The sequence below is a fragment of the Dasypus novemcinctus genome, chromosome 5 (assembly GCF_030445035.2).
Source record: "Dasypus novemcinctus isolate mDasNov1 chromosome 5, mDasNov1.1.hap2, whole genome shotgun sequence".
NCBI lineage: Eukaryota > Metazoa > Chordata > Mammalia > Cingulata > Dasypodidae > Dasypus > Dasypus novemcinctus.
In genome coordinates this window covers 20717325-20861503 of record NC_080677.1, presented here as the reverse complement: position 1 = coordinate 20861503, position 144179 = coordinate 20717325, and the positions used below count along the sequence as shown (strand labels likewise).

General features: G+C 38.4%; 1 protein-coding gene, 1 pseudogene and 2 gene segments (V, D, J or C); 1 reads left to right on the top strand and 3 right to left on the bottom strand.

The window, feature by feature from the left end:
• The window catches only part of LOC101421985 (T-cell receptor gamma chain C region C10.5-like), a 26008-nt gene extending 6698 nt beyond the window's left edge, over positions 1-19310 (bottom strand). The window contains 3 exon segments of the C gene segment in view: positions 8469-8516; positions 12158-12475; positions 19167-19310. Of these exon segments, the coding sequence occupies positions 8469-8516; positions 12158-12449 (340 nt within the window).
• A 9208-nt stretch (positions 19311-28518) lies between these two features.
• LOC101440881 (T-cell receptor gamma chain C region C10.5) lies at positions 28519-53081 on the bottom strand. Its single transcript, XM_023589977.3, has 5 exons — positions 52803-53081; positions 45845-46162; positions 44950-44997; positions 33612-33662; positions 28519-31388 (listed from the first exon to the last, which is right to left on the bottom strand). The coding sequence occupies exons 2-5, from the start codon at positions 46134-46136 to the stop codon at positions 31249-31251; spliced, it is 531 nt and encodes a 176-aa protein (XP_023445745.3). The 5' UTR covers positions 46137-46162; positions 52803-53081; the 3' UTR covers positions 28519-31248.
• Positions 53082-64073: 10992 nt separating this feature from the next.
• Positions 64074-66396, top strand: LOC101421539 (WW domain-binding protein 11 pseudogene; annotated as a pseudogene).
• A 4784-nt stretch (positions 66397-71180) lies between these two features.
• Positions 71181-93139, bottom strand: LOC101441315 (T-cell receptor gamma chain C region C7.5-like). The segment is given in 6 exon segments: positions 71181-71809; positions 73993-74040; positions 77588-77917; positions 81313-81363; positions 92450-92833; positions 93094-93139. Coding segments are annotated over 6 exon segments (999 nt in total).
• Positions 93140-144179: the final 51040 nt, after the last annotated feature.

The window sequence follows — 144179 nt, the reverse complement described above, 5'->3', positions numbered from 1 at the left end:
AAAGAAGAGAGAGGACACAAATGGCTAAATTCAGAAATGGAAAGGGAGGCATTACTACCAACACCAATGAAATAAAAGGAGTACAAGAGGATACTCTGAACAAGTGCATGCCAACAAATTAGATAACCTAGATGAAATGAGCACATTCCTAGAAACATACACAAAGTATCAACACTGGCTCAAGAAGAATCAAACAATCTCAAAAAACCAATAACTAATAAAGAGATTAATATAGTGATCAAAAACTTCAAAACAAAGGAAAGCCCAGGAACAGATGGCTTCACAGGGAATTTTAACAAATATTCTAAGACATATTAACACCAATCCTGTTCACACTCTTCCAAAAATGGAAGAAGATGGAACCCTCTCTTACTCACCCTACAAGGTCAATATCACCCTCATACCAAAGTCAGGTCAAGATATCACAAGAAAATTACAGACAAATCTCTCTGATGAATACTGATGTAAAAATCTTCAGTAAAATACGAGCACGCTGAATCCAACATGATTAAGTGGGATTTACTCAGGTATGCAGTGGAGTTTCAGCATAAGAAATGAATTAACATAATACACCACATTAACAGAATGAAGGAAGAAAACCACATATCATCTCAGTTGACACAGAAAATGCATTTGACACAATCAGCATCACTTCTTGATTAAAAAAAAAAAAAAAAAACAACACTTCCAAACTAGGAATACAAGGAAAGTTCTTCAACTTGATTAAGAGTGTATATGGGAAGAAAGAAATCTAACATCATACTTAAAGTGAAAGACTGAAAGCTTTCTCTCCAAGATCAGGTAGAGGATAAGGATGCCCATTGCTATTCAAAATTATACCGGAATTTCTAGCTGGAGCAATTAGGCAAGAAAAAGTAATAAAGGGCATCCACATTGCAAAAGAAGTAAAACCTTCCCTGTTCACAATTCTGAAAAAATTCTTAACTCCTGAAAATTCCATAGCAAAACTCCTGAAGCTGATAAATGAATTCAGCAAAGTGGTAGGGTAAAGATCACAGCTCAAAATCAGTAGTGTTTCTATATACTAGTAATGAACAATTAGTAGAAGAAATCAAGAAAAATTCCCTATACAATAACAACAAAAAGAATAAAATATCTAGCAATAAATCTAACCAAGGATTGAAAAGACTAGTACACAGAAAACTATGAAACATTGGTAAAAGAAATCAAAAACCTAAATAAGTAGAAGGACATTCTGTGTTCATGGATTACAAGACTAAATACTGTTAAGATACCAGTCCTACCCAAAGCAATTTACACATTCAATGCCATCCCAACCAGAATTCCAACAGACTTTTTTGAAGAAATGGAAAAGCCAATCACTAAATGTATATGGAAGGATAAGGGGCCCCAAATAGCCAGAGCTATATTCATAAAGAATGAAGTTGAAGGACTCACAGTCCCCAATCTTAAAACTTATTACAAAGCCACAGTAATCACAATGGCATGATACTTGCACAAGACAGTCATGTAGAACAAAGGAATTAATTAAGAGCTCAGAAATCAACCCTCACATTTTTGGCCAACTGATTTTGACAAGTGGGCAAAGACCACTAGATTGGGAAGAATACCATCTTTGATAAATGGTGCCAGGAAAACTATCTCCATGAAGGTGAATGTCTACCTCATACTACATAAAAAAACCAACCCCAAATGGATCAAAGATCTAAATATAAGAACCAGAAGTATTTAACTCCTAGAAGAAAATATAGGGAAGTATCTTCAGAAGCATGCTTTAGGCAGTGAATTCTTAAACTTGATACCCAGAGTACAAGCAATGAAAGAAAAAAATAGATGAATGGGACCTCATCAAAATTAGAAATTTTTGCACCTTGATGAACTTTAACTTGAAAGTAAAATGACAGCTACATAATGGCAGAAAATATTTGGAAACCCTATATTCAATAAGGGTTTAGTATTCAGAAGATACAAAGATGTCCTTCAACACTACAATGAAAATACAAACAACCCAACTGAATATGGAAAAAAGACCTGAATGGACACTTCTCCAAATATATACACAAATGGACAAAAAAACAATGAAAACGTGTTCAACATCATTAATCATCAGGGAAATGCAAATCAAAACCACAATGAGATGCAATATCATACTCAGTAGAATGGTTACGTTTTTAAAAATGGAAAGTAAATTTTAGAGAGGACATAGAGAATTTGGAATGCAGACATTTTTGCTGGTGGGATGTAAAATGGTGCAGCCACTGTGGATTAAGTTTTAGAGAGGACGTAGAGAATTTGGAAATCTCATTCATTGCTGGTAGGATGTAAAATGGTGCAGCCACTGTGGAAGATTGCCTGTTTCTCAGAAAGTTAAGGATAGAATTACTGTATGACCCAGCAATTCTCCTTCCAGGTCTATACCCAGAAGATTTGAAAGCAGGGGCTTGAACAGTTCTTGGTACATCGATGTTCATAGTGGCATTATTCGCAATTGCCAAAAGACGGAAGCAACCCAACTGTCCATCAAATGAGGAAAGAATAAGCTAAATGTGGTGTATTCATGCAATGGAATTATATTCAGTCATAAAATGAAATTCTCATACATGAAACAACATAGATGAACCCTGAAGACATCATGTTGAATGAAATAAGCCAGACACAAATGGATACATATTGATATGAAATAATTAAAATAAGCAAATTGAGAGAGTCAGAATTTAGAATATTGGTACCAGTGGTCACGGTAGGGGTAGGGAATAGGGCGTTAAGACTAAACAGTTTCTGTTTGGGACAATGGAAAAGTTTTGTTAATGGATGGTGATGATAGCCATACAACATTGAGGAAGTAATTAACAGCACTGAATTATATATTTGAATGTAGTTTAAAGGGGAAAATATTATGATGTATCTATGTTGTTAGAATAATTTAAAATAATCCATGGAACTGCACAGTGAACCTTAGTGAATTATTATAGTTTATAGTATAATTGTGAAAAATTATTGCTTGGAAATGACTCAAGATGGCATCAGAATAGCTAGGGCAGGGCATGAACAAAAGATAGCCCAGACTAAGAAGCAGGAAGATATGGCCCACTAAAGGAACAAGCCAAGAATCTAGATGAGACTCAGGATTTAAGACAACTAATAAATGATGTTCAAACAAACCTCCTTAATCAATTTAAGGAGATGAAGGAAAATATGACTAAAGCAATAAGAATATTAAGTTAACTCTGTGTGATTAAAAAAGCAATTTGAAAGTCTGGAAAAAATGTTCCAGAGCTTATGGGAATGAAAGACATAATGGATGAGATTAGAATACATTAGAGGCATATAACAGCAGATTTAAAAAGTTAGAAGAAGAAATAAATGAATTTGAATACAGGGCATTTGAAATTGAAAGGCTAGGAGAAGAGACAGAGAACAGAATACAAAAAATTGTATAGGGTCTCAGGGATGGAAAGGGATTGAAAGAATATTTTAGGAAATACTAACTGAAAACCTTCCAACACGTATGAAAGATATGAATATCCATATTCAAAAAGGTCAGTGCACCCCAAACAGAATAAATCCTAGTAGACCTATTGTGAGACATCTGAGCAATCAGTAGATACAATCTGAGATATTCAAATTGTCAAAGGCCAAGGATAAAGAGGAATTTGAGAGCAGCAAGAGAAAAACAATGTATTACTTACAAGAGAACCTTAATAAGGCTAAGTACTGATCGCTCTTCAGAAACCATGGAGGTGAGAAGGCAGTGGTATGATATAGTTAAAGTACTAAAAGAGAAGAACTGGGAACCAAGTTTTTTTATCTGGTGATACTCTCCTTCAGAAATGAAAGTGAATTACATTTTACAGCCAAACAGTAACCGAGGGATTATGTTATCAAGGGACTGAATATACAAGCGATATTAAAGGATGTATTACAGCCTGATAGGAAAACACAAGAAAGCAAGCCCTGGAGAAAAGTGTAGAAATGAAGAACGTAAGTAAAGAGAAATTGAGAAGGGTAACATTACCACTGACCAGCAAGAAGAAAAAAAAAGAATTCGTAAGAGGATACTAGGAAGAACTGTATACCAATAACCTAGACAACAATGATGGAATGGACAAATTCCTGGAAACCCATGCACAAACCACACTGACCCTAGAAGAATTAGAAGACCTCAACAAACCAATGACAAGTAAAGACATTGAAATAGTCATCAAACAAGTCCCCAAAATGAAAAGTTCAGGATCAGATGGCTCCACAGGTGAATTCTACCAATCATTTAAAGAAGTTCTAAAATCCTGCTTAAACTCTTTAAAAAATTAATAAGAAGGAATGCTACCAAACTTATTCCATGAAGCTAATACCAAAGCCCAATTAAGATATTATGAAAAAAGAAAATGTCAGACTAATTTCTTTAATCCTCAACAAAATACTTGCTAACCAATTAAAAAAACACATAAAAAATTATACATCATAATCAAATGGACTTCTGTAAGGGTAATATACCACATTAATAAATTGAAGAAGAAATATCACATGATCAGTTGATGCAGAAAAGACCTTTGACAAAATATAACATTCTTTCTTGATGAAAACTCTCAAACTTAGAAATAAAAGGAAACTATCAATAGGATAAAGTACATAAATGAAAAACACACAGCTAAAATTATACTACATGGTGAAAGATTGGAAGCTTTCCCACTGAGATCAGGAAGAAGACAAGGATGCCCACTCTCCCCACTGTTCGTAATATTCTGCTAGAAGTTCTAGTGAGAGCAGTTAGGCAAGAAAAGGAAATAAAAGGCACCTAAACAGGAAAAGAAGAAATAAAACTTTTGTTATTCACTGATTACATAGACATAGAGAATCACAAAAAATCCATGACAAAACTATTAGAGTTCATAGACAATTTCAGCAGTGTGGCAGGATTACAGGATTAATACACAATATCAATGGTGTTTCTAATACGAATTCTAATGCGCAATCTAAGGAGGAAGTCAGAAAAAACATTCCTTTTACAATAATGACTAATATAATTAAAAATTTAGGAGTAAATTTAAGGACATAAAGGAACTGTAATCAGAAAACTATAAGACATTGCTAAAAGAAACTAATGATCTAAATAAATGGAAGGATATTCCAGGTTCATGGGTTGGAACATGGAATGTCATTAAGATGTCAGTTCTGCCCAAACTGAGCTACAGATTAAATGGAATCCCAATAAACACTCCAATATCCTTCTTTACAGAATTGGAAAACCAGTTATCAAATTTATCTGGAAGGGTTATTCACCCTGAATAGCCAAACATATCTTAAAACAGGAAAATGAAGTTGGAGGACTCTCACTTCCAGCCTTTAAAGCATATTACTTAGCTACATTGGTAGAAACAGCATTATACTGGCATAAAGATAGACACACTGACCAGTGGAATCAAATCAAGAATTTAGAAATAGACCTTCAAATCTTGACACCAGAAAGCCAAGGGATAAAATGGATAAAGTAAGTAATACCTTTACAGTAGCAACACTGAATGTTAATGGATTGAACTCCCAAATTAAAAGACATAGACTGTTAAAATGACCCACTCAGCTGGGTCATAATAGCCTATTCCACAATGGCAGTGGGAAAACTGGACAGCCATACTTAAAAGAAAGAAAGAGGACCCTTATCTCATACCTTATACAAATTTAATTCAAAATGGATCAAGGACCTAAGTATAAAAATTAGAACCATGAAACTCTTCGAAGAAAATGTAAGGAAATATTCAACATCTTGTGATTGGTAGTGGTTTCTTGGACATTACACCCAAAGCAAGCTAACACGAGAAAAATATAGATAAATGGGACTGCCTCATATTTAAATTATTTTGTTCTGCAAAAGACTTTGTCAAGAAAGTAAAAAGGTAACCTACAAATGATCAAAAACAGTGGATAAGCACATGATAACATGGAGGGACCTTGATGATATTATGTTGAGTGAAACAAGCCAGACACAAAAGGACAAATATTGTATGCTCTCATTGATATGAACTAAATATAACAATTAGACGTATGGAGTTGGACTGTGACGTGTAGGTTGGTGGGAGACGGAATATGGAATGAGAAGGCAGAGATGCTGGCTGTATGGAGAACGTTTAATAAATTCAAATGTAAATATATGGTAATGGTTGGACTTGATGGTAACACATTGTAATGAATGTAACAACCACTGTTGATTTATGGACGTGATTGTGACAGGGTGCTAAGAATGTGGTGATGCGTGGGAAAAATATAACTAATGTAATTTATGGACAATAGTTACCATTGTAAAGTTTTGTAGCAAAAGCAAAGTTGATACTATATTAATTCTAAAGGTAAAAAGAATTTGGGTTTCAGTTTTGTGAGATGAATATGATTAAGCATTTTTTCTCTTCATTTTTTTCATTAATATGGACATCTTGACTATGTCATTTAACTAGTGTGTGTTCATCTGTGTATCTTTCTGAACACTAGAGGAAAAACTGAATTAACAGAATTAGATGAGAGAAAGTGCCTGCGAAAGAACTTTTTGGAAGTAATGTTTCCATAACTTGCTGAGCTACCTTTTTCTGTTATTTTTCTTTTGTGAATTTTAAATAAAGTTGTTAATTTAAAAAAAGAAAGAAAGAAAAAAGAGAAAATCTCTACCACTTACTCAGGGACTGTGACCATTCCTGAGCTATGGACCCAGGGTGGATGGAGAAAGCAAAACACACGAGTATCCAGGAACCTGGTATATGTTTGTTCTGACTCAGGAAACTTGAGTTGGGCTACCCCCAAGGAATGAGATACCTGGATTGATAATTTAAAACCAACTTCTGAACTGTGAGCAGATAGGGCAAATCTGAGACAACCATGGCCCTGTGGTGAGCGACAGGAAAATAAAGGAGGAGCTCACAATCAAGGTGGACACTCAAACAAAAATTAAAAATCAAGTTAGTAAAGTCAACATCCTGATAGGTGTCCAGTAAATCAAACAATGGAAGAATTCATATCTGAGGAAACAGAAACAAACCCAGGAAAGCAGAACCAGAAGGAAATATAAAAAAATATAAAGATTATTGATGTGGAGACTGTGGCCACGGGAGTTGCTGAAGGCAGGGAAAGGGAAAAGGAGGTGTGATATGGGGGCATTTTTGGGACTTGGAGTTGTCCTGAATGATATTGCAGGGACAGATGCAGGACATTATATATCCTGCCATAACCCACTGAATGGACTGGGAGAGAGTGTAAACTACAATGTGAACTATAATCCATGCTGTGTAGCAGTGCTCCAAAATGTATTCATCAATTATAGTGAATGTACCACACTAATGAGAGAAGTTGTTGCTGTGGGAAAAGTAGGGGTGTGGGGAGTGGGACAAATGGGAACATCCTACATTTTTTAATGTAACATTTTGTGTGATCTAAGTATCTTTTAAAAAATAAATAAAAAATATATTTGAAAAACAACAAAAACTAACAACAAAAAACTTACTAGGAGGGATGTTATCTTGTGTTGGCCGAGGAACTTTTTAACATTGATATTTAATGGTTGCCAGGGGTTCAGAAGGGGCAGGGAATGAATGTGTAGAGCAGGACATATTTGGGGCAGTGAGAGTTCTCTGTATAATATTGCAATGATGGCTGCATGACATGATGCATTTGTCAAGGCCTATGGAACCATGCAGCACAAATGTAAACCATTCATAGCAATGCTTCAATATTAGTTCATCAACGGTAACAAATGCACTACACTAATTTAAGAGGGCAATAACAGAGGTGAATTTTTTTAAATTTCTGGTGTAATCTTTCTCTGAGTGTAAACCTAAAACATTTCTAAAAATAAAGTTTAAAAAAAAGACCAATTGCACAGAATTGGCTTACACATTTACGAGGGTGGGAGGGGAACAGACATTGAGGGGAACAGACAAATCTGAAATCCTTGCAGAAGGGCAGGCTGGAACTCTCTAGCACAGGCTGTAGCTACTACCCACGGGCAAGTTTCCACCTCTTCAGAGAAGACTAGTTCTGCTCTTATGGACTTGGTGAAATGGTGAAAAAGATTGTGCTGGTACATAGGAGTGCTGTGAGAATGACACAAGAAAATGCAGGCAGAACACAGCACAAGGTCTTCTGTACAAGAAACACTCAGTAAGATCTGGTTTTTGTTATTACATACCAGCAAGTAGCATAGATTAAAAACATCTAGATGCAACTTGGTATCATGTTTTTCCCAGTCATTAAGAAACAAAAGCACCACAAATGAAATAATTCAGAGCATATCACCGTATGCTCTGTAATTTAATTAATCTCATACCAAAACCAGCAGTTTACTATGTTAGGATGACTCCTAGCAAATGAGGGATTCATTTTAAAAATCCCCTTTTCTCTTCTGCAATACCCAGTTATTCTGGTTTTTCTCCCAGAGGCCAAACAAGTTAAAAAGTTGACCAGGAGAGAAAATATGTTGTAGCATATTAACATTTACAAAATCTTACCAGTGGTAAGTAGGTAAGTAGCTTCTGTAGGAACAGTAGGAAAGACACCTAGAAGAAATGAAAGCCAGGATTGGTCAATTGTTCATACTCATAATATATAAATAATCTGCCAACAGTTATTAAAACATACGAGCCCCACAATGCCAGGAGTATTTGGTCTGATTCTATGTAATTCAAGAGACCAAATTGATTTACTGTGTTTCTGCACATGTTGAAATTCTGAAGGACGTTGAAGCTCATGAAGGTTAAACCTTTTCTTTTTATCACAACTGGTTTGCCATTTCCAATACATCCTTGTTTTCCTTCTGTAGTCACAGCTCCTAGCACAGTGCCTGCTGCAAAGTAGGTATTCAGTAAAGACTTTTTAAATAGAAAAATAAACAAAAAGTGGCTCCTTCTTGACATGAAGTGTTGGTACCAAAATGTCCAACCCTACAATGCACAAAAGAACGACTTCCTTTAGAGCAGGCGTTCTTAACCTTTTTGTTCCACAGATCCCTCTGCCAATCAGGTGAAAACCACAGATCCCTTACAAAGTCCACACTCTACTGTGTGTTATTTAATAAATATATCACACCCGCACTAACATGTTGGATTTAGGCAAATTTCTCATCAGAGCAGATGAATGCAGCGATTAACTTTCCTAAGCAAGAAGAGCCCTGGGCACCGCCTATAAACATCGATATCCCTAATTCATGACGATCATTTTCTGGGGTTGTGTTTATCGAAATGACATCAAAAATATAAACGAAACCTAATACCTTTTGAGTGATTATTATTGTTCCAAGTTATATTGTAAATAATAATGTTTTACCTCATTTAATCCCCAAAGCACTGAAGAAAATTGCATTATGGATGGTCCCGTTTTACAATGGGGAAATAAGCTTGAGAGCCTGTGAGGAGCTTGGCAAGTCATACGAGCAAGTGGCAGAGTGAGTTTTCAAAGAATCATTGAGATGAATAAACTTAGACACATTTGAAAAACCACTTTGCAGGAACAATCCATAGAAATAGACAAAATCAGTAGGGAGACAGCATAATTCTACCACTGAGGACACCACAAAAATCTTCTCTTCTAGACATCTTAATTATTCTTAACAAATGGCCTTTTTAATTATAGGGGCTCACCAGTGACAGATAAGAGGTTAAGTCACTTATTTGTTGTTCTGTGAACTTATAAAATCAGAGTTCAGAGTTGTGTTAATATTTATTTACAGCGTGAAAAAATAAGTAAAGAGAGACAAAAATTTGAATGTTGGATGGATGGAGGGAAGCAAAGCTGGTTGTTTAGATTTATTCTTTTTCTTCTAGATATATTTTTGTCCATATGGATGTGATTCTAGAATGAAATATTATATACTCAGCAAGAACTTCTGAAGTTTTCCAAAAAGTAGTTTTGAGGTTTAGATTTTGGTTTATTCATGAATGAAAATGGTAACAGAAGCATGTTTAGATGTTAAAGTATTCTCATGAACTAACTTTAATGTACCCTGAAAATTACTTGCTCTTCCATGAAGTGGTTTTTTTATTTAAAAGGAAATAAAAATTTCTGTCACTATGCGTCAATTTAAGGTAAAAAACAGTAAAGTAAATATTACTCATAGTAACATCTATATGGGTAGAATAATTTCTCTCAAAAGTTGTCGTAATTATATTTAAGATTTTATCAAAAATCCTTTCAAAAAGAAGCATAAGAAATTTGATGTAAAATGACCATAGAAATACCCTCCTTAATTTTTTCACCATAAGAAACCCATGTGATGCCCCTCTTTTTTTTTTTTGTAAGAATTTAATGTAAAGTAAAATGCATAAATCAGGATCATCACTCCTTTATAATAATGATCGTGAAACTTAATTTCCCTGATCACGAGAACAATCAGACCTAATTAGACACTTGAACACAGCAGTTATATTACATTTGTAGTCTGTGTATTTGCTTCCCTCTGTGTCCTAGCAGTGGAAATAGAAGGTGGGAAAGTTTTGCAGTCTTACTTTAGTTGCCAACTTTTTTAAGGAAACAAGTACAATAAATATATTAATAAGTGCATCCATGTTATGTTTCTGAAAGCAAGCATTTTTCACCAATATTATTTCATTCACCCTTCATCACAGCCCCACAAGACAATCAAAGGAGTAGTCTAACTTCATTTGACAATTGGAGAGACAAAGGATCTGAGAGGCTAAATACATCTTGAAGAAATTAGGACTGGTACATTACAAACATCTTCCCACTTTTACTTGTTGCTTGTACCACCCTGCTTAAAAACAGCTTGTCTATGATGGGGAGAAGTTCAAAACCCTTCCTTCTTCCCAGCTCTCCAAAGCCTTTGTTCTGTTGATACTCAGAATGTGAACTCATAGGGAGTTACTGGAGCACTGCTGGGGTCCACATTCAGCCCTAATGCCCAGGCCATCTAGAGCATCTGCCTCAAAGTGACTGTTTAGGACCTCATGCCTGAATCATCAGGACCCTGAGTCATTAGGACAAGTGTGTATTTTTACTAGATTGCATCTTCCTTTGCACAAAAATTCATACCAGTCTAACTGATCCTTATGTCTCCTCCAGAGCTGCCATAAAATGCTAATGAAATATTTGTTTAAAAATGGCAAGGAAGGAAACGGACTTGGCCCAGTGGTTAGGGCGTCCATCTACCACATGGGAGGTCCGCGGTTCAAACCCCGGGCCTCCTTGACGCATGTGCAGCTGGCCCATGCGTAGTGCTGATGCGCGCAAGGAGTGCCGCCCCACGCAGGGGTGTCCCCGCATAGGGGAGCCCCACGCGCAAGGAGTGCACCCGTAAGGAAAGCCGCCCAGTGCGAAAGAAAGTGCAGCCTGCCCAGGAATGGCCCCACACTTCCGGTGCTGCTGAAGACAACAGAAGCAAACAAAGAAACAAGACGCAGCAAATAGACACAGAACAAACAACTGGGAGCGGGGGGGGATTAAATAAATAAATAAATCGGGGGGGGGGGGATTAAATAAATAAATAAATCTTTTAAAAAAAAAATGGCAAGGAAGACATTCATTACATAGAATGTGTGTTTGTATACATTAGCCTCACCCAATCTTTCAGAACAAAATTGTACCTTACAGTCATATATAAAATGCAAATGTGAAAAGCCCAAGGCCATACTAAAGCTACAATTGTCCAGTCAGTAGATTTTTTTATTGAAGCTTGCTATTGCTCCCTCAGTTGAACAATTCCTGTTTTCTAAAAAGTCATCATTTTTGGGAAAAACACTGTACAACAAGATTGCAGTGAGTGTGATTTTGCTTGCATGGTAGAGCATTCCTGAAAGGCATATAATTATTATTTCCCAATCAAATAAAGTCATCAAAAGGGTAATTTCCTTTTGAGCCTTTTTCATGTGTTGAGTTGGTAGGAGATCCCAAATGTGGTTCCATTTAATCCATACAACTTTTAAAAATGTCATTAATTGTGACAAGTATTTTGGGTGATGACACTGAAGCTGAGAAAGATTAAGTAAATCTTTCTTCTGTCCTTCTCCCTCTACAAATCTCTAGCACTTTCTTTCTATGGTGAAATAACAGGGTGTTTATGCTACAATTAAATGTAAGAACATTTAAGAAAGACTTATATTTGCTTGGTTTTTATTAGTACATACCAAAAAGTGGGAAGTTACCTGTGGAATAAGTTTCTTGGGAGGTTATATTTATATACACATACCTTTATTTATTGATGGGAAGAGAATCTCTTGATCCACTCCTCCTTTAGTATTCTCGTGTCTGACCACACATTTGTGTTCTTCATCCATTGACTTCCCTTTCACGGTCAGCCAGCTGACTTTCATGTAGGCGTCTTTAGTCTTCACTGTATTTCCCTGATGGGATTCCAGAATCGTATTGCCATCCTTTGCTTTCCAATATACTTTAATAACGTCAGGGACGAAATCCTCAAGGAGACAAAGATATGTTCCAGCCTTATGAAAATGTGTTTCAGCAATTGAAGGAAGAAACATAGTGGGTTTTGGGGATCGGTGTCCACCTAGGTTTTTCCATGTTGGGGAAAAGAGAATACCAATTGAAAAGAATCATTAGAGACACCCAAACATCGCGTGGCCTGGACGGTCTGAGGCACTGATATAGGAAGACAAGCTGCCATTGATTTAGCACCTACCATAGCCTTTCCTCCTCACAATAGGTGGCAGGGTCCATATATTTGTCCTCATTTTACAGATGGGAAAGGAGGTGCCAGAGGTTAATAACTTGCCTATGATCAAGTTTTGAAATTAAAGATAGAATGTGTTCTCTATTGGTTTAACTTATGTAAACTGTACAAAGAAAACAGTAGTTTTTGTAACGTTGCTAATCAAGGGTTCAAAATGCTAGGTACAGAAGTAATGTGACATCCTGAAAGTCAAAATGGAAGTTGTTTATATAACTAATAATGATTTTTACTTGCTGAGGACAGATTGGTTTACAGTGTAAGTTTTGCTAATCTTGGTATGTTCGTTAACTGTTTACTTGACTTCTTTGAAGTTTTCTTTTTCAGCTGCAAGAATTCTGTTACCAAAGACCTTTAACTGGTATAAATGACAAGATGAAAGAAATATACACTGAAGGACGTAGGAGTGTGAAATGATGAGGCTCTTCCTAACCCTTCAAAACTATCATAAAAGTAGCTCTCTTGCAGAAATCATAGTTTGTGCCTTTGAGCTAAACTCTTTAGCATAACCCGGGCAAAATCATGATTAGAATTGGATTACTTCAAAATATTAAAATGACTTAGAATAATTTTAGAAATACCAACTAAAAATTCTCTTGTTTTTAATAAGTCAGATAATTTTTTTTCATACCTAAATGTCCTGAAATATCTTTGTCTTATTTGAATGTTTCCCAGTTAGAAACTTAGGCAAGTGGGATATTTCCTTCAATTATCAATGCTATTCCATATAGGCTTTTAAAATGTCAGTCTCAGTAGGAGATGGCACTGAGACTTTAGCAAATACTGTAGTACAGATTCATAACAAGCTATTAAGCTTACCATATATGCATTATTGGCCTTTTTTCTTTCTCCACAATTGACAATGGGGACTGAAATTTAATCACCTCGTGTAAAAGCTTCCAGCATTCATAAACATTTTTTAAAAGTCTCTTGTTTAAGCATAGTGGAGTATGTTTTCAAGGTGGGGAGTGGACCAGATCACAGTGCCAATTTCTCTCCCAGGTCAGAATCTCTCTCCCTTCTGAAGTGCTTCCCTTTCCCTACCTGTGAATTTGATGACATTTGCTTTGTTCTGGCCACATAACTCATTTTATCATATTTTTCAACTCTGTGGAATCCAATACTTTCATTTCACTGATACTAGACTGCACCATATATATTTGATTTCTTATATGAATTAATGTAAAGAGGAAGTTTCTTACTATTGGTTTTAATAATACATATTCACTAGTTTACAAAACGGAATCTATGTCCTTGTATACTTAGAATCTATCAAGTTGAGCCTGTGGCTTTCAGTGTGTGTCTCATACCCTGCTCTGAAGTTCATGGAACTCTGTTTGATTTCCAGCTTTATAGGGCATTCACATTTCCCATTTGAAACTCTCTAGGTTTTCTGGTACAGCGGTATTTAAAGGTTCATCCTCACATTATGTCTCCCATTTAGAAGCAAAATGGCAATATTTCCAATATTTCTGTTAAACATCTCTGTAGTTTTTTCTTAGAAATGGTCTTATGTTAAACTTCTCAATCAAAGCACAAATCAAAAGTGAGTTTCTCCTTAGAAACTGTTAACTAAAAGTATATTTTAGGAATAACTATAGGTCCAAATAGAAGGGGCAGAAGAGCGATGTGTAGGTGAAAACACACCCAGGACAACTAACAAGGAGATGATGATGGACAATGACCATCCCAAGGAACAGATAGAGTCTGCAACTGCAGGCAAGGTAGTTCTATCCACCTGCTCCACGGGATCTTAGCCCCCTCTCAATTAGAAGCAGAGTGGGCATCACCATCCCAGAATCCTCAGAATTGGGTATTGAACATGGACTAGAGTACACTTACTATTACTCTACAATAGACTTATTGTGATTTTAGCAATGGAAGAACTTTCATCATTGATGTGGAGATAGTGGCCACTGGAGTTTCGAAGGGGAAGGAGAGGGAAAAATAGGTGTAATATGGTGGCATTTTTGGGACTTGGGAATTGTCCTGAATGACATTGCAATGTCAGATGCAGGCCATTATATGTCTTGACATAACTTACAAAACTTTGTGGGAGAGAACATAAACTACAATGATTAAACTATAATCCACGCTTATTGGCAATGCTCCAAAATGTGTTCATCAATTGTAACAAATGCACCACATTAACAAAGGATGTTGTTAATGTGGAAAAATGTGCCAGGGATAGAAAGCAGGGCATATGGGAATCCCCTACACTTTTTAATGTAACATTTATGTTATCTAAGTATCTTTTAAAAAAATAAAAAGGTATATTATTAAAAACATATTGTAATGGAATTCAATTTGAAGTTTAATCATGGTTAAGAATAAACCAATGGTGTCCTTTTCATAAATGCTTTGAGATGAATTTATCCTATTAGTGGCAGGGTCCATGTATTTCAGCATATCCTCATTTTGACTACCAGTGTCTCTACCAATATTTGTATCTACCCTGTTAGCTAGAAACTTTCTTGAGATCCTCCACTCTTTTCTTTGTTGTAACCTAAGTACAATGAATGACACATTGGTGTAACGTCACAAGTTATCGTTTCAGAGTTTTTTTTGCAGACGTAATGTCAAAATATGTAACAAAACATGTTTACAAGGCATGTCACTTGAAATAATCTGGGAATGTTAACTGATTATATATATTTATATATTTGTTTCTAATTTAATATCCACTTGAAAGTCAAATGTTTAAATGATATCCTCTTTGGGCTACCTGGATTTTAATAATTCAACAAGTTCTGAAGAAGAAAAAAGAATTGGATTCCTCATTTAAGAGGAAAAGGAAAAAATTGAGAATGTTGACTTGAATATCAAAGCTCCTGATTTTTATATTAAAAGAGTAAGCATGTAATGCTGATTTTAAAAATCTGGCTTTAACTGTCTTTAAGTCATAATGGGCTTCTGCTCATTTTATTTCATTTTGAGTGCAAATAATATATTTATAGATTATAATAGCAAGACCCTATGTATATCTACAACCATATACTTTGTTTTTAATTGTAAAACCAGTATGTTAGCTATGTGATTATAGCAAATACCATTGATTGTACACTTTGGATGAATTGTATGCTTATTAATAAGAATCAATAAAATGATTTGTGTAAAAAAACAGTATGTTATATAAAACAAGAATTTTTTTCAAGTTTTCATTATGTACATAATTTTGTATACATTATAGACATGATTTTTCACTAATCAATATATTTAAAAATCTCATTTTCATTTCAGGAATTTTTCATTGCAGCGCATCTTATACATTATACTAAAGAAACGGAAAAGGAATGATGAGTTTGGGATATTTCTGTATGATAATGCACCATCCACTTATGCTTCTCCCTAGTCACATATTTAAATTTCATTCTTTTTAGGATAAAGTGACTCTTGACCTCCCATAATTTTCTCAATGTAAATTACTATTTAACTGATCACTAGTGTACTTGATTATAAAAGGTTAGGACCTACACTTTGGAATATTATATTACATGTTACTTTTTGAAAGCATTAATTTAAAATATACATATTGTGGACATTGTTAATGGCCAAGTATTTTTCATATTTTTCATATCTATAAAATAGCAACCAGATTAAAAAATAAACCTGTCCAATTCATTTTAATACATTCATTTGCATAATCAGAGAACACATTTGGGTTAAAATATCTGAGTTCTATATATTTTATTAATATGCACCAGGATGAATTCAATACACATTTACCAAATATCAACTACATTTCAGTTTATTGCATGATTTCTAAATCATATGATATCTGTGTATCCTTGTTTTACATTTTCCTTTCATCAAATAATTATTTCTCAACTAAATATTAATTTTAGGCTTATGGCATGTTTCTAATTGCATTTATTTATTTATTTATTTTTAGTAAAAGGCGAAAGATTTATTCGATCTGAAGAGAAACCAGAGTATTCTAATTGCATTTAATTGACTGTATATTTTAGCCCTGGTTAGGCCGTCAACTTGGAAAAAAAAAGAGGATCAGAAAATTGCTTTTGACTTTAGGAATTCATTTGTTCATCTGATATCAGTCACTAAAGAGACTAAACTCTAAAAATTTCTTTTATTTTTCAATATTCATCAAATTGTTGAAATTTTTTGGCTACTTTCATTTCAGTAGATCTAGCAGATGGTGGATTATCCTTGTGAGATATTCTCTCTCATCCAGGTGAAATTCACCTTTAAGGCCAACCAGGAATTAAAGGAAAAAAAACTTAATGGACTGACTTTTAGGAAGGAAAAGGTCAAATAAGCAAACACAACTTATGACACTTCTCAGTAAGATCACATGGTCAAATATTTTGATATTTGATTTAATCATCCTGTGACCTAGTCACAAAATATTTAATCCCTCTGTGATCAAATGACAATTTTAACAGAGTTTTTCATTTTCACCCATGGGTTATATTTGGAACCAAATAAATAAAATACATAAATTTGATTACAAACCTTTCAACATAGACCAAAGGGACCTAACGTCTCTATTTCACAGAGGTCCATAGTTACTGTAAACTTTTGATGTTCTCTGTTCTAGGTTGGTGTGAAACTACCTCCCTAGGACACGGTTTCAGTCAACAACTTCTTCAGCCATCTCATCATGATGCATAACCAGATTGGAACAAATCTCAAAATTTCAGAAGCCAGCACCAACACTCCGTCCTGCAGCACCTGCCTTACCTGCCTGCCATGTATAACTTTTGAGTGCAGAATTTAAAGAAAATTTACCCGTAACAATGAGTTTTGTGCCAGGACCAAAATTTGTGATTCTTCTGCCATCCATTTGCCTAGTATCTGGAAACCCTATGTAGAAATCCCTCTTTGGGCCTGTCTTAAAATAGTACCCATATGTACTCTCTATATAAATTAGCCTACTAACATGAAAAAAGATGAAGCCCAAGCTAAGTTCCCGGTAGATCTCAGTGTAATCTAGAATTTAAATTCTGAGCACACTCTGCCTGCCCAGTTTGCTCTAAGTCTGATCTTATGTTACATCTTATTCATTGGAGAGTCAAATTTGATCTTTTCTCAGCATTTTCCCTGAGACTTCTAAATCTCCTACCTTTCATGGATAAAGTCAGTTCTATGTCTAGAGGTCAGTAATATTTACTTTCCCAGAAGAAATAACAACAGGGGTCATACTTTGTGTATTTAATAAATGCATGCTCAATATGATTTACCACAATTTTGTGATTTAGATAAGGCATTGTTTATACACATGACTAGTATTACAAATTGACAGCTGTTATTGTCAACTAGAGAGTCCATTTAAAAGTCAGCCCACAAAGAATCAATATTAGGAATCTAAAACGATGATTTAATACTTAGAATGTCACGTAATGTCTCAAGACTATTATCTCTGGACTAGGCAGATCTAGCTTGGAATCCAAACTAGCCATGTGACCTTGGGGAAATAACTGAACATCTCTAAGCCTCAGTTTCTCCATCTGTTATATGAAGAAAATAGAATCTCATGTATAGAGCTGTTGAGTAGTGAGATAAGGCAATGAAAGGAGAGAGTCTGGTACTCAACTAATATTAGCTAATATTATTCTGTTTCATGGGGTGGTATTGGACCATTTCCAAATTATCCAACAAATACAGCATATCAATTTTATAAGCATTAACAATTATACAGATTAAGAAAGTAAAGAGCTAGTAAACCAAGGCCTCCTGCCTCTCTACCAGCCCTAGCCAATGAGCATGAGGTCCAATCAAGCCAGAATCTAGAATAATTATCCAGTTAACTGGAAGCTTTTCAAGGGTTGGGACTGGGCCTTATTCACCATTTTATCTCCAGCCTATAGCTCAGAATCTGTCTTAGAGAAACATTTGCTGAGAGACTGAATAAGTGAGAAAGTAAAACCAGGAACTCTTTTCATGGGCTTGTTACTGAAATGGTTCATTGAGTTTACAATTACCAGTAATCTCGACCATCTCTTGGCAAAGTGACGAGCCACAATAGCACCAGTTTTGACTCATCTCTGCCTCCTGTCCAAGAAGCTAGAGCAGTAAGAAGTGGGATTTACTGGTGTTCTAATGTTACTGAGCAGTAAGAATTGGGTTTTCTGCCCTGCTTTTAGGGATAAGATGAAAACCAGTAACATAAGTTTGTAGGTTATTCTGAGAAAGGAGCATTGTTTTCGTCCAATTAATAAAATGCCTTTTTGATGTATCTCAAAAGATCTTCTATGAGCAAAGTATCTTGAACCAGTAACTTACACTGGTGGCTCAGAGACATGGACCTAAGAAAATTTCAAATTCTAGCCTTTTCATACTCTACAAGTAGAATTTCCGTTTGCTTACAGAAAGGAAAGTAAATAAATCATTTACAATTCACACGTTTCCATATCCAGTCACGAGTATATACTATTCATATACTGAGACCAAGAAAGTGACAGCTCAGATTGACCCTAAATTGAACCCCCCTCCCTCAAAAGCACCTATCAGTTTTTTCATTACAAGGGTAAAAATAGAAAATTTTACTTACCAGAAGGAATTACTGTGAGCTTAGTCCCTTGTCCAAAAATCTTGATCACTCCTGAGCTAGCACACTAGTTACAGCTTTTACAAAAATAAACCTCCTGGGTTTCATGAAATGATGAGGAGTTAAACTTTGTATTGGGATTTTGATCTTCTGGGTTCCATTGAAAGCCCTGGAAGATAGGTTTTTATTTTGTCAGTATTCCTTGGATAAATTGGCCTGTGCTTATTTTTCAGAGAGACAGGAATCACTGAAAACACCAAATAGAAAGTGGAAAGGATCGGAGTTTAAGAAGAGAGCAGGCCCAACTGATCAACCAACTGCTTCTCTAAATCACCAGGAAAGGTAGTCACAGAATTAGGGTTGCTTTTATTTCCAGGTGCACAATTATGTTGGAAACTACTTAGAGATAACATCAAAGCAGGGCCCTTTTGTTTTCACAAAATATCAGACTTGCTAACAATTTCGAATGGATCTCTGAGTGGAAACAGCTCTTTACTAAATGAAAAACGTAATAACTCAAATTGAGGTGAGAAAGTGGAGTCCGGCATCCCATTTTCACTTAAGCCATCAGTACTTGGCAGCCTAGTTCTTTACCTGAGCAATGCCAAATGAGAAAATAATTTCTGTGATGACTATTTTTCCTGCAAAAACAGAAAGCTTTAGAATTCTGTCTCCTATGACGTAATATATTCCTTAATAAAAGTATAACCTGAAAAAAAATTTAGTTTCTCCTATACTTAAAAGAAGCCTCCTGGATGCTATTTTCTAATCCTATTCTCCTCACTCTGGAGCCTGAGGAATTAAATTGCCAGGGTCAGCTGAGCATTCTGCTGTTCGGGATGGGGTGAGCTGTAAGGAGTCAAGAGATCACAGGCCCTGCTCATCTCCATATCCACCCCGGACCCACCTAAACCCAGCCTGAGTCCATGAGCAGACACGGCCTCTGCCACCAAGCAGGAGCTATGACTGTGACCCACTAGGCAGCCATCCATTCACAGCAGCTCACAGCCCAGCAGACTGGAAAAACAAATATGCGGGCAAAGATTCATTTTTTTAAATGGAGACTTCCATGATGTTATTACTGAGTTGTCAAAACTCTTGTATCTATTGTCGAGGTGAACCCTGCCAGTCAAGCCCTGTCTGACAATTTGTCCTGTGTTTTCCTTTATTCCAAGACTATGAAGGGATTTATCAGGAGACTTCAGTGTTGTCTTTCAAGATCCATGAAAGATTTTATTAACATGAAAAATTATGAAATCTTTAAATTTATGAGAATATAAGATGTATATGAAGAAAATAGTAAGATGTTAAGGGTATAAAATAAAACCTAGATCAATGCAGAGATACTGTATTCACAGAAGGAAGAAGTCAGCGTCATAAAGATTCCAATCTCTTTTCAACTCATGGAAAGTGACTATAATCCGATGAGAATTACCTCATTTTAGTCTTTTGGTTGTATGGTTTGAGGGTTGGAGGTGAGACAGACTATGATTTAGAATTCTTTAATTTTGAATTCTTTAAGGAACAACAAATACAAGATGAAAGTTTTTTTAAAGTTATAGAGAGGCGACATGGGGGAGCATGAAGGAGAATAACGGTATACATTGTGTATACGGGCTTGGAATGGAAATGGAGTAGGAGACACCTTCACTTAACATTAATTTTTAAGTGTGTTCAGAAAATTTTAGTGTTTTCAAACAAGCATTCTTAAAAGAGTAAAGAATAAATATCTTACTGAAGGTCCTAGGAAGGAAAATGACACAATCAGGTCTGTGCTTGAGGAAGATAAACATCTGAGTAGGAAGGAAAGTGGACAGATCAGGGGAGCAATTCCAGCAAAGCTCATGTGTTGGAAGGTGATAGTAAATGGCAATAGAGTGGATTCCAGGTTTGTCAGTGAGCACGGGGATAGACTGAAAGGCTGGTACAATAAACTTGAACAGGTTTATTAGAGTTTTTAAAGTAGTCTTGGGAAGCAGACATGGCTCAGGCAGTTGGGTGCCTGCCTACCACATGGGAGGGCCCAGTTCGGTTTCCAAAAGACAAGCAGACACAGAGTACAAATGAAAAGGCGCAGGAGCACAAAAGGGGGGAAGAAGGGCACAGAGAAATAAATAAAATAAATCTTTAAAAGAAAAGAAGTATTCTCACTAGACAAATCAAATGACCCCCTCAGGAGGTTGGCAGTAAAGCATACTATTTAATTAGAAAGATCAAGTTCAAACTACAGCTTTTCTCCTCCTTCTGATAAGTCTTTGGGTACACACTTCTCAGAACTTCACTTCTCTCTACTTTAAAATGATGATGATAATACTTATTTCTAAGGAAGTTTTTAAGGTTTGAAATAGGAAATGTGCCTAAAACAGAGCGTGGGACACTGTAGGTGCTCAAAATTTTAATTCTCATATCAATGCAAAACTTCAAGCACAGAGAATTACAATTTAACTAAGAATGGAAACAGCTTTAGCTTGTGTATAAAATTAGTACTTTTGCTTCTACCCCTACTACATATGGCATACAAGTGTATAAGCCCCTCAACATGTTCTGAGGTGACCAGCTGGGACAACTGATTCCAGCTTCAAACAGGATTACAAATGAATACATAAGTGTGTTAACAACAAACAGTTCAACTGAAGCGAAGCACTAGTTTCAGCTGAATGACTTGGAGTTTTGCATTACTTTCCAAATTTGACCTTGAAAATTTTCCTAGCTTGCCCACCTCAACCATTTTTAGTTACCATCTTGAAACAAATAGTTGATACATTTTTTTTCTTTTTTCTCTTTATTTTTGTAGTGTTACATTCGAAAAATATGAGGTCCCCATATACCCCTCACCCCCCTTACACCTCTCCTCCACCCATAACAACAACCTCCTCCATCATCATGAGATATTCATTGCATTTGGTGAATACATCTCTGAGCACCGCTGCACCTCATGGTCAATGGTCCATACCATAGCCCACACTCTCCCACGGTCCACCCAGTGGGCCATGGGAGGACATACAATGTCTGGTAACTGTCCCTGCAGCACATCCAGGACAACTCCAATCCCCAAAAATGCCCCCACATCACATCTCTTCCTCCCACTCCCTACCCCCAGCAGATACCATGGCCACTTTCTCCACACCAATGCCATATTTTCTTCGATTACTAATCACAATAGTTCATGAATAGAATATCAGTAAGTACAGTCTAATCCATTCTCTATTCCTCCATCCTGTGCACCCTAGAATGGCCGTGTCCACTCCACATCTATATCAAGAGGGAGCTTAGATTCCACATGGATGCTGGATGCAATTCTCCTGCTTTCAGTTGTAGGCACTCTTGGCTCCCTGGTGTGGTGGTTGACCTTCTTCAACTCCATGTTAACTGAGTGGGGTAAGTTCAATAATCCAGAGTGTAGGAGCTGCAAGTGTGTTGCGGCCCAGGGCCTGGCTATCACATGGTCAGTCCAAAGATTCAGGTCCTCTGCATATATACTAAACCCCAGCACCAACTAAAATCCGGTAAAAGTAACAGGAGAGGCTTGTGGACCAAGATCACATCTCAAACCAGCTCCATCACACAGAAACACAAACTCCAAAGTAGGGCCAACTGACATGGCACTGAACTCCATCTGCCATGACGATAGAAGCTGTGGGTCTCTGCAGTCCTCAGAAGAACCTATACCTGGGGTTGCATCTACTTTTATCTGTCTCTGGGACTCTGCTCAGGTGTGCATAAGGGCAACACCTCTTTTTGGAGACTAATAGCCATATAAATTCATTTGTCCTTTCCATTTCCCACTTTTATTCAGGTCAAAAAGCATTTTTACTCCTGGTATTATATGTAGATTGAGATATCTGCTGGTCCAAGTTGACCCTTTTATTCTAGTTACATCATCAGCTGGTACTCGGTAGTAATCCCTCGGCACCAGGGAGGCTCATCCCTGGGAGTTACGTCCCACCCTGGGGGGAAGGCAACACATTTGGCTTCGAGACTGGTCACATTTGAACAACATGGAGGCTCTCAGGAGGTAACTCTTAGGCACCCTGCAGCTCTACGCCTTGTTCTTATTTCAGGTACACAGGCTCACAAGCATAGTCATTAGTATCAAGGGCTCATTGTTGGATCTTCCTTTTTTTTCGGTCTTTGCCATTGCATTTGGGGGATTGTCGCTGTTCCTTTAGGGACTGTGATAGAGCTCCCCTGGCTAGGAACTCAGCACTCCCTCAGTTGTTTTTAATTGTAACCACTATGAAAATATCCAAACATTTTTATGTACCCTGGATATATGCCCTGGAGAACTCCCTGCCAACCATGTGTCTCCTGTCATTAACATCCCACCCCAGTATTCCTCCCCTGCTTTGTTGAACCTCTCTGTGATCCAAACTTCTTCAAAAATGAAGCCCAATATATTGCCAGGTTCCATTAATAGTAAAATGGAATATAGTGATGAGTTTAAAGGTTAGATATAGAATACATATTAATTTAGAAAAATTAAGGTAAAAATAAATTGAGGTATCAAAAATTTGAAAATGCAAAAGTTTGTTTTTGATGTTTTGCCTTCCATCACTGCAATAAGTATTGCCCTGTATGCAAACTGGCAAGGCAACTTCTTCCATCTTTTCCTCAATGTCTACGTCCTTTTTTTTCTTTTCCTAATTATTAAGCTTATCTTCACAGAAGTTTTAGATCACAGTAATTTATACATACAATATACAGTACTCCCACATATCCAACATAAAACCCTTTTCCCTTCCACAGCAATAATGTTTTCACAGGTTCATGCTATATTTACTGAAACTGATGTACAGATATTGAGACAAGAGCTTTCAAACAAGGTAACATTTGGGTTTACATTGTGGTTTATATTTTAGACTATACCATTTTCTAAAGTTTTTAGTTATCTTATGTTTTACATTACGATTTACATTTTAGCCTATCAGCCCCTATACAGTTTTGGTGTAATTTAACATGTCTTATATCCATCCTTGCGTAATCTTGTGAACACTCTAATGCCCACACAGATACATTTTTCTTAACATCATTTTATTTTCTAGAAAGTTTGATGGCTTTTAATTCAATCTGTCCATGAATATATTAGAGACTTATAATAATAAAATGAGCAGACCAATTGTCTTTAAGCAAAATGAGCATATTATCAGGCATGTATGAAAATAAAACCATAATCTAACTCCAAGAATCTGTAACTTTCTATTTTGATTTCATATATGCCATTTCTTAGATGACATCAGACGTGTTTCCACATAGTACAATGCATCATGTGAAAATACTGCTTTTTACTTGCTTATAGAAATTTAGGGACAATGTTTGGGAGATGCTGGAGTCATTTCACTTTCAAGCAGGTTATTCCCTTTAGCAGTTTTACCAACTGTCTTATTCTGAACTTGATGATCTTCCAGTCTCTTGAGGCTTCTTTTGAATTTGAGTTCTTGATCCACACATACATTTCAGATACTTCTTATTTATATGGCACCCACAGGCAAACGTGCATGGAGAAGCACTTGCCTTTTTTTTTTGCAAAGAAGAAATGTTTGTCTATTTGAACAGGTATGCATGACTGTCACTTTGCTGTGAGGAAAAATCTCTTGGAGAATAAACAACCTGTTCTCTGCTCCAAATCTCCTTTCATTCTCTTCTTCCTGCCCTAGGATCCCATACTGTAGAAGCTCTGCGCTCTCTAGTAGTGAAAGGGCAGAAAACTGTAAATATAGCGCTCACCAGGAACCAGGCACCATCCATCCATTGCCCTCTTCCTAGTACTAGTTTTCCAGGCTGCCGTGACGAATATCACAAAATGGGTTGGCCTAAACAACGGCAACCTAGTGGCTCACAGTTTTGAGGCTAGAAGAAGCCCAAAATCAAGGCGTCAGCAAGCCTCGCTATGCCCCCCAAGCCTGCACTGCTCTTGTCGTGGCAGTTCTCGGGTTGCTTGGCCTGTAGCTCAGCCTGCTGTCACAAGGCAAAGTCCTCTCTTTTCTTCTGTTCTCCCGATTTCCACTGGCTTGTAGCTTCTGGCTCTCTCTTGGGTTTCCCTGCTTCCAGTTTCTTCTCTTTATAAGGCCTCCGACAATACCCGTTAAAACTGCCTGATTCAATTAGCCTTACTAAAATTAATGTCTTCCAATGCTCCCGTTTACAAATAGTTTCACATCCAAAGATTAGGAACATGTGTGTTAGGGTACATAATTGAACCTACTAAAACCTGTCAGAAGGTTATTAGTATTAAAAATCTGAGGAGTGAATATAGCTCAAGTGGTTGAGCGCCTGCTTCCCATGACCAAGGCACTAGGTTCGATCGCTGGTACAAACTAAGAACAAAGCAAACAAACGAGGAGGCAAAAAGTCATTGGGGAGCAAATGTAGCTCAGTGGTTGAGAGCCTGCTTCCCATGTAGGAGGTCCTGCGTTCAATCCCCAGAACCTCAAAAAAAAAAAAAAAGGCATCATATGAGGAAACTGAGGTTCAGTGAATTCAAACCAAATTGGGATTTTGGTCCAAGTTTATAGGAATCCTGTTCTTTCAACTATTTCACACTGCTTGGGTGTAGTTGAAGAAATGGTTATAGACAAGACACTGTCTTCCCAGGTTATTCCAGGTCCATGTAAATTAAAGATTTGTATCTCAAATGGTTGAGAATAACATTTTATGTTGGTCTTCAAGAATCATGGAAAATACCAATTTTATGTTGGTCTTCTGAGAATCATGGGAAATGCAAACCTAAATAAAAAATGAAATGGTTGATCTGCATGTTCTGAAAAGGTGATGGCAGACAGTGCAAGCACCTACCGAAAGGATCTAATTTAATCTGAATATCCAGCTAAACCCCACATTCGCCTTCTTTTCACTTGTCCTTGAGTTAGTTGCACTAGGAGATCAGGGGACTCTTTGGCCCTGCACTTCCAAAGTGTAATGAGCTGGTTGTTGCTGTCATCCCCTGTGAGTACCCTGGACATGTCTCTGGCAAAGGAAGTCTGTAAACCTGGCTTATGTTAGAGGGCGAGGAGTGGGTGTTGCCTGCATTGGATCCAGAGCCTTTGACAATAAGCCCAGTTGCAGGTGCATTGCACTTGGCCTGATGTGTGGTTTGCTTTCTGGCAGGGGAAACCACAGTCCCAGGCTCTCTCTCTCCTCTCACTCTCTCTTTTTCTCTCTGTCTCTCAGATCGTATATCATAAGAAACTCCTGAAGAACAGTTGGGTCCCTCACCTCTTTTTTCTCATTACCAGAGGAAACAAAATAGGTGAAAGTTCAAGAAATCACCATCTGTTTGGCAAAACTCCTTTTCCTTGTGTTAAAATACAGAATCCAGGAGGTGGATGTACCTCAGTGGTTGAGTGCCTGCTTCCCACATACGAGGTCCTGGATTCAATCCCCAGTACTTCCTTAAAAAAAGACAACACAATCTACCTTTATCTACATGGACCTATGTCTATATATTCGGGTGTGAAAGTGGGTAAAGATAAAATGTCTGAAAGTTGGGAAGGACTTTCTCAAGGCCCCTGTGTCGATGGACTGAAGCCATATTTTATTCAGTAGTTAATATGAAATCACTTTTTACTATTGTTATTCCTCATTTGACTTGATCCTCCGTTAACTCTGCCAATTTAAAGCCAGGCTCAGAAAAATCACTCAGGCCCGAGAGGCGGCGCTCAGACCTGTCCTCCACCTACGTCTCAGCGTCCTGGCCCAGTGCTTCGGGCTCACTCCCCAGGACCACTGGGTGCCTGGAAAAATAACTCTGAAGCCACAACTCATTGGGCCCCTGAGACCTAACAGATGGGGGTCTTAAGACAAACAATCAGAACTTCAAACAGCCAGGGCCCCTCCCCAACATTAGGCAAGAGGAGGGGGAGGGTCTTAAAAGGCCTACCCTGGGCCCCATGGACACATCCACCCTGGAGCATACCCACCTTATGTCAGGGCTGTGTACTATTTTCCTTTTCTTGTTTCTTAGAAACTCTTTATTCCTTTGCCTACCCTATGGTGTGTCTTAAATTCCTTTATGTGAAAAGGCCGAGAACTTAGAAGCCCAGAACCCAGAGTGTTCTGCTGACAATTAGGACTAAGAGCAATGCAAGTCTAAAGGGAAGAAAAATGAAAAAAAGAATGAAACCAATGAGTGTGCAAAATGAAAATGTGTCATAAGAATAAACAAGATAAAATGTATTGGGCAGAATGGCATCGTCTTACATTGTTGCAAAGCTTTAATATCAGACACCATAGCAGACAGGGAGCAGATGGAGACAGAGCCTCAGCAGCCCGTGAGCTGCCAGCTCCATCCTCAGGATGTTTCCAGGGCTTTGCTCTCAGGCACATCAGCAAGGAAAGTAGCCCCTGTCAAGAGGCCTGCAGGGAGAGGACTGAGTGCCTCAAGCAAATGGCTGAAACTTCCTGACCCTGTGTTTTCTCTAATGTAAAATGAGGAAAATAATAGCAATGTCCTCATGTGGTATATAAGCCCCATAAAGTGCTGGGCTAGGTGGCTGACAAATGGGTGCTCAATAATCATTCCCTGATTCTAGTATTTATTTTTTTATTATGTTATCCCTGAACCATAGCAGATTTGGGGTGGCCTTTGGAACTCTAAGTGCTCCTTTCCAAGAGCTGAGCTCCAGTGTATGGGAGGATGAGAGAAGGTACCAGAAGCCCCACCCCCTCTCAAACCCCAACAAGCCATGCTTTATCTGTCCAAGACGTTGCCTTGAGAAATGCCTGTGAATCTCAGGAGGGGGTCTCCAAAATGTTCAAGGCTATACACCCTTTTTGGTATCAGGACACACTTGCACTCTTAAAACTTGATAGGACCTCAAAGAACTTTTTTTATTGGTTTATATCTATTAATATTTGTCAAAGAAGAAATTGAGACTGAAAAACATTTGCTAGTTCATATGAAATAACTAATAACCTCATTGTATGTTATTATTAATTACATATTTTAATGAAAAAATGCCCATATTTCCAAATCTAAATAAAACGTTAAGGAAGAATAACATTGTTTTACATTTTTGCAAATCTCCTTATCTGACTCAGTAGAAGGTAGGTGGCTTATCATATCTGCTTCAGATACATAGGCTCTGGAAAAGTAGAGTGCATCCTTGTGAGAGAGTGAGAGGAAAAAAGACAGTGAGAGAAAACGGCCTTATATCGGAAGGAGATGCCATCTGGAACCTTTGCAGCTATCGAGGAGAACTCAATGCCTGGCTTCAAAGCTTCAAAGGACAGGCTGGCTGTTTAGGTTGGGGCTAGAGCAGGTGGTGACCTTCCGTTGATGCCAACGGTCATTTACCATTCTGAAAATCCTAGGGACCTTAACAATGATGCTAATTTAGCCTGTATTCTATAAATGGAACAAAAAGCCCGATAACACATCTGGTTATAAACATGGTTTATTTACTAAATGTGTTAGAATCCTTTCAAAATATTACTGCTCATTGACAACATACCTGTTCACCCAAATCTCTGACAGAGACACACAATATTAATGTTGCTTTCTGTCTACTAACACATTCTTTCTTTAGCCAATGCATCAAGGAATAATTTTGAATTTCAGGTTTTATTATTTAAAGCATACATTTCATAAAGCTGAATTTGCCATAGATAGTTTTCTTCTCAGGGATCTGAGCAAAGTAAATTGAAAATCTTCTGGAAAAGATTCACCATTTCACATGCCACTCAGAACATTTATAATTCATGGAAGGAGGTCAAAATATCAGCATTAACGAATTTGGAAGAAGTTGATTCCAACCCTCATGGATAACTTTTCCGGGTTCAAGACTTCAGTGGAGGAAGTCACTGCAGATGTGGTGGAAACAGCAAGTGAATGAGGGTTAGAAGTGGAACTTAAAAATGTGACTGAATTGCTGCAATCTCATGATAAAATTTTAAGGGATGAAAAATTGCTTCCTATGGATGAGCAAAGAAAGTAGTTTGAGATGGAAACTACTCCTGGTGAAGACATGAACACAGCTGAAATTACAGCGAAGGAATTAGAATACTACATAAACTTAGTTGATAAAGCAGCAGCAGGGTGTGAGAGGATTGACTCCAATTTTGAAAAAATTCTACAGCAGGTAAAATGGTATCAAACAGCATTACACGTTATAGGGAAATCTGTCATGAAAGGAAGAGTCATTCGATGCGGCAAACTTCATCGTCGTCTCCTTTTAAGAAATTGCCACAGTCACCCAAACCTTCGGCACCCCCCACCCTGATCGTCAGCAGCCATCAGCATGGAGGCGTGACCCTCCACGGCAGAAAGGTTAGGGCTTGGTGAAGGCTCAGAGGATGCTTAGCTGTTTTTTAAAAGAAATATAGTATTTTTAAATTAAGGTATATACATTGCTTTTCAGGCATAATCCTATTGCACACATAATAGACTACTGTAAAGTGTAAACATAACTTTTATCGGCACTGGGAAACAAAAAATTTTTTTACTTGCTTTAATGCAATATTCAATTTATTGCCCTCATCTGGAATTGAACCCACAAAATCTCTGAGATATACCTGTACACTGAGGTCAGACTAAGAAAGCCTGTGGCATGTATCTCAGCAGTAGTTATACTTACTCCAGGGACTGGACAGATTGAGCCCTTGGGTCAGGGCACCCACTCTGCAACCACATTTGGCAGAGCACGTAAACAAGAAGCCTGAGACAATACAACTTCAGCCACACCAAAGCGTCCTACCACCCACTCAGTGTCTGCACCACCCTGCTCTCCTTACACAGTCCCCAGTAAAGGGCAGCCCAGGATGGAGAGGGGAAGGAAGTTGCTGGGAAATTTAAAGGGACAGGAGGTACTACCTAGAACCCCAGCCAGTGAAAACAGCCGTACAAAGCTTTCAGTGATTCTAAAGTTGTCCTTCTCCGTTTCCACACTTCCCAAGTGTAGAAACCATCCCAAATCTCTCAATAGAGGGCCATGCATTTAGCCTAACCACAGCTAACAAAGTCCCTGAGAACTAAGCAGTAGATCTGAGTTCAATGTAAAATTTTCCATCTTTTTGGTCTTGTTTTGTTTTCAAGAACTGCTTCATAGAAATCCTGAAGCTTATTGTTGAAAACAAAGAAAAATCATGTCCACTTTACAATAGGGCATTGTTTTCATTCTAATGTAAGTTTTTACTTTAAAAGATTTCATTTTTCATCCACTTACCAATCCTTTGAACCTCATTTTATATTAATGCATGTAGAAATATACATATATGAACACACACAAGCACACACATAAACTAAAACAAATGGCATTCTTGTTAATATGATTACTCCAAGCAAAATGGTCTAAGGATGTGAAAAAATATTTTACAGGAAATGAAAATTTAAAGGACCTTAAACATGCAAAACTTTATCCTTTTTAGTAGTAAGATAAAGCAATAAAAAATACCATCATATACTGTTTTACACCTGTCAGGTTGGCAAATTCCTGACACTTGACAACTGTCACCGAGGGAAATGTTAATCATAAAGGCTCAGAAAAAGAAGTAGAAATGTGGTATTGGACCATGAGTACAGCCAATGCTGGATTTCATAGCTCCATTGTTATGTTGTTTCTTAACTTGGAATTTCAATTCAATTTCATCAAATTAGAGTATATGTGAACAAAAGCAGACATCGGATTTTTTCTAAAAAAAATTTATTTGCCTACATATAAAAAAAACAAAATACAGAATACAAGTGCCAAAGATGATGGCTTCAGGCTGTGTAAAATAAAGAACCTTAAGGCAATCACTTTTCAGGGCACTAAGGGATGTGACTACAAGGGCCACTTTTTCATTACTCAGACATTTTTTTGTATGTGGGTGGGCTTTGAGCAGTTTATGGGGATCGTGGAGAGAGTGCTGCTAAAGGCTCCATGGGCAACCTTGGGTTACCCCTGAGTAGTAGTAGGTTTGTTATTACAGGGTGAGGTTCTTGATTTGTCCGGTGGTCTAATATACCAGTATACAGTAAAGACATAATAGAGAAGCACACTTGCAAACTGAAATTACCCAAACCCAGCAAGAAAACCTAGCGAGATCCTCAGCAGGAACTTTTAGGGATAGTAGAAGATGACAAGAAGATGACTCCTTAGGCTACCATCTGTCACGAACTCTTTCCATGGCCACAGACCCCTCTTCTTCCCAGGCAGATCATGATGACGACCAAGTAGACTGAGCTCTTGAGGAGGAGGAGGAGGTAGGTGTAATACGCAGAGGTGTTCATGTACTGCAGCTGCAGTTCATCTAAGAGAAGTTGGGTTAGTTTTGCCTGTTCTTTTGAAAGGATAGGACCTCTTAATGGAGCAGGGGCCACAGATTTTCATTACTGCTTATCTGTATGAAGTGACACCAACCTCCACCAAAAATCCAAAAGTAAATATCTACCTCTTCCGCCTCTACCACCAGCACCACCAATAAAACAACTCAAAATTCAGCTGGCCGGTCACATGGTCAAGTTAATATCAAAGTCTGCTAAATGCTCTCAGGACATTTAAAGTATTAAAAACTAGGGTTGACTTTTTCATGAGTGAGTCCAAGGGGAATTAGTATTTTTATTAACTAGCTATAAGCATTTTTTCACCCCAACATGTAAATAAGTATAAGTAATAATAATATGTAATATACACTGAGTGCTAACCAATGCTAGACAGCAATCTGAGAGCCTTGAATGTAAAACTTTAAAATTATTTAAAATTTACAGAAATATGAGAGAATATAATTTTTATTTCTGTTGTGCAAATCAAAAAACTGGAAACAAAGAAGTAATTTGCCAGATAACAATCATTTAGCAATTGCAAGAGTTCAGATTTCATCTCTACTAACATGACTATAGAAAGCATGCTCTCGACTCCTCTCTAATTCTGCATCTAAGTGTAATAAGTACTCTAGAGATCAAAGGTCCAAGCATAAGGTTGTTTTTTGATTTAGAAACATCTGACCCAATATGCATCATGGTTCACTAACGAGGATAATCTAGATAAATTAGATAATGTTAACAGGTACTGGGTGGTAGATTTTAATAAACAGGCTGTTACAGAAACTGGAACAAAGAGGCTCAACCAAATCTCCAAATATTTAGGTGTATATGCCTTACCTCTCTTTTCTATTCTTGCACATTGTGCCTCTGATGCCTTTAGAGAAATACACGTAATGCTCTTCGAAGTTTTGTAAAAGGCATTCAATGTCAAGAAATAATAATTATAAGCCAGGCTGACTATTCTATGAACCATAAGGCTGATATGCTTCCTCTGGAAATTTCCATTTTACAGATTGGGTCTTCATAGGGTCAAAGTTCCAGACTTATTAGCCCTTGGTGTAGAAAGGGATCTCAAGAGGTGTTGAGGTCATTATTCCCTCCCCACAGGCAGTTAAAGGGTTAGAATCCCTTCTTGCCTGGGGTAGCACTGAGGTTACAGGGCTCCCTTGACATCAGAAATGGAGGGCAGGTCATAGGGGCTAGCACCAATGCTTCTAGTTATTTTCCTTGTATATATATATATATATATATATATATATATACACACACACATATAGGGAGAGAGGGCTGGGCACTAGTATTTATTCTAAACTTCTTAAGTGAGATAACCTGTGGTACTACCTCTCCCTATAGTACCATATCTCTTCAACAATAATGAATTGGGTATAATTATTCCAAGTTTGCAAATGAGGTAAATATTGTTCCAAAACCTTAAATAATTTACCTAGAGTTATGCAACTAATAAAAGAACTAGGATTAAATCTAGTCTGTTTAAATTGGATTGTTGGAAAATGACAGAGTGGAAAGCTCCTGGAAACAATGCCTCCAGTCAAACAACTATCAAACATGCCAGAACAACATACAGGAAAGACTGGGATGAAAAGGCAGGTGAACTACAGTAAATAGTAAATTGCTCTCTCCTTTCCACAGTAACTGGCACCCATTTCTTACTCTTTCGGCAGGCCCCAGTGTGCCCCAGCCCCAGGCATAGCTTGCTGGTGCCAGAAAGGAATGTAAAAATCCCCTTCCCCAAGGCCTGTGGTGTGGGCCACAGACCAATTGCTGATCACAGCTTTTGAATAGTGACTTTGGATGGATGGGGACCTAGCTCTGAGGTTGGTCATTGACCTACCTGCCCTGAGCAAAGGTAGCATAGGAAACTTAGAGAGTATGCTTCCTCAGAGATCCATAGGACAGTTGAAGGCCTACATTTGCTGGACAGGTCAAGAAAGTACAGCGCTGTGTCATCATGGAAGCTCCTATTGTCCTTCCTTACCTTCCGCCCCACCGCATCCATTCTCTAGGGCAGTTTGGATTGGCAGGCACTCCCTTGTCCCTGGTCTTGTTTTACTTGGGAAAGACTGACATAGGAAATTCCTGTCCAGTGTGCACTGCCTCTCAAAGAATTTGCCCTCCGGGCAAAAGCAACTTAAGAAAATGAAAGTGGTAGAAGGAGCAATTGAGGCAGAAGGCCTGGGGTAAAAGCTTACCTGCATTAAGTTCAGCAGAGGAACACTCAGGAGGGGGAGATGGTGTGTTTCCTGGAAAACAGAGGCATCAAACTCCTGTTAGCAGGGGAACTTACAGTCCATTAGCAAGCACAAGCCCAAAACAAGATATAGGCACAGAGAAGACAGGGAGAGTCCTGCACTTTCCATTCTCCTTGGTGAACCTTCCTGTTAGGAGGGCTGACACTCATGGAAATCTCTGTCATAACACCAGCTGGTTAGAAACTCAAGAACAGACAGCTCAAATCCCAGAGTTAACATTTTAAAATATTAAAATTTACATATAGTATGTAGCTAAATATTACAAGATAAACTAATAAACCAGAAATGGTGACCCATCTAAAGTAAGAATACAAATCCAGAAAACACCAAAGAAGAAGACCAGATGGTGGTTACAGTAGACAAAGAGTTTTTTTTTTTTTTAAAAAAAGATCTTCAAGATGCTCAGGGAGATGAAGGAAAATACAGTATGAACAAAAATATATCTGTAAAACAATGAGTGATGAAAAGAGACTCTCAGTAAAGAGACTGAAAGTTTTAAAAGTAACAAAACAGAACTATGCAGTTGAAGACCACAATAACCAAAAAATTCCTAGGAAGGGTCAATGGTAGATGGACCCTGGTAGAAGAAAGAATCAGCAAACATGTAGACAAGGTAATTGAAATGAGTCCTGCTGAGAAATCAGGCAGAATAAAGAAGTATAGAAAGCAAACAATGGTTATACCACTCTGTGACACCATCAAGTATACAAATATTTGCATTATGGGGTTTCAGAAGGAGAAGACAGAAAGGAGCTGAAGGAATATTAAAAGAAATAATGACAGAAAATCTCTCAAACTTAGCAAAAGATGTGAATATGCACATTCAAGAAGCCTAGAGAACACCAAACAGGAAAAACTTGAAGAAAGAAAACACTCCATCACATAGCAATCAAACTGTGAAATGGAATAGAGGAGGAGAAATTTTTGAAAGCTGAAAAGGAAAAATAATGTGTTGGGTAAAAGGGAGTCACAATTAAATTAAGTACTGATTTACCATCAAAACTATGTAGGCAAGAGGCAGAGGTTGGAAATACTTAAAGTACTGAAAGAAAACAACTGCCAATGAAGAATTTTATAACCAGCAAGGATATTTAAAAAAAAAAAAAAAAGAGTGAAAAATGAAGACATTCTCAAATAAACTAAAATTGCAGGAGCTCATTACCATTAGACCTGATCTACCAGGATGCTAAAGGGAGTATTCCAGACTGAAAGGCAGGACACTAGACAGCAGTTCAAAGACACATAAAGAAATAAAGATCTCTGGTAAAGCTAACCAATTGGGTGGTCATAAATGCCAGTGCTATTTTATTGTTTTTTGTTGTTGTTTTTGTTGTGTAATTCCATCTCCTAGAAGTGCTAAAATGAAAATACATGAAAAGTAATGTAAATTCTATGCCTTTTAACGTACAATATATGAAACTATAGTTTGTACAAAGATGTAATTAGAAACAGGTATAAAAATGTGGGAGGACAGAGAGGTTTAAGAACAGCATATGCTACTGAAGTCAAATTGGTATTCAATCAAATACAATTGTTAGATTTTTAGGATGTTAAATTTTAACTTCATCATAACAGCAAGGAAAATATATGAAAAATATATCCATGGAGAAATGAGAAGGGGCTCAATATGGTACAATTAAAAAATTCAAATAATATGGTAGCAGACATTAATGGAAGAATTGAGGGATAAAATTTGTGTAAAACTTAAAAAGACTAAATGTCAAAATGGCAGAAAAAAGTCGTGCATTATCAGTATTGACATAATATGCAACTATATTAAATCCTCCAGTCAAAAGGCAAACAGTGGCCGAATGGATAAAAAGCATGACCCACCTCTATGCTGTGTAAAGAGAGTCACCTTAAATTCAAAGACTTAAGTAGCATGAAAGTGAATGCATGGGGGAAATGTTCCACGTGGTTATTAAATGAAAGAGACCTGGGATAGCTATACCAATAGCAGATTGAATAGACTTCAGTCAAAAACTCTTATGAGAGGAAAAGACAGAGTTTATGTACTAAAGAAGGGGCCATCTCAATAAGACATAACAAATATATATACACACACACCCCTAATGGACACCCTCTAAATATGCAAAGCAAATACTGACAGATTAAAGGGAGATATAGACAGTTCTACATCAATAGCAGGAGACTTCAGTATACCACTTTCAATAATGGCTAGAACATCTATAGAGAAGATCGAAGGACTGGCAACATGTGAATGATACTTTAAGCCAACTAGAACTAAGAGACATATATACAACACTTTCCTAACAACAAAATATACATTCTCCCCAAGAGAACGTGGCTCATTCTCCAGAATAGATCATATTTTAGGTCACACAATTCTAAATAAATTCAAACATATTGAAATATAATGTATCTTCTCTGACCACAATGAAATAAAGCTAGAAATCAACAGAGGAGGGAGTGGAAAATTCACAAATATGTAGAAATTAAACAACATACTCTTAAACACCAATGAGTTAAAGAGACAATCACAAGGGTAATTTGGAAATATTTTCAAGTGAATGAAAATGAAAATACCATTTACCAAACATGATGGATGCAGCAAAGGCAGTTCTAGAGGGAATTTGATAGGTCTAAGTGCTTACATTAAAAAGTAAGATCTCAGAGACCTAACCTCAAAACTGGAAGAACTAGAAAAAGAAGGGGAAGCTAAGTCCAACGCCAGCAGAAGGAGGGAAATGAAGATTAGAGTGGAGTTAAGTGAAATATAAATAAAGAAAAACAATAGAGATAAGCAATAAAACCAAAAGCTGGTTCTTTAAAAAGAGAAATAAAATTGACAAACCCTAGGCTAATCTGACAAAAGAAGAGAGAGAACACAAATGACTAAATTCAGAAATGGAAAGGGAGGCATTACTACCAACCCCAATGAAATAAAAGGAATACAAGAGGATACTCGGAACAAGGACATGCCAACAAATTAGATAACCTAGATGAAATGTGCACATTCCTAGAAACATAAACAAAGTATAAACACTGACTCAAGAAGAATCGAACGATCTCAAAAAACCAATAACTAGTAAAGAGATTAATATAGTGAACAAAAACTTCAAAACGAAGGAAAGCCCAGAAACAAATGGCTTCACGGCGAATTTTACCAAACATTCTAAGACATATTAACACCAATCCTGTTCACACTCTTCCAAAAAATGGAAGAAGATGGAACCCTCCCTTATTCACCCTACAAGGTCAATATCACCCTCATACCAAAGTCAGGTCAAGGTATAACAAGAAAATTATAGACAAATCTCTCTGATGAATACTGATGTAAAAATCTTCAGTAAAATACGAGCACGCTGAATCCAACATGATTAAGTGGGATTTACTCAGGTATGCAGTGGAGTTCCAGCATAAGAAATGAATTAACATAATACACCACATTAACAGAATGAAGGAAGAAAACCACATTATCATCTCAGTTGACACAGAAAATGCATTTGACAAAATCAGCATCACTTCTTGATTAAAAAAAACAAACACCAAAATAGGAATACAAGGAAACTTCTTCAACATGATTAAGAGCATATATGGGAAAAAAGAAATCTAACATCATACTTAAGGTAAAAGACTGAAAGCTTTCTCTATAAGATCAGGAAGAGGATAAGGATGCCCACTGTTATTCAACATTATACTGGAATTTCTAGCTGGAGCAATTAGGCAAGAAAAAGTAATAAAAGGCAAAATTGCAAAGAAGTAAATTGCAAAAGAAGTAAATCTTTCCCTGTTCACAATCCTGAAAACATTCTTAACTCCTGAAAATTCCACAGCAAAACTCCTGACGCTGATAAATGAATTCAGCAAATTGGTGGGGTACAGATCAAAACTCAAAATCAGTAGTGTTTCTATATACAAGTAATGAATAATTATTAGAAGAAATCAAGAAAAATTCCCTATACAATAACAACAAAAAGAATCAAATATCTAGCAATAAATCTAACCAAGGATTGAAAAGACCAGTACATAGAAAATTATGAAACATTGGTAAAAGAAATCAAAGACCTAAATAAGTAGAAAGACATTCTGTGTTTATGGATTACAAGACTAAATACTGTTAAGATGCTAGTCCTACCCATGGCAATTTACAGGTTCAATGCCATTCCAACCAGAATTCCAACAGACTTCTTTGAAGAAATGGAAAAGCCAATCATTAAATTTATATGGAAGGGTAAGGGGCTCCAAATAGCCGGAGCTATATTCATAAAGAATGAAGTTGAAGGACTCACAGTTGCCAATCTTAAAACTTATTACAAAGCCACAGTAATCACAATGGCATGATACTTGCACAAGGACAGTCATGTAGAACAAAGGAATTAATTAAAGCTCAGAAATCAACCTTCATATTTTTGGCCAACTGATTCTGACAAGTGGGCAAAGACCACTCGATTGGGAAGAATACCATCTTTGATAAATTGTGCCAAGAAAACTCTATGTCCATGAAGGTGAATGTCTACCTCATACTATATAAAAAAATCAACCCCAAATGGATCAAAGATCTAAATATAAGAACCAGAAGTATTTAACTCCTAGAAAAAAATATAAGGAAGTATCTTCAGAAGCATGCTTTCGGCAGTGAATTCTTAAACTTGATACTTAGAGTACAAGCAATGAAAGAAAGATGAATGGGATCTCATCAAAATTAAAAATTTTTGCACCTTGACGGACTTTAACTTGAAAGTAAAATACAACTACATAATGGGAGAAAATATTTGGAAATGCTATATTCAATAAGGGTTTAATATTCAGAAGATACAAAGATATCTTTCAACACAACAATGAAAATACAAACAACCCAAATGGAAATGGAAAAAAGACCTGAATGGACACTTCTCCAAATATATACACAAATGGCCAAAAAGCAATGAAAACATGTTCAACATCATTAATCATCAGGGAAATGCAAATCAAAACCACAATGAGATACAATTTCATACCCAGTAGAATGGCTACTATTTTAAAAATGGAAAGTAAATTTGAGAGAGGACATAGAGAATTTGGAATGCAGATTTTTTGCTGGTGGGATGTAAAACGGTGCAGCCACTGTTGATTAAGTTTTAGAGAGGACATAGAAATTTGGAAAGCTCATTCATTGCTGGTAGGATGTAAAATAGTGCAGCCACTGTGGAAGATTGTTTCCCAGTTTCTCAGGAAGTTAAGGATAGAATTACTACATGACCCAGCAATTCCCCTTCCAGGTATATACCCAGAAGAATTGAAAACAGGGGCTTGAACAGTTATTGGTACACTGATGTTCATAGTGGCATTATTCACAATTCCCAAAAGATGGAAGCAACCCAAGTGTCCATCAAATGAGGAAAGAATAAGCTAAATGTGGTGTATTCATGCAATGGAATTATATTCAGTCATAAAATGAAATTCTCATACGTGAAACAACATAGATGAACCCTGAAGACGTCATGTTGAATGAAATAAGCCATACACAAATGGATACATATTGATATGAAATAATTAAAATAAGCAAATTGAGAGAGTCAGAATTTAAAATACTGGTACCAGTGGTCACGGTAAGGGGTAGGGAATAGGGCGTTAAAACTGAAAGAGTTTCTGTTTGGGACAATGGAGAACTTTTGTTAGTGGAGGGTGATGATAGCCATACAGCACTGAGGAAGTAATTAACAGCACTGAATTATATATTGGAATGTGGTTTAAAAGGGAAATTTTATGATGTATCTATGTTGTTAGAATAATTTAAAATAATCCATGGAACTGCACAGTGAACCTTAGTGAATTATTATAGTTTGTAGTATAATTGTGAAAAATTATTGCTTGGAGATGACTCAAGATGGCATCAGAATAGCTGAGGCAGGGCATGAACAAAGACAGCCCAGACTGAAAAGCAGTAAGATATGGTCCACTAAAGGAACAAGCCAAGAACCTACATGAGACTCAGGATTTAAGACAACTAATAAATGATGTTCAAACAAACCTCGTTAATCAATTTAAGGAGATGAAGGAAAATATGACTAAAACAATAAGAATATTAAGTTAACTCTGTGTGATTAAAAAAACAATTTGAAATTCTGGAAAATTGTTCCAGAGCTTATGGGAATGAAAGACACAATGGATGAGATTAGAATATATTAGAGGCATATAACAGCAGATTTAAAAAGTTAGAAGAACAAATAAATGAATTTGAATACAGGGCATTTGAAATTCAAAAGATAGGAGAAGAGGCAGAGAAGAGAATACAAAAAAATTGAACAGGGTCTCAGGGATGGAAAAGGGATTGAAAGAATATTTTAGGAAATACTAACTGAAAACCTTCCAACACGTATGAAAGATAGGAATATCCATATTCAAAAAGGTCAGTGCACCCCAAACAGAATAAATCCTAGTAGACCTACTGTGAGACATCTGAGCAATCAGTAGATACAATTTGAGATATTCAAATTGTCAAAGGCCAAGGATAAAGAGGAATTTGAGAGCAGCAAGAGAAAAACAATGTATTACTTACAAGAGAACCTTAATAAGGCTAAGTACTGATCGCTCTTCAGAAACATGAAGGTGAGAAGGCAGTGGTATGATATAGTTAAAGTACTGAAAGAGAAGAACTGGGAGCCAAGAATTTTTTATCTGGCGAAACTCTCCTTCAGAAGTGAAAGTGAATTACATTTTACAGCCAAACGAAAACTGAAAGATAATTTTATCAAGAGACTGAATATACAAGCGATATTCAAGGATGTATTACAGCCTGATAGGAAAACACAAGAAAGTAAGCCCTGGAGAAAAGTGTAGAAATGAAGAACATAAGTAAAGAGAAATTGAGAAGGGTAACATTACCACTGACCAGCAAAAAGAAAAAAAAGAGTTCGTAAGAGGATACTATGAAGAACTATATACCAATAAACTAGACAACATTGATGGAATGGACAAATTCCTGGAAACTCATGCACAAACCACACTGACCTTAAAAGAATTAGAAGACCTAAACAAACCAATGACAAGTAAGGACATTGAAAATGAAAAGTCCAGGATCAGATGGCTCCACAGGTGAATTCTGCCAATCATTTAAAGAAGATCTAAAACAAATCCTGCTTAAACTCTTTAAAAAATTAATAAGAAGGAATGCTACCAAACTCATTCCATGAAGCTAATACCAAAGCCAAATAAAGATATTACGAAAAAAGAAAATGTCAGACCAATTTCTTTAATCCTCAGCAAAATACTTGCTAACCAATTAAAAAAACACACAAAAAATTATACATCATAATCAAATGGACTTGTGTATGGGTAATATACCACATTAATAAATTGAAGAAGAAATATCACATGATCATTTCAATTGATGCAGAAAAGACCTTTGACAAAATATAACATTCTTCCATGATGAAAACTCTCTGAAACTTAGAAATAAAAAGAAACTCTATCAATAGGATAAAGTACATAAATGAAAAACACACAGCTAAAATTATACTACATGGTGAAAGATTGGAAGCTTTCCCACTGAGATCAGGAAGAAGACAAGGATGCCCACTCTCCCCCCTGTTTCTAATATTCTGCTAGAAGTTCTAGTGAGAGCAGTTAGGCAAGAAAAGGAAATAAAGGCACCCAAACAGGAAAAGAAGAAATAAAACTTTTGTTATTCACTGATTACATAGACATATAAAATCACAAAAAATCCATGACAAAACTATTAGAATTTATAGACAATTTCAGCAATGTGGCAGGATACAGGATTAATACACAAAATCAATAGTGTTCTAGCATGAATTCTAATGAGCAATCTAAGGAGGAAGTCAGAAAAATCATTCCTTTTACAAAAATGACTAAAAGAATTAAAAATTTAGGAATAAATTTAAGGACATGAAGGAACTGTATTCAGAAAACTATAAAACATTGCTAAAAGAAACGATGATGATCTAAATAAATGGAAGGATATTCCAGGTTCATGGGTTCGAACATGGAATTTCATTAAGATGTCAATTCTACGCAAACTGAGCTACAGATTTAATGGAATCCCAATAAACACTCCAATATCCTTCTTTACAGAATTGGAAAAACCAATTATCAAATTTATCTGGAAGGGTAAGCGTCCTGAATAGCCAAACATATCTTAAAAAAGGAAAATGAAGTTGGAGGACTCTCACTTCCAGCCTTTAAAGCATATTGCTTAGCTACAGTGGTAGAAACAGCATTACACTGGCATAAAGATAGACAGACTGACCAGTGGAAGCAAATCAAGAATTTAGAAATAGACCCTTAAATCTTGACACCAGAAAGCCAAGGGATAAAATGAATAAAGTAAGTAATGTCTTTACAGTAGCAACACTGAATGTTAATGGATTGAACTCCCTAATTAAAAGACCCACTCAGCTGGGTCAGAATAGCCTATTCAACAATGACAGTGGGAAAACTGGATAGCCATATCTAAGAGAAGAAAAAGGAACCGTATCTCATACTTTATTCAAAAATTAATTCTGAATGGATCAAGGACCTAAGTATAAAAATTAGAACCATGAAACTCTTTGAAGAAAATGTAAGGAAACATCTTCAAGATCTTGTGATTGGTAGTGGTTTCTTGGACATTACACCCAAAGCAAGCTAACAAAAGAAAAATATAGATAAGTGGGACTGCCTCATATTTAAATTATTTTGTTCTGCAAAAGACTTTGTCAAGAAAGTAAAAAGATAGCCTACAAATGGTCAAAATTTGGATAAGCACATGATAACATGGAGGGACCTTGATGATATTATGTTGAGTGAAATAAGCCAGACACAGAAGGACAAATATTGTGTGGTCTCACTGATACAAATTAAATACAACAACTAGACGTATGGAGTTTGACTATGAAGTATAGGTTGGTGGGAGACGGAATATGGAATGAGAAGGCAGAGATGCTGACTGTATGGAGAACGTTTAATAAATTAAAATGTAAATACATGGTAATGGTTGGACTTGATGGTAACACACTATAATGAATGTAACAACCGTTGTTGATTTATGGATGTGATTTTGCAGGGTGCTAAGAATGTGGTGATGCATGGAAAAAATATAACTAATGTAATATATGGACAATAGTTACCATTGTAAAGTTTTGTAGCAAAAGCAAAGTTGGTACTATATTAATTCTAAAGGTAAAAATAATTTGGGTTTCAGTTTTGTGAGATGAATATGATTAAGCATTTTTTCTCTTCATTTTTTTCTTTAATATGGACATCTTGACTATGTCATTTAACTAATGTGTGTTCATCTGTGTATCTTTCTGAACACTAGAGGAAAAACTGAATTAACAGAATTAGATGGGAGAAAATGCCTGCAAAAGAACTTTTTGGGAGTAATGTTTCCATAACTTGCCGAGATGCCTTTTTCTGTTATTTTTCTTTTGTGAATTTGAAATAAAGTTGTTAATTAAAAAAAGAAAGAAAGGAAAAAGAGAAAATTTCTACCACTTACTCAGGGACTGTGACCGTACCTGAGCTATGGACCCAGGGTGGAAGCAGAAAGCAAAACACATGAGTATCCAGGAACCTGGTATATGTTTGCTCTGACTCAGGAAACTTGAGTTGGGCTACCCCCAAGGAATGAGATACCTGGATTGATAATTTAAAACCGACTTCTGAACTGTGAGCAGATTGGGCAAATCTGAGACAACCATGGCCCTGTGGTGAGCGACAGGAGAACAAAGGAGGAGCTCACAATCAAGGTGGATACGCAAACAAAGATTTAAAATCAAGTTAGTAAAGTCAACATCCTGATAGGTGTCCAGTAAATCAAACAATGGAAGAATACATATCTGAGGAAACAGGAAAAAAACCAGGAAAGCAGAACCAATAGGAAATATAAATACATTACAAGATTATTGATGTGGAGACAGTGGCCACGGGAGTTGCTGAAGGCAGGGAAAGGGAAAAGGAGGTGTGATATGGGGGCATTTTTGGGACTTGGAGTTGTCCTGAATGATATTGCAGGGACAGATGCAGGACATTATATATCCTGCCATAACCCACTGAATGGACTGGGAGAGAGTGTAAACTATAATGTGAACTATAATCCATGCTGTGTAGCAGTGTACCAAAATGTATTCATCAATTATACTGAATGTACCACACTAATGAAAGAAGTTGTTGCTGTGGGAAAAGTAGGGGTGTGGGGAGTGGGACATATGGGAACATCCTACATTTTTTAATGTAACATTTTGTGTGATCTAAGTATCTTTTAAAAAATAAATAAAAAATATATTTGAAAAACAACAAAAACTAACAACAAAAAACTTACTAGGAGGGATGTTAACTTGTGTTGGCCGAGGAACTTTGTAACATTGATATTTAATGGTTGCCAGGGGTTCAGAAGGGGCAGGGAATGAATGTGTAGAGCAGGACATATTTGGGGCAGTGAGAGTTCTCTGTATAATATTGCAATGATGGCTGCATGACATGATGCATTTGTCAAGGCCTATGGAATCATGCAGCACATGTAAACCATTCATAGCAATGCTTCAATATTAGTTCATCAACGGTAACAAATGCACTATACTAATTTAAGAGGGCAATAACAGAGGTGCAATTTTTTTAAAATTTATGGTGTAATTTTTCTCTGAGTGTAAACCTAAAACATTTCTAAAAAAGAAGTTTTATAAAAAAAGACCTATTGCAAGGAATTGGCTTACACATTTATGAGGGTGGGAGGGGAACAGACATTGAGGGGAATAGACAAATCTGAAATCCTTGCAGAAGGGCAGGCTGGAACTCTCTGGCACAGGCTGTAGCTTCTACCCACGGGCAAATTTCCACCTCTTCAGAGAAGACTAGCTTGCTCTTAAGGCCTTCCAACTGATGGGTGAAATGGTGAAAAAGTTTGTGCTGGCACATAAGAGTGCTGTGAGAATTACACAAGAAAATGCAGGCAGAACACAGCACAAGGCCTTCTGTATGAGAAACACTCAGGAAGAGCTGGTTTTTGTTATTACATACCAGCAAGTAGCATAGATTAAAAACATCTAGATGCAACATGGTATCATGTTTTTCCCAGTCATTAAGAAACAAAAGCAGCACAAATGAAATAATTCAGAGCATATCACCGTATGCTCTGTAATTTAATTAATCTCATACCAAAACCAGCAGTTTACTATGTTAGGATGACTCCTAGCAAATGAGGGATTCATTTTAAAAATCCCCTTTTCTCTTCTGCAATACCCAGTTATTCTGGTTTTTCTACCAGAGCCCAAACAAGTTAAAAAGTTGATCAGGAGAGAAAATATGCAGTAGCATATTAACATTTACAAAATCTTACCAGTGGTAAGTAGGTAGGTAGCTTCTGTAGGAACAGTAGGAATGACACCTAGAAGAAATGAAAGCCAGGATTGGTCAATTGTTCATACTCATAATATATAAATAATTTGCCAACAGTTATTAAAACATACGAGCCCCACAATGCCTGGAGTATTTGGTCTGATTCTATGTAATTCAAGAGACCAAATTGATTTACTGTGTTTTTGCACATGTTGAAATTCTGAAGGACGTTGAAGCTCATGAAGGTTAAACCTTTTCTTTTTATCACAACTGGTTTGCCATATCCAATACATCCTTGTTTTCCTTCTGTAGGCACAGATCCTAGCACAGTGCCTGGTGCAAAGCTACAATTGTCCAGTCAGTAGATTTTTTTGTTGAAGCTTGCTATTACTCCTCAGATGGACAATTCCTGTTTCCTAAAAACTCATCATTTTTGGGAAAAACACTGTGTACAACAAGATTGCAGTGAATGTGATTTTGCTTGCTTGGTAGGATATTCCTGAAAGGCATATAATTATTATTTCCAGATCAAATAAAGTCATCAAAAGGGCAATTTCCTTTTGAGCCTTTTTCATGTGTTGAATTGGTAGGAGATCCCAAATGTGGTTCCATGTAATCCATACAACTTTTAAAAATGTCATTAATTGTGACAAGTATTTTGGGTGATGGCACTGAAGCTGAGAAAGATTAAGTAAATCTTTCTTCTGTCCTTCTCCCTCTACAAATCTCTAGCACTTTCTTTCTATGGTGAAATAACAGGGTGTTTATGCTACAATTAAATGTAAGAACATTTAAGAATGACTTATATTTGCTTGGTTTTTATTAGTACATACCAAAGAAGTGGGAATTTACCTGTGGAATAAGTTTCTTGGGAGGTTACATTTATATACACATACCTTTATTAATTGAAGGGAAAAGAATCTCTTGATCCACTCCTCCTTTATTATTCTCGTGTCTGACCACACATTTGTGTTCTTCATCCATCGACTTCCCTTTCACGGTCAGCCAGCTGACTTTCATGTAGGCGTCTTTAGTCTTCACTGTGTTTCCCTGATGGGATTCCAGAATCGTATTGCCATCCTTTGCTTTCCAATATACTTTAATAACGTCAGGGACGAAATCCTCAAGGAGACAAAGATATGTTCCAGCCTTATGAAAATGTGTTTCAGCAATTGAAGGAAGAAACATAGTGGGTTTTGGGGATCGGTGTCCACCTAGGGTTTTCCATGTTGGGGAAAAGAGAATATCAATCGAAAAGAATCATTAGAGACATCAAAACATCACGTGGCCTGGACAGTCTCAGGCACTGATATAGGAAGACAAGCTGCCATTGATTTAGCGCCTACCATAGCCTTTCCTCCTCACAGTGGGTGGCAGGGTCCATATATTTGTCTTCATTTTACAGATGGGAAAGGAGGTGCCAGAGGTTAACAACTTGCCAATGATCAAGTTTTGAAATTAAAGATAGAATGTATTCTCCAATGATTTAACTTTTGTAAACTGCACAAAGAAAACAGTAGTTTTTGTAACGTTGTTAATCAAGGGTTCAAAATGCTAGGTACAGAAGTAGTGTGACATCCTGAAAGTCAAAATGGAGTTTGTTTATATAACTAATAATGATTTTTACTTGCTGAGGACAGATTGGTTTACAGTATAAGATTTGCTAATCTTGGTATGTTCATTAACTGTTTACTTGATTCTTACAGCTCTGAAGTTTTATTTTACAGCTGCAAGAATTCTGTTACCAAAGAACTTTAACTGGTATAAATGATAAGATGAAAGAAATATACACTGAAGGACGTAGGAGTGTGAAATGATGAGGCTCTTCCTAACCCTTCAAAACTATCATAAAAGTAGCTTTCTTGCAGAAATCATACTTTGTGCCTTTGAGCTAAACTCTTTAGCATAACCCTGGCAAAATCATGATTAGAATTTGATTACTTAAAAATGATAAAATGCATTAGAATAATTTTAGAAATACCAACTAAAAATTCTCTTGTTTTTAATAAGTCAAATAATTTTTCTTTATACCTAAAAGTCCTGAAATGTTTTTGTCTTATTTGAATGTTTCCCAGTTAGAAACTTAGGCAACTGGAATATTTCCTTCAATTAGCAATGCTATTGCATATAGGCTTTTAAAATGTTGTTCTCATTAAGAGATGGCACTAGACTTGAGCAAATAGTGTAGTACAGGTGCATAACAAACTATTAAGCTTATCCTAAATGCATTATTGGCCTTTCTTTTTTCTCCACATGTGACAATGGGGACTGAAATTTAATCACCTCGTGTAAAAGTTTCCAGCATTCATAAATATTTTTTAAAAGTCTCTTGTTTAAGCATAGTGGAGCATGTTTTCAAGGTGGGGAGTGGACCAGATCACAGTGCCAATTTCTCTCCCAGGTCAGAATCTCTCCTCCCTTCTAAAGTGCTTCCCTTTCCCTACATGTGAATTTGATGACTTTTGCTTTGTTCTTTCCAAATTACTCACCTTATCATGTTCTGCAACTCTATGGAATCCAATAATTTCATTTCACTGATACTAGAGTGCACCATAAATATTTGATTTTTTATATGAATTAATGTAAAGAGGAAGTTTCTTACTATTGGTTTTAATAATACATGTTCACTAGTTTACAAAACGGAATCTATGTCCTTGTATACTTAGAATCTATCAAGTTGAGCCTGTGGCTTTCAGTGTGTGTCTCATACCCTGCTCTGAAGTTCATGGAACTCTGTTTGATTTCTAGCTTTATAGGGCATTCACATTTCCCATTTGAAACTCTCTAGGTTTTCCGGTACTGTGGTATTTAAAGGTTCATCCTTAAATTATGTCTTCCATTTAAAAACAAATTGGCAGTATTTCCCAATATTTCTGTTAAACATTTCTGTAGTTTTTTCTTAGAAATGGTCTTATGTTAAAATTCTCAATGCAGTAATCAAAAGTGATTTTCTCCTTAGAAACTGTTAACTAAAAGTATATTTTAGTAATAACTATTGGTCCAAATAGAAGGGGCAGAAGAGCCATGTGCAGGTGAAAACACACCCAGAACAACTAACAAGGAGATGATGATGGACAATGACCATCCCAAGGAACAGATAAGAGTCTGCAACTGCAGGCAAGGTAGTTCTATCCACCTGCTCCATGGGATCTTAGCCCCTCTCAATTAGAAGCAGAGTGGGCATCACCATCCCAGAATCCTCAGCATTGGGTATTGAACCATGGACTAGAGTACACTTACTATTACTCTAAAATAGACTTACTGTGATTTTAGCAATGGAAGAACTTTCATCATTGATGTGGAGATAGTGGCCACTGGAGTTTCGAAGGGGAAGGAGAGGGAAAAATAGGTGTAATATGGGGGCAATTTTGGGACTTGGGAATTGTCCTGAATGACACTGCAATGACAGATACAGGCCATTATATGTCTTGACACAACTTACAAAACTTTGTGGGAGAGAACATAAACTACAATGATTAAAGTATAATCCACGCTTAGTGGCAATGCTTCAAAACGTGTTCATTAATTTTAACAAATGCACCACATTAATGAAGGATGTTGTTAATGTTGGAAAATGTGCCAGGGATAGAGAGCAGGGCATATGGAATCCCCTATACTTTTTTATGTAACATTTATTTTATCTAAGTATCTTTTAAAAAAATAAAAATGTTTATTATTAAAAACATTTTGTAATGGAATTGAATTTGAAGTTTAATCATGGTTAAGAATACGCCAACAGTGTACTTTTCATAAATGCTTTGAGATGAATTTATCCCATTAGTGGCAGGGTCCATGTATTTCAGCATGTCCTCATTTTGACTACCAGTGTCTCTCCCAATATTTGTATCTACCCTGTTAGCTACTGCACCTTTCTTGAGACCCTCCACTCTTTTCTTTGTTGTAACCTAAGTACAATGCATGGTACATTAGTGTAACGTCATAGGTTATCGTTTCAGAGTTTTTTTGCAGACTTAATGTCAAAATATGTAACAAAACATGTTTACAAGGCATGTCACGATATAATCTGGGAATGTTAACTGATTATGTATATTTATATATTTGTTTCTAATTTAATATCCACTTGAAAGTCAAATGTTTAAATGATATCCTCTTTGGGCTACCTGGAATTTAATAATTCAACAAGTTCTTACGAAGGAAAAAGAATTGGATTCCTCATTTAAGAGGAAAAGGAAAAAAATTGAGAATGTTGACTTGAATATCAAAGCTCCTGATTTTTCTATTAAAAGAGTAAGCATATAATGCTGATTTTAAAAATCTGGCTCTAACTGTCTTTAAGTCATAATGTGCTTCTGCTCATTTAATTTCATTTTGAGTGGCAATAATATATTTATAGATTATAATAGCAAGACCCTATATATTTATGCAGCCATATACTTTGTTTTTAATTATAAAACCAGTATGTTAGCTACGTGATTATAGCAAATACCATTGATTGTACACTTTGGATGAATTATATGTTTATTAATATGTATCATTAAAATGATTTGTTTAAAAAAACAGTATGTTATATAAAACAAGAATTTTTTTTCAAATTTTCATTATGTACATAATTTTGTATACATTATAGACATGAATTTTTACTAATCAATATATTAAAAATCTCATTTTCATTTCAGGAATTTTTCATTGCACCGCATCTTATACATTATACTAAAGAAACGGAAAGAGGAATGATGAGTTTGGGATGTTTCTGTATGATAATGAACCATCCACTCATCCTTCTCCCTAGTCGCATATTTAAATTTCATTCTTTTTAGGATAAAGTGACTCTTGACCTCCTATAATTTTCTCAATGTAAATTACTATTTAACTGATCACTAGTGTACTTGATTTTAAAAGTTAGGACCTACACTTTGGAATATTATATTACATGTTACTTTTTGAAAGCATTAATGTAAAATGTACATATTGTCGACATTGTTAATTGTCAAGTATTTTTCATATTTTTCATATCCATAAAATAGCAACCAGATTAGAAAATAAACTTGTCCAATTCATTTTAATACATTCATTTGCATAATCAAAGAACACATTTGGGTTAAAATATCTGAGTTCTATATATTTTATTAATATGCACCAGGATGAATTCTATACACATTTACCAAATATCAACTACATTTCAGGTTATTGCATGATTTCTAAATCATATGATATTTGTGTATCCTTTTTTTACATTTTCCTTTCATCAAATAATTATAGCTATTACTCATCTAAATATTAATTTCGGGTTTATGGCAAGTTTCTAATTGCATTTAATTGACTGTATATTTTAGTCCTGGTTAGGCTGTCAACTTTGAAAATGAAAGAGGATCAGAAAGTTGCTTTTCACTTTAGGAATTCATTTGTTCATCTGATATCAATCACTAAAGAGACTAAACTCTAAAAATCTTTTATTTTTCAATATTTATCAAATTCTTGAAATTTTTTGGCTACTTTCATTTCAGTGGATCTAGCAGACTGTGAATTATCCTCATGAGATATTCTCTCTCATCCAGGTAAAATTCACCTTTAAGGCCAATCAGGAATTGAAGAAAAAAAAACTTAATGGACTGAATTTTAGGAAGGAAAAAGTCAAATAAGCAAACACAACTGCTGACACTTCTCAGTAAGATCACATGATCAAATATTTTGATATATGATTTAATCATCCTGTGACCTAGTCACAAATATTTAATCCTTCTGTGATCAAATGACAATTTTTAACAGATCTTTTCATTTTTACCCATGGGTTCTATTTGGAACCAAATAAATCAAATACCTAAATTTGTTTACAAACCTTTCAACATAGACCAAAGGGACCTAATATCTCCATTCCGCAGAGGTCCATAGTTACTCTAAACTTTTGATGTTCTTTGTTCTAGGTTGGTATGAAACTACTCTCTAGGACACGGTTTCAGTCACCAACTTCTCCAGCCATCTCATCATGATGCATAACCAGATTGGAACAAATCTCAAAATTTCAGAAGCCAGCACCAACACTCCCTCTTGCAGCACCTGCCTTACCTGCCTGCCATGTATATTTTTGAGTGCAGAATTTAAAGAAAATTTACCCGTAACAATGAGTTTTGTGCCAGGACCAAAATTTGTGATTCTCCTGCTGTCCATTTGCCTAGTATCTGGAAACCCTATGTAGAAATCCCTCTTTGGGCCTGTCTTAAAATAGTACCCATATTTACTCTCTATCTAAATTAGCCCACTAACATGAAAAAAGATGAAGCCCAAACTAAATTCCCAGTAGATCTCAGTATAATCTAGAACTTAAATTCTGAGCACACTCTGCCTACCCAGCTTGCTGTAAGCCTGTTCTTATGCTACATCTTATCCATTGGAGAGTCAGATTTGACCTTCTCAGCATTTTCCCTGAGACTTCTAAATCTCCTACCTTTCATGGATAAAGTCAGTTCTATGTCTAGAGGTCAGTAATATTTACTTTCCCAGAAGAAATAACAATAGGAGTCATACTTTTTGAGTATTTAATAAATGCATGCTCAATATGATTTACCACAATTTTGTGATTTAGATGAGGCATTGTTTATACACATGACTAGTATTACAAATTCACAGCTGTTATTGTCAACTAGAGAGTCCATTTAAAAGTCAGCCCACAAAGAATAAATAATAGGAATCTAAAACTATGATTTAATATTTAGAATGTCACGTAATGTCTCAAGACTATTCTCTTTGGACTAGATAGATCTAGCTTGAAATCCAAACTAGCCATGTGACCTCAGGGAAGTAACTGAACATCTCTAAACCTCAGTTTCTCCATCTGTTATATGGGGAAAATAGAATCTCATGTATAGAGCTGTTGAGTAGTGAGATAAGACAATGAAAGGAGAGAGTCTAGTACTCAACAAATATTAGGTAATATTATTCTGTTTCATGGGGTGGTATTGGGTCATTTCCAAATTATCCAACAAATACAGCATATCAATTTTATAAGCATTAACAATTATACAGATTAAGAAAGTAAAGAGCTAGTAAACCAAGGCCTCCTGCCTCTCTACAAGCCCTAGCCAATGAGCATGAAGACAAATCAAGCCAGAATCTAGAATAAAAATATTCCAGCTAACTGGAAGCTTTTCAAGGGTTGGGACTGGGCCTTATTCACCATTTTATCTCCAACCTATAGCTCAGAGTCTGTCTTAGAGAAAATTTGCTGAGAGACTGAATAAGTGAGAAAGTGAAACCTGGAACTATTTTCCCGGTCTTGTTACTGAAATGGTTCATTGAGCTTATAATTACCAGTAATCTGGCCCATCTCTTGGCAAAAATGAGGAGCCACAATAGCACCAGTTTTGACTCATCTCTGCCTCCTGTCCAAGAAGCTAGAGCAATAAGAAGTGGGATTTACTGGTGTTCTCATGTTATTGAGCACTAAGAATTGGGTTTTCTGCCCTGCTTTTAGGGATAAGATGAAAACCAGTAACATAGGTTTGTAGGTTATTCTGAGAAAGGAGCATTGTTTTTGTCCAAAAATATAGAGAAGAGGCAATTAATAAATGCCTTTTTGATGTATCTCAAAAGATCTTCTATGAGCAAAGTATCTTGAACCAGTAACTTACACTGGTGGCTCAGAGACATGGACCTAAGGAAATTTCAAATTCTAGCCTTTTCATACTCTACAAGTAAAATTTCAGTTTGCTTACAGAAAGGAAAGGAAATAAATCATTTACAATTCACACGTTTCCATATCCAGTCATGAGTATATACTATTCATATACTGAGACCAAGAATGTGACAGCTCAGATTGACCCTAAAGTGGAGCCCCCTCCCTCAAAAGCACCTATCAGTTTTTTCCTTACAAGGGTAAAAATAGAAAATTTTACTTACCAGAAGGTATTACTGTGAGCTTAGTCCCTTGTCCAAAAATCTTGATCCATCCTGAGCTAGCACACTAGTTACAGCTTTTACAAAAATAAACCTCCTGGGTTTCATGAAATGATGAGGAGTTAAACTTTGCATTGGGAATTTGATCTTCTGGGTTCCATTGAAAGCCCTGGAAGATAGGTTTTTATTTTGTCAGTATTCCTTGGATAAATTGGCCTGTGCTTGTTTTTCAGAGAGACAGGAATCACTGAAAAACACCAAATAGAAAGTGGAAAGCATCGGAGTTTAAGAAGAGAGCAGGCCCAACTGATCAACCAACTGCTTCTCTAAATCACCAGGAAAGGTAGTCACAGAATTAGGGTTGCTTTTATTTCCAGGTGCACAATTATGTTGGAAACTACGTAGAGATAACATCAAAGCAGGGCCCTTTTGTCTTCACAAAATATCAGAGCTGCTAACAATTTAGGATGGATCTCTGAGAGGAAGCAGCTCTTTAGTAACTGAAAAATATAATAACACAAATTGAGGTGAGAAAGGGCAGTCTGGCATCCCATTTTCAATTAAGCCATTGTCACTTGGCAGCCTTATTCTTTACCTGAGAATGCCAAATGAGAAAATAATTTCTGTGATGACGATTTTTTCTGGAATAACAGAAAGCTTTAGAATTCTGTCTCCTATGATGTAATATATTCCTTATTAAAAGTATAACCTGAAAAAAATTAATTTCTCCTATACTTAAAAGAAGCCTCCTGGATGCTATTTTCTAATCCTATTCTCCTCACTCTGGAGCCTGAGGAATTAAATTGCCAGGGTCAGCTGAGCATTCTGCTGTTCGGGATGGGGTGAGCTGTAAGAAGTCAAGAGATCACAGGCCCTGCTGATCTCGATATCCACCCCGGACCCACCTAATCCCAGCCTGAGTCCATGAGCAGACACGGCCTCTGCCACCAAGCAGGAGCTATGACTGTGACCCACTAGGCAGCCATCCATTCAGAGCAGCTCACAGCCCACCGGACTGGAAAAACAAAGAGGCGGGCAAAGACTCATTTTTTTAAAAGGAGAATTCCATGTTGTTATTACTGAGTTGTCAAAACTCTTGTATCTATTGTCGAGGTGAACCCCTCCAGTCAAGCCCTGTCTGACAATTTATCCTGTGTTTCACCTTATTCCAAGACCATGAAGGGATTTATCAGGAGACTTCAGTGTTGTCTTTCAAGATCTAGGAAAGATTTTATTAACATGAAAAATTATGAAATCTTTAAATTTATAAGAATATAAGTCATATATGAAGAAAATAGTAAGATGTTAAGGGCATAAAATAAAACCTAGATCAATGGAGAGATACTGTATTCACAGAAGAAAGAAGTCAGCATCATAAAGATTCCAGTCTCTTTTCAACTCATGGAAAGTGACTACAATCCAATCAGAATTACCTCATTTTAGTCTTTTGGTTGTATGGTTTGAGGGTTGGAGGTGAGACAGATATGATTTAGAATTCTTTAATTTTGAATTCTTTAAGGAACAACAAATATAAGATGAAAGTTTTTTTAAAGTTATAGAGAGGCGACATGGGGGAGCATGTAGGAGAATAACTGTATACTTTGTGTATACAGGCTTGGAATGGAAATGGAGTAGGAGACACCTTCACTTAACATTAATTTTTAAGTGTGTTCAGAAATTTTCACAGTATTTGAAACAAGCATTCTTAAAAGAGTAAAGAATAAATATCTTACTGAAGGTCCTAGGAAGGAAAATGACACAATCAGGTCTGTGCTTGAGGAAGATAAACATCTGAGTAGGAAGGAAAGTGGACAGATCAGGGGAGCAATTCCAGCAAAGCTCATGTGTAGGAATGTGATAGTAAATGGCAGTAGAGTGGATTCCAGGTTTGTCAGTGAGCATGGGGATGGACTGAAAGGCTGGTACAATAAACGTGAACAGGTTTATTAGAGAAAATAGTCTTGGGAAGCAGACATGGCTCAGGCAGTTGGGTGCCTGCCTACTACATGGGAGGTCCAGTTTGGTTTCCAAAAGACAAGCAGACACAGAGTACAAACGAAAGGACACAGCAAGCACAAAAGGGGGGAAGGAGGGCACAGAGAAATAAATCTTTAAAAGAAAAGAAGTATTCTCACGATACAAATCAATTGACCCCTTCAGGAGCATAACATTTAATTAGAAAGATAAAGTTCAAACTACAGCTTTTCTCCTCCTTCTGATAAGTCTTTGGGTACATGCTTCTCAGAACTTCACTTCCCTCATTTTTAAAATGATGATGATAATACTTATTTCTAAGGAAGTTTTTAAGTTTTGAAAGAGGAAATGTGCCTAAAACAGAGCCTGGGTCACTCTAGGTGCTCGAAATTTTAATTCTCATATCAATGCAAAATTTCAAGCACAGAGAATTACGTTTTAAGAAAGAATGGAAACATTTTAGCTTGTGTATAAAAATTAGTACTTTTGCTTCTAATCCTACTACGTATGGCATACAAGTGTATAACCTAGTCAACATGTTCTGAGATGACCAGCTGAGACAACTGATTCCAACTTCGAATAGGATTACAAATCATTAAATAAGTGTGTAAATAACAAGCAGTTCAACTGAAGTAAAGCACAAGTTTCAGCTGAATGACTTGGAGTTTTGCATTACTTTCCAAGTTTAACCATGATAATTTTCCTAGCTGGCCCACCTCAACCAGATTTAGTTACCATCTTGAAACAGATAGTTGATACATTTTTTTTTCTTTTTTGTCTTTATTTATTTTTGTAATGTTACATTAAAAAAATATGAGGTCCCCCTATACCCCCCACCCCCCTCACCCCACTCCTCCACCCGTAACAGCAATCTCCTCCATCATCATGAGACATTCATTGCATTTAGTGAATACATCTCTGAGCACTGCCGCACCTCAAGGTCAGTGGTCCAAACCATAGCCCACACTCTCCCACAGTCCAACCAGTGGGCCATGGGAGGACATACAATGTCTGGTAACTGTTCCTGCAGCACCACCCAGGACAACTCCAATCCCCAAAAATGCCCCCACATCACATCTCTTCCTCCCACTCCCTACCCCCAGCAGACACCAGGGCCACTTTCTCCACACCAATGCCACATTTTCTTCGATTACTAATCACAATAGTTCATGAATAGAAATATCAGTAAGTCCACTTTAATCCATTCTCTATTCCTCCATCCTGTGGACCCTAGAATGACCATGTCCACTCCACATCTATATCAAGAGGTGGCTTAGATTCCACATGGATGCTGGATGCAATTCTCCTGCTTTCAGTTGTAGGCACTCTTGGCTCCCTGGTGTGGTGGTTGACCTTCTTCACCTCCATGTTAGCTGAGTGGGGTAAGTCCAATAAACCAGAGGGTAGGAGCTGCAAGTCTGTTGAGGCCCAGGGCCTGGCTATCACATGGTCAGTCCAGAGATTCAGGTCTCCTGCGTACACATTAAACCCCAGTACCAACCTCAGTTCCGGTAAAAGTAATGGGAGAGGCTTGTGGACAAAGATCACATCTGAGTCCAGCTCCATCACATAGAAACACAAACTCCAAAGTAGGGCCAACTGACATGACATTGAACTCCATCTGCCATGACGATAGAAGCTGTGGGTCTCTGCAGCCCTCAGAAAAACCAATACCTAGGGTTGCATCTACTTTTATCTGTCTCTGGGACTCTGCTCAGGTGTGCATAAGGGCAACCCCTTTGATAACCTCCCATCTCTTTTTGGAGACTCATAGCCATATAAACTTATTTGTCCTTTCCATTTCCCCCTTTTATTCAGGTCAAAAAGCATTTTTAACTCCTGGTATTACATGTTGATTGAGATATTCTGCTGGTCCAAGTTGACCCTTTTATTCAAGGTTATTTTCTAGTTACATCATCAGCTGGTACTTGGTAGTAATCCCTTGGTGCCAGGGAGGCTCATACCCGGGAGTCATGTCCCACCCTGGGGAGAAGGCAACACATTTACATGCTGAGTTTGGCTTCGAGACTGGCCACATTTGAGCAACATGGAGGCTCCCAGGAGGTAACTCTTAGGCACCCTGCAGCTCTAGGCCTTGTTCTTATTTCAGGTGCACAGGTCAAAAGTATAGTCATTAGTATCAAGGGCTCATTGTTGGACCTTCCTTCTTTTTCAGTCTTTGCCGTTGCACTTGGGGGATTGTTGCTGTTCCTTTGGGAACTGTGATAGAGCTCCCCTGGCTAGGAACTCAGCACTCCTCAGTTGTTGTTTTTAATTGTAACCACTATGAATATATCCAAACATTTTTATGTACCATGGATATATGCCCTGGAGAACTCCCTGCCAACCAAGTGTCCCCTGTCAATAACATCCCACCCCAGTATTCCTCCCCTGCTATTGTTGAACCTCTCTGTGATCCAAAACTTCTTCAAAAATGAAGCCCAATATATTGCCAGGTTCCATTAATAGTAAAATGGAATATAGTGATGAGTTTAAAGGTTAGATATAGAATACATATTAATTTAGAAAAAATAAGGTAAAAATAAATTGGGGTATCAAAAAATTAAAAAATGCAAAAGCTTTGTTTTTGATATTTTGCCTTCCATCACTGCAATAAGTGTTGCCCTGTATGCAATTTGGCAAGGCAACTTCTTCTGTCTTTTCCTCAATGTCTACATCTTTTCTTTTTCTTTTTTCTTTTCCTAATTATTAAGCTTATCTTCACAGAAGTTTTAGATCACAGTAATTTACATATATAATATACAGTACTCCCACATATCCAACATCAAACCCTTTACCCTTCCACAGCAATAATCTTTTTACATGTTCATACTATATTTACTGAAACGGATGTACAGATATTGAGACAATGGCTTTCAAACAAGGTAACATTTGGGTTTACATTGTGGTTTATATTTTAGACTATACAATTTTCTAAAGTTTTTAGTTATTTTATGTTTTACATTATGATTTACATTTTAGCTTATCAGCCCCTATACATTTTTGGTGTAATTTAACATGTCTTATATCCATCCTTGTGTAATCTTGTGAACATTTCTAATGTCCACACAGATACATTTTTTTTTAAACATCATTTTATTTTCTAGAAAGTTTGATGGCTTTTAATTCAATCTGTCCATGAGTATATTAGAGACTTATAATAATAAAATGACCAGACCCACTGTCTTAAAGTGAAATGAGCATATTATCAGGTATGTATAAGAATAAAACCATACAGTAACTCAAAGAATCTGTAACTTTCTGTCTATTTTGATTTCATATATGCCATTTCTTAGATGACATCAGAAATGTTTCCACATAGTACAATGCATCATGTGAAAATACTGATTTTTACTTGCTTATAGAAACTCAGGGACAATGTTTGGGAGATGCTGGAGTCATTTCACTTTCAAGCAGGTTATTCCCTTTAGCAATTTTACCAACTGTCTTTATGCTGAACTTGATGTTCTTCTAGTCTCTTGAGGCTTCTTTTGAATTTGAGTTCTTGATCCACACATACATTTTAGATACTTCTTCATTTCTATGCCACCCACAGGCAAACTTGCATGGAGAAGTACTTGCTTTTTTTTGCAAAGAAGAAACGTTTGTCTGTTTGAACATGTATGCTTGACAGTCACTTTGCAGTGAGGAAAAATCTCTTGGAAAATAAACAACCTGTTCTCTGCTCCGAATCTCCTTTCATTTCTCTTTTTCCTGCCACACGATCCCATACTGTAGAAGCACTGTGCTCTCTAGTAGTGAGAGGGAAGAAAACTGTAAATATAGAGCTTACTAGGAATCAGGCACTATCCATCCATTGTCCTCTTGCTAGTACTGGTTTTCCAGGCTGCCATGACAAATACCATGCAATGGGTTGGCCTAAATAACAGCAACCTAGTGGCTCACAGTTTTGAGGCTAGAAGAAGCTCAAAATCAAGGCGTCAGCAAACCTCGCTATCTCTACCCCACGTCTGCATGGGTCTTGTTGTGGCAGTTCTCGGGTTGCTTGGCCTGTAGCTCAGCCTGCTGTCACACAGCAAAGTCCTCTCTTTTATTCTGTTCTCCCGATTTCGGCTGGCTTCTAGCTTCTGGCTGTCTCTTGGGTTTCCCTGCTTCCAGTTTCTTTTCTTTATAAGGCCTCCAACAATACAGGTTAAAACTGCCTGATTCAATTAGCCTTACTAAAATTAACATCTTCCAATGCTCAGGTTTACAAATAGTTTCACATCCACAGGAATGCAAAGATTACGAACCTGTGTGTTAGGGTACATAATTCAACGTACTAAAGCCTGTCAGAAGGTTATTAATATTGAAAATCTGAGGAGTGGATGTAGCTCAAGTGGTTGAGTGCCTGCTTCCCATGTACATGGTACTACGTTCAATCCCCGATACCACCTAAGAACAAAGCAAACAAACGAGGAGGCAAAAACTTATTGGGGAGCAAATGTAGCTCAGTGGTTGAGAGTCTGCTTTCCACGTATCGTATAAGGTCCTGGGTTCGATGCTCAGACCTCAAAAAAAAAAAAAAAGCATCATATGAGGAAACTGAGGTTCAGTGAATTCAAGCCAATTTGGGATTTTGGTCCAAGTTCACAGGAGCCCTGTTCTTTCAGCTATTCCACACTGCTTGGGTGTAGTTGGAAAAAATGGTTGTAGAGAAGACACAGTCTTCCCAGGTTATTCCATGTCCATGTAAATTAAAAGATTTGTATCTCAAATGGTTGAGAATAACATTTTATGTTGGTCTTCTGAGAATCATGGGAAATACAAATCTAAATAAAAAGTGAAATGGTTGATCTGCATGTTCTGAAAAAAGGATGGCAGACAGTGCAAGCACCTACCCAAAGGATCTAATTTAATCTGAATATCCAGCTAAACCCCACATTCGCCTTCTTTTCACTTGTCCTTGAGTTAGTTGCACTAGGAGATCAGGGGACTCTTTGGCCCTGCACTTCCAAAGTGTAATGAGCTGGTTGTTGCTGTCATCCCTTGTGAGTACCCTGGACATGTCTCTGGCAAAGGAAGTCTGTAAACCTGGCTTATGTTAGAGGGCGAGGAGTGGGTGTTGCCTGCATTGGATCCAGAGCCTTTTGACAATAAGCCCAGTTGCAGGTGCATTGGATTTGGCCTGATGTGTGTTTTGCTTTCTGGCAGGTGAAACCACAGTTCCCAGGGTCTCTCTCCCCCTCTCACTCTCTCTTTTTCTCTCTCTCTGTCTCTTTTCTCTCTCTGTCTCTCAGATCTTATATCATGAGAAACTCCTTAAGATCACTTGGGTCCCTCATCTCTTTTTTCTCATTACCAGAGGAAACGAAATAGGTAAAAGTTCAAGAAAACACCATCTGCTTGGCAAAATCTCCTTTTTCTTGTGTTAAAATACAGAACGCAGGGAGTGGATGTACCTCAGTGGTTGAGCGCCTGCTTCCCACATACGAGGTCCTGGGTTCAATCCCCAGTACTTCCTTAAAAAACGACACGACTATCCATCTTATTCTACACTGACCTGTGTCTATGTATTTGGGTGTGAAAGTGGGTAAAGATAAAATGCCTGAAAGTTGGGAAGGACTTTCTCAAGGCCCCTATGTTCATGGACTGAAGCCATATTTTGTTCAGTAGTTACTATGAAGATCACTTTTTACTATTGTTATTCTCACTTGACTTGGTCCTCCGTTGACTCTGCCAATTTAAGGCCAGGCTCAGAAAAAATCACTCAGGCCTGAGGGGCAGCGCTCAGACCTGTCCCTATGTTGCAGGATCCTTTCCAAATGCTTCATGTTCACTCCCCAGGATCACTATGTGTCTGGAAAAATAACCCCGAAGCCACAACTCTCCCCTCCTGCTCATGTCCCTCTGTCCTCCTGCCCTCACCCCCACCTCCCTCCACATAACACATAGAAAGTGCTTTAGCGAGGCAGGTTGATACAGGGAAAGAGGGAGGCCGAGTCACAGCTGGGACCTGGCAGAAAACAAGGCCATGAGACCCCGCCCGGGAACCCCCTGAGGGGAGGCTGCTCCCAAGAACAAAGCTGGAAAGACCCCCTGAGACCCTGGCCACTCTTTCTGGGGTCAAGGGGAAGCCTGGGATAAATCCAAACAAAAGGCCTTTCCTTTGGGCCCCTGAGAGCTAACAGGTGGGGGTCTTAAGACAACCAATCAGAAGAACAAACATCCGGGCCCCTCCCCAACATTAGGCAAGAGGAGGGGGAAGGTCTTAAAAGGCCACCCTGGAGCCCCACATACACGTCTCACCCTGCAGCATACCCACCTAATGTCGGGGGCTGTGTACTATTTTCCTTCTCTTGTTTCTTAGAAACTCTTCAATCCTTTGCCTACCCTATGGTGTGTCTTAAATTCCTTTATGTGATAAGGCCAAGAATTCTGAAGCCCAGAACCCAGAGTGTTCTGCTAACATTAGGACTAAGAGCAATGCAAGTGTAAAGGGAAGAAGAAAGAAAAAAAGAATGAAACCAATGAGTGTGCAAAATGAAAATAAGTCATAAAAATAAGCAAGATAAAATGTATTGGGCAGAATGACATTGTTTTACATTGATGCCAATGGTCATTTACCATTCTGAAAATCCTAGGATCCTTAAGAATGATGCTAATTTAGCCTGTATTCTATAAATGGAACGAAAAACTCTATAACAATACATCTGTTTATAAACATGGTTTATTTAATAAATGTGTTAGAATCCTTTCAAAATATGACTGCTCTTTGACAACATACCTGTTCATCCAAATCTCTGGCAGAGACACACAATATTAATGTTGCTTTCTGTCTACTAACACATTCCTTCTTTAGCCAATGCATCAAGGAATAATTTCGAATTTCAGGTTTTATTATTTAAAGAATACATTTCATAAAGCTGAAGTTGTCATAGACAGTTATTCTTCTCAGGGATCTGAGCAAAGTAAATTGAAAATCTTCTGGAAAAGATTCACCATTTCACATGCCACTCAGAACATTTATAATTCATGGAAGGAGGTCAAAATATCAGCATTAATGAGTTTGGAAGAAGTTGATTCCAAATCTCATGGATAACTTTTCCGGGTTCAAGACTTCAGTGGAGGAAGTCACTACAGATGTGGTGGAAACAGTAAGTGAATGAGGATTAGAAGTGGAGCCTGAAAATATGACTGAATTGCTGCAGTCTCATGTTAAAACTTTAAGGGATGAAGAGTTGCCTCTTCTGAATGAGGAAAGAAAGTAGTTTGTTGAGATGGAAACTACTCCTGGTGAAGACATGAACACAGCTGAAATTACAGCGAAGGATTTAGAATACTACGTAAACTTAGTTGATAAAACAGCAGCAGGGTGTGAGAGGATTGACTCCAATTTTGAAAAAGTTCTACACTAGGTAAAATGCTATCAAACAGCCTTGCACATTGTGGGGGAATCTGTCATGAAAGGAAGAGTCATTCGATGTGGCAAACTTCATCGTCGTCTCCTTTTAAGAAATTGCCACAGTCACCCGAACCTTTGGCACCCCCCACACTGATCGTCAGCAGCCATCAGCATCGAGGCATGACCCTCCACGGCAGAAAGGTTAGGGCTTGGTGAAGGCTCAGAGGATGCTCAGCATTTTTTTAAAAGAAATATAGTATTTTTAAATTAAGGGATATACATTGCTTTTCAGACATAATCCTATTGCACACATAATAGACTATTGCTAAGTGTAAACATAACTTTTATCTGCACTGGGAAACAAAACATTTTTTTACTTACTTTAATGCAATATTCAATTTATTGCAGTGGTCTGGAACTGAAACCATAATATCTCTGAGATACACCTGTATAATGAGTTCAGACTAAGAAAGCCTGTGGCATGTATCTCAGCAGCAGTTATACTTACTCCAGGGACTGGACAAATTGAGCCCTTGGGTCCGGGCACCCACTCTGCATCCTGCTTCAGTGAGGTGTGGGTGCGGACATTTGCCTCTTTATGTGCAGAGCTCATTGACCCCATTCGTATCTAATGTTGATGTTTTCTGTTAAGTCTTTTTCAGATTGGCTTTGAAACTCTTTGTCCCTGTAGAAGAACTATTGTTCTGCTGATTCTGCACATGAACTTCAAAAACTGAGGACTCAGGGCCTCAGTACAACTGTGTTCTGGGGGCAGGGCCGGGGGTGGGGGTGGTGTGGGAGGGGCGGAGAAGCACGTGGCTGTTGCCCACATCTACGATTTGCCTATGATAATAGATTCAAAGGCATGCATCTTCTGTCACACTGTCTACCCTGAGAAAATGAAACCAAAACTGATCGACATCTGTAAATCAAACACCACAGAAAAGCGAAGATACTGGTAGAATGTTGGATTGTCTTCATGCTAGAAGAAGTCTTCTGCTCTCTCCTTCACAACAGCGTCATGAGTGGACTAACGGGGCAGCATCCATCAATCCTGGGCATGAGATTCTCAGCTCGCATAGCAGCTAACTGGGATAAACTTTGCATATAAAAAACAGAACCCATCTTAGCCACAGCGCTAATAATACGCTTGACGTCACTCTTGTGTAGCTTAACATTTTCTTGATGTTAGCTCTGGCCTTTTGAAAATGAGCAGAGTTGCTTGTGGTTTAACTGTCCTCAATTTTATCTACTAATACACTAACCCACCCAAGCACAGCCCCGACCAGTCAGGACCAGTTTGATCTGAGCATGTTTTCCGAATCAGCGACCTTGGCAGAGCACGTAAACAAGTAGCCTGAGAAAATACAATACCGTCAGTCACACCAACATGTCCCACCACCCTCTCAATTTCCTTCACCACCAAGCTCTGTCCTTACACCTCAGGTATGGGCAGGGAAGTTGCTAGGAAAGTTGAAGAGGCAGGAGACACTACCTAGCAAACAGCCAGGGATTTTAAAGTCTCCCCTCTTTGTTTCTACACTTTCCACATTGCAGAAATAGCCCCAAGTCTTTCAAAAAGGGGCCATGCATTTAGTCTAACCAAGTCTCACAAAATTCATGAAAAGTCAATGGTTGATTTAAACTAAATGTAATTGTCCATGTGTATGGTTGGTCTTATTTTGTTTCCAAATGGGAACCTGCACTTAGTTTCCAGAAGAAACTGTTTCATAGAAACAACTAGGCTGCGGCCCGGGACCGAGAAACGCCAAGCGACCGACGGCCCGAAGGCACCGGAAGTGACGTAAGGATGGCGGAGGGGCACGAGGTTTCAAGATGGCGGTGGCTGAGGGCTGACCGAGGGGTCGAGGTGAACACCCTGACGAAGTGAAAGAGGCCAGAAACCGCCCATAACCCACCTCTAGAAGTCCCGGGAATTCAGCAGAAGTGTTTTTGTTTTTTTTATACAAGTAAACGATGCAGATTTTAAACATGGGACGGAGATCTACATCATCCATCAAGAGTGGAAAATTTATGAACTCCACAGACCAGGCCCGAAAGGAAGCGCGGAAAAGAAAATTAAAGAAGAACAAAAAACAATGCATGATGGTACGAGCTGCAGTTTTGAAGATGAAGGATCCCAAGCAGTTTATACGGGCCATGGAGAAATCAGATGAAATGGAATTTAACCCTGTGCTACAGCCACAGTTAAATGAGAAGGTGCTGAAAGACAAACGTAAAAAGCTGCGTGAAACCTTTGAACGTATTCTATGACTCTATGAAAAAGAGAATCCAGATATTTACAAAGAATTGAGAAACTTAGAAGTAGAATATAAACAGAAGTGGGCTCAACTTAGTCAATATTTTGATGCCATCAAGAATGCTCAGCATTTGGAAGTTGAAAGTGTTCCTTTGCCAGATATGCCTCATGCTCGGTCCAACATCTTGATCCAGGACATTCCATTTCCTGGTCAGGGTGTTCCATCTTCCATCCTTAAGAAGACTGCAGCCTATGGACCTCCGACTTGGACAGTTTCTGTACTTCCTCTTCTTCCACTTTTGCCCCCTGGCAGAAAACCTCCTGGTCCTCCCCTGGCCCACCTCCTCCTCCAGTCTTCCAGATGTATGGTTGTAAAGTGGACTTTGCCCTTTATCTTCCTCCACGTAGGAGAGATGAAGGTATGTTATATAGTCCTGAACTTGCTCAGTGAGGTCATGATGATATTTCCAGCACCAGTGAGGATGATGGCTATCCTGAGGACATGGATCAGGATAAGCATGATGACAGCACTGACATCTGTCAGTGACACTGACAGATCAGATGGGGAAAGTGAGGGGGATCAATTTGTGCACCGTGGTGATAATGAAAGAGACAACAATGAAGAAAAAAAAGTCAGGTCTGAGTGTACGATTTGCAGATATGCCTGGAAAGTCAAGGAAAAAGAAGAACATGAAGGAACTGACTCCTCTTCAAGCCATGATGCTTCAAATGGCATGTCAGGAAATCCCAGAGGAGGGACGAGAAGTAGACGAGTTTTCAGAGGATGATGATGATGATGATTCTGAAGCAGAAAAGCAGTCACAAAAACAGCGTAAAGAAGAATCTCTTTCTGACGGCATATCTACAGCTTCTTCACAGCAGCAGGCTCCTCCACAGCCTGTTACTGCTCAGATGCAAGCACTTCCCATGCCTGGATCACCTCCTTTTGGACCACCACCTGCACCACCTTTACGGCCACCTGGACGACCTACAGGTCTTCCTCCTGGGCCACCTCCAGGAGCTCCTCCATTCCTGAGACCACCTGGAATGCCAGGACTCCGAGGGCCTTTGCCTCGACTTTTACCTCCAGGACCACCTCCAGGCCGACTCCCTGGCCCTCCCTCACGTGCACCTCCAGGTCTGCCTTCTGGCCCTCGTCCTCAGGGACCTCCACCAAGGCTACCTCCCCCTGCATCCCCAGGTATCCCTCCACCTCATCCTGACATGATGCACCCACCTTTGGCGCCTCCACTTGGACCTGCCCCACCTGGGCTTTTCCCACCAGTGCCCTTGCCTAACCCAGGGGTTTTAAGTGCCCCACCCAATTTGATTCAGTGACCCAAAGTGGATGATACCAGTGCAGCCACCATTGAGAAGAAAGCCACAGCAACCATCAGTGCCAAACCACTCTTTGTATACATAAAAATTGTAAGGATACAAAGAAACAAGCAAAAGTGGAGACCTGTACATGGTGAGGAGGGAGGGGAGACAGTGGTTAAAGCAGTACTTCTCAGAACATGTTTTCCAGTTTTTGATTTCTGAACCATATGCATATATTATGTAATAACTTTTTAATAAGGTCATGCTACACATTTTTTAATCACTGTTCCGAGGATGGTGAGGAGCTGTGTAAAGCAACAGCTTCCTGCCAAACTGAGATGGATACATCAGACCAAAGAAAGACTCTGGTAAGTCCAGCTTGGAGAGTAATGAGCCTTTTTTAAGGGGGTTTTGTGGACTCCTTGGTGGCAGGAGGACAAATGGCATTTTTCCAAGCTTGATCACCATGCTTACTGCCAGAAGAGAGGGGTCTTTTCTAATGCATGTCCACGTGCAGATGGAAAGGCACAAGAGGGGCAGCAGGACTTTCAAGCAGTGCAGTGTTACAAGATTTACGTGCCCACTGCTGTAAGGCACTGAATGTGGTCGGAGCCATGAAGGCCTCACAATCTTTATAATACTAATATTTAATGGAGGTGCCTAGCCTTAGCCAGGCGCCACCTCGTGGCAGCTCCTCTACAGCCACTCTTTTTTTTATAGCCATAGGGCTGCTTCGTCAGCACCTTGAGGACTAGCTAACTTGAGCTCTGAGTTCCAGGTGTCAAACAGGCACTTAAAAATTCTAGGGAACTATCAGGTTATACACAAGGAGCAAAGCATTTTAGGATTTAGAAATAACAATTAGAGGCATGCTTCAAGAAACTTAGTGATTACCACAGGTTCCAAGGGGTAGGGGAGGGAAGAATAGAATAAATGGAACATAGGATATTTTTAGGTCATTAGAATTGTTCTACATGATCTTGAAATAACAAATACAGGCCATTTTAAATTTCATCAAAACTTATAAAAATGTATGGAGCAAAATGTAAACCACAATGTAAACCTTTGACCATGGTTAATTAAAAAAAACAAAGAAATAACAGACATCAGTTCCCAGGAATAAATGTGATTGATGCAGAGCTTACAGTCTTACTATCTAGACCTTAATTTCCTCATAAGTATTTTACATAAAGTTGTTTCTAGAGATCATTAGTTGTAGCCAATAGAAGTCTTCTTTCATTTTGTTTTTACACTTTTACTAAGATTATGTTAATCAACAGGTAAAGCATAACTTAAAGACTTGCCTCGCTTCTCCTTTAAAGTCCCTTTTTGTTTAAGCTGAGATGACTGCATGCTCTTTTAGAGAAGCATCAGCGCAGAACAATGTATGGGGTAAGGGATTTTGTTTGCTTTCATAACATATCACATTCATATGTAACTCATATTAAACAAAGCTAACTATATATATTTTTAAGATTCTTAAGTGTTTTATTTCAGATTAAAATAAACAGTTTCCACACTGTTCGCTAAAAGAGACATGATATTTATGAATAAATTTCAGCAGTACAGAGAAAAAAACCTATTTTCCCAATTATTTTATGAAAATTTAAGATTTTCTTCCCCCTGCCACCACCTTAATATGCAGATTGAAGTGGCACCTGACTGGTTTCTGTGTTATGAAGTCGTTTTTGGTTATCAATATCAACTCATAGGTTTCTACTTTAATGATGGCTTCCCGGAATCAGCCATTTCCTTTGAAATCCTTCAGTTTAGAAAATGCTTTTGCAAACTTCCTATAACGTATAACTTTCTATAACTCCTTAAAACCACATATGTGAGATAATTCACCTTATGATAAATTTCACCTTTAAGTTTATTAAATTACAGACAGCAACAAATGAAATTTACTTTCACAAGCTCCCTACAATATCCTTCAGATTTTGTCCTACATATACTTGCTCTGATGAAATGAGCCATTTTATCTTAGGACAAAAGCACACTCCCTTAAACAACTTAACACATTTTAGTCAACAATGACATGAATTCACTTCTACAAAACTTTTACTTCTTTCCATATCCATTTTACTGTTGTCTTACATCCCTCATTCTGTTTTATGAAAAATTAGCCATTTCACTCTTAGGCCAGAACTGCATTCTCTTCTTTAACTTAATTTCATTAAAGACAAACTTAAAATTTTCTTCATCTTAAAAACCTAATAAATATAATGCTAACTTATTTTGTTAGCATCTGTATAAACCTAAGGAGTAATAACCCAAGTTGAATAAAATTGAAACAATCATAGTTTATGAAAGAAATGGTTTTATTTTTCTCTTCCTCTAGGGGAGGCTAAAACCCTTTTTCCATAATATTCTAAAATTGTGAACAACCTCAGAAGCATACTGATACCAGTTTCTGGGATATATTAAAATCATTTAATTTGTTTCAATCATAATTTAGAAAAACCTTTCCATAGCTTTCAAGGACTTTTTCTTTGCACACTAAAATTTGGCGATTGGATTATTAATTATTCTCATCCCAAGGTTATAAAAAAGTTTAATTTGGGGATTTACAGGACAAACTGTGCAAAACAAGGTTTATTCTGTAATATTCCTTCTGTCTTTATTGTTCTTAATTTCCAGGTCTATTAGACTGAGTTCTAAGCTAAACTCACATCTCCCTATCTTACTGTATCTAGCATTTTTCCTTAGCTCTCGCAACCAGTTTTATGAAAGTTTTGAAATCGGGTGGTTAGGAGAAGGCTCTGGCGGCGCAGGGTAGATCAAGGAGCTTTAGGAAAAAAACTGTTTTCTTCTTCCAATAGTTTCTCTATTCAGATTTCTATATGATATCATCATCTTGCTTGGTTTTTCTAATTTGGGGCTCTAGGAGCACTCATTTACATATATGAATATATACATAAGCCTTATTTAATTTTTAGCTATTTGAATAGAGCTCTCTTAAGAATTTTCATTTATTTTTATTTTGATATTACCTTCTGGAGGTATGAAAATATTCATTGAACAAACAGACACAAATGGAGAGTTAAACACACAAATACAAAAGTAAAGCTCACTAATTTGACTCATAAATCTAACTTTTTGAATGGTTTGTCTTCGGGCTTTCCATCATTCCATGCCTCTGCTTTTTACAGTTTTTAAGATCTCCTCTAGGATCAGTGTTGCCTGCAATATGCAAGCTTGTTCTTGGAAACACTTTTATATAAAAAATTGGAGAAAAAGTTATCTGGGCATTATTTGGTTAACAGGTTGTTAGCAAGGGAGGTATCTATTCAGGCGGCTATGCTTTAAATACTTTGGTTTTAATTCACTAGTAAGGCTCCCCTCCCCCCGGCCCATTCTTTCCAGGTTTCTGTGGTTTACTCCCAGTTGTCCTTGAGACTTTCCAATTTCTAAGAATGTCGCCTCTCCTTGAGTGATGGGCAAAGGGCTCTTTCCTTTTTGTTCTAACCCAGCTGGAAAGGACCCTAACAGTGACATTCGCCGTTTGAAGCAGCGGCTTTCCTCAACTTGGCCTGTAAGGAAGGCTGCAAATTTCAATGACCAATTGGAACAATTAAGCCTTTTCTCTTCTTTGGGTTTCCTCTACAGAGTGGATGATATTTTCTCAGGTATATAAACCCAGAATGGGAAATGGGGTAAGGATGCCTACACATTCTTTGTCTATTCCTGGAGGCATCTCCCGAAATAGAATTTTTGCTGGCTCAGCTGCTGTGTTAGAGAGCCATCCTGGCAGAATTGAGAGACAGGATTCTTCTCTACAAAACAGTATTCCAGTCATTTTCCTCCTTTTGATCGAGCTGTTCTGAGATGTGTCAGTAAAGCAGAGGAGGAAGGCCGCATATCCCTTTCCAGTTGTCACTCTTCTCTTGATCGGCGGATTTCTCTGGCTTTCTCCAGCCAGCCTGCTGCGGCCTGCCATCGCCCCTGTAACAACTGCTAGGGGACTGCTGCAGCGGCATCTGCCATCCTTGCTAAATTTCAAAATTTTTCTTCGTGAACCATGCGTTCTATTCCCCCTGGCGTTTTCGGAGCATCCCACTACTCCTGCCCCTGTCAAGCCAGCCGGCAACACCACCCCACATGGAGGTGGGAGGCCACCCCGGGATATTTCCTCCCTTGAATTCCCTGCCCCAGCTCATATTTTGGTCCAACGTGTCTTGCCAGTTTCGCCAATTGTTGTGAGTATGGCGAGGAGCTGTGTAAAGTGACAGCTTCCCACCGAACTGAGGTGGGTACATCAGGCCAAAGAAAGACTTGGGCAAGTCCAGCTTGGAAAGTAATGAGCATTTATTTAGGGGGCTTATTTGGGGTTCTCATCCTGGGCAGCAGGAGAAAAGAGCATTACCTGCACTCCATCAACTAGGCTCACTGCAAAACCAGAGGGGTCTTTTATAATGCACTTCCACATGCAGAAGGGGAAAGCACGTGAAGGGTGGTAGGACTTGGACAGAATGTAGTGTTACAAGATTTACTGGTCAGTCACCTGTTCACAATCAGCTCCCCAGGCTTGCCTTTTAACTATTTAGGAATGAAATGCTTTTGAGACTGGAAGGGAAAGAACTGGAAAGGTTGGGGGAGAAAATGCAAAGTCATACATGCCACACTCAATAATACTTCCTGATGAATTTTCATTTGTTTAACCAATCTGTATTTTTGAGGACACATACTAGTATATTATTTTATTAATCAATTCATATTAATATTTAATGATATTTTATGTTATGTGGATTAGCATAGCACAGTACCTACCTCAAAGGCTCTTGGAGGATTAATGGGCTTATTGTGAAAATTTCTAGTGTATAGTAGGAACTCACTGAGTCCTATTTCCCCCACATCCAACCTCCCTGCAGAGAAATAAGGTTAGAGATTATTGTTAGTCCTCACATTTACGGTATTTATTCCTAAACTGGGTCTACCATTAGTAGATGTAATGTTATTGAGGATTCATCTGTACCAAGCATGCACTGATTTCATGAAACAACTCTAGGAGAGATGATATGCCTTCATTTTGTGAGGGAATTGTAACAGAGATAACAAGTAACTTGCCTGAGGCCACATGGATAGATACTAAATACCAGGCCAAGAATCCATGTACTTAGCTCCACCATCACATGCCTCTGCCATGGGTTCTTGTGAGGATGGGGAAAGATGGCGCTTCTCAACCACTAGGATAGAGACATTGGGTTGTTGCTGTCATGTGCCCCAAACAAAAGGACTCTGAGTCTGATGACCTTCGAAAGAGAAGTGGCATTTGTACCTTCATATGGATGTGGCCCCTGCTGGAACTGGTGCCCCAAGGACAACATTAATCAAAGAGGATAAGAGAATGAAGTAGAAATGTGGTATTAGACCATTGAACACAGCAATGCTGGACTTCACAGCTCAATTCTCATGCTGTTTCTTACTTTGGGATTTCAATTCAATTTTATCAAATTACAGTACATATGGACAAAAGCAGACATTTGATATATATATATATTTTAATATATTGTGCCTATCTCTGAACAACAAAGGACAGAATACAAGTGCCAAAGATGGTGGCTTCAGACTGTATAAAATGCAGGGCCTTAAGGCAGTCATTGGTTAGGGACACTGAGAGAGGTGCCTAGAAGCTCCATGCTGTCAACCCTCAGAAGGCTGTGTATTTGGGTGGACTCAGAGGGGCTGATGGGGATTAGAGAGAGTGGCACTAACAGCTCCTTGGGCAACCCCTTGCTCTGCCCCTGAGGGGTGGCAGGTTTTTTGTTGTTATTACAGAGTAAGGTTTTAGTTTGTCCAATGGTCATACACATCTCTGTAAGTGATGCCATAATAGAAAAGCACACTTGTGAACTGAATTACTCAAAATTTTGAAATTACTCAGCAAGTAAGAAATCCAGCTAGATCATCAGCAGAAAGCTTTAGGGACTATAAAAGATGATGAGAAGATGACTCCTTATGCCACCGTCTGTCACAAAGTCTTTCCGTGACTGCAGACCCCTGTTTTTCTCAGGCAGAACACGATGATGACAAAGTAGACTGAGCTCTTGAGGAGGAGGAGGAGGTAGGTGTAATATGCTGAGGTGTTCCAGAGCTGCTGCTGCAGGACATCTAAGGAGAAGTTGTTACATTAGATTTGCCTGTTCTTTTGAAAACATAGGACATATTAATTGGGGCAGGAGTCACAGATATTCATTGCTGCTGATCTGTATCGAAGTGACATCATACCCCCACCAAAATCCAAAAGTAAATATTTACCTCTTCCACTTCTACCACCATCACCATCAATAAAACAACTCAAAATTCAGCTGGCAGGTCAAGTTATTATCAAACTCTGCTAAATTCATTCAGGACATTTTGAAGTATTAAAAACTAGAACTGAATTTTTCATCAATGAGTCCAATGGGAATTAGTGTTTGTGATAACTAGCTGCTTCTTTTTTCTCACCCCATCAAACCTGTGTTTATAAGTAATAAGATATATTTGAGTGCTAACAAATGCCAGACAGTATTCTAAAAGCTTTGCATGTAAAACTTTAACCTTATTTAATCTTTACAAAAATAAGACAGAATATCATTTTCATTTCTATCTTACAAATCAAGACACTGAGGACAGAAAGAAAAGTAATTTGCCAGATGTCATGCAAGTGCTAGAGCCCATTTTTCATCCCCACTAACATGATTTTAGAGCTCATGCTCTTGACTGCTTTCTAATTCTGCAGATCTAAGTGTAGTAAGTACCGCAGAAATCAAAAGTTTAAGCATAAAGTTGAATTTTTGGTTTAGATGCATCTGACTTATGTATTGTGCTTCACTAACAAGGGTATTCCAAGTAAATTAGGTAATTTAACAGGTATTGGGTGATAGATTTTAGTAAACAGGGTATTACAGAAAATGAAACAAATGGGCTCGATCAAATCTCCAAAAATTTAGGAGTACATATTTTACTCATCTGCTTATCCTATCATCTCTATAGTGGCTATGATGTTATAAAAGAATTATACTTAATGTCTTTGAAGTTTTGCCAAAACCAGACAATGTCAAGAAATAATGATAATGATGGTGGGCCAGGCTGGCTATTCCATGAACTATATGGCTGTCTTGCTTCCTATGGAAATTTCCATCTTATATGTTGGATCTATATAGAATCAGAGCCCAGATTCATTAGCCCTAGATGTGGAAATGGACCTTAAGAGGTGATGAGGTCATCACTCCCTACCCAAAAACAGGTAAAGGGTTAGAATCCCTCCTTGCCTGGTGTGGCAGCTGAGATCCAGGGCTCTCTTGGCACCAGGAATGGAGGAAAGCCTCACAGGACTAGGGCCAATGCTTCTAGTCATTTTCCTTATACATACAGGGAGGAAGGGCTGGCACTAGTATTTATTCTGTACATGCTGAATAAGCACCCTATCTAAGAGTTTCCACATATGGTACCATATTTTTTAACAACTGTGAATTAGGCATAATTATTCCAAGCTTGCAAATGAGGGAAAACATGCTCTGAAAACATGAGTTATTCACCCATATTCATAAATTTAATAAATAAAAGAAATGGGATTAAATTCCAATGTGTGAAATTTTTTTTCCCCAGTGTGTGGTTTTCTGATGACCATATACCCTCTGTCCCCAAAGCTCCACTGTGTCTCAGCATGCTGGCTTTGGAACTTCTACCATGTTTTTGTTTTACAAGAAGAATTAAGAACTGAATCAGTTTATGGACTCTTGACTCAGATGACATATATGATACCCCAGATTAACTATTAACTGGCTATGTGACACAGTGCAAGGAAGGTTATTAATTTTGGCTCATTGCCATAACTTGTAAAATGATGGAAAAGATTATACTGCCTCATGGGAGCATTATGAGAATTACACAAGAAAATGCAGGCAGAACACAGCACAAGGCCTTCTGTATGAGAGGCACTCAGAGCTGGTTTGTGTTAGTACATACTAGCAAGGATCATAGATTAAAAAACGTCTAGAAGCATGTTGTTATCATATTTTCCCTAGTCATTAGAAACAAAGGCACCATGAATGAATGAAAATCATTCGTTGAAATAATTCAGAGATATCACTGTATGCTCTAATTTACAGTTAATCTCTTCAAAGATCTGCAGTTTCCTGTGATAAGTTGCCTCCTAGAAAATGAGGGCTTAATTTAAAATATCCCCTAGTCTATTCTGCAGCATTCAGCCATTCTGATCTTTCTACCTTGGGCCAAACAAGTTAAACATTTGATCAGGGAGAAAAATATGCTATAGCATGACCTAAAGGTATATGTTACCAAAACCTTACCCTGTTTATCTTTCAAACAAGCTGCTGTAGAACTGGTAGGCATGACCCCTAGAAGAAATGAAAGCAAGCTTTAGTCAATTGTTCATGCTCGTAATACATAATCTGCTGACAGAGAGACAGTCATTTAAGAATATGAGTCCCACAATTTCAGAAGCAATTGGTCTGATTCTTTGTTATTCAGCACACCCAGTCAATATACTGTGTTTTTGCACATGTTAAGTTTTGAAGGATGTTGAAGTTGATGAAGGCTGTAACTTTTCTTTTTATCAGAACCGAAGTGCCATGTCCAAGACCTTGCTTCTGTAGTTACAGCTCCTAGCACAGTGCCTGCCAAAATTAACTGTTCAATAAATGAAACTCTGTTGAATAGAAAAATAAACAGAAAAAGTGGCTCCTTCCTGACAGTGTTGAATGAATGAAAACATTCAATCCTATAATGCACAACCAAATCTTACACTTTGGAGGAATTCTGCTTTAAGGGAATTTCTCATCTAAACGATGAAGGCAGACATAACTTTCCAAAGCAGGAAAAGCTCTGGGCTCTTCTTAGAAACATCAATTTCCCCAATTCATGCAAATCATTTTCTGGAGTCATATTTGTAGAAATAACAGCAATGATATAATTAAAAGCTAACACCTATTGAGTGATAGCTACTGTGCCAAGCCGTATGTTAAATGATTCCCATTGTTTATCTCATTTAATCCCCAATAACACTTTGAAGAAAATTACATCATGGATGGCCCATTTTTAAAATGAGGAAATAAGGCCTAGAGCCTATAAGTCACTAGTCAAGAGTCACACAAGCAAGTGGCAGAGTGAATATTCAAAGGATCATTGTGGGGGATAAAATGAGACTGAGCATATGGAAAGCACTTTGCAAAAATAATCCACAGAAATTGACAAAATAATTAAAAGACAGACAGTATAATTCTGTCCTTGAGGACACCAAGAAAATCTTCTCTTCTAGATATCTTAATTATTCTTACTGAATGGCCTTTTTAATTACAGGAGCTCAACATTTCCAGTACAATTTTTTCCAGTGACAGAAAAATAAGTTAAGTCACATTTATAGTTCTCTGAACATATTAAACTTGAGGTGAGCATTGTTTTTATCTACAATGTGAAAAAAACAAGATTAAAAAAAACAAATTTCTTTTAACAAGATAGTTTTATGTTTGACGGTGGGAAACAGCCGTGCTGGTTGTTTTAATTTAACTTTTTGCTACTAGATGTATTTTTGTCCGTACAGATCTGATTCTGGAAAACAATCTTATGGACTCTACAAGATCTTTTTTGGTGTTTTCTAGAAAGTGAATTTGAGGTATAGGCTTTGGGTAAATCTAGGAATGGAAATGTTAATATAAACATGTTTAGATGTAAAAATATTCTTATGAACTGAGCCCTTGGAAGTCTCTTTTCTTTCCTTAAAGCAGCTCTATTATTTAAAAAGTAAATAAAAATTTCTGTTGCCATACATTAATTTGAGGAAAAACAGTGAAGTAACAATTACTCAAAACTGTATCTGTATGTGTATAGCAATTTCCCTCTCTCAAAGATGGCCATCCTGTATTTTAGATAAAAAAAAAATACTTTTAAAAAACAACACGAGAATTTTTCTATAGAATGAGATAGAAATAACCTCATTAACTGTGTCACCTTGAGAAGCCCACGTAAGGCTTTTCTTTTTAGACCTCGTTCCATGTAAAATATAAACTGGAGTATCACTCCTTTATAAGAACGATCACTATGGAACTTATTATAGTTCTTATTTTCTCTGATCACTAGAACAATCAGAACCTACTTGGACACTTCAATACAGTAGTTATATTAAGTTTGTACTTGGCATATTTGTTTCCCCTCTGCTTCCTAGCAATGGAAATATAAAACTAGGGCAGTTTTTACAGTCTTGCTTTAGTTGTCAATTTTAATAAGGGTGGCCATGTTATTTTCTGAAAGCAAGCACTTTTCACTGACATTATTTCATTTACCTTTCATCACAGCCCCACGAGATGGCCAAGAGAAGTGGTCTAACTTCATTTGACAACTGGAGAGACAAATCTGAGAGGCTAAACACGTCTTGAAGAAATTAGGACTGGTGCATTACAAAAGTCTTCCCACTTTTTACTTGTTGCTTGTATCACACTGCTTAAAAACAGCTTGTCGGGAAGCGGACTTGGCCCAGTGGTTAGGGCGTCTGCCTACCACGGGGGAGGCCTCCTTGACCCCTGTGCAGCTGGCCCACTCATGGTGCTGATGCGCACAAGGAGTGCTGTACCACGCAGGGGTGTCCCCCACTTAGGGGAGCCCCGCGCGCAAGGAGTGTGCCCCGTAAGGAGAGCCACCCAGCGAGAAAGAAAGTGCAGCCTGCCCGGGAATGGTGCTGCACACACAGAGAGCTGACACAACAAGATGACGCAACAAAAAGAGACACAGATTCCTGTGCCGCTGACAACAACAGAAGCGGACAAAGAAGATGCAGCAAATAGACACAGAGAACAGACAACTGGGGGGAAGGGGAGAGAAATAAATAAAATAAATCTTAAAAAAAACCCAAACAGCTTGTCTACGATGGGGAGAAGTTCAAAACTCTACTTCTGGTAAGGAAGCCTTTGTTCTGTTGATACTCGGGAGTGAACCCACAGGAAGTAGCTGGAGCACTGCTGGGTCCATATTCAACCCTAATTCCCAGACCACCCTAAAGCACCTGCTCAAAGTGACTGGGACATCATGCCTGAATCATCAGGGACCCTGAGTCATTAGCTCAAGAGTGCATTCCCTTTACGGGATTTCATCCTCTTGGCACAATAATTCACCATAGTGCATCGATCCATATGTCTCCTCCAGGGCTGGTACGAAACGGTAGTATAATAAATGTTCAGCCGCATTTACCAATGGCAAAGATTACATTCATTATACAGAATGTAAATGTGTTTATAGACAGCCTCACCCATGGTTTAAGTATGAAATTGTACTTTACGGTTATATATAAAACACAAATGTGAAAAACCCAAGGCCATAATAAAGCTAGAGCAGCCGGGGTTATTAGATTTTTGTGCGTGTAGTAGCTTGCCGTGGCTCCTTCAGATGAACACCATCTGTGTCCTAAAAACTCATCATTTACAAGTTAAACTTTGGGTATAGGAAGATTGAAGTGAGAGTGACTTTGCTTGCTTGGTAGAACATTTCTAAAATATATATAATTATTCTTATTTCCCGATCAAGCAAAGTCATCAAAAGGACAATCTGGTTTTGAGTCTTTTTCCAGGGTTGAGTTCACATATATGGTCTCATTTAATCCATACAACAACCCTAAAAATGTCACTCATTGTGCCATTAATATTTTGGATGATAACACTGAAGCTGAGAAAGGTTAAGTAAATCTATCTTACCTTTCCCCTTCTCCTTTTCCCTCTCCCTCTCCAAATCCTATACCACTTTCATTTTATAGTAAAATAACAGGGTATTTATGCTACCATCAAATGCAATATCAATTAAGAAAGATTTACATTTGCTTGTTTTTTATTAATACTTACAGAAGAGGTGGGAAGTTACCTGTGGAATAAGTTTCTTGGGAGGTTATATTTATACCCATACCTTTATTTATTGAAGGAAAAAGAATCTCTTGATCCCCTCCTCCTTTATTATTCTCGTGTCTGACCACACATTTGTGTTCTTCATCCATCGACTTCCCATTCACGGTCAGCCAGCTGACTTTCATGTATTTGTCATTAGTCTTCACTGTATTTCCCTGATGGGATTCCAGAATCGTATTGCCATCCTTTGCTTTCCAATATACTTTAATAGCGTCAGGGAAGAAATCCTCAAGAAGACAGAGATATGTTCCAGCCTTATGAAGATGTGTTTCAGCAATTGAAGGAAGAAACACAGTGGGTTTGGGGGATAGGTCTCCCTTCGGGGTGTTATCTGTTTGGGAAAATAGAATATCAATTGAAGAATCATTAGAGACACCCAAACATTGTGAGGTCTGGACAGCCTGGGACACTGACAGGAAGACAAGCTGCCATTGATTTAGCGCCTACCATAGCCTTTCCTCCTCACAATGGGTGGCAGGGTACATATTTTGTCCTCATTTTACAGATGGGAAAGGAGGTGCCGGAGGTTAATAACTTTCCAGCGGTCACAGCCATTAAGTGGCAGAGCCTGAATGAAAATCTGACTTTTGTTCTTTCTTCATATGCTACAATGGGGACTGAATTTTAATTGCTTTATATTAAAGCTTCCAACATCATCCACATTTCTTTGAAAGAATCTCTTTTTTTAAAGCATATTGGGCCATATTTTCAAGGTGGGGAGTGGACCAGATAACACAGAAAATTTCTCTCCTGGATCAGGATCTCTGGTCCCTTCTAAAGTACTTCCCTTTTCCTATCTGTGAATTTGATGAGTTTAGCTTTCTCTGGCCAAATAACTCACTTTGTCATGTTCTGCAACTCTGTGGAATCCTAGACTCCTCATTTCACTGATACTAGAGTGCACCATATATATTTAATTTCTTATGGGAATTAATGTAAAGAGGAAGTTCATTACTATTGGTTTTAATAATTGTCACTAGTTTACAAAAAGGAATCCATGTCGCTGTATACTTAGAATCTACCAAGTTGACCTTTTAGCTTTAAATGTGGATCTCATACTCTGCTCTGAAGTTCATGGAGTTCTATTTGATTTCTAGCTTTATGACATCCAAATTTACCATTAGAACCCTCTCTAGGTTTTCGGGTACTGCAGTATTTAAAGCTTCACCCTCAAAATATTTATGATGTGTTGCATTTAGAAGCAAAATGGTAATATTTTCAATACTTCTAAACATTTCTATAGATTAGTCTCAGAAATGGTCTCATGTTAAACTTCTCAGGAATGCATTTATCAAAATTATGTTTCTCCTTGGAAACTGTTCACAGAAAGCACATTTTATTTTGGAATTCAATTTGAAGTTTAAGTTTAGCTATCATACACCTACTGTATTTTTTTTTTAATCATTGATTTGAGATGAGTTTATCTCATTATTGAAAGGGCCCATATATATCAGCATATCCACATTTTGACTACCAGTGTCTCCCCAATATTTGTATCTACCCCACTAGCTGCTGAACATTTCTGGAGTATCTTCACTCTTTTCTTCCTTGTAACCTGCTAAGTAAAATGCATGTACAATTGCTATACTGCTGAAGGTTATGGTTTCAGACTTTTTTGTAGGCATAATGTAAAAAATATATAACAAAAGGTATTTATAAGGCATGTCACTTGATATAATGTGAGAATCACAACTGATTATATGTCTATATATTCATTATTTCTAATTTTATTTCCACTTAAAACTCAAATGCTTAATTAATATCCTCTTTGAGCTAGTTTGGAGTTTGCTTAGTAATTCAACATGCAATTTCTTAAGGAAAAAAATAATTGGATTTCTCATTTAAGAAGAGAAAAAAATTGGGGATTTTGGCTTGACTATCAAAGCCTCTTATTTTTATACTAAAGTTGTAAGTGTATAATTAAGTGATTTTTAAAAATTTGGCTGTAACTGTGTTTAGGTCATGATGTGTTTATTTTAGTTTCATTTTGTTTTGGGTGCAAATTGCACACCTATTATTATAATAGCAAGACATTGGATTTTTCTACAGCTATACACCTTACTTTTAGTAAAAAAACAAAACAAAATAGTATGTTACATAAAAGATTAATTTTTCAATTGTACATTATATTTACCCAATTTTAGTCACTAATCAATATATTAAATTTTAAATTTCATCACAGGACCTTATCTGTCTTAATTGGAATACATCAGATTTATTATAGCAAAGAATTTGAAAGTGGAATAGTGAAATTTGAAAAAGCTCTGTTCAGTAATGCACCATCCATTGCCTCTTGTTCTTTTTCCCTAGCTGCCTCTTTGTTTCATGCTTTTCAAGTTTTCTTTTTGGAGCAGTGAAAATGTTCTAAAATTGATTGTAGTGATGAATGCACAGTTCTGTGATTATATTGAGAGTCAGTGATTGTACACTTTGGATGGATTTCATGGTGTGAAAAAACTTTTTGTTTTTTTAATCTTGAACTCCCATAATTTCCTCAATGTACATTAATAGTTAACTAAGCGCTAACAAGCGTATTTGATTATATATAGTTAGTACCTATATTCTGAATTATTATATTACCTATTTACTTTTTGAAACATTATTTTTAAATGTATTTATTGTTAGTATTTTTCATGGTCAAATCTTTTTCATGATCCATAAAATAGCAACCAGTTTGGAAAATAAATTCATTTATATACTTATTTGCATAATCTAATAACATATTTGATTTACATGAACTGAGTACTTTATATTTTACTAATATGCAGAAATATGAATTCTATGTAAATTCACCAAATATAACTACGTTTTCAGATTAATGCATAATTTTTCAAATCATACAGTATTTATGTTCCCTATTTTTCCATTTTCTTGTCTTTCATCAAATAATTATAGCTATTTCATATCTAAATATGAATTTCAAGTTTATGACAAATTTCCAATTGCATTTAATTGATCATATATTTTGACCTTGAGTATGCAGCCAACTGGAAACAAAAGAGACCCACGAAATTGCTTTTCACTTTAGGAATTCATTTGTTCATATGATCTCAACCACTAAAGAGACAAAACTCTAAAATCCCTTTCATTTTCTAACACTTTTATCAACTTTGTGAAAATTTTTGAAAACTTTCATTTCAGTGGCTATGGAACACCCAGGTGAAACTCTCTCTCTTCCAGGTAAAATTCATCTTTAAAGCCAAGGAGGAAAGAACAAACTTAGCAGACTGGATTTTGGGGGGAAAAAAGATCAAATAACCAAATATAGCTTATGACACTTTTGAGTAGGATCTCATGGTCGAATAGTTTGACATTGGCTATTAATCATCCTGTGACCAAGTCACAAAGTATTCAATCCTTCTGTGATCAAATGAGAATTTTAACAGATTTTTTTTTCATTTTTTCCCCATTGATTGTTATACTTAAATTTGTTTACAAACATTTCAACACAGAAAGACCAAAGGAACCTGATGATGCTATCCCTTAGAGGTTCGCAGTTATTACAGTATAAACTGTTTTTGATATTCTCCATGCTCAGTCATTAAGAAACTGCCTCCCAGGACCTGGACCGAGTCAACGACCTCTCCAGCAACCTCCTCGTGATTTATAACCAAATTGAGACCAAATCCTAAAATTCTAAAGCCAGTTCCAACACTCTACCCAGCAGCATCTGCATGACCTACCCGCCATGTATCTTTTCTGGTAGAGAATTTAAAGAAAATTTACCTGGAACAACGAGCTTTGTGCCAGGACCAAAGACTTTGACGCTCTCGCCCACTGTTTGAAATCCCTTTATAGAAATCCCCCTGTGGGTCTGTGTTAAAATGGCACTCATACTTAAGTCATTATTTATATAAATATATGAAAATTAGCCCTGCTAGCGTGAAAAAAAGATGAAGCTCTAATAAAGGTCACACTAGAACTGACCGTGACCTACAGTTTAAATACTGACCACACTGCTGCCCCGCTTGCTGAGGTCTGTTCTCATGCTACATTTCAGTCTTTGGGGTGGGAGGGTCAGATTTTATCATTTTATGTCCAGAATCTAGCACAGAGTCTGTCTTCAAGAAATATTTGGTGAGAGAATGAATTCTTGAGAAAGTAAAGCCAGGAACTCTTTTCATAGACCTTGAAGCTGAAATGATTCATGGAGCTTACAAATTCCAGTAAACTGGTCCATTTCCAGGCAAGGTAAGAGGAGCCACAATAGAACCAATTTTGACTCATCTCAGCCTAACTGTCCGAGAAGCGAGAATAATAACAAGTGGGAATTTTGGTGTTCTACAGTTCTTTACCGTTCATAATTAATTTTTTTGCCTTGTTGTTAGGGATAAGATCACAGTCAAAATACAGGTTTGTAAATTGTTGTGGAAAAAAGAAATATTGTGTTTTATCCCCAAATATAAGGAGGCAATTAAAATACATTCTGATGTATCTTGTTTAAATGATCTTTTATAAGAAGAGTATCTTGGACAAATAACTTTCATGGATGGCTGACAGATATGGCCCTCAAGAACATTTTAATTTCTAGCTTGAGTACCCCCCCCTTTTTTTTTGCATATTCTACAGTACAATTTCAATTTGCTTACAATGAGGAAAGGAAATAAACCACAAATTAATCTTGTTTCCATACCCAGTTACTAGTATCTATAAAATTGCAGTTCATATACTGAGGCCAAGAACATGGCAGATCTAATTGAGCCTAATTTTTCCCCTTTAAAACAATCAACAGTTTTTCATTATAAAAGTAAAAATAGAGAGAAAAATCTACTTACCAGGAGAAATTACTATGAGCTTAGTTCCTTGTCCAAATACCTTGATCCATCCTGAGCTATCACGTTAGTTATAGCTTTTACAAAAATCACAGCCCTCTCCCCACCAAGTTTCATGCCATGATGAATGAGCGGTTCAAACCTTTGTATTGGAAATTTGATCTTCTGGGTTATTTTGGAAGCTGTTGGATATAGGTTTTGTGGCATCTAATATTTTGTAAGAATTCCTGAGAATTGGCCTGATGGCTGTTTTCCACAGAGGCAGAAATCACTGGAAAACACCAAAGAGAAAGTGGAAAGGGTAACAGTTTAAGAAGAGAGAAGGCCCAACTGATCAACCAACGGCTTCTCTAAATTACCAGGAAAGATATTCAAAGAATTAGGGCTGTTTTTATTTCCAGGTGCACAATTATATTGGAAACTACTTAGAGATAACATCAAAGCAAGGGCCCTTTCTGTTCTCACAAATACTAGAACTGTTAGAAATTTAGGATGGATTTTTGAAAGGAAGAAGCTCTTTAGTAGTTGAAAAATGCAAATATACCAATTCAAATTGAATTGGGAAAGGGGAATAAAAGATCTCATTTTCAATAAAGCTATTTTTAGCATGCAGGGACGTGATTCTTTCCCTGAGCAAACAAGTTCTGTAAAGCCTCATTTTTTCATTATTTTTCCTGGAATAGAGCAATTTTTAGAAATTGGTCTCCTATGACATAATAGATTCCTTATTTAAACTAGAACTTGAAAAAAAAAAAAAAAAGGCCAAGTTCCCCAATACTTTAAAAGAAGCTTCTTGGATACTGTTCTCTAATCCTATTCTCCTCACCCGGGAGCTGGGGGAATTAAACTGCCTAAATATCAAATGAGCATTCTGCTGGTTACAGATGAGGCGGGCTCTTAAGGAGTCAGAGAGCACAGGCCTTGCTGATCTCCAAGTGCACCGCAGGCCCACCTGGTCCCAGCCTGAGCCCAGGAGCAGGCATTGCCTCCGACCTCTGAGAAGAGCTATGGCTGTGGCCACGATGGGCAGCTGTCTGTTGACAGCAGCTCACAAGCCCCCTCCCAAATGGAGAGGAGAAGCAGACTGGGGGAAAAAATTATGAGATGTGAATATGATTGGGTTTTTTTTATTTCTTTCATTTTCTTCCTTAACAAGGAGACCTTGGTCATGTCATTTAACCAATTGGTGTTCATGTATTCATCTTTGGGAAAAGTGGAGAAACTACTGAATCTGTTTTTAGCATTAAGTAAGATTAATGTATCTGGACAGGGTTTTTAAACTAATGATTCCATGAATTGTTAAACAGCCTTTTGTCTGTTATTTAACTTTTTGATGTTGAAATAAAGTTTTTAAAAAACCCAACCTGGAAGTGTGATGATAGTTATTGCTGTCATCCCTTTGAGTGCCCTGCATGGCTGCTGGAAAAAGAAGTCTCTAATCCTGGCTAAGCTAGAGAGTGAGGGGTGTGCATTCCCTGCACTGGACCTAGAGCCCTCTGACAGTTAGCTCAGGTATCAGAAGTACCATACTTGGCCTGACATGTGGTTTGCTTTCTGGCAGGTGAAACCACAGTTCCCAGGGTCTCCTGCCTCTCTCTCTCTGTCTCCCCAATCTCATATCATGAGAAGCTCCTGAAGAGCATGCGGGCCCCTCATCTTTTTTTCTCTCACTACCAGAGGAAACAAAATAGGTGAATCTTCAAGAAAACACCATCTGCTTGGCAAAACCTCCTTGTCCTTCTGTTAAAATACACAATCCACCTTATTTTTCATGGTCTTGTTTTTAAACATTTGCGTGTGAAAGTGGAGAAGGATAAAATGCCTAAATCAGGGGGGTTCCTAACATTTTCTGCTCCATGGACCCCTTTGCCAGTCAGGGGAAATGAATACTACTGTAATTTATTTATTGCATACATTCATAAGTGAAGGAAATGCTAGATTTCAATTAGAGGTCAGAGAAAATAAAGATAATAAATTGATTTTGATTTTTTTTCAATTCAAGCTCACAGACCCCTTGGGGGTCCATGGACCCTGGTTAAGAACCCCTGGCCTGAACATTGAAGACTTTTTCAAGGTCCCAGTGTTGACGGGTGAAACCACATTTTATCAAGTAGTTACTATGAAAATCACTTGTTAGTCTAGTTATTCCTCATTTCACTTGATCCTCCTACGAATCTGCCAGTTCAAAGCCAGGCTCAGAAAAATCACACAGGAGAGAGGAGATGGCACTCAGACCTGTCCTCCATGACTGCATCACTGCCAAGTGCTTCAGACTCACTTCGCCCAGCACCACTAAAGTGTCTGCAAAATAACTCCTAAGCCACAACTCTCCCCTTTCAGCTCTCATCCCTCTATCCTCTTGCCCGCCTCCCAACCTCACCCTCCACGCAAACACATACTAAGCGCTTCAGGACTGAGAGCAATGCAAGTCTTGCCAGGAAAAAAGAATCACAAGAGACCTGAGGAGAATGGCATTGTTGCACATTGCTGCAAATCTCTTTGATATCTGACACAGCAGCAGACAGGTGTTTCCTCAGATCGGCTTCTGATACATCTCCTTGTGGTATCACAGGCTATGTCGCCTCTCAGCAGGTTGATCACATAGATGAGTCTCTACCTAGTGGAACTCCAAGGGGCTGGCCATCATTTCTCTTTCCCACCCCTCCTGGGCAAGTCAGCTTGGCCTCAAGCAAAAGGCTTAACCTCCCTGATCCTGGGTTTTCTCTAATGTAAAACGAGGATATAATGAAGTTTCCTCATGTGCTACATAATCCTCATGAAGTTCCGCATTGGGTGGCTGGCACAAATGGGCGCTCAATACTTATTACCTCTTAGTATGTATTTTTAAAAGTATTTTATCCCCTAACCAAAGCAGAGCCGTGGGCGGCCCCTGGAACACTAAGATCTCCTTTCTAAGAAATGAGCCCCAGCATAATTTCTTGAACTTGATAACTGCCTGTAAGGTGGTGACATAAGGAAATGTACATGGCAGTATTCAGTGGTCAAGGAGCAAGATGTATACAACCTACGGAAATTGGACTGATAAATCAATAGATGGATAGATAGATAATAGATTATAATTTGGTACAGTGATATGACCTTTAGATACAAGCTTGGAAGTGCTTTTGAAGATGGCTATGAATCATGAATATTCATTATTTATATTCACACCTCATTTTTTATTTTAAAAATACCTGACATGATATGTTTGTCTAAATGTCATGTGCTCCCATAAAATCATATGTACAAAGAAATTAGATTGAACTAGATCAGTACTCCCAATCTTTTCACTCTCCTACTCAAAACCTCCTTCTTACCTGTTAATGTAGATCTGAATTTATACAAAACAAATTTTCCTTAGGTATAGTCTCTCTTGAAATCAAGACCCTTGAAAACAGAATGTATCATTTTTATCAGATCTTATTTAGTTGACCCAATAGCTCCTCTCTTTATAAATCAAAAATGTTGTTGAGCTGGAACTGTACAGATTCTCCCCAGCTCTGTAGAGCCTCATAATCTTGATTATCTGGAACAATTGTTCCTACCACAAACAGCCTCACAATATTCCTGCCTGTCCATTGAATAATATTACTTATCCAGGCTCAGACTTTCTCTGACCAGCTCCTTGAAGGTCCTCCAAATCAGCGATCTTGAAAAGTAGGACAAGTATCTCTGGGAATATCCAAAAACTTTCCAATAGGTACATTTTAAGGGCATTAAATTTAGATCTTAATCTTGGATTTATTTTCTGGGCTCTCTTTTCTCACCTTCCCTTTTACAGTTGACCTTCTCCCATTTTTCACGCAGCTGAATCTTAACACAGTGCTCAGGAGTGTAAAACACTTTTAGGCCACCAAACAATAGGACAATTCAAAATTTTGGCATGGTATTGAGAGCATACTCTAATGACTAGGTTATGACCTCCAACATGTCAGTTGGATTCCAATGCTTTGTTTTCAACAAAAATAAAGGAATATTTAATCAATTTGTGAAACCAGAGGTAATTTAAAAATATTTAGTTGATAAATATTCATATTAATTTTTGGTATCTAACAAAGGCAAAGAATTCCATGACATTTATATAGTAAAAACCCTTCCATTTTCATTTACCCATATATGTAAACATCATTTATTGGCTCTTACATGTATACTCATGTAAAGTCACACCTATTTTTCTACCCAAATGTGTTAGTTATCTATATTTGCAGGAGAAGTTGCCACAAATTTAGAAGTCCACCTAGGGTAATGCGCTTAAAATCAACTGGTTAGGGAACTTAATTACATGTCCAGAAGTTCCTTCACCTTGGCCATATAATGTAATATAATCACAGGAGTGACATTCCATCACCTCTGCCATATTCAAGTTATAGTTCCCATGAATACCCAAAGGGAGGGTATCAAACAACAGTGTGGATATTGGGGTGGGAGTCCTGAGCACCCTCTCAGAATTCTGACTAACTCACCAAGAAAAATGGAACATATATGACCATACAAGACTTGTACACAAATGTTCATAGCAGCATTATTATAATTACTCATAACTGGAAACAATCCAAAATCCTTCTACTAGTGAATGGATAAACAGAATGTGGTTTGTCTATACAACGGAGTATTATTCAGCAATTAAAAATAACAAACAATTGAAAAAGGCTACAACATGGAGGGATCTCAAAAATATTATAAATACAAGGCAGATACAAAGGATTACATATTGTTTTATTCCATTTATACCCATTCATCAATGTACATGAAATGTCCAGAAAAGGCAATACACTGAAAGAAATTAGGTTAATTGTTGCCTAGGACAGGAAAGTAGGGACTAACTGCAAACCAGCATGAGGAACTTTGATGAGTGATGGAAATATTCTAAAATGGATTGTGGCAAGGTGTGCAATGTTGCATAAATTTACTAAAAATCATTGACGTGTATACTTAAAATGGGTGAATTTTTTTGTCTTTATTTTTTTAATATTACATTAAAAAAATATGAGGTCCCCATATACCCCCCACCCCCCTCATCCCATTTCTCCCCCCATAACAACAATCTCCTCCATCATCATGCGACATTCATTGCATTTGGTTAATACATCTCTGAGCACCACTGCAATTCATGGTCAATGGTCCACAGCATAGCCTACACTCTCCCACAGTCCACCCAGTGGGCCATGGGAGGACATACAATGTCTGGTAACTGTCCCTGCAGCACCACCCAGGACAACTCCAACCCCCGAAAATGCCCCCACATCACATCTCTTCCTCCCACTCCCTACCCCCAGCAGCCACCATGGCCACTTTCTTCATACCAATGCCACATATTCTTTGATTACTAATCACAATAGTTCATGAATAGAATATCAGTAAGTCCACTCAAATCCATCCTCTATTCCTCCATCCTGTGGACCTTGGAATGGTTGTGTCTACTCCACATCTACATCAAGAGTGGGCTTAGATTCCACATGGATGCTGGATGCAATTCTCCTGCTTTCAGTTGTAGGCACTCTTGGCTCCCTGGTGTGGTGGTTGACCTTCTTCACCTCCATGTTAGCTGAGTGGGGTAAGTTCAATAAACCAGAGTGTAGGAGTTGCAAGTCTGTTGAGGCTCAGGGCCTGGCTGTCCAGAGATTCAGGTCCCCTGGGTACACATTAAACCCCAGCACTAACTATAGTTCCAGTAAAAGTAACAGGAGAGGCTCATGAACAAAGACCACATCTGAGTCCAGCTCCATAAGCCTTACTAGGGCTGTTAACATAATAAGGCCAAGAGGTTTACTATCATTCCTACTATTTAGAATTATGCAGAAGTTCTATCTAGTATACTTAGACAAGGAAGAATAATATATATGGCAATTAAAATATAAAAACATATTACATTAGAATAAAAGTTGATGGTGAAAAATGGAATGAAAAAACAAGTTCATGACCAAAAGGAACAATATAAAAATTTCTTACTGTTGAGGAAGAGCTCATTTATGCTTTAATAGATGATAAATATCAAACCACTACAGAATTATATTCAATTGGTTATGTTTAAAAGAACGATGGGACGCTTCTATTTTAAAATATCAGTATTTACTTTACAGAAAGAATTGCATTCATTGTATTTATTTAAACTAAAATTGATAAATTTGATGTATCCTAAAATGTGAAAGATAGTACACATTTTGAAAAACATTTATCAAGCAAAAATATTTGAAATCTACCTCTTTACAGCAGTATTTGGAAGTCTTTGATAATTCAGTAGCTATTCCTAGTCTGCAAAACTACTACCAAGAGTGTGTTTTAGCAAAGCGAAAAAACATATTCAAGCCTATCAGCAAAGGTTTGTATTGGGCCCTGGGGCACCCTTCCAGCCCCTGGGACCCAGGAATTTGTACAGTCTTACTTCCTTGTCCACCTACTCCTTTCACATATCCCCTCCCTGTTGGCCCTACTACGTAAAGAGTGACTAATGGAAGGAAAATAACTGTCTGGGCCCCTGGAAAGTAAAATATAGACTCTATTCTATTCTAAGGTAGAACTATTCTCAGGTAGAACAAATGTGTCCTGTTTGTAGAACATAATAAAAGGCCTTGAGGCTGAAGAACAAAAGAGCAAGGACAAGAGGAGAATGAGATGAGGTTAGCAAGGCAGAAAGACAGGGGCCAGCTCCCAGGGGGCAGACACAGGGGGCACTTGAGGCCATGGAAAGGACACTGGAATGCATTTTAAGTGGATGGAAAATCACTGCAGAGTTTGAGGATTTTATAATCCTAAATTTCTATACATATATTAAAAATATTTATTTAATATGAATAAATACGTATATGATTCAAATATAATTTGACTGCTATGTGGAGAATGGCCCTTGGAGCAACAATGGAATTAAGGAGACCAGATAAGAAGTCCTTGAAGTAACCCAAGTGGGCTAGGATTAGAGCAATAGAAATAGAAAGGTGAGGGCATTCTGAGTATATTTGGTGGGTGGAGGTAACAGGACTTACCCTTGTTTTATATGTTGTAAGTGAGATTTTGGCTTAAGCCACTTATTGGTGGATGATATCAATTACTGAGAAAAAAAATTGGGGGGAGAAAATATAGGCTATGGGGATTTGGTGAGAGAGCAAGATTAGAATCAATAATTTTGCCTACTTATTATCAGACATCCAAGAAGAGAGATATTTAGCTATAATGTATTGGTACCGCTGTCTTTGCTGTTTCCATTGTTCTTGGTATTTTCAAGGTATGGGTGGTAAGGTTTTAGAGAGGAAAAAGGCCTGGGTCACTCTATGAAGGCACAGCAGGTCAGGGCTCCTGAACTGAATTAAGTTCATGACAGTCCAGTTAGAATCCAGGTTCAGGAGCGAAGAGGAAATTTGGGCTTTGGTTCCTCGGGTTCGTCTAGAATTGGCAAAGAGTTTACATATATATTCATACAGAGGCCAATCCCCACTTTCCACATGTCCATATGTTGGAGGTTTATGCCAGAGAAATTATTCCAATTGTTGGGGATTTCAGAGCAGACAGAAGGCAACAGAAAAAAATGCAATGACTGTCTCATGATGATGGAGGAGGTTGTTGTTATGGGGGGAGGAGTGGGGTGAGTGGGGTGGGGGGTATATGTGGACCTCATAATTTTTGAATGTAATATTAAAAAAATAAAGACAAAAAAAAGATGAAATGGCTATGAAAATAAAACACTATCAAAATATTACTGCTACCTATTGTCTCTAAGTTAACATTTGTTGTATTTTTTTCCATAAACCACCCTATTATTAACACCATGTATTAATATCATATTTGTTATAGTCCATGAAAGAATTTCTTATATTTGTACTGTTAATCACAGTTCAACCTCTACCACAGTGTTCTCTGTGTTATAATACAGATCCACGGCTTTTTGATTTCCAAAATATATTTAGACCTTTTGCTATTTTTTTCTTTTCAGGAACAGAATAAACCAAATTTAACTATATATATATATAAAATGGCCACGGGAAAGCATCACTGATGTAGATGGAGGTGACAGCTGTCCTTACCAATCTTTAACCCTTTTCCAATAGTGGGATGGTAGCATGCTTGGCCTAATTATAAAATCTGAGTCCTGTGGGCATCACTTATGAAGACAAGGCCTCATTGTCATCTCCCTTTTGAAAGAAAAACATGTTGCTAAAAGAAGTTCAGTTCTGACCACAAGAAACGAATTTGATATGCAGAAGTGTAGCCCAGCTCTGTGGTTAAGTGATTTGGGCCCTAGCTTCCTCACCTGAGGTACTGCCACTGGGCTGAATATGTCCTAAGGCCCCATTCCCTTCCAACAGCCTAAGAACCTATAATTAAGAGCATTAAAAAGCCTGTTGTGGTTGGACGGGTATGAAAGGAGCTAAGGGCTAGTATTGTAGGTTTTCTTACTGGTCTCTTCTGACTCTGAGACATAGTGAGATCCCCGCAAACACAGCAGTATAGTCTGGGTAACATTATTTACTATCAGGTGAAAGACACCGTTATCTTTCTCATCTGTCTCCAAACAGGAATTGGTCTTCTCTGGCTTGTAATTCTTTGTTGAGCCATAAGGGATTCGTCAGGAGCTCCTATTCTTTTATTTGGTACAAAATGGCATTCTCACCGGGAACTCCAGATGGTTTACAAGGTATGTGTTCTCTTCTGTCAGGTTTGTGTATGTGAGAGTTGATTCTGAGATATTCTCATCTTAGTGTCTCTATCTGAAAAACAAGGGAGAAATATCAGAGTGAATTAGAAAAATTTGACTCTGGAGACCAATATGAGGTAAAGGCAAGAAAGGAGAAAAGTCAACCTACAAACCCAAGCCAAGACACAAGAAAAATCTTGGGTTTGGCATGGCCAGTGAGTAATCAGAATGGAGACTAAGAGGGAGCATGAATTAGGACTAAAAATAGTGGCAGGTCCTGCTCTACAGAAGCAGGGACTGTGGGAAGGAAAAATTTGCTTCAGAATCTTGAAAGCCCTCATGGTAAGAGCTTGTAGTGTTACTTTTACCATGTTTCTATAAAAGGAACTATCTGATCTTGGGAGACTTATAAAAAAACTTATATTAAAGTGATCCAACATGAATTTCTCCTTGGGACCAACCCCAAACACCTTCCCTTGCCTACTTTCTCATTCCCTGAGGTGTGCAGGTTTCAGTATATTTTCTAAGAATTGTGAGTAGCTATGCATGGTTATCATATGAATTAGAAGAAAAGTACCATTATGTAAACAATAACAAAAGAGATAATAATATAGAACTTTATGCAAAATAGGCACATTTTATGCATCAATAATTTGCCCAAAGTTTGGTAAAAATTAACAATGATTACACTTATTTCTGTAGAGACTGTGTTCTTGTTATACTCTGTTTTGAATGAAACAAAATTCTGGGAAAATGTCTTTGATTCATTATGCTTCCCTCATTTTAAATTCACAATCTTAGATTTTCAGAATTAAAAGCTACCTTTTGCAGTTATTTGGAGAAAAACGTAAGACGTGGTTTTTCAAGGAAGTTTCTAATACGATTGTTTTAGCTGAGATGAGTAAAATGACATATATGATAGTTCTTGGAGTAGTGTTTAAAAAAATTACAGCATTTTTTCCTGTTATAACTAAATCATATCACTCAGTCCTCAGAAACTGTGAGGTTGTTAATGTTATCTCCACTTAAAATTGGGAAAATAGAATGAAAACAATTTAGTAAATGTCCTAGATTTCATTGTATGCAAGTGGATGAGCAGGAATTTCAAACCAGGTGTGTGTCACTCAAAAAGCTTTGGCTCTTCCATAATTCATCCATCTATCCGCCCATCCACCCATCCACCTATCCATCCCTTCAGAATCAATGAACCTTTCTGAACACTGGATCACTGTGACTTCTCAGGGGACGTCAACAGATGGTGAAGCAGAGATAATACGGGCACAGCACAAGACCCAGCCTGGGCCCCAGAAGGCTGAGAAAAGAGGACGAAGGGGCCCCCAAAAACCACGAGTCCCAGGCTTCCTGCTCAGACCTTGGGAAGAACATGCGTCCAGCAGAAATACATTCCATGGACTATCTGGTCTGCTGGGGAGGGAGAAAGCAGGGTGGCACGTCCGCGCGTTACGCGTGGCCCGCCGCGCTGGGCGCGAGGGGTTTTTGCGCAGTCGCGGAGGCGCGCCCGGCCGCCGTGCATCCCAGCAGGCGCAGTAGTACGTGCCCGCGTCCGCCTCCGCCACGCGGTGCACTCTGAGGCTCGCCGCCGAGCCGTCCTGCCGCTTCCTGGCCTCGAATCTTTCCTCGCTGATGCCTTTTTCATAGAAAATATTTTCATTTGAGGAAATATACAGAATTCGTTCCAGAGGCCGGCCTGGCTTCTGCTGGTACCAGTGTATAAACCTGTTTTTCTTTAAAACACTTGTTTCCACTTGGCATTCAAAAAAGGCCGTATTTCCTTTTCTCTTGGTGATGGATGCCGCGAGCTGCGTTATGAGACTGTTGCCACTTGAATCTGGAAGAAAAACAAAAGCCAACGTTAGTGAAATTTTGAGGCTCGTTTAAAAGTATGTATCTGTTCTCTGTTCGTAAACGAGCTGGGAGTTTGAAGTTGCTGTTTTCTCCGCGAAGAACTGCGGGTAACGGTGGAATTTGCCGGCTTCGTTTGAACGACCGTGCAGCCTCTCCCCCCCGATGGCGGGGTGGGTTCACGGTCCTGCCCCCTCTGGCCTCGCTTCAAATGCACAAGGGACCTCTTGGATAAAGCCAACTCACACGCCCAGAGAGAAGCCACCGCGACGACCTGTAGCGGGAGCAGCATTCTGCCTGCGCTAGTCACCGAGGCGTGCTTGAATGAGGGAGTGAGCTCGGCAAATCTGAGGGTCGCGGACGGTGAGAGGAAGTGGTGCTCCGAGCCCAGGGCTCAGATTTGTAGGGTGCAGGAAAAGGGATCCGTGTGCGGTATTTCACCAGAACATCCGGAATAGGCCTTCTAGCTCACTTAGCCTGCAGATTTCCCTTCATTACTACGGGATTTTTACCGTCTGAGGATGTTAGTGTAACGAAGCAGTTTTCACATTAAAGGACAAAAGTCCTTCATGGGTAGGGATGAGGAGAAAGAAAGAAAAAATTCTCAAGTCTGCTATTTGTTGTTGTTGAGGTACTGAGGGCCAGGGATTGGACCTGGAACCTCGTATGCGGGAAGCTAGCACACAACCATTGTTCCACATCGGCTCCCCTGAGTTGGATTTTCCTTTTTTTTTTCAGAACTCATCAGGAACTGAACCCAGGACCTCTCATATGGGAGGTGGGTGCTCAACTATATCCATTCCTGTCAAGTCTACTTTTGATGTGCCTTATCAGTTACTTAATTGCTCATCACTATATTTTATCAGGCGGTTACAGACACAGGCTGAGTGGAGAGGTTACTTCATAATTTAGATAACCCTGCCAAAGGAAATTTTTCCAATTCTTTTATTTTCAAATGTCACCATGAAATGGAAACTATTACGATGCCTTCTCCTTGGAGTGCCTTAAAAACAAAAAATCATTGTAAGAAAACCATTTTTATATCCTTTTATAAAATAAATGACTATTCAACACGGATCATAAAAAAGCAAACCGAAAACAATCACTTTTTGTCCCATGAACCCAAAACAACCACCATTAACAGTTTGTTGTATTCCCTTCCCTTATCTCTTTAATATTATACACATATATCATAATATTAGTCCATTTTCATACTTACCATGGTATAAACTTTTTTTTTTTACTCTGTATTTACTTCCTAACAATGTTCTAACTCTTAGAAGACTACCTGGCCACCAGATCACTAGGCTTCCACTTATTTTATTCATTTTACATGGACAGTTGCACAAAATACAAAAGCAGAACTAGAAATTAATTACGTAATTCGTCACTTATTTCTGAACCCCTGTTACATGCTAGTCATTGTGTTCAGTGCAGTTTATACAATGGTGAGTAGCATAGATGTCATCTTACATTCTTGAAGCGTAAGGGCCAGTGGGGAGATAGATTAAGAAACAAGCAATCTCACTAATTGATATATATTTATGTTTGAGATGTGCTTAGACAAGAAAGCAAAGGGGGCCATGTGAGAACTAACAGGGGAACTAACTTAGCTTAGGGACCACAGCAATGGTCTCAGAGGAAGTGACTTTTAAGACGAGCATTTGAAACATAGAGAAAATAATGTACGAGACCTTGATGTGGCAGATTTAAGAAATTGACACATGGCTGGTGAGGATGGGGAGAGAGGTATTAGGTGAAGTGAGAGAAACAGGTGGCACTTCCTACAGGGCACGGTCAGGGATAAGATATGATTTAGATTATGAAAAAGGATCACTTTGACCCTGAGGGAGAAAATGGTGAAGGGGCCAAAACTACATGAGGGTTGGCAAGAGTTCTTATGGCTTGCTGGTGGTAGAGAATTATTAAGAACAAAGGACAGCTTCAAGTTCTAGTGTGCAGAGAGAAACGGCAGTGCGGGTGATAGGGTGAATGTGGGAGAAGGGGGTAGGTGATTGATACCTTGGTGGGTAGAGTTTCCTTTATGGGCATCATAAGACTCTCGGGGGCAGGACAAATGTTTGATTTCGGCACGTTTTACATCTGATAAGTTCTCTCTCCTTCATTTTCCTTGTGTTCCTCAAATGTTTTCCTGGCTCAGTGACTTTGCACACTACTCCCTTTCTCTGAAATGCTATGTGGATAATTAAATGACTTGCTTCCTCAATTTATTCTGCGCTCTGTTCAGTGTCACCTCCACAGAGACCACCCCTGAGCTACCCATCTAAAATGTCACACTCTGTCACTCTTTATACCACCAAAATGGATGCTTTTTTTTTTTTCTTAGCAATTCCCACAACCTAATATTTCATCTTTAATAGGTGTCTCATCCATGGAAAAGTAAGATTTTTAATTGTCATTTTTGGTATTTTTTCTGCAGCACCTAAAACCATGGAGGCATTTCTAGACACTAAAAAAACAGTTTTTATAAATGAATAAGAGTCAAAATAGATGCTTACTATTCTTTCATGTTTATTCTTTTAGCATCATTTTTTATGTTGCAAAAAATCAGTTTGTTTAAATTATGGCTTAATTTATGATAGACTATATATTGATACATCACAGATCACATACCTTTGTTTGTTTATTTATTTATTCAAAAATATGTATGGAGGGAAACGGACTTGGCCCAGTGGTTAGGGCGTCCGTCTACCACATGGGAGGTCCGCGGTTCAAACCCCGGGCCTCCTTGACCCGTGTGGAGCTGGCCCATGCGCAGTGCTGATGCGCGCGCAAGGAGTGCTGCGCCACGCAGGGGTGTCCCCCGCGTAGGGGAGCCCCATGCGCAAGGAGTGTGCCCCGTATGGAGAGCTGCCCAGCGCGAAAGCAAGTGCAGCCTGCCGAGGAATGGCGCCGCCCACACTTCCCGTGCTGCTGACGACAACAGAAGCGGACAAAGAAACAAGACGCAGCAAATAGACACAGAGAACAGACAAACGGGGGGGGGGGGGGGGAATTAAATAAATAAATAAATCTTTAAAAAAAAAATGTATGGAACAGCTATTTTTTGTGGGACTCTACCTTAGTGAGGCAGGTTAATATAGGAAACCAGGGAAGACAGTCAGAAGAAAGCTGTAACTGTCACAGCTGAAAAACATGGCCATGGGACCCTGCCCCAAAACCCCCTGAGGGAAGACAGCTATTTGAAGACAAAACCATAAACTTTGCCGCTGAAAAGCCCACCAAGGCCATGGTACTGAAGTCCCATTTGAAACTTCCAGGATCAAAAGAAGCCCCGGTTAACTCCCAACAGAAGGGCCTCCCTTTTGGTTCCCTGAAAGCTGACAGGTGAAGGTAGAAGGGCAACCAATCAGGACACCAAATAGCTGGGGTCCCTCCTTAATATGGGGAGCAGGGAGGAGGAAAGGCCTTAAAAAGGCCCACCCCTGGCCCCCAGCGGGCCTCTCACCCTGTAGCACACCGGCGCCCATGTCTTGGGTGTGTACTGTCTCTTTTTTTGTTTCTTAATCAACTCTTTACTATCTTGCTGCTCCATGCCATGTACTTAAATTCCTTTATACAACATAGCCAAGAACCAAGAAACCCAGAGCATTCCAGAAGCAATGAGCAGAACAGACAAAGCCTCTGTACCCGTAGAGTCTAAAATAGAAGGTATTTTAATTTGTTAACCTTTTAGGTCCATGAGTATAGTTTTATGATTTTCTTCATGTAGATCTGATTTTTAAAAACTTTGCCTTTATATTTGACCATAGCAAAACACTGTGTCTTTAGATTTAATCTTTAAGTTTATTTTCTTGGGTTCAGTAGTGGCTATTTTGATTTCTTCCTTTCTATAGTTTAAAACTCTCTTTTGGTATCCTCCTCTGAATGGATTGACTAGCACCTTTCTATAGTTTAAAACTCTCTTTTGGTATCCTCCTCTGAATGGATTGACTAGCACTTGAAGAATTAGAACAACGGTGGTGGTGAGGCATTCTTGTTTGACTTAATCAAAATGCCTTTAGGGCAGCATTTCCCACAGCACGATCTACGGAACCCTGAGAGAGCAGAGGTTCATGGGTGTTTCATGGCAAAAAGAGTTCTGAAGTCAAATCAGTTTGAGAATTTGCATGATTGCCTTTACTATGGGATTTCTCTCTCACGGCCTTAATATGCTAATATGTATTTTGATGCTCTAAGAGGAAGTTATATTGTCCTTTTTCAAATTTATTTGATTATGAAACCCGTTTGTGGGAGCTTGTGTGCTCACACAATGAATGCTATGTTTTAACATTCATTCATTCATTCCTTCAACAAGTACATATTGTGTGCCTTCTTGTGCCAAGTGTTTGAGGTTTAATTGTGAAAAGGACAGATGTCACCCTCACAGGAATTTCAGTCTTTTGGGGAAAGTTATTAGCTTTATTTTTACCAGAATGAGATCATTAAAATGTGTGATAATGAGATTAACTTTTATTGAGAGTATATTATGTGCTGGTGTTGTTCAGGGTGCCTCATGTATATGAATTCACTTATTCTTCATCAATCCAATGAAGTAGTTACTCCTCTTTTTATAGATAAGTGATTAAAATCTACTTCATCTTGGTATACTATTCATTCAACATATCATTGTTAAATATGATCAATTAATTCAATTGGTTCTCATTTTGAATTGATATACCTGTTTCCTTTCTTTAGTTTTAACCATTAGGTTTTAGTTTATCCTACCCTATGAAATACACTGGAGAATTTTTAGCCCTTTTATGTGCTCTGGAACATTTAAAATAACAGTAAAATCAACTGTTTCCCTTAAACCTTAATGAAATTGCCAGTTAGATCATCACAGTAATTAAAGAAAAAAAGCAGATTAAGCTTACTGTGATCACATATTTTACACTCTATTAACTATGTACATAAACACGAAGAAGAGAATGAAAGGATAAACAAGGAAATGTTAACAGTGCTTATGTCTGGGTTTTGCTATTTGGGCTACGTTAGCTTTTCTTTTTAATAGTCTGTTTTCTCATCTGTCTACGATGCACCTGAATTTCTTGTACAGTTTCTTACAGTTATAGTTCTTTTTTAATGGATCTCAAAGTGTGTCATGGACAATGAGTCAGGAAAATTTTGCTACCACCAACCTCAAATTATGTAACCTCTGAACACTGCAAATTCTTACATTTATGTATGCGAAGAAATTCCCTTTGGTCACCTGAATTGCTTGACAAAACAGGATTCTTTTTTTCATTCTACTATCTTCTGTCCAGGTCTCAGAGCTACTTGAGGAGGGTCCCGTCTTGTGAATTGTAACGGCTGAAAATTCACTTCTTAGGGCAGAGATGGTCTTTGCAGTACTATTTTCAGTGCTTTACTATTCCTGCTTAGTCTTGTAGAAGTACATGCGATGGGGCAACTGAGGAAGAACCAACATTTTGTGACTTGATAGGAACTACTAATACTCTTTATTCTGACCTGCAGCTTTATAGGAGAAATACTTTATTGTTTAATGGGCTATCATAGACCACCCTGCCCCAATGACTCTAAAATCTTTCCTGCTCTAACTGTTTATGAATTGAGATCCTTTCTGAAATGGAAACTTGAGTCTCAATGCACACTTCAGAGTGAAAAGTGCCCTGAGGAAAACTAGTTGCTGTGGTATAACAAAGTAAATAATTAAGGGGTTAATTTATATTTGTTACCTGAGGTTTTGGCCAATGTCTGCACATAGTCCCTAGATTTGCTTAGAAAAGCACTGGAAGTGCTGCAGATAAGCTGAGTTTGGGGCAGTGAGCCCCTTGTGGCAAATCCACGTGGGGGCTGATGTGGGCTCAGAGCTGCCAGGGCTTCATCTGCAGGCTAACTTGACATCTCTGTTACTTTGAGATCCCGGAAGTGGTGTGGCAGGTCACTTAAACTTCTCATCTATGCTATATATGGCTGTGAAAGAGCTGAAGAACTAGAATGAGATTTTTGTACATTTCTTTGAATCCCAGAGATTGCTGTCTGACCCAAAGCAAAATACTTAAATTTTTATATTGTCTCGATTAGCAGACCATGCACCCCCATTGACTGGACAAATTAAACCAAGGGCACCTTTATTTATTTTATTATTTTATTATTTTATTTTATGTATTTATTTCCCCCCTCCCCACATTGTTTGCACTCACTGTCTGCTCTCTGTGTCTGTTGGTTGTGTGCTTTCTGTGTCTGCTCATCTTCTTCTTCCTTTTTTTTTTTTAGGAGGTACTGAGAACCAAACCTGGACCTCCCATGTGGGAGGAAGGTACCCAATCACTTGAGCTGCTCATTATGTCTCTCAATGTGTTTCTTCATTGTGTTTCCTCATTGTGCCATCTTGTTGCATCAGCTTGTTGAGTCAGCTTGCTGTGCCAGCCTATTGCATCAGCTTGTTGCCTTGATCTTCTTTAGGAGGCACCAGGAACTGAACCCAGGACCTCCCATGCTGTAGGTCAACTACTTGAGCCACATCTGCTTCCCCACCTTTTATTTTTGCTGAACGATTCCGTCGTATCATTATAAAAATATAATATATATATATTTTTGCTACAGAAGTAGTACATGTATTTTTAGAAAATTAGAAAATACAGATAAGCAAAGAATTCAAAAAAACAAGTCATACCACCCACCAATCACTATTGCCCTCCTTTAGTACATATCCTTTCAGAGATGTCATTTTACCGTTAGATAAATTAAAATGGCCTTCTGCATCGGGGGTTGCTGGGAGAAGGTGCCTTTGGGAGAAAACTTTTCCGAAATGGACTTTTCCAGAAGACAAAATCAATTGACCTTCAAGGTTTTCTTCTACCCAGAAAACAGAACCTACCCTACAGAGTCACTGATAAGCAATATCTGATGATAAAACTAGTCTCCATCAAGTAGAGAAAGCTGATCAGAATGGACAGCATACCATGCTAATCCATGTATATCTGCTGTGGTAGCTCAAAAGCAGTTATAGACAGTACAAAAATGGCTAGGCATGGCTGTGCACCGGGATGTTGTGGCAGATGCCTAACTAGAAAATTCTCTGGTGGAAAGGATTTCCTTGTTCATTTATTTCCCATTACTTAAAAAGAAAGAAAGACAATAACATAGACATTTATTCAAAATTTAATTTGAAACTCAGATCAGCAATGATGGTCATACTTATTCTAGAAAGGCAACACTTAAATTCAGACTCAGAATAGAGTGGAAATCTACTGTTTCATGAATTACTTCCTGAATAGGCTTTTTATTCACTTCAGCTCTAGGGACGACATACCATTTTTACCTTCTATTTTCAGGGGCATAATTGTACATTGGTTAGAAGGACAGACACTTGAGGCAGATTAGAACAGGGACTTGAGGGGAAAAAGGATGCTATAGGAAAGCACTAGGGGGGCAAGGATGAAACAGGCTGTTCTGTGTAAAACTCCTGCTCACAGTTGCCCATCTTTGCCTGTGTCTGCCAGAGGAAAGTTCCGCCAACAAGGGAGAAGTTAACCACCCCTGGCCGAATACCTGAAGACAGTAGATAAAGAGAAGCCCATTCCTACCCTCTCCCCTGACCCCCATGCAGGCTGGCAGACACTCAAAACCAAGGAAATGTTATGTTTCCAATCCTCCTTTTGCATAGTCAAAACCAATGAGAATGTTGTAACTCACAAGTCTTCATTTACTTGGAGGAAGGAAGGGGGCTGGGAAGGCCAGCCTTGAATAAGGCCGCAGCTCCACCCCTTGAGCACGCCCCCACCTGTCTCAGGTGTGTGCTTCCTCTTTCTTTTGCTTTATGATAAACTCCTTACTTACTTCCTTAAAGCATGGTGCTTCCTTAAATTCTTTTCTGTGATGTGGGCAAGAACCTGGAAACCCACCACCAGCAACACACTGAAGCTAAAATCTCAGTTTATACTCCCCTCCTCCAACTATTTAGTAACTGTGACCTTGGATGAAGTAAATAGTGGCACTGTGTCTCTGTTTCCTCACCTACAGAAGGTGAGTCATGATAGTACCAATGTCAAAGGACTGTCATGAGCATGAGATGTATTAAATGTAAAGGATTTAGAACAGTGCCTGAGAAAGAGTCAGTAGCACTGAATAAAGGTTGGCCGTCATTCTTGACAGGCTGGATCCCATAGAAAAGGATCTTGAAAGAGATTTACCCTGCTGTGTACTTATCTAATGCCCCAGGAGCATCTGAACCACATGCAAAAGGCAGTGTGCAGGTGGAGCTGCCACACCAACCCTTCAGGCTGGAAGAGAAGAAGAGGTATGAGTTCATCCCATGGTCACCCTCAATTGCCCTGTTTATGTATGGAGTAAATCAACACTATATCTTTGGTTGGCCCTGTATAGTTGAAGAAGAATGGTATTTGGTTGTAAGCAGCTCTTTTAAGTCTTTAGACCTCAAATTATTATTCATATTAAAGTGGAAAAAATGAAAATGACATTACAAATGTGTTGTCAATGATTATAGAAGATATGTGATACAATCAGCACATTTCCTGGCCCTCAATGATTTCTTCATGCCTGAGTCATATAAACACACAGGTAAACTATGAACAGTAAAAAAAATACTCCATGACTTGATTTTCATAGGTTGTAAAGTATGAACATAATCCAAATTTTCATTCAGTAGTTGAGAGTTGAGAGGGAATGACTGGGAGGTGGAGGCCAACCCTGAGAACCCATCTGTGAAGGTTAATCTTCTGTGGCAACTTGGTTAGGCTGCAAACAATAATCTAGATGTCACTATGGAGGATGTATTTGGTAGATATGGTTAGCACCTACATTCAGCCGACTTTAAGTAAAGGAGATTATTCTCTATAGGTGTGAGTGGGCCTCATCCAATCAGGATGAAGGCCTTACATACAAAACCTGAGGTCTTTCATAGAAATAGAAGGCTGCCTTAATTCTGCAGCATAAAATGCTGTGTAAGTTTCCAGCCTGTGGCCTGCCTTATATTTCTCATACTTGGCAGCTCACACAGTCTCTTGTGTTCATTAAAATCTGTCTGTCTGTCTATACACACAACACAAACACACACATACCATGTATAAACACACACGCACATATATCCTATTGGTTCTGTTTCTGTGGATTCCTCATGAATTTGCCCTCTGAAGAGCTGCTAATGGTGCTCATATTGGGAAGGACCCATCTTGACCAGCACTGAAAAGAGATTCTGTGAGGGTTGTCATGGCACATGCCAAGAGGGAGACCTGAAAGATGTCATAGCCCTGAGGAAAAGATCCTCATGACAGATATAGAGAAGTAATATAATTAGGTGGGAAAACATAAATATGTAACCATTTTAAGTGTGCCTTATATATACAGCTATATTTATATTGCTATGTAAATAATTTCATAATTATATGTAGATACCAATAAAATATATGAGTATATTATGCATTCATATCCTTTAAAATAGTAAAGTTTTTATTAAATGTATAAGACTCTAAAAGTACTAAGAAGATATTAAAACCACGAACCCTTCCAGGGATATCCATTCTTTAAACTTTGAGAATTTCTTCCCGTTTTGCTTTTTCAATATGTACAGTTATATATTGGGGAACTTACTATACATATCAGTTCAAATTCCTTTTGATAATATTTAGTGAACATTTAAAATTTTATGAGCAATTCTTAAAAAAACATTTTTAATGGCTACATAGTATTTTGACATTTTAGCAGTTGAATATGGGAGAATGTCAGGAATGTGTTTGAAGTTATAACGTTGAGAAAACTCTTTAGAAAATATAATAAGGAAGGATTACATGTTTAAGGTGCTTAAAGGGGGTGCATCTGGCACAGGGGCAGGCTTCTAGGGAGTGTGGGGAGTGCTCAATTTTCTCATGGTGTGTTATATCATTGGGTAGAGACCCACACAATGAAGTGTGAAGATGTACCAACATCCTGGGAGGCCTGATATTCCCAAAGAAAGGGAATTATGTCTAGCGAGAGAATTGGTGGCTCGCAATTAGTTAGGGCAGTCTAGTATATCAAGCCCTCAGCATCATTACAGTATTTGTAAATCTCATCCCTCAAGTAGTGAAGATTGATTGTCACTGTGGGCTCTGAGGGGAGGGGAGAGAGATATGAATAGAAGGAAACAGGGGTAACTGGGGGGGCAATGGACATGCCCCACTGATCATGCAATGATGGGTAAAGGGCATGTTAAATTACACCAAAAGTGTATAAATCTTTAAGCTAAAATGTAAACCATAGTGTAAAACATAAGAAAGCTAAAAATTTAGAAATTTGTATAGTCTAAAATATAAACCATAATGTAAGCCAAAATGGAACCATGTTTGATAGCTTTGTTTCAAAATCTGTACATCAGCTGCAGAAAATATAACGTGAACATGTGAAAAGATCATTGCTGGGAAAGGGGAAAAGGGTTTGATGTTGGATCTGTGGGAGTCCCCCTACATTGTGTATGTGAAGTACTGTGATCTAAAACTTTTTTGAAGACAAAATTTAAAAATTAGAAAAAAAAGGAAGAAATGAAAGAAAATGCCGTGCCAGTGTACATACAGGGCAACACCTATTACAGTGAGGAAAGGCAAAATGTTTGAAACAAAGCTTTATAATATTTTTCATTTTATTAATACACCAATTTATTTTTACTTTATTTTAGTATTCTAAATTATGTATTTTATTTATTTTATTTTTTTTAATTTTTTATTTTTATTGACTTTGTAATAATATTACATTAAAAAATATATATGTGAGGTCCCATTCAACCCCACCCCCCCCACCCCCCCTCTCCCCCCCCAACAACACTCGTTCCCATCATCCATGACACATCCATTGGATTTGGTAAGTACATCTTTGGGCACCTCTGCACCTCATATACATTGGTTCACATCATGGCCCATACTCTCCTCTATTCCATCATGTAGGCCCTGTGAGGATTTACAATGTCCGGTGATTACCTCTGAAGCACCATCCAGGGCAGCTCCATGTCCCGAAGACGCCTCCACCTCTCATCTCTTCCTGCCTTTCCCCATACCCTTTGTCCATTATGTCCACTTTTCCCAATCCAATGCCACCTCTTCTATGTGGACACTGGATTGGTTGTGTCCATTGCACCTTTATGTCAAGAGGAGGCTCAGATTCCACCTGGATGCTGGATGCAATCCTCCCATTTTCAGTTGTAATCACTCTAGGCTCCATGGTGTGGTGGTTGTCCTTCTTCACCTCCATCTTAGCTGAGTGTGGTAAGTCCAATAAATCAGATTGTAGGTGCTGGAGTCTGTTGAGGCTCAGGATCTGGCTATCACATTGTCAGTCCAGAGATTCAAATCCCCTAAATATATCTTAAACCCCAACATTAACTGCACCTCCAGCACATTAGCATGAAAGTCTTATGAAGGGAGATCCCATCTGAGTCCAGATTCATCACACATAAACACCATTTCCAAAGAGGGGCCATCTGCCCTGGTAGTTAACCCCATCGGCCATGACCATAACTCCCATGGGTCTCTTTAGCCCTCAAAGGAACCAATATCTGGGGGTTGTATCTGCTTTATCTGTCTCTCTGACTCTGCTCAGTTGTGCATGAGGGCAAACCTTCTGCCAGCCTCCAGACTCTTTTTTAGAAACTCGTAGCCATATAAACTCATTTCTCCTTTCCATTTCCCCCTTACTTTAGGTCAAACAGCATTTTAAAGTCATGGTATTTTATGTAGAGATGGATATTCTGCTGATCCGCATTGAACCTTCCGTATAAGGTCATTTTCCAGTTGCATCATCATTTGGTAGTTGATAGTGGTCCCTCGTTGCCAGGGAGGCTCATCCCCGGGTGTCATGTCCCACGCTGGGGGGAAGGCATTGCATTTACATGCTGAGTTTGGCTTCGAGACTGGCCACATTTGAGTAACATGAAGGCTGACAGAAGGAAATTCCCAGGCACAAAGTTGCTCTAGGCCTTGTTATTATTTTGGGTTTATCAGCTCACAAGCATAGTCATTAGTATCAGGGGCTCACTGTTGAACCCTCACTCCCTCCCGGTCCCCACCACTGTACCTGGGAGACTGTCGCTGCTCCCCTAGGGACCACGACAGAGCACCACTGGCCAGGAACCCAGTACCCCCCCTACTGTGGTTTTTAATTGTTGCCACTATGAGTATATCCAAACATTACCATGCACCCTGGACATATGTTCTGTACAGCTCCCTGTCAGTCATATATCATCTGTCATTGGTATCCCATACCAGTATCCCTCCATTGCCATTGTTGAAACACTCTGTGATCCAGAACTCCCCGAAATTTGAAGCCCAATATAATGTCATGGTCCCTTACTAGGGAATGGCATATAGCGATGAGTTTAAAGGATAAATAAAGAACTTGGATAAAGTTAGATAAAGAACTTAGATAAAGAATGTTGACTTGAAAAAATTACACATCCTATTTTTCCCCCCCCCCCCACCCCCCTAATTATTCAGCTTTTCTTCACAGGAGTCCTAGACCACAGCAATGTATATATATAATATACAGCACTCCCACACATCCACCAGAAAACCTTTTCCCTTCCACAGTGATACTCTTACGCCCTATTCATATCATATTTACTTAAAGTGATGTACAGAGTCTGAGACATTAGCTTTCTAACAAGGTGACATCTGTGTTTACATTATGGTGCATACTTTAGGATACACAGTTCTTTACATTTTTAGTTATCCTATGTTTTACATTATGGTTTACATTATCAGTCTGTCATCTCCTATATGTTATGGTGTAATATTACATGTTTTATATCCATCCTTGTGTACTCTCAAGAAACTCCTCTCTTACCCCCCATTTACTTTGGTTCCACACATTTAACGTCCATTTTCCCTTCCACCTTGGTGCCCTCAGTGATAGCCAACCTCCGTTTCCTGAGGAGCCACTTCCAGAGATAGATGGAATAGTGTTCAGGGCCTAACTTGCTCAACTGCCCCAATGCCCTGGGAGCCACCCTTTCTCTCGAGGGATACAGTTCCCTCTATTGGATGGCATTAGTCCTCCCCAGGATGTGGGTCCACCCCCACTCTCACTACTTGGGTTTCTACCCCATGGTGTCACCCACTCTGGCAGAATGAGCATTTAGACATTCCCCAGGAGCCCGTCCTGCATCAGACCCTCCCCTCCGAGCATTCTAAACAGGTAACCCTCTTTATTATATTTTGATATGATTTTCTCAGCATTTTACTCTCCACCAACACCTGACCCTCTCCTGGTTCGTATGCTACCCCTCCCTCCCCCCACTTTCGGGCAACGTTACCCACCCGTCCCTCCCCAGCCACCCTCAAACCCGCAAAGCCCCAAGCAAAGGCAACCCCTTGCCCCCCTTTTATCTCTTCTTTGTGTTCATACTTACCACCATCTCGTCTTAAATTCCACCCCTGCAGACATCGGCTCATATCCTTCCTCCACCCTCCGATTTCCTGCAAGCCTATCGTTCAGTCTCTTGCTATCTAGGGCAGCTTGTTTATTTCATATCATTGAGGTCATGTAGTATTTGTCCTTCAATGTCTGGGTTGCTTCACTCAACATAAGGTTCTCAAGATTCATCCATGTTATCACATGTGTTTGTAGTGTGTTTGTTCTTACAGCCGAGTAGTATTCCATTGTGTGTATATACCACATTTTATTGATCCACTCGTCTGTTGATGGGCATTTGGGTTGGTTCCAACTTTTGGCAATAGTGAACAATGCTGCTATGAACATTGGTGTACATATATTGGTTTGTGTTCTTGTTTTCAGTTCTGCTGGGTATATTCCCAGCAGTGGTATTGCTGGGTCATATGGCAAATCTATGGCTAGTTTTTTGAGAAACCGCCATACTGTTCTCCAGAATGGTTGGATCCTTCTGCATTCCCACCAGCAGTGGATGAGTGTTCCCCTTCCTTCACATCCTCTCCAGCACTTGTATTCTTCTGTTTTTTTCATAGCTGCCAATCTTATGGGTGTAAGATGGTATCTCATTGTGGTTTTGATTTGCATTTCCCTGATAGCTAGAGATTTGGAACATTTTTTCATGTGCTTTCTTGCCATTTGTATTTCTTCTTCGGAGAAGTGTCTGTTTAAGTCTTTTTCCCATTTTTTAAATGGATTGTTTATCTTTTTATTTTCAAGATGTAGGAGTTCTTTATATATGCAAGTTATAAGTTTCTTATCAGATTAAATTATGTATTTTATTTCTAAACCTTAAACCCATCATTATATTTCAATTTCCTATTAACTGAATTTGGCAATATATTAGGCTTCATTGTTGAAGAAGTTTTGGATCACAGAGAGGTACAACTATGGCAGGGGAGGAACACTGGTGTGGAGTGTTATTGTTAGGGGTACATGAGTGGGAGGGAGTTCTCCAGGGCATGTATATAGGGGACATAAATATGTTCTGATATATGTTGGGTATTTTTATAGTAGTTACAGTTACAAACATCAACTGAGGGAGTGTTGAGTTCCTACCCAGGGGAACTCTGTAACATTCCCCATGGAAAAACAATAAGCCCCAACTGCAATGGCAAAGACCAACAAGGAAGGATGGTCCAATAATGAGCCCTTGATACTGATGACTATGCTTATGAGCCTATGTGCCTGAAATATAAACTAGGTGTAGAGATGCAGGGTGCCTAAGAGTTACCTCCTGAGAGCCGCCATGTTGCTCACATGTGGCCAGTCTTTAAGCCAAACTCAGCATGTAAGTGTATTACCTTATACCCAGCATGGGACATGACTCCTGGGGATGATCTCCTCTGGCACTGAAGGATTACTACTGATCACTAACTGGTGATGCAACTAGAAAGAGACCTTGAATAAAAGGGTCAACTTGGACCAGCAGAATATCTCAGGCTACATGTTCGATCAAGTGTTAAAAACTGCTTTTTGACCTTGAATGAAAGGGGGAAATGGCAAAGACAAATGAGTTTATATGGCTAAGAGTCTTCCAAAAAGAGGTGGTAGGTCATCAGAGGGGTTACGCTGATGCACACCTCAGCAGGACCCCAGAGTGAGACAAAGTAGATACAACACTAGGTTCTGGTTCTCCTGAAGGCTATGGAGATCCAAAGGGTATATGGACATGACAGATGGATTTGGAGTCCTGTGCCATGTCAGAGGACCCTACTTTGGAATTTGTGGTCCTGAGTGTGATGGAGATGTACTCAGATGTGACCTTCCTACATATGCCTCTTCTGTCACTTTTACTGAACCTGTGGTTGGCGCTAAGGATGGTGCATACTCAGGGGACTTGAATCTCTGCTCATGTGCCAGCTGGGCCCTGAGCCTCAGCAGAGTTGCAACTCCTACTCTCCGGCTCATTGGATTTATCCAAGTCAGCTAACAGAGAGGTGAAGATGGTCAACCACCACACCAGGTAATCAAGAGTGCCAACAACTGCAAGCAAAGGAATTGCATCCATCATCATGTGGAATCTAAGTCCCCTCTTGACCCAGAGGTGGAGTGGACATCACCATCCCAGGGTCCACAGAATGGAGGAATAAAATATGGATTCGACTGGACTTACTGATATTCTACTATAAAACTATTGTGACTAGTAATAGAAGAAATGGTAGCATTGAGGTGGAAAAAGTGGCCACAGTAGTTGTTGAGGGCAGGGAGAGGGAAGTAGAGATGTGATGTGGGGCATTTTTGGGACTTTGAGTTGTTCTAAATGATATTGCAGGGTCAGATGCTGGACTTTATATATCCTGCCATAACCCACTTAATGTACTGGGAGAGAGTGTAAACTACAGGGCAAACTATTATCTATGTGGTGCAGCAGTGCTCCAAAATTTGTTCACCAAGTGTGATGAGTGTGCCACAATGATGGAGGAAATAACTGCATTGCCATTATTTCAGGAACTATAGGTAAGCACCTGTGATTGTTATGTTATCAGATTTTGTCTACATTTTTGGCTAAACTGCAAGAAATGAATTTCAAGAGCAAGCTGTGTTGGTTAGGCCAGTAATTTATTAAGGTAGGGAGGGAAGAGAAGTGGGAGAAAATAACAAATCATGGGTCCCAGGTAGATAGGAAGGGGCTGAAGAATAATAAAGTGGGCTGATTTACAGATTCCAATTCCCCATTATAGATTATAAATACAGGTTTACTTGTGTATTGATCCAGGCAGTGGCAAAGAAGGCTCGAATAGGGCACAAACAGGCACAGGGACAGGCACTGGGACAGAGCTGGTTTACTTTCTCACTTATCTTTTAAATCATTCATTACTCTGCCCCTTTGTTAATGGCACTGGAGGAATTCCAGCTGTTTTGACAGATTACCCCACCCATCAATCCCCTGGAAAGGCCAAATGATAAGGTCCCTGGAGAATATCCGGGGCTTCTCCTAGCTTCCAGAGGAAATCTTGTTCTGAATGGGATTTCTCGTGAGGGTCTTCCAGCAGCCCTCTTGGGGGCACTGAAGAACACGTGTTCAATGGTGGCAGTTTTTCTGCCAGGTTCCAGATCCATCTATTGATTCCCTATCTAGCCTGCTTCAGTTAAGCTAAGGTGTCAACTCAGCCAGATAATGGTTTCCTGTTGTCTGGTCAAGTAGGCAAAAGGCTAATTGTAATACAAGGACATATTATGGAATTTAATCATCAGTGAATTGATTGCATAGATGGCTAATTACATCTGTATCAACTAAGGAGATTTTATTCAGCAATGAGTGAGGACTCATCCAATCAGTTGAAGGCCTTAAAAGGGGAAGTGATTTCAGCATTCAGAGAATTCCCATGTCTACCTCAGATAGCCAGTGTCTCCTGGGGACTTACCAAGGAACTTCATTGGAGCCACTGGTTTGCAGCCTGCCTTGCATAATTTGGACTTGAGTATCCCTATGGTTGCATGAGAGAATTTTATAAAATCTCATACTATTTACAGATATCTCCTGTCAATCTATTTCCCTAGAGAACCCTGACTAATACTGCACTGTACATGGAAATTATCTGGTAAGAAATCCGTATTACTAAAGGTATAGACTAGAACATTTTCTGAGGTAAAGGAGCCCCTCATTTCTTTCCTCATTGTTTGAAAACAGATACTAAGGAAGGGAGAATAGTTTTAACAGTACTGTTAATTTCCTAGGACTGCCATAGCAAATCACCACATATTGGTTGCTTAAAACAACCGGCGTTTATTGAAAGTCTAAAATCAAGTTGTGGACAGGGCCATGATTCCACTTAAACCTGTAGGGAGAATCTTTCCTCCCATCTTCCTACCTTCTGTTGATTTGCCAGCAGTCCTTGGTGTTCCTTGGCTTGCAGCTGCAGCACTTCAATCTCTGCCTCCTTCTTCACAAGCCTCCCTCTCTGTTTTTGTCTGTCTCTTTTCCCCCTCTTGGAAGGACATCAGTCACATTGGATGAAGGGCCCACCTTACTCCATATGATCTCATTTTAACTTTATGAAATCCATCTGCAAAGACCCTATTTCCAAATAAAGTCATTTACACATTTAGAGGAACTGGGGCTAGGACTTCAACTTATCTTTTTAGGGTACACAATTCAACTTATAACAATAGTTTTACATTTTGTTCAGCAAGTGAATAGTTTTCATTATTCTATGAAGGTTTCTAACCATCCAACTACTAATCATCAAAGGATTCAACTCAAAATAATTCATTTTTATTTTATCAATTTTTGAGGGATTTTACCTTTGTTTCCTATATAGAGGCAGGGAGTATGTGGTATATATCTTTTTACCCTTCTGTTCCTATCTTTTCCTTCATTTTCTTCTCAGAGCCCTGGGGAACAGGGTCTTGGAGTCAGATCCTCCGTGAAGGGGTCACCGAAAAAGCTCAGGGACAGTGCTGGTTTGTCCCAGTGCTGAGCCCTGAGAAACATCCTCTTTGCCAGGACACAGGACTTACACTTTGGTCTTTCTTATACCCCAACATCTGACTGTTTACTAATGGATCTAATGGCGACTAGATATCCTAAGGACGGTCTCAGGGTAGAGATATAATATATGGAATTATTTTGCTTGACAGATTTTTCTACCTCTGAAAACCTCCAATTCTTATGAACAAAATGGGGAAATAATAATTACATTGCAGCAATGTTAATCAATATAACAGGAAATGCATTCCCTGAGTGACACCCACCTTCATTCTGAACCGTTCAGTTACTGGAATTCACTGAATGAATGGTGGATTAATGGACAAGTGGATTTAATCTGAGCTTTCCACCCCATGGTCTCAGAGTTCCCAGACAGGGGTATAGTTCAGTAAGAAAGAGTGCCAAATTGCCCTTCATTTGGACCATTATTGCTGATACTAAGTGGGACTCACTGTGTGAGCAGAATTCAAGGGATCTTCCTGCCAAATTCAGATAGTGCCGGAGGTGGGAAAGCTAAGGGTGGGAGCTTTGCCAACCAGCTTGCTGGAGTGGCCTTTATTGGGAAAAATATGGGAGGATACAGAACTGATGATGGTTTAGGGCATGTTATGTTGGCAACTGTAACACTGTGGTTGTTAATCCAGACTGCGCAGTAGTACATGGCTTCATCTTCTTTCACTATGAAATTTATTATCAAGTTCGAAGTGGAAGTGGAAGAAATTTTTCGTGCCTTGTTTGTTCTTCCCATGTAAGCGTCTTCGAGCAGGAATTGTTGTTGAGATAACATGCATTAGATATTCTAAACCCTGATTTGGTTTCTGTTGGTACCATATTATAGGTGTATTTTCAAAGTTGTCTACTGACATCTTGCAAGATATGTGGGCACTCTTATCAGTCCCTGAGGAAATTGATATTTCAGGTTGCTCTAAAGTTAACTGATCAAGTCCAACAGCAAACAAAGAAGAGAAAATCCCTTGAACAAATGATATGTAAAGGGGCAACATTAAAGAATTTCTCCAGTCTCTCCTCTAGGAAGAAGTGACTGGGGAGCAATTTACAAACCCAGAGGAAGGAGTAGATGAATATTTCCAGTAATAACATCCTATCTACTGAGCTGGGTTCCAAAAAAAAAAAGGAAAGAATGAAGTCCCTGTTAGTTGGAGGTTTCAGGTCAGTGACAGGAGGTCATGCTGGTTCTGGTATCTTGGAAGCAGTGGCAGCTTCGGTGGTTCCTTGGGGTCCTTTATGACTTGCCATGGATATGAGCTTTGTGGGGTTTCCTGTGCCCCATGAGTGCTAGGCAGAAGGGTTAACAGAGTTCATGATCTGGAAGGAAATTCATGGTATGAATGTGTACATCGGGGGGTGGGACAGGGCCAGTTCTTCAAGCCACTCAGCTATCTCCCCCTCCCCCCCCCCCATTTCCATACTCCAGAAATATCCCTTGGGAAATATAAAGACATGATTGCTGTGTTCAGCCCCAGTGTTGTTGATCAGGACTCAGGGGCATAAAACTTAACCTGCATATTCCTATATCACAAGCTTAAAATAAGTTCATTCAACAAAGTTCTCTTTGTCATTGCTTAATATACCATCTATATAAGCACAGGAGTATTTTGATTTTGTCTAATCTATTGTGATGTCACCATGCAGATTGTGATTCAGAGAGATCAAATTGCATTTCTAATCCATGTGCCTTTAAGTGGGGCAAGACACAGCTGCTGAAGGGACTGTAGGAAATCAGGTTCTACTAGTTCTTGCCCTTGGGATTATCTTAAGGACATCATGTCACCTAGAGGAATATTATCAAAGCAAAGTTATGCGTAATATGTAATAATATGCTTTATAATTTATACAGCATTTAATATGCAGTGGGGACTTGCTATTTACCAGGCATTGTCCTAGAAATTTTCTTATATTTCATTGATTCTTCTCAATACTCCTGTGAGATGTGTTATTACAATCTCCATTTGACAAATGAGAACAGTGTGGCAAAGAGAGGTTAAATGACTCATACAAAGTTACAGAGCTGCTAGATATGAGAGCTCAGGTAAGTAACAGATACTTATGGAAGAAAATCTGAGTAAAATGCGATATAAAAGATGACAAGGAAAGTCACATCATTCCTTTACTTTGAATTTTCTTCTTTACATACTTATGGATAGTATTGATTGATTGGTTATATATGAGTTTGTGTATGTGTTTGCATGAGTGTGTGTGAGTTACCTACTATTCTGTCCTTATATTCTCTTCTTTTGGTTAATGCCATTCTTTGATTCTTGTACCAATAGAAACATGGATGTTTTTGAGTGGTCACAATATAGTTTCTGAATTTTTCTTTCAGTTTTTTTGTGGATACTTCCAATTTTATTAATAACATCACAAAAATATTTTAAATTGCTGCATAGTATTCTATTATTTGAATGCAATATAAATGAGATGTCTATGTTGTTGCTGCTCACCATTTAGTAGGATGCCTGAAAAGTTGATGTAGAGTTTTCATCCAAGAGATGAAAACGAGGTCTCTCTGCAGATACTTCATCACTGCTTTGTGCTGCTCTTCTGATTATTGACAAGAGCCAACCTGGGAAAGAAGGTGACAGAGGTATCTTGACATGTTTTTCTATGCATTCCTTTTAAAAAGGTTTCTTGTTCTCAGATCCCATGTGCTCTGTCAAATCTGCTCTCCACTTTAGCTTGTATGAAAGATTAGGTTAAGAGGAGGACCCTCTTAGGCTCAAGCAGTCAACTGTGGCTCACACTGAGGGATCCTCATGGTCAGGATCACAAACCTGTGAGTGCACCAAAGGTCAGAGGGGAAAGGTGGGCAAACATTCCATCTCTTATGACAGCCTTTCCTGAGAATCCCTATTATTTTCTTCAATAGCATTCCTGACTTGAGAGATAGAAACTGGATCCTTAGAATAAGGGATGCTAAGGAGGAATATGTTGTCATAGCTTTGGAAAGTATTGATCATACGAGATAGCATGAATGGCCAAAATGCAAGCTGATAACTATTCTTTCAGGACCCACCTGTATGTACTATTATAAAAAAATAAATGGTTAAAACAGACTGATTAATTCACAATTACTTCAGAAAAGGGGATTATAAAAATTGTTATTTTAATAGTTTGATATTTTGAAAAACAAATAAATAATGTACTGACAATTTACTTAATCTGTGAAGAATCTTGATTGGGTCCTGGTGAAAAGATTCCATGCAAAATAATAATTTGTGTCAGTAGATGTTAATAAAGGTTAAGTATTATCTTCCCCATGGGTATAGGAAAAATGTATAACACTTGTTTTTATCCTCTTGTCTTTTTTTTTTTTAAGATTTATTTATTTATTTCTCTCCCCTTCCCCCTCACCCTGGTTGTCTGTTTTCTGTGTCTATTTGCTGCATCTTCTTTGTCTACTTCTGTTGTTGTCAGCAGCACGGGAATCTGTTTCTTTTTGTTGTGTCATCTTGTTGTGTCAGCTCTCCGTGTGTGCGGCACCATTCCTGGGCAGGCTACACCTTCTTTCACACTGGGCGGCTCTCCTTATGGGGCTCACTCCTTGTGCATGGGGCTCCCCTACAAGGGGGACACCCCTGTGTGGCATGGGACTCACTTTGGAGCCAGATTACGTGGTTCCATATCTGCTCTGCCATGTGCCAATATGACTTGGATAAGTGACTGAGACACCTAGTCATGAGTCAAAGGTGCTTAATGATAATAAATCATATTGCATACGTTGTGTGAGTGTTGAAGGAGTTAATATATGTAAAGAATTGAGAGTGTCAGTAAAGACTGCTCACATACACACCAAATTGTAAGCTGTTCTGCCTTGGCCCATTCTTGCTCCTTTCATAGGCAGGAACAGGGATTGTCCACAACTGATGGCCTCATCTAACAGTGCTAAAGACTTGGAACTTCATTCAAATGACACCATTTTGGCAGAGTCCTGAATATGAGAGGACAAACCATCCTCTTCCCCATGCCTCCCTGAGAAAGTATATTTGCTCCTTCCTAAATGCACCCCAGATAACCTAGTGTTCACAGAAAGAATTGTGAGCCTTAGATCTTTTCCGATAGGTCTCAAAAACCAATTCAAAAAGAAAGAATGTCTTGTCTCATCCAATCACAGCATTTCAATTCTCTAATCTTTAAATTGTTTTTTTTTCTGAAAAATGCACCCATAATAGTTAAATTTCAGAGGAGTTGTCTTCATCATATGTGATAAAAATGGCACACAATGATCCCCTCCCTATCCTGAAGCTTGTCCACTTACTGAAGGAATCTGGTTATACAATGAACAATGACAATGCCTGGGTCCCCCTGGTCACAGGCAGGACTTCAACACTTTAAGAAATAGTGTCAAGTAAAGATTCTGAGCTCCAATCCCGACATCAGTTGGGGGCCATCTTGTGAGCATAACCCACTACGGCTTCCCAGCAGACTCCGGAAGCACTGCTGAGCTCAGGTGAGCCTGAGGTTGGAAGCCCAGCTGGGAGGCTGGCTGTGGTTGCCACTGCTGAGGAGGATGTGGGTGGGCACAGACCCTAGGAGGGGTATTTATGTGGGTTGTCTTGGTATTTCTAATACTGTGTGTCCCAGATGGCACAGTAGTAAATGGCCACATCACCTTTTTCTGTGGAACTTACTGTAAGGGATGCAGTAGAAGAGGTAGAATCTTTCCTTGCCACAAACCTACCAAGAGGCTGGATTTTTTTAGAGTCAATGTACATCAGATGTTCCACGGGCTGATTCGGTTTCTGCCGGTACCAGTGAATGACTGCATTATCAAAATTTGTGCCTGATACATGGCAAAATATAATGGCACTTTTCCTTAGTGCTATAGAAACAGACACTTGCCGCTGCTCCACTTTTAATAACCCAAGTCCAACTGCAAGCAAAAGAAGAGAGCTTCTGGTGAATTTCTCATAATATAGAAAGGAAACCTTAAAGAATTCTTTTGGTCACTCATCTAGTCTAAAAGGATCAGGGAGTAACTCACAAGCCCAGAGGGAGAAGAACGTCAGTGTTTCCAGCAGGGACATCTGTCTGCCAGGTTGTATCATCAAGGAGAAGGCAGGAAAGCAGGGACTTGCTGGCTGGACGCCCAGGTCAACAGCAGGAGGGTGTGGCCTGAATTGGGGAGTGTCCAGGAAGTGGTGGGTTGGGCGGTTCCTTGGGCAGGACCCACCAGAGCTGGCTGCAGCTCAGCAGGTCTGAGGTGGCTGTTTCTGGTGGGCCGTGTGCTTACACTGCAGATCTTGTTCTAGGGCTGGTGGCCCCAGGCTAGCTGCTTGGCCTGAATGTGAGGAGCCTCGGAGGTGCCTTAGTTCCTTCTGTGGAATTGGCAATGACTTTGACTTGCCTAAGAGCTATTTCATAAATGCTTTACTCGGGCGTGGGGGGTGGGGAAGTGGACTTGGCCCAGTGGTTAGGGCATCCGTCTACCACATGGGAGGTCCACAGTTCAAACCCCGGGTCTCCTTGACCCATGTGGAGCTGGCCCATGCACAGTGCTGATGCTCGCAAGGAGTGCAGTGCCACGCAGGGGTATCCCCTGTGTAGGGGAGCCCCATGCACAAGGAGTGCACCCCGTAAGGAGAGCTGCCCAGCGTGAAAAAGTGCAGCCTGCCCAGGAATGGTGCCGCACACATGGAGAACTGACACAGCAAGATGACGCAACAAAAAGAGACACGGATTCCCATGCCCCTGACAACAGAAGCAGACAAAGAAGAACACACAGCAAATGAACACAGAGAAGAGACAACTGGGGTGGGGGGGAAGGGGAGAGAAATAAATAAAATAAATCTTAAAAAAAAAAAAAACACTTTACTAAGTAAAATATTTTAAGTATTTCATATATAATAGTAATTTTGTAAGAGCAAATAGTAATGATCATATGTGTGCATGACTTTTTCTAAAGCTTTTCTACCTTTTGATTCTTAAAAGCTATTCTGTAACATAAATGTCATTTTAACTTTCTAGATGTGGGAAATGAGGTACAGGGGAATTAACTGTTTCAATGAAAAATCACTCAAGTATAAGTAGATATACTCATTAAAGAAACCTAAATAAACAGAGAGTAAAGATGAAATAAATACATCTATAACCATAGCATCAAAAAATTATTATTATTATTAATATGGTGCATTTACTTCTAAACCTTTTCCTTTGCCAACACATGACTATTAATATGATTTTATGTAGTAGGAGTATATTTATAAGTCAAGCATGCACTATGTTAGGGCTTTTATTCTTCTCCTTTCAGTTCACTTCACGTTATATGCAACATTCCATGTCAGGAAAACGTTTTTAAATATCTTTAGCTCTTAACTATCCATCTCTATCACATATCACCTTCTGGTTATTAAAAGTGGAGCAGAGCCAGATGTCTGTTTCTACAGTACTAAGGAAAAATGTCATTATATTTTGCCATATATCAGGCACAAATTTTGATAATGAAGTCATTCACTGGTACTGGCAGAAACCAAATCAGCCCATGGACCACCTGTGCAAATTTCTTAATATCTTTGTATTTCAATTTCCTCATTTGAATATAGTTGCAATAAAAATACCTATTTCAAAAGTTCATGCAGATTAATAACTAAGTGTACCAACAATAGAGTTCTTAGCATATAGTATTTTTTTTTTTTTGGTATTTATTAGATGTTATTATTACCACTGCTACAACTATCTTCATTTTTCCCTAGTTTTCATTGCTATGTGTACTTTCATGACCATTATGAAGTTGTAACTTGGGTAAATCAAAGGGAAGCAGTCAAATAGTGTTAATGTTTCATTTCCCAATCGGGAAAGTCAGATCAAATGTAACTTTCAGCAGGAAGACTGGCTTCGCATGGGCACAGCTGGTAGCTGTCTGCTCCCTTTGCCATTTGCCTCTGGGACAGAGGTGTCTTTCTGTGAGCACTGGGTGGGGGCTGAGTCTGAAGCCAGGAGCCATGATCGAAGGTGTCCACAAGGAAAGAATGTACCCTCAGAACCGAAGGTACATTCATGCACTGATTGTCTTGGTTACTCTAATATTTTGGATCCAGGCGCATATGGCTCAGGTCTGGATTCTTGCCCAGAATTGCAGTGGAGGTGACAGATTCTTCCAATGCTTCCTGAATGTTGTTGTTCTCACCTGCCTTAGGGTATGTGTTATAATAGACCAAAAGATTACAAGATGTTTAGGAACATGATATGGTTTTCATTGGTACCAGTATAAGACTAAGTGAGTGAAATTAGCCCTGCTCCAGGCTGTATAGCTTGGTAAGCAAGAGGACTGGGATGGGATTTTGGTCCTACCTGGTGCTGCCTTAGCTAGGCATGCTTGAAAAGGGTGGAACAGATGCGCACTAAAACTTTGCAGGGGTGGGGGAGGGACAAATCTTTGTGTAAAGGTGATATATCTCACATTTTCTGCCTTCCAATAATGGGGGGAGGAACTTCTCTTACCAACTGAAAATAACTCTGTATCCACCAATTTAGAACGATCTATTTCTATTTAGTTGAGTCTCTTTGTGGTACATTCTTAGCCTTTTCTGTGTATCTCTCCCTTCCTATTTTTCATTTCAGGATAGCATCAAAACACCATGGAAGAGTGAGTGAATGCTTATTGTTGCCTATTTGTTGCCCTCTGCATCCCCAACAAATTCCAGCTCATTACCCTGCAAATCTCTGGGATTTGGCCACTTCCTCTGTGAATTGGCTACTGCAATAACCAGACCCAAATCCACCACTACTGACTTCTAAACATCCCCTTGCTTGGGGATGCAAAGTTCCCACATGAAGATTTGCATCCAAATCATAGGTGCTGCATCCCTGGTCCCCACAGCACTTTTGGATCCTTTTAGACACCCTTAGAAGCACTTGATCTTCTACATATACATCTTGCAGTGAAAAGTAGTTCTGGTGGGTGCAAGGTTATCATCTTAGCAATCACCTTCCATGTTTAGTTTTTCTACCTTGGCCCTCTTGGTGAAGTTCAATGTCAGCAATATATTCTCAGACTTGTCCTCAATCTTCCTTGCATTTCTATGGGAATTTCTAGTCCCTCTTGAATTAAGTCCTCATTGTTGAGGGTACCAGCAAGTACCTTCACTTACCCTCAGCCTACCTTCCCCCTGCACATACCAGCCAGAAGTTCTATCTCTTCCTCTCTGAATGGATGCTAACCTCACTGACATCTTACCCCAAGTTATCAGCATCTAACATGTCTCCTAAAGCTTTGTATTTCTAGTTTTCCGGGATTGCCTTTTGACCTACAAACAGGAGATGAAGATGATCCTTTCTATTTTCAATTAAACCTGACTTTAAAGCCTACCCCATTAACTCAAAAAAGCAAAAATGTTCTGGGTTCAACCATGTCTCCTTCCATAGGTGGGAAGTCTCATGGTCTAGCCTTAGTAGAGGAAGGAGCACAGTTGGTATGATTTATGCAGAAGAATAAAAATATGCTGGCTACAGCTTTTCAAACCGCATGCTCATTGAATATTTTGTCTACTTCAAGTTTGAGCTATGTGGTGTTGACACCACCTCTCCATGTGTATCATCCATGATGTTTCCTGCTAAAGCAAGTTATAAGTATGAAAAATATATATGGCACATTAGGTAAGCACATTTCCCCCACCACATGCCTGGGGCATGATATCAGGATAGGAAATTCTTAGAGGTGTGTGCACAAGTTGACCCTTTAGCCATGGTCATCCTTGAGTACCTGGTTGCTTTTTCTGTCCTGACGTGGATACTGGGTTGGTCTGGACTGGGCAGTAGGTCTGAGAGAGCCCATATTACCCACAAATGTCTCATTATATTCTTAGAAAGTTAAGTGTAAACCATATTCAAAGTGGTCCCATAGTGCAATTGGAACAGCATGGGCTGTTTGCACAAGTTACTGCCCCTCTCTAAGCAGGCATTCTTTCTTCCATGAAATAGGGCTGATTTTACCTATGTTGGAGGATTTTTATGATTCTGAATATAAAGAACATCTTCGATATTATCTGACAGCCTATATGAGATAAATGAAGACAAATACAATTTTGTTCAGTACAAGTACCTTCTGCCCGAGCTTTTCTCAATCACTGGGAATTTTGTGTTCTCTAAATACTAACAATTCAATAAGAAGTGTTGTCAAACCAGAACTTTGGGGGGCTCAGTTTCTAGCTCATTGTGCCAGTACTATTGATAACCATCAAAATCCTTTTTCAATTTCTTGAGACTGAGAAAATGCTAAGCACGATGTGGTCACAGACATGCTAAGGAATGTGGGTGCTTATCATCTTGGTTCCAATAATACTACAGGTTACTAGTTCTTATTTTTCTGTGAATTTTATATTAAGGATTAAGCAATTTTTACATAACTAATGGTTGTAGCTCTTTGCCTCTAGCAAATCATGAACAAGTGTTTTTGTCAAGGAACTATCAAATGCTCAAAAGCCTCATTGGGTGTTCGTCTGTACCTGTGTATGTATGAAAAGTTTTTCTGGATACCTATAGAGAAAGTAAATGCTCCTTTTCTGCTATTGAAATGAATAATTCAGTTGCCTTTGAGTTCATCTATCCCAGTTCAACAATAAGCCAAAGAATAGAAGTAACAACAAAAATATGAAAGAACAAGATAAAAATATTAATGTTTTCTTAGATCCCTCCACCAATCTGAGAAGCCAGGAATCATGTTCTCTGAGTCAACAAAAACCAAAATATCCCATCTGTCCAGGCTTTATGCAGAAGAGAAGGCCAAGAAGATAGGAAACCTGGAACAGGAGGTGCCAGGCCTGGCTCAGTAGTGGGGAGCCTCCTACAGTGTTAGCAGAGGAAAGTGGGGCTCAGGGTCCTGCTTCTAGATCACTTGTTTCTGAGGTTGCTAATTGGTCAGTAGCACATAGATTTACCCTCATCTGCATGACAACAAAATAAGCAATTCCCTCAATGAGGTAAAAATAACTCAGACCTCACTGCTTTATTAGCTCTTTGAAGCTTTTAGGAAAATTCTCCCTCTATGAAATCATCAAGATGATTACATTCTTTGCTTTTGTTTTGTTTTAAAACTATGTTGTTCATATCAGAGGGAGAGTTGGGCCAACTTACCTGGCTGGCTCTATGACCTCAACCGGCTATGGCCAATAAGTCACCTTTGAACCTTTGCAGGTGGGAGTCATCGCCGAGGTTGTTCCACGTGGAAAGGATACCTGTTATTTTGGTTCCAACAGCACTGTAGGTGCCCAGTTCTTATTTTCTGTGAATTTTATATTAAGGAATAAAGGGGAGCCCACAATCTTTATCTATCTCATGGTTGTAATCTTTTGCCTTTAGGCAAACTTGAACAAAGGTTTTTGTTAAGTAAACATCACATTAAATTTGATATTTTTCCCTTATACATCCAGTCAATATTAGAAAACGTCATTACAAAAGCTAATAATTATCCTTCTTACAGCTCCATGCAAGCTGTGTACAAAGTGGGTATCCTCTGTGGTGGGAAAGCATGAGTTTTAATGGCAGCCACACTTGGCTTCCAATCCTTTCTTTACCACCAGCAATACTTGCATGATTGTGGATGCCACATAGTCTCTCTGTGTCCCGGTGTCCTTTTCTGAAAAAGGAGATGATGTATCTAGTCAGAAAAGTATGTAAAGCCCAGATCTGGCACCTCCTCAGCTCTTGGCCCCTGCAAACTCCCCCGGGGCAGCTTGAGGGAAGCAGAGCAGCCTGTGGCATCTCAGCCAGGCTGAGTCTTGTCTCTCTGAGCTCAAGAGGCTCCTGGGAGGGAAACTCATCACAGGGGCTCAGTCTATCTCTGAGCTGTACCCTCCTTACACAGGGTCATGCCTCAAACAATAATGGCCAGCACCAATATTTCTTAAACCCTGAAAGCCTTCACATATGTGAACCCATAGAATCCTTCCAAACTCTATTAGGTAGGAGCTCTTATTACACCCCTTGATGGGGAAACTGAATCTCAGAGTCATTTAACTGGGTAGATGTGTGACCTGTGTGGGCACATATATATTAAAGAAAAAGGGATGAAAAGGTCAAAGGCAAAGCTTTGATAATACACAGTGGTGATGATAAAACAACACTTCGAATGTATTTAACACTACTGAATTATATCTGAATATAGTTAAAAGGGGACATTTTAGGTGGCATATATGTTGATAGAACAAAATTTTAAAAATAAAGCAAACAACCATAGGATTATACAATACAAAGAGTGAACCCTAATTTAAACTCTGGACTATAGTTAGTAGTACAATTATAATGGTAACCACCCACAAATTGTAACAAAGTTACCATACTAATGCAAAATGGAAAAATTGGGCCGGTATATATGGTATATAGGAACTTTATTTTCTATTTGATCTTTCCATAAACGTGCAACTTCTCTAATTAAAATAAAAAATGTGAAAGGGGCATACGCCCTAAGTTACTGTACTGGAGACATGAAGCCATTAATGCTGTACATAGGTGCATCCAAAATGCTTTGATTCACTTTTGGCCTTTTGCATCTGCTTCCTTTGTGAAACTTATTTTCCAAGCCAAGGCACCAATGACCATGTACCTACCAGGCTCCACTGCCAGGCTCATGTCACTCAGAATGTTGTTTCCCATCTGCTCTTAAGTTAATTCCAGTGATTTAGCAAAACAATTGTCAAACCAGCTTCTCTCTGAGCGTTCCTTTCAGTGCTCGTGGTTGACCTGGATGTCCTGTACATACTTTCCCATCCACCATTCCATTGGATGATACAAATGTCCTCTCCAGCACTTGGGATGAGAATGGGCTAGTGCAGAGCCAACGGTGAAAATCCTAGGGCAAATCTTTGTGCTTCATCTTGATTTCTGTTGCTCAATAAATGCAGTTATTGTTAATTCTTTTATCCTCTTGTTCAAAATTCTGTCTGAAAAGACAGAAAAACATCATGGGATAATAAAATTCCCGCATTGTTAGAGATCAGCTATCACTCAGGAGACTATCTTTATGTAAACACCATAAGAAATAACTTCATGTGTCTTAGGAAATAGAACCTAAATGTTGGAGGTAGAAGACCTAAAGATGAATTGAATGACTACAGTCTCTCTGTCTTCCCTTAAAGATCTCCTGTAAATATATATTTTTAATTTTTTCTCATTACCTGGTATCAAGAACATAGATTTTGTTATCACACATATATGGATCCATTCCCAGGTTTGCTGCTATCAAGTCATTTAACTTATCAAAGCCTCAAATTTGTACCTGTGAAATATCTATAAAATTGAGATAATAGTAATAATATTCTCAGAGTATTGTTATTAACATTGAATGAGATATATAAAATAAAAAATATAATGTCTAGCATGGGAGAACTCAATGAAAGCTGTTATGATCAGTCTTTAATACATGCTCCTATCAGCACATTTATTACATTGTAATTATTTATTTGCATATGGAACTGAGCCAGTTGAAAAAATGAAACAGCATTTAATGCTGTACTCATAGAAAAATTGATTCTTTTGTTTTCCTTTGGCTAAGCAGAGAAAATAAGTTAGAGCTAACTCCTGACTGATGGACAGCAAATTCTAATTCAGCCACTGTCAGAAAATAACTATGAATCTTTGGAACTTAGTCTGTAACTCCAAAATACAATTAAAAACTAAAAGCAACAAGACTCTGATATTAAAATAGTAAGATTAGTGCATGATAGAAACAGTTAAATGGTCACTTCAAAGTGACAAGGAAGTGGGTAAAGTCTCTGCGGAAGAGACAATGTCCACCACTTTTAACAATGTCGGTGTGGAAACATAGATTTTACCTGACATTTTGAATGTGGCAGGCACTTCTTTTTTCACAATCAATTAATAGGAGTTGGGATCATTTCACTGTTTTATTGTTATGTCTTATTTTAAAGAACATGTAGGACACAGAATTTAATTAATCATAATATTGGTTCATAAAGTACTATAATAATTTACCTACACATAGATCTCTTTTCTGTTATTTATTTTAGTCTACGTATGTGTTTGTTATTTATTTAATAAGTCGACAAACACCTGAGAATCCTCCAAGAATGAAAACATTATAAATTAGTTGCATGCTGCTCTTCTTTTAAGTTCATTAACTGGAAAAGTACAAAAATAAATGAGAGTATCTTAACTCTTGTATAGTTTCCTGTTTTGTTGGTGAAGTAACAGCAGCACATCCTGTTCTGTCAGAGATGGGATCTTGGCAGCTGGTGAAAAGCGAAATAAACCAAACTTGATAAAATAAAATCTTCTTCTTACTCCCCAGTTTGTTTTAACTTTATAGAACAAAAATTAACCCACTTATTGGATCATGTGCTTGATTTCTCCCCTTTGCACCCCCCGATCTACTCTCTACCTTTCTCTGCTCTTCCTCTGTGCATGTGTTTTGTTCTCAAGTACTGTGTTCACTCCATTTACTGTTGGGAGCAGCCAAGTGGAAATATTTGCAGGAGACCAAAAGTGGGAGGACAGTGACCTCAGGGTCCCTTCCCGACTGGTGCCCTGGCTTGGCAGCATCCTCTCCCAGTGGAAAATATATAGTTCCATCTACCCCAGAGTCAGAATGTTTATGGCCAGGAACCAAGAGTGGAGGCAGGAGTGACCACCCGTGTTTATACTAATTAACCCCTGGAACAATCTTCTCTGCTACCCACCGCCAAAGACCCTGGGTCCAAAAGTTTGGAAATCCTAGTGCTCAAGGGAAAAGTGCTTTCATCAGGGGACCAGACATGATTCCTTTGAACTTCAACTTCCGCGGACCAAAACGAACTATAAATCAGAGGGCAAAGATGCCATTAGTGTAATCTGTAGTGGATAAAGTCCCAGGGCAGAGAGCAGGATGGAGAACCAGGGAGAGGGAAGCTTGAGGACAACACAGAAGATGGGCAGCACCAGGCAATCCTTTTGTCTCTCAGCTTCTGCTCTGGTCCTTTAGGTGAGAAACTCGTATCCCCATGAAGGGAACTCACTGAGCCTAGGTTGAAAGACTATCCTTTCCTCACAGTCCAGTTGGGGATCAGGTTAAGCTAATGTTCTAACAACCTTCTATGAAAGGAAAAGGATCATGTTCTCAGGAGAAACAGGTTCCAAACAACCTTGCTGATAGAAAGCCCCGATGGCATGCAACACACATGTGCCATTTTTTGAGACAATCTCTTTATTCATCTGCATCTGGACAAAACAACATCATAGTGTATTTTAAAACAAAGACTCTGAGTATGTTTTACCACAATCTGCAGTATGTGTTATCTCCATGACTTAGGGAAAAACAACAGACAAGCCCAAATTAAAGATACACTGAATAGCAATCAGCAGAAGGAAAGAGATCTTGGTTTTTAAAGGAAGTATAAACTGTCAGGGAAGAGGGAGGAAAGAAGTGATCAAGACAGAGCCCATTACACGTCTTCCTAACCAAAGGTCACATATGCTGAATAATTGGCAAGGTATTTTTAATATTATGAAACAAGTACCTTTTTAAAAGTAAGCTTTTAAATAAAATACAAAAGTAACTTGTGGGTTTTTTATTTTGGATGTTTGTTTTGTTTTGTTCTTTGAGGTACTGGGCACTGGGAATTGAACCTGGGACCTCATATATGGGAAGCCACCACTCAACCGCGGAGCCACATCAGCTACCCAGAGTTGTTTTGCTCATTGTTTGGTTTTGATGTTTCTGTTTATTTTTCATGAGGCACTGGGAAACAAAACAGGGACCTCCCATGTGAGAGGCAGGCACTGAACTGCTTGAGCCATATCCACTTCTAGCATATATTTTTATTATACATTTCAGAAACTTCAAAAATGTACACAGAAAAAGCTATGATTCTCATGTGCAGAGATGACCCTTGCAAAGCCTGTGCCCTTTCCACTACCCAGGCTGATTCTTCTGAACCCCGTCAGAGAACAGAAAGTAAAAAACACCCAAGATAAGATGAGAAAATCTTAGAATTGTGATTTTTATAAGATGACTTTTGGGTGATAGACATCAGCTTTCTCATAGTAGCAGAAAGTGCAGGGATTTGGAAAGGGATAATACAGTATAAGAAAGCACTTATTTTGAAGATTTTCCTAGGTTTTATTCAGACTTAAATGATATTATGATTCTGTTATTCAGTATTACTCTGTCTTATCTACCTCAGAAATGAAAGAAAATAAATTGAGCCAAAATCATCAGGAAATTTAGGGCATGTCATGAACACAAAACTCCCCACCAATCAAGCAAAATGAGTACCTCATTAATAATTGAAGTATCAATCTCAATCCAACAGATATTAACTGAGCCCTTACTATGTTCAGTATGGAGCTTTCTAATAAGATGAACCATTTCAGCAGTCATTTAAGGAGCAAATATTCACTTTACGCAGGGCTGGTTTGCCTCTGGTTGGTTTGCCTTTGGCCACACCTAAGTGTGCTTATGAAGCTCACCTTAGCCAAAGGTAGAGGAGAAGGAAATTATTTGAAATAAGGATTTCCCCCTACCCCTGTCAATAGGTTTTCCTCCTCCCCCAGTGTGGGGATGTTAATTGAAACTTCATTACACATGCCAACTGTAGGAAACAATCATACCTTATGACAGTCATTCTTCATTCTAAAAACCTAGTGTCTTGGTTTTTATTCAAGGGCCCCAGTATGCAACTGTGTACTTCTTATATGCAACTGTGTACTTCTTTTTGCGTAGTTTCTGCACATTGCTTGTTAAGGGTATTCTCTACATATAAATGACCCCATGAATGCATTCATTTTTCCTATTACATTTTCTAATAGTTGCTTTAAGCGTATAAAATATTTAGAGCTGTTTCACTAGTTAGAGACTCTATTAAACTTATATTCCTAACTGTTGCTCTAGGTAATCTTCACATTCTTTGAGTATATTTTTTTAAAGGAAATGAGACATGACTTTCTTAAAACCCTTGTGGTCACATACCTGTCCTTCCAGGTCATTTCTTTCTCCTGGCATTTCCTGCTTTCTCACCCAAAGGCTGTGTGGTCACTAGGTTCCAGCATCTCTGTGTCAGTTCTGCTTCCACCTTAGTTCCTGAGTTTGCTTAGGTGATAACAGAACACGAAAGTGATTGATGGAAAGATGCTCTCAGAAATAGTTAAGAGACATAAAGATTCTTTAAAAGCAAAGGATATGATTGTACAGCATTGGTTACACACAACAGGAAGCAAGGACATATGCTCCCTCCTGGCAAGGTTGCAATTCCCTGTAATGATTCCACTTGCATGGGATGTCATTTTAATATTTCATTAACCACTGCTACATGTTTGCACCTAAAGGGGGGACTGTTTCAGTAAGCCCTCACTGTGTACTTTTAAAAAATATATTTTTATTAGAGAGGTTGTGAACTTACAAAACAGTCATTCTTATGTGTGGAATTCCCATAAAACACCCCTCCACCAACCCACTATATTGTTGTGGAAATTTGTTACAGATTACGAGATAACATCATAATACTATTTCCATTAATATCATCTGTAGTATATTATTTGGTATATTTTTTCCATGTTCTCCTATTATTAACACAGTACATCTTTGGTATTGATGCAAGAATATTACCGTATTGCTGATAAATACAGTCCAGAGGTTACTCTAATGATATTTTCTTGTGCTTCTCCACATTCTTACCACCTTGCAATTGTGATACACATTTATTCTAGTTCATAGAAGGATATTTTTGTCTTTTTACTCTTATCCACAATTCTCATCCACCTCTGGATTCACTATGTTATTCAGTCCCTAGATAATACTCTTGCTTTCTTTGAATTTACATTTACCTCTGTAGATTACCCCGTTCAGCCACATACCATATATGAACCAGCTGCCTAGGTTCTACTCACTATAATGTGTTGCCATCAACTCTGTCCATTTCCACAATTTTGCAGTCAAATTAATGAAAACTTCTACATTTATTAAGCATCAGTACAGCTTCTCAGCACTCTTCTTCTAGTAACCTATACTCTAGGTTTTAACTCCATACATTTATTTAGCACATATAAGTGAGATCTTGCAATATTTGTCTTTTTTCTCTAAAAGGTTATTTCACTTAATGTCTTCAAGTTTCATCCATGTTATCATGTGTCCCAATTTCCTTTCTTCTAACAGCAACATAGTATTCCTTTGTGTATATATATCACATTTTGTTTAAATAGTCATTGGTTGACGGACACTTGGGCTGTTTCTTCTTTTGACAACTGTGAATAACACTGCTATGAATATTGTATGCAAATGACTGTTCGCGTCATAGTGTTCAGTTCTTCTGAATATATTCTTATGGAATTGCTGGATCAATGGCAGTTCTATACTTAGCTTGCTGAGAAACTGCCAAACTGTCTTCCACAGAGATTACACCACTTTACATTCTTCTTGGTGCGGTCCTTTGAATCACAAAAGTGATTAAGTTTGAGGAGGTCCTGTTTCTGTATTTTCTCCCATTGTTTGTGCTTTAATTGTAAGTTTTAAGAATCTGCCACTCACCATCTGGTCTTGAAGTTGTTTCACTCCATTTTTTTCAGCTTTTTGGTTGTACATATTGTAGTTAGGTCTTTGACCCATTTTGAGTTAATTTTTGCATAAGGTGTGAAATGTATAAGGTGTGAAATATGGATCCTCTTTTTTCTTGGATATCCAGTTCTTCCTGTACCAATTGTTGAATAGACTGTTCTGCACTAACAGATTGGGTTTGACAGCCATGTCAAAAATTCCTTTCCGTAGACTTGATGGTCTGTTTCTGAACCATCAACTCGGTTCCATTTGTCTGTATGTTTGTGTTCATGCCAGTGCATGCTGTTTTTACTACTGTAGCTCAGTAATAGGATTTAAAGTCCAGAAATGAGAGCCCTTCAATTTTGCTCTTTGTTTTTAAGTAGTTTCTGGCTATTTGGTGTCATTTACTCTTCCAAATAAATTTAATAATTGCTTTTCTCATTTCTTTCAAAAATTCTTTTTGAATTTTTATTGGGATTGCATTGAATCTGTATATAATTATGGTTGAATTGACATCTTAATATTTAGTCTTCCAATCCATTAACATGGGATGTTCTTCCATTTATTTAGGTCCCTTAAAATTTTTTTTAGAAATGCACTGTAGTTTTCTGAACAAAAGTGCTTTACATTGTTGTTTGAGTTTATTCCTAAGTTTCTATTCTTTAGTCACTATTGTAAATGAAATTTTTTCCTGACTTCCTACTCAGACTGTGCATTTCTAGTGTATAGAAACTCTATGGATTTTTGCATATTAATCTTTTGTCCTGACACTCTGCTGAAATTGTTTATTAACTCTAGCATCTTTGTTGTAGATAATTCAGGACTTTGTGGTGAAGGATCCTATCATTTGTGAATAGTGAAAGTTTTACTTCCTTTTTTCCAATTTGGAGGCTTTTTTTTTTTTATCTTGCCTGGTTGCTCTAGCTTGTAACTTTAGCACTATATGAACCACAGTGATGACAGTGGGCACCCTGGTCTTGTCCCCGTCTCAACAGAAACATTTTCAGTCTTTGACCATTGAGTACAATGTTAGCTGTGGGTTTTTCATATATGGCCTTTATCATGCTGAGAAAGTTTCCTTCAATTCCTACCTTTCATAGTATTTTTATGAAGAAAGGATGCTATATTTTGTCAAATGCCTTTTCTGTGTCGACTGTAATGATCATGTGATTTTTTCTTTGATTTGTTAATGTGGTATACTATACTTTTTTATTTTCTTGTGTTGAATCACCTTGCATTACTGTAATAAAATCCATTAGATCATGAAGAATTATTCTTTCAATGTGTTGTTGGAATTGATTAGTAAGTATTTTTGAAAATTTTTGCATCTGTGTTCATTAGGGAAATGGGTCTGAAATTTTTATATTTGTAATATCTTTATCTGGCTTTGATATTAGGGTGATTCTGGCTTCATAGAATGAGTTTAGTAGCATTCCCTCTTTTTCAATTTTTGAAAGAGTTTTAGTTATATTGGCATTAAATCTTCTTTGAATGTTTGGTGGAACTCACCTGTGAAACCATCTGATCTTGGGCTTTTCATTTTGAGGACATGTTTGATGACTGTTTCAATCTCTCTATTGTGATGGGTTTGTTGAGATCTTCTATTTTTTTCTAGGGACAGTGTAGGTTGTTCAAAACTTCCTAGGAATATTTTCATTTCATCTACATTGTCTACTTTGTTGTTGGACAGTTGTTATAGTATCCTCTTATGATCTCTTATTTTGTTGGGGTCAATAGTAATGTCCCCAATTTCTTTTTTTATTTTATTTATTTGCATTTTTTCTCTTTTTTCCTTTGTTAGTCTAGCTAAGGTTTTGTCAATTTGTTAATCTTCTTGAAGAACCAACTTTTGGTTTTGTTAATTCTTTCTATTGTTTTTTGTTTATGATTTCATTTACTTCTTTTCAGTTCTCTGTTATTTCATTTCTTGTACTTGCTTTGGGAATAGTTTGCTCTTCATTTTATGGTTCATCTAGCAGTGTAGTTAGGTCTGTGATTTTAGCTCTTTCTTCCTTTTTAATGTAAGCATTGAAGGCTATAAATTTCCCTTTTGGCACTGCCTTCACTGTATCCCATAGGTTCTGATATGTTGTGTTCTCATTTACATTCATCTCAAGATATTTATTGATTTCCCTCACAATTTCTTTTTTGATCCACTAATTATTTAACGTTGTATTGTTTAATCTCCAATATATGTGAATTTTCCTTTTTCTGCCTTTTATTGACTTCTATGATTTTTCAATTATGATCAAAGAAAGTGCTTTTTATGAGGTCCATCTTGTTGAATTCATTGATGTCTAATTGATAACCCACCATATGGTCAATCCTGGAGAAAGATCCATGAGCACTTGAGAAGAATGTATATCCTGCTGTTTTGGGGTGCATGATCTGTATATGTCTACTATGTTTATTCCATTTATCATATTGTTCAGGTTCTCTGTTTCTTTATTGATCCTCTGCCCATATGTTCTATCCAGTGCTGAAAGTGATATATTGAAGTCTCCAATACTATTGTCGAGATATCTATTTGTCCCTTTAGTATTGCCAGTGTTTGCCTCATATAATTTTCAGAATCCATGTTCAGTGCAGATACATTTATGATTGTTATTTTTCCCTGGTTAAATGTTCCTTTATTATTATATAATGTTCTTCCTTGTCTCTATTAACAATTTTGCTTTTTAAGTTTGTTTCATCCAATAGAGTACAACTTCTCCAGCATTTTTGTTGTTCTTGTTGTTACTGCATGCATGGAATAACTTTTTCTAACCTTTCACTTCTGTGTATTTGTATCCTTGGGTCTAATATGAGTCTTTGTAGACAGTGTGTTGATAGATTGTTTTCTCATCTATTCTGACATTCTGTGACTTTTGATTGCAGAGTTTAATCCATTAACATTCAGTGTTATTACTGTAAAAGCAGGTCTTTTTTCACCCATTTTGACCTTTAGGTTCTTTTCTTTCATATTTTATTTTCACCTGTGTTTTTACACTTTTAGTTACTTTTACTAATATAACCTTTATTTTTAGACTTTCTCCCAAGACTTTCTACCTGACTTTCTTTTCAGGCTGTAGCACATCCTGTAATATGTCTGCAAAGCCAATATCTTGGTTACAAACTCTCTTTTTCTTTTAGTTATGCATAGTCTAAACTTACCTTGATTTTTAAAAGACAATCTTGTCACATGTAAGATTCTTGGTTGGCATTTTGTCTCTTGCTGTATCTCAAATATATAATTCCACTGCCTTCTTGTCACAATGGTTTCTGATGAGAAATCAGCACTTAATTTTATTGGGTATCTCTTGTATATGATGCATCACTTTTCTCTTGCTGCTCTCAGAATACTGTCTTTGTCTTTGGCATTTGACATTTTAATAGTGTCTCAGAGTAGGTATATTCAGATTTATTCAGATGAGAGTATGCTGTGCTTCTTTGATATGGTTATCACTGTTCTTCAATAGGGTTTGTAAATTTTAAACCCTTATTTCTTCAAATATTCCTTCTGTCCCTTTTCCTTTCTCATATCTTTCTGGGACACCCATGACATGTATGTTTGCACATCTCTTGTTGTCATTTATGTACCTAAGACTCTGTTCAATTTTTTCCAATCTCTTCTTTACCTATTCTTTGGTATGTTTGCTTTTTGAGGCCCTGTTTTCAGGATTACAGATCATTTCTTCTGCCTCCTCAAATCTGCAGCTATAAACCTCCAGTGAATTTTTAAATTTCATTTATTGTGCTTTTCATTCCCATAAGATCTGCTATTTCCCTATGTATGCTTTCAAATTCTTCTGTGCTCACCCAGTGTCTTCTTAATATCCTTAAGCTTTTTAGACATCTCATTATATTTGTTAAAGAGATTTCTTTGAACATAAATTATTAGTTGTCTTAATTTCTTTGTCATCTGGAGGCTTACCTTGCTCCTTTGACTGGGTCATTTTTTCCTTTTTCTCTGGATGGATTGTAATTGTTTTGTGGTGTCTTGTCATTTTTCTTCCTTGATGTTTTAATTTGGGTATAGTTTCTCTCTTTTGTTTAGGAATTATTTTTTGCCTTTGGAGACTGATGCTGGCTGCATTGCCCCAGCGATTAATAAAGCTTCTCCTACCTTTCTCCTCTATCATGGGTAGGGATGGATTTACAGTCCTGTGTAGTAATCCAAGCTATTTAGACAAAGACCTTCTGTAGTATCTGATGAAGCTTCAATCCCCTCATCCCCTGCCGGGGCTGGATAGAGCTGAAGGTGCAGGCAGCAAACTAAGCCATGTGGATCATAAATAACACTAATTGTCCAGCTAGAGTGATGCAACACCAGCACCTCTCTTCCCATGCCAGTGACATGGATGGTCCCTAAAGAGAATGCAACAATCTAATCTGTGTGGGCTGTAACTGACTGAGGTTTCCCTAAGTGGTGGGGGGAATTTTGTCCCTCCATTAAGGGATGGGGATGGAACCACAGGCACCCAACAGACCAGTCTATGTGGGTTGAAATCACCTGCAGTTACCTAGAGAGGCTGAGGAAACATGGCACCCCTCCTATCCTACATGGGCGGGTATGGGTGTGGGAAGGTGGGAATGAGCACACTCAAGAAACCAGTCCATGCAGGCTGAAATCACCTGCATTTTCCAAGAGCGTTGAAGGAAACACAGCTCCTTTCCTATCCTATTGGGATGCAGTAATATAGCCCCAGGTGTGAATATCCAATTTGTGCCAGCTGAAAGAAACTGCAGTTTCCTGGAGAGGTTCCCCCAACTTCTTTCCCTCCTGGAAGTAGTGTTGGAGCCTAGGCTAGAACTGCAGTCTTACTGGGTGGAAAGAAGCCATTACTATTTTCCTATTTCCTACAGTCCTCACTCTGTGTTCTTGAAGTGAAAGTCATTGTTTGTTAAAACTTATTTTGCTCTTATTTTATTAACTATTTTTAATTAGCTTTATTTTTTTATTTTTTTCCTATATTTATTTCTCTCTGTTGCATTGCTAATGCTCTCTTTATTGAAGATGCATTAATAAAAAGGCACACCATACACATGGGTGGAAAGATTCAATATGATAAAACCCTTAAGGATTAAAAGCTTGAGGTTTTCTGGTTGGGTTGGAACTAAGTTAAGAATGCCAGTTATGTTTGTTTTTATTAAATATAATAACTGTTTGTCTCAACTCATGCGTTAAGGATAGAAAAGTGAATAAAAGGGAGAAGTATGGTAAAGGAAGAAGCAAAACTGCCCTCAATTGACAGATGCTATCATTGTACACACAGGAAATCTAAGAGTCAATTAAATTAGAATTAATAAGAGAATTCAGCAAGATTGCCTGGTGCAAAGTTACATACAAGCACTCACAAAATCAACTAAATTTTGGTATACCAATCACAACTCATTAAAAACATAAGATTTAAGGGAAGCGGATTTGACCCAATGGATAGGGCATCCGCCTATCACATGGGAGGTCCAAGGTTCAAACCCAGGGCCTCCTGATTCATGTGATGAGCTGGCCCACACGCAGTGCTGATGCACACAAGCAGAGCTGTGCCACGTAGGGGTGTCCCCCATGTAAGGGAGCCCCACTCACAAGGACTGCGCCCTATAAGGAGAGCCGCCCAGCATGAAAAAAGTGCAGCCTTCCCAGGAATGGTGCCGCACACATGGACAGCTGACACAGCAAGATGACACAACAAAACGAGACCCAGATTCTGGGTGCCGCTGACAAGAATACAGGCGGACACAGAAGAACACCCAGCAAATGGACACAGAGACAACTGGGGGTGGAGGGTGGCAGGGAAGGGGAGAGAGATAAATAGAAAATAAATCTTTAAAGATAACGAAAAACAAACGAGATTTAAAATCACTACAGACCTATTTTACCTTTTTAGTCACGTACACTCCTCAAAATAACTGATGTCTCCCTCCCAGTGTCCTCATTATCGCAATACATTTCCTGTCCTTAAAACAGGCCATAGGGGAAGAGGGCTTGGCTCAATGATTACAACCGTTGCCTACCACACGGGAGGTCCACGGTTCAAACCCAGAACTTCCTTGAACTGTGTGTGTATGTGTGGGGGTGGGAAATGGAGAGAAATAAATAAGAAAATAAATCACAACTTTTTCTTTTCAATTCAAATGCATACTATTTCAATTCAAAATGATTTTTCAATTCAAATACATACTATTCATTATCTGATCCTTCACCCAAGTTTTCAGGTTTAAATACTGAGAAAAAGTAATACTCTCATAGGTTCAATCTAGTTTTGACTTGGAGTGCCTATGTTGGGGGGTAGGTATGGCAAGACATTTTACTTGTTTTAAACAAATATCTTTGGCTGAGGACTGAGATAGATTCACTCAAAAGCAGATATTAGTAGATGACAATGATTGATATTTCTTTGCATTCACTCTTTTTTAAAAAATTAATTATTTATTAATTTATTTATTTTATTTCTTTCCCCTTCCCACCCCCCCAGTTATCTATTCTCTGTGTCTATTCACTGCGTGTTCTTCTTTGTCTGCTTCTGTTGTTGTCAGCAGCACGGGAATCTGTGCTTCTTCCTGTTGCGTCATCCTGCTGCGTCAGATCTCCGTGTGTGTGGCGCCACTCCCGGGCAGGCTGCACCTTCCTTCACGCTGGGCATCTCTCCTTATGGGGCGCACTCCTTGCATGTGGGGCTCCCCTACACGAGGACACCCCTGTGGGGCAGGGCACTCCTTGCGCGCATCAGCACTGCATGTGGGCCAGCTCCACACAGGTCAAGGAAGCCTGGGGTTTGAACCGTGGACCTCCCATGTGACAGACGGCGCCCCAACCACCGGGGCAAGTCTGCTTCCCTGCATTCACTCTTTTATACATTTCCAGCTATGACAAGAGTCCCTTGGTTGGTTATCAGGGCAAGGTAATACCAATTTTAAAAAATATATCAATTTTATTGATACATATTAATAAAGCCTAAATCCATCCAAAGTGCACAATCAGTGGTATTGAGAATAGTCACATAGTTGTGCATTCATCACTTCAATTATTTTAGAGCATTTTCATTATTATAATAATTATAATAAAAATAAATAAAAAACAAAGAAATTTTTTAAAAAACTCATCACCTCTCAATCTCTCTATGATTCCTCTGCTGGATATGGCTGCTATTTTGTTTCTGTCTCTTTAATTCATATGTGTGTCTATTTTGTAAAAACAATCTTATATGTGTTACACCACCCACATTCATGTTTCACATGAAGTTTCTCTATGTTATACAGTTCCATGTTACATTTTCAGCTTTCCTTCTAGCAATATACATGAACTTAGACTTACACTTTCAACTGTTGTGGAAGCAGAGAGATTGAATGATCACATATGGAAGGCCGGGAGTCAGTAAAATTTTGGGAAGGAAAATTTATTAACGACCAGTTGGGCTTGGCAGACTACTGTCCTAATAGAAGCCGAGCCCTGAATAGGATTTTTAGGGTCCTTTTATACAGAGGATGTAGGAGTTGGGAGTCAAATGGGGCTTTGTTTGAATACTAGATAAGCTTAAATTAACATGTATTTCCCACATTCCAGGTAAGCTTGGATTAACGTATTTAGCTTGCCTCCTTCCTGAATATTCAGTCTATGGAACCTATCACTTAATTGGTTCTCCCGGACTGGAGTGGTTGCCATGGATACAAAAGGCAGGGCTGCAGTTCTTATTTTTTGACATACATAGCCCAGGTTATTCATGAAGAAACACACACAGCCCTGACAAATAGCCCTATCACAACCACTATCATATCCATATAAAAACTCTGCTAGTTACATACACTATGATATTCTTTCATCATTTCTATTCATTTCCAAAATTTACAAACAACCATTTTACCATTTCTGCACAGTTTAACCCTCGGCTTTCCATTCTCTAACTCATTCTATTTTCTTGTGACCAATATTCCGATTATGAACTTCATGAATTTACATAATATATTTTGGTCATGATAGCACAATCATACAGTATTTGTCCATTTGTGCCTGGCTTGCTTCACTCAGCATAACATCCTCCAGGTTCATCTAAGTTGTCATAGGCACCAGATTTTCATTTTTCTTGTCTCTGTGTAACATTCCGATGTATGTATACACCACAATTTTTTTTTAAATCACTTCAGCAGTTGATGGACCCCTGGGTTGTTTCCAACTTTTGGCAATTGTGAATAAAGCCACAATGAACATTGGTATGCCGATATTATTCAAGTGAATGCTCTCTGTTCTGGGTATATACCTAGTAATTATATTGCCAGGCGACATGGCAAAAGTCCATATTCAACTTCCTTAAGAACTGCCAAAGAGTCCTCCACAGTTCCTGTACCATACTACATTACCAAGCATGGCAAATAAACATTCTTACCTCCACATATCTTCTCCAAAATTTCCAGGTTTATGACTTTTTAGTAGTGGCCAGTATAATATGTGTGAAATGATATCTTATTGTAGATTTGATTTGCATTTCCCTACTCACTAGTGATGTTGAACATTTATTCATGTGTTTTTGTGCCATTTGTATTTCTTCTTTGGACACTTGTCTTTTCAAGTCTTTTGCCCAGTTTTTAATCAAGCAATTTTTCTTTTTGTTGTTGAGTTGAACATTCTCTTTGTATATCATGGATATTAAACCGTTAATGGTTACATCATAGCGAAATATTTTCTCCCATTAAGTCGGCTGACTTTTCACCCTTTTGACAAAGTATTTTGAGGTGCAAAAGTTTTTACGTTTCTGGAGGTCCCATATATCTATTTTTTCTTTCATTGCTCGTGCTTTGGGTGTAAGGTTTAAGAAACTACCATATACCACAAGATCTTGAAGATTTTCCATATATTTTTCTTTGAGGTATTTTATGGTTGCTGCTTTTATGTTTGGTCCTTAACCCATTTTGATTTACTTTTTATAAAAAGTGTGAGATATGGGATCTCATTCTTTCTTTTGGCTATGGCTATCCATATCCATATGAATAGACCGTTTTGACCAAGGTGGAAGGGTTTGGTAACTTTGTCAAAAATCACTTGACTGTAGATGGGAGGGTCTCTGTCTGAGTTCTCGATTTGGTTCCATTGGTCAATTTGTCTGACATTTTGCCAGTATCGTGCTGTTCTTACCCCTGTAAATAAGTAATATGCTTTGAGTTCAAGAAGTGAGAGTCTTGCAACTTTGTTCTTTTTTAAGGCTTTTTTCAGCAATTGAGGGCTTCTTACTCTTCCAAATATTTGATAACTGACTTTCTATCTTCAAAAAGGCTATTGGTATTTTTATTGACATTGCATTCAGTAAGCAAATCAGTTTGGGTAGAACTGAATCAGTTTTTCTGAAAGACACCAGCTTGAGGTTTCATGTAATCCAAAGTCTTCATGCCATCATTTCTCACAGTCCTAAGTAATGAATAAGCACATTCCCAGCAACAATCTTTAAGTAATGACTGGATAAATGATTTAGCACAATCAGCCTGGAGATCTTAGCTTGGTCTGCAGGGGTGTGGGGTGCAGGCTGAAGCTTCTGACAATGGGGTGGGAGGGAAAGGTAGAGGTTAGGTTTTGAGCTCAGGGTTTTCCACTGTTCATAGCAAAGCAGCCAGGCCAGGAAGTGAGGAGACAAGAGCTCGTCTATCCTGTGGTGCAGGGCTGCTCTTGGCAGCCACAAGCAAAGTTTTTAGCTTAGGATAGGGAAAGACTGAACCACGGTGCAAATCCCAGACTGCACAATAGTACACATCAGAATCACTTTCCTCCAGATTTTGGACTACAAATTTACAGCTTCTCCCAAAACCTTTAGAGGTATGGTATTTCCCTTGATCAATTCCTGAGTCTACTGAAAACGTTGAGGAGGAAAAAGAGTAGTAGAGAATTCGTTTGGGAGCCTCCCCTCCCTTGTTGTCAGTACCAGTGGACCTAGTTGATGTTTTCTTTCACTATATCACAATTGATTGAAGCAGTTGTCCCAGCCAGCTTGGTGACAGCCCTCTCTCTCCATTCCAAGTTGGAAGCTGTCTGACTGGCTGCAAAGAGAATACCAAAATGTAGTAAGGAAGAGGCAATAATAATTCCTGAGCATAGCCTCCCATTAAAAAAAAATATCCCATGAGCATCTGTGCAACACACTTACCAGGAGCCAAGAAAGCTAAAAGGAGGGCTGGAGCCCACAGCATGCCTACCTTTCTTGGGCCTTAGAAGGAAAGGGAGCCAGATGATGAGAGAAGATCTCCCTCTGAAAACTCAAGTCCTACCCCAAAAGAAGTTCATCCCTGGAGCAAAAGGCTCCAGTAGAGCTGGTCTTCCTATTTGGTGTCTCAGGCAGGGAGTAGAAGCTAAGAATCTGTCTCAGGAGTCCAGGAAGGTATTTACACAGCAGGTGTGGGAACTGGGGCAGGACTGGGGAGGAGCCCTGACCTCTGGTCCACTCATTTCCTCTTCTGCAGGCTGGGAGCAGCCCTCTCCTCAAGACAGAAGGCTGGAGCCCTGAAAGCTCAGAAATGTGTAAGCAGAAGGAGGCAGGATAAGGAGAACATGTTTGCCTGTGTTCTAACTTCCCTGGGATTCTGTTTCAATACCTGTGTTTTGACAGGAGAGGAAACTGCATTATCGCTCTAAATCATCTTCTTTTCCAAATCTGTAAGTAATTTTTGAAGCAAACATGAAAGACACATGGAATAACCTTTGAATTTGCTTTTTAAAATAAATAATGATTAATTACATTGGACTACATTTGACTCTTCTATAAGTGTTAGCGGATTTTTTTCTTCTTCTTGGCTATGCTGCAGAAATGAATTTCAAAAGGATACCAGGTGAGTTAGCCCAGCATTTATTCAGGTAGGGAGGGAAGAGAAATGGGAGAAAATAACAGAGCAGGGGTTCCAGTAGAGAGGAAGGAGGTGAAAAAGGATGAGTAAATTGCAAAGGAGAATTATTTTTAACATGTTCAATATAGTTTTAAAAATATTAATAATCCATAGAAGAATGGGCAAGGAGCACAAAGAAGTAGAGAAAAAAGAATAAACATAATTGACCCATAAACTTGTGCCATTTTGTCCATCCTCATTAAAGATAAGTTCTTCCCAATTAAATAAATGACTCCTTATTTTTGAATAGCAGTGCTTGGACTGAAATCTCTATCACTAAGAAACTGTGGACCTTGGGGAAGTTACTTAACTGAAACTCAATTTCTCATCTGTTAAATTCAATGCAACTAATTGGATAGGACTTCTATGACGATTAACTAGCAGAGAATAATACACATATCCATTATTAATTTTACACCATAACTATTTATATTAATTCAAGGTATATCAATGATTTAAACATTAAATAACAAAATTTTTAAAAGAAAATAAAGTGATTTCCTTTATATGTAATCTTGGAGTGTGGGCATGAAGTAAGTAAGGCATGAAACCCCATAGCCAAAAACAAATTTTGGATTAAACTGTATAAAATTTGAATACCTCAGAACAGAAAAACAAATGTCAAATTCAAATAGATATAATGTGAACTGCACATATGGTAGATAAAATATTTCTCTCTTTAAAATGGAAAGAGTACATCTAAATTTAAAAAAACTGCATAAACCCGATAAAACTAATAAGTATATTGTTACTTATAGGGTGAGACAGAGAACAGGAAAGGGGAAATTAGGTTTGAAGGTAGAATCTCTGAATATGCCTCATTTTATACTTTTGATTTTGTGACCCCATAAATAATTTGTGCATGCAAAACAATTATAAATCAAAAACAAAAAAGAAACTATCTCTAAAAATAAAATACAAAATGAAATCAATAAACCTAACTACACATCAAAGGTGGCATAAGGATATAGAGGCAAATTATTTCAATGGCTTTTGAAAATATAGTATTATTATTGTAATCCCTAAGCCAAGTTAGAAAGCAAGAGAGTGAGAGTGTAAGAATAAGAAAGGGGAGGGGAAGAGAAGGGAAAGAAAAGGAAGGGACAGGAGAGGAAGGGACAGAAGAAAGAAAGTAGAAACAATCTTAAATTGCAACCTCTAGGGTCCAGTGTTGTTAGTGGTAATTACAGTATGCCATGTGTGATGGTTAGTCGATTGTATCAACTCAGCCAGGTAGTTGTGCCCAATTGTTCGGTCAAGCAAGCACTGGGCTAACTGTAATACAAGGGCATTCATGGACTTTAGTCACCAGTGACTTTACTGCAGTGGTAAATCGTACATAGCTGATTACAATTACATCAGTCAGGGAGATTGCCATCAGCAATGAATGATGCTTAACCCAATCAGTTGAATGCCTTAAAAGGGGAAGTGATTCCAGGATTGAGAGAGAATTTCCCAGCTTAGCTTTGGACAGCCAACATCTCCCAGAACTCATCAAGAACCTTCATTGGGCTTTCATTGCAGCCCCTGGTTGCAGCCTCCCTGCAGAACCTGGACTTGGGCATCCACACAGTTGCATGAGAAACTCATAAAATCACATACTATTGACAGATATCTCTTGTTGATTCTGTTTCCCTAAAGAACTCTTTGAGTAATACACCATGTATTTATATTTTTACCAACTTATATATATATATATGTATTTTCTCTCCCCTACCCCCCCTTCCCCAGTTATCTGTTCTCTGTGTCCATTCACTGCATATTCTTCTGTGTCCACCTGTATTGCTCAGTGGCACTCAGAATCCATGTCTCTTTTCGTTGTGTCATCTTGCTGTGTCAGCTCTCCAAGTGCGGTGCCATTCCTGGGCAGTCTGCACTTTTTTCACGCTGGGCGGTTCTCCTTACAGGGCACACTCCTTGCACATGGGGCTTACCTAAGTGGGGGACACCCCTGCATGGCATGACATCCTTGTGCACATCAGCACTGCATGTGAGCCAGATGCACACGGGTCAAGAGGCCCTGGTTTGAACCTTGGACCTCCCATGTGGTAGATGGACGTCCTATCGGTTGGGCCAAATCCGCTTCCCTGAATTATATTTATATTCTATTAATAACCAAGATTCTCAGTGCAAGGGTAAAGAAAACATACAGTGATAGAAAATTTTAAGCAGAAACCCTCTGATCTTTAATTCGAGTCCATTTTCTTTAAGAAATACTTCCTTGTTGTCCACTGAACATGAACCAATAACCATCCAGAAGGATGAGCCCTGGAAGGTAATTTAGAGGGAACTAGGACTTGATTGAGAAATGGCCTAATCCGGGTCTTGGCAGAATATGTCTACCAGATAAGAGTGACATCATGTCATATGTGAAAGCAAGGAAGCCGTCAGAGACTACTGAGCTCATGTAGAGATAGAGAAGCCAACTTGCAGTGGCTCTCACCAGCCACAGATGGGAAAATTAAGTCTCCAAAAGCAAATGCCTACAAATATTGAAAGAGTGCAAATATATTGCTCATTGATACCTACTCCTATATGCACACACACACAAAATGTCACATCACTAAGCTATCTCAACTGAAATAGTCATTCTAACTCCCTTGAAAATAGTATCTTACATTTTTCTCAAAACAAAAGGAAATGGTAGCTTTTAATTCTGAAAATCTGAAATTGTGAATGAAAAAGATGGAAGGGTAATGAAACAAAGGAATTTTTGTCAACATACTGTATGATTATCTCATTCATTATTATTTATAGTAATGGCATTTGTCTTCCAATTGTTATGATAGCCATGTATCACTACTCACAATTCTTAGAAAATACAGTGGAAACTGCACAACACAGAGTGAAAAAGTAGTCAAGGGAAGGTGTTTGGATGGTTCCCAAGGGGCATTTAAGATTGGATCAATTTAATATAAGGGTTTGGATGTGGTCTCCCTTATTATATACTTCCTTTATACCAGAAACTTGATATAAGCTCTTTCATGAAGGACTTTAGTTCTTTAGCAAAGCTTTCCTTCTCCCCATCCCTGCTTCTGCAGAGCAGGAACTTCCACTCTTGTTAGTGTTAATTTGTGCTCCCTCTTAGTCTCCATTCTGATTACTCACTGGCCACACCAAACGCAAGGATTTTTATTGTGTCTTAGGCTTGGTTTCATAGTTTGACTTTCTTCCTTTCTGCCTTTTCATTGTTTTTGACCCCAGAATCAAAGTTTTCCAATTCACTCTGATTTCTCTCCCTTGCTTTTCAGATGGAAATGGTAAAATGAGATTATCTCAAGATCAACGCTCTTTAACAGGAAACCTAACAGAACAGAGCACACACCGTGTAAATTGTCTGGGGCTCCCCTTGAGAATGTCATTTTATATCAACAAAAAGAATAGGAGCCTCTGACAGACTCTTTATGACTTAACAAAAAATTACAAGACAGGGGCAGTGGCTGTGGCTCAATCACTTGGACTCCTGTCTACCATATGGGAGGCCCTGGGTTTGTGTCCCGGCATGTCCTTGTGAAGGCAGGCTCGCCCACATGCCATGGAGTGCCACCAGGTCCACAGACGCCACGGAAAGCCGATGCATCAAGGTGATCCAACAAAAAAAGGACACAAGCAAAATCACAGAAGAGCACGCAGTGAATGGACAGAGAGCAGATAGCATGCCAAGAGCCACAAGGTGGGGGGTAGGGTATTAAAAATATTACAAGCCAGACCAAATAAATTCCTGCCTGGAGACTGAGAAGGATAATGGTGTCTTTCACCTCATAGCAATAATGTTACCAAGACAGATGCTGCTGTGCTTGCCAGGATCTCACAGTGTTACAGTTAGAAGCAACCAAGTAAGGAAACCTCCTCCAATACCAGCCTTAGATCATTTAATACTCATCCAATCACTACAGGCTCTTTAATGCTCTTAATTAATCATAGGCTTTTGGAACAGGAAGGGGCCTTAGAAATATCCGGCCCAATGCCCCCCCCCTTCAAGTGAGGAAGCTGAGACCTGGAGATGGCAAGTGACTTACCCAAAGCCAGCTAACCACAGAGTTAGGACTACACTTCTGCATTTCAGATTCCTCCTCTAATGTATCTTCCTGCTTCTGGGGGTCAGTGCTGCACTTCATTTAGTAAAATATTCCTTTCTTTAAAAGGGAGATGACAGTGAGGTCTTGTCTTCATAAGTAATGCCCGCAGGACCCCGATCTTATGATGAGGCAAAGCACATGCCCGTCACTCTAACAGAAAAGGAATGAGGGCTGGGAAGGATACATCTACCTCCTTGTTGTTCTCCCATTACCATTTAATCTCCCCTTACCAGTCATTTATGTTGCTTTTTTATCTGTTCTGAAATCCCCCAAAATTGGAATAATTCCGCTGGTATAAACTTCAAACATATGGACAAGTCGAAAGCGGGGAATTGGCCTCTGCATGTGCAAATAAATCTATTCTTTTCAATTTGGAAACTGTATTGATCATAATCCTGCTCTCTCATCAAATCCCCAAAACCCATATTTTCTCTCCTAGTTTTCTTTTCTCAGTAATTGGCACCAATCTCCAATCAGTGGCTTAAGTCAAAATGTCCCTTTTAACATATAATATATAAAACTAGATTAAGTCCTATTATCGCAAATATACCCAGAAAATATCCTCACCTTTCTATATCTAGTGTTCTAATCCTAGTCCACTGGGTTACTTAATGACTTCCTATCTAGTGTCCTTAAATCTATTGTTGCTCCTAAGTCCATTCTTCACATAACAGTCAAATTATATTTGAATCAAATGCATTAATAACTTTTCTTATTAGTGTGGTACATCTGTTACAATAGTTACTACCTATGAAAATAGTTTACATTTTAGTTTATGCTCTGCTCTGCACAATTTTATAGGTTATAACAAAATGTACAATGGCTTGTCCCTGTCATTGCAATGTCATGCAGGACAACTCCCATGTTTGAAAATGTCCCCACGTTACACTAATTCTTCCCTCTCCCTCTGCTCAGAACTTCTGGTGACCACTGCCTTTATATCAATGACAAAAGCTCTTTCATTCCTAGAATAATAATAAGTCTAGAATAGAATAAGTCTAATTTAGTTCAGTTCTTTCCCCAAACTGGCGGATTTGGGTATAGTGATGCCACTGTTTCTCATTGAGAGGGGGCTTAGATTGGATGGGGCAGATGGATGGAACTG

Excerpts from the sequence above, each read along its gene's own strand:
- LOC101440881 (XM_023589977.3), bottom strand. The coding sequence starts at position 46,136 with ATGTTTCTTCCTTCAATTGCTGAAACACATTTTCATAAGGCTGGAACA. Across the intron at positions 44,998-45,844 it reads TTTCCCTTCAATTAATAAAG|GTGTCATTCCTACTGTTCCT; the intron begins GTATGTGTATAT and ends CATTTCTTCTAG. Across the intron at positions 31,389-33,611 it reads CTCTGCTGAACTTAATGCAG|ATGAACTGCAGCTGCAGTAC; the intron begins GTAAGCTTTTAC and ends AACTTCTCTTAG.